The sequence below is a fragment of the Candoia aspera genome, chromosome 8 (assembly GCF_035149785.1).
Source record: "Candoia aspera isolate rCanAsp1 chromosome 8, rCanAsp1.hap2, whole genome shotgun sequence".
NCBI lineage: Eukaryota > Metazoa > Chordata > Lepidosauria > Squamata > Boidae > Candoia > Candoia aspera.
The window spans coordinates 35,724,120-35,868,298 of record NC_086160.1 but is presented as its reverse complement, the minus strand read 5'-3'; the positions used below and the strand labels follow the sequence as shown (position 1 = coordinate 35,868,298).

General features: G+C 37.6%; 1 protein-coding gene across 1 annotated transcript; it reads right to left on the bottom strand.

Moving 5' to 3' along the window:
- Window positions 1–42,027: 42,027 nt before the first annotated feature.
- On the bottom strand, window positions 42,028–132,678 carry DCHS2 (dachsous cadherin-related 2). The gene is made up of 20 exons (XM_063310521.1): window positions 130,795–132,678; window positions 94,030–94,221; window positions 88,882–89,113; window positions 85,873–86,109; window positions 84,074–85,093; window positions 82,402–82,577; window positions 81,319–81,418; window positions 77,094–77,251; window positions 74,211–75,051; window positions 72,436–72,675; window positions 65,140–65,274; window positions 64,667–64,876; window positions 63,254–64,111; window positions 56,081–56,191; window positions 52,003–52,214; window positions 51,212–51,363; window positions 47,245–47,375; window positions 45,757–46,043; window positions 45,526–45,664; window positions 42,028–44,856 (listed from the first exon to the last, which is right to left on the bottom strand). Exons 1-20 carry the CDS (start codon window positions 132,676–132,678, stop codon window positions 42,218–42,220), a joined length of 9,954 nt encoding a protein of 3,317 aa, XP_063166591.1. The 3' UTR covers window positions 42,028–42,217.
- Window positions 132,679–144,179: the final 11,501 nt, after the last annotated feature.

The following is a 144,179-nucleotide window of genomic DNA, read 5'->3' as shown; positions in this document are numbered from 1 at the left end:
TGCATCCTCACATGAGTTTTATGTTTTACATCTGTGGTGAATTGAAAACCAGCCAACCTTTTGTTCTTCTAAAACCACTACAATATGTCTTTCAACAATGCTTGAAACATGCCAGCTTTGAGATCTGGTGTATCTCAAAGGGCAGGTCATACTGCTAGGCAGGAGCCACTACAGAGAGGGCTGTTGCTGTAGGGGCCAAGTAGCAATTTTCTAAGCCACAGCATAGGAAACAGGACATGCACCGGAGACATTCCTAAAGGCAGTCTGGCTCTAAATTATTTCAGGCTTTATATATTAGCACCAGCACCTCAGCCTGACTCAGTAGCAGATTGGCAGCTAGAACAAATCTTGTAAAAAACTGTCCTGGAAGCTTGCTAAAGGGTGATTATGTGCATCTTTTAAATAAAATCAATAAATAATATCAGATGTAGCTTGGATACACTTAAAACAAAGAAAAAAAAAAGAAATCCAGTTTTCATTTGTTACTTGAAAACTTCAAACCGTTATAAAATCATACGCTCTTGATCTAAAAGCTTTTCTTTGGACTATGGGTATCATCACAACACACCTTTTGTCCACTGCTGACACACCACATTACGACAGTCATGGAAGCAGCTATTTAAATCCTAGTTGTCTTGAATATGAAAAAGGTTAATCTTGAAAAAGAAAATTGTTCTTTCATTTCAAGATGGTGATATTGATTGGAAATCTGCACATCTACTTTTATGTAAATAACTACAATGCCTGATTTATGCAACATATTTTTTTAAAACTAATCTTTATCTGGATTTTTTTTTAAGCAAGAACAGCTGGTTTCACTTTTTGTTATTGTGTAACAGCTAGGACAAATATATACAAGTGCCATGGCTGCAATAAATTTATTGCCTATAGTGGTGTTACATAGTGTGACTTTTTTTCTTCAGTCACCCTTTCTGTCAGATTTATACCTTGCTTTATGCCAGTTGCAAAAACTCACATTTTCAAAACAATCCCATTGGAATAAAACACTGGTTCTGCAATATTGACCATAGTTAGGTCTGTAGCGATTCCCTGACTTCAAGTAGACATTGGACTGTGTGCTGGAAATGGGAGGTTGAGAAATTAGAGAAGTAAGAACAGAAAAACATCTTTCATTAAATACAAAAGGGAGAACAGCTACTTTCTAGGACTGTCTCCTCGACAAACAAGAAGCAAGTTAGAGAAGTTATAAACTAGCACATTTTAGAAAGAAGGTAACAAAACTCCTTGGAATGATATAAATGATTGTCTGCAGTAGACAATTTCCAAAACTGTAGCTGTATTAATTTCCTACCACATAAACACCAGTGTCCTAAGAAAAAGTTGGGCAGTTTGGCTTCTGAAGTAATACTCCATTTTATATTTTCATTCTATTTCGGAAGCCTCTTAAATTTAAATGTAATTGAATCCTATGTCAGAATAAAGAAAGAGTTTAAATATACTAAATAAACTTCCATAAACAACTCATATCTTCTGAGCTGAGTGTCTACACATTGAACTGAGAACCTGCACTAAGAATTATCTAGAGTGGCTTCTCCTTCAGAAAGGACAGAATATCAGATGCTGGGGACTTTTGAGTACCTCTCAATCTCAGTGATGTAGAAATATGCTACATTTGTGCTTGCAGCCTATTTCCCCTTGGTCATTATATACATGCTGAGTCTTTATCTAAATAACTAGCTATGTAATATGCATCCAACAATCTAATGTTGTTGCAACTGAAAATAGACATACTTTTCCACATTCACTCTTCCAAAGAAGTATTTGAAAATGTAAAAAAAAAAAAAGTTCTGGGCAACTGTTGATTGTTCATGCTCATTAGTGCAAAGCTTAGCAAAATGGATAATTGATCATTGGCATGGTGGTCCCTGATGTTCAATCCATTTTCCAGAATTGATTGATACTGAAAAGTTGGATCTCTAGGTTAAACACTTTTTTAAAGAAAATCTGTGGCAGATTCTTGCTGCAGTGCTTCATTATACTGTTATACTTCAAGAATATGCAATACATCTTATAAGCCCAAATTTATCCATTTATAATATTCATGATAAACAGAAAAGGTCATTTTTTGAGCACAAAATGAAGGAAGCAGCAGGGCTTAACTTTGCAGTTTACACTGCATACATGATCTATTACCTTCTAACATAGAACACTTTCTCTAGTAGTGTTTAAAGGATGGGTATATAATATAAAAAGGTGTCTCACTTTATCAGACCTGGGGTTCTCAATATTGTGGCCATGATCTTTTTTTGGCACTGGCCAACTCACTGCTCCATTTGACTGTAAATTTTTCTTCTTATTATATTTCATTATTGATGAGAAATGGTCACATTAACCTTAACTTCATCATTATTTCCAAACATGCACATAGCAATATCAGAAGCTTCAGTTGGTGCAAATTGCAGTTGTGTGGGCAGTTATGGGTGCCTGTCATTCGGCACATGTAACACCTCTGCTCTGCAAGCTGCATTGGTTGCCAGTATATTTCTAGGTTCAATTCAAGGTGCTGGTGGTTACCTTTAAAGCCCTTTATAGTCTGGGGCTAGGTTACTTATGAGGCTGTCTCTCCCCGGTTGTACCTACCCATCCTGTTCGATCTGGCAGGAGAGATATGCTCCAGGGATCGTCTGTTAGGGAGTGGGGGGATCCAGAATGAGCGCCTTCTCTGTCATGACATCTGCTGTCTGGAATGTCATTGTCCCAAAGATCAGGGTCACTGTGAGTCTGCTGGCTCAAGTCCATAAGGACTTGAAGACCTGGTTTTGTCATTGAGCCTGGAGCCCTGGAGGTGTGGGTAAGTCTGTTTCATGGTTACATTAATTGTTGCTATTAATTACTTAATTGTTGTTGGTTGTTTTTTCCTGACCCCAGTTTATGTTATTTATAATTTTGTTATGTTATTTTTATTCTGTTTTTAAGTATTATTAGCCACCCAGTATCATGTAATTGAAATGGGCAGCCATATACTGTACATTCAACAAACAAACAAATTGCCCTACAATGATAACCTTGTAAGATAGGCTGGGCTGAGAGTGTGTGACTGACCCAAGGTTATCCAGTGACTGGTTGCAGCCCAATTTTCTGTTTCAAAGTGTAACCTGTAAGAAGAGGTAAGTTAAGAAGTCTTGGTGGGATACAAGGGGTGGGTGGATTAGCATCTTCATTAGTTTATCTTCTGGTAAATTAGTGCTTGTAGGGCTACCATATCTGCACTACAATCACTAGATGCCATAGCACATAAACCAACTAAAACTCTTCAAAACATATTAAGTAACCCAAAAGACCCAATAGCCCAAGAAGAAAAAACAGGAGTTATTTACAACATACAGTGCAAAGACTGTAACAGCCACTATGTAGGACAGACAGGCAAAAAACTAGCAGAGCGCATCCACGAACACCAACTAGCAGTCAGAAGACACGATGAGAACTCCTTTATCTCACAAAGCTTGGACAGATTTAACCATACTTTCAACTGGGAAACTGTGAGTATCCTAAACCAAGCCAAATCCAAAAATGCCAGAGAATTCCTGGAACAATTTGTCTGGCACTCAGACAAAGCAGCCATCAACAGGCACATAGAGGTAAACAACATTTACATACCACTCAAAAGAGACAATAGAAAAGCCAAAAGACCAGTACACTCCTTGCCAGCAATCACCCAGGTATACAAAAATCAACACTAGGATTAACATCAGATGAACAATCAAACAGAACAATACACCTTAAACAAGGAACTATTAATTCAGTCAATCAACCAAGCAGCAAACAACAGCCCAATCAAAGAACTCCCAAGGAGAAAACAACACCCCCAACCAACACAAGCAGTGCAAGCCACAGTATATAAACTGAGAGCAAGGCCCACTCTTTCTTTGCACTGAAGATGTTGCCTAGTCTGGCAATGAAATGTCTGCAAGAAAACAACAAGGCTCAGAGAGTACCAAGGACTCTACAGTTCAACCCTGAGCTACAAATATTCGCTTCGATTGGAATATATCTTTCCCTGGGCATTTGTGTCAAGAGGTTAGATGAGTTCTGCTTAGTTGATATTGTAGTTGTAGTTTTTTTTCCTTCTGTGAATAGAGTTATTGTTTATCTTTGGGCAATGGGAATTATATATCATGGATTTTTGTGTTTTTAAACCTTGTACACCACCCAGAGTCACTTGTGTGAGATGGGCAGCTGTATAAATCTTTAAATCATATTTAAATATAAATAATATAAAATATAATGCAGACACTGTTTTTATGTAGTCTCCAATGGGAACTGGGGGGTTGGTTTACATGGAGAAAAGAAACAAATTTAAAAAGCAAATTCTAAGATTTAAGTATATTATATTTCTAAAGGATGCGAGGCACAAATGCCTTGTCCTCTTGAAATAAAATTTGGCACAAACAGCAAAACATTTATTTTAGTAAAAACATTTTAAGTTACTTATTGCTTTTAAGCAATTTTCATTTAATGACCTTTTTACTGTTTAAAAGAAAAGGAACTGCAGTGAATGTTTATACATTAGTTGGTCCTGCATTAGTTTATTACATATATTCTCCTCACTTTTACTGAATAAACATATATTGTTTTCAAGCATGACTTTGAGAAATGCTGTTCCTAAATACTCACTTATTTTGCTCCCTTTGTTGCAAATACTATGCAGCTTGAGGATCATCACATGTTTTCAGATTCTCCCAGTTTATAAAATATATAGGAACAGGACTGAGAATTTGGATTTTTTTAAAAAAATACTTATGGGGATATTTGCAGCATGTCAGCCTTGTGAGGTTGTCCAAAAAAGAAGCACACCCAGGAGTACTAGCTCTATCTCATTGTAAGTGTACATTAGCAGAATCTTCCAAGTCTGAAGGTACCCCTCCCGTCTCTCACTTTTACTCTCCTGCAAACTAGGGAAGGGAGTACTTTCTGAGAAGCTTTATCCACTGCTTTGGACTCAAATTTTGTTTATTAGGCCATTGTCTAGGCTGTGGCTCTTCCTCCTGTCTTCCAAGGTCATTCCCACACACCATTACACAGGGGGAGCAGGGTGTCAAAGAAGTCAAAATGATAACGATGACTATGCAGTTGAAGCCCCATTGCAAGTGCAGCACACCTTAAAAAGTGGCCAGGCCTCAATTGTGCAGTCATGACTACCTCTTGATCTTTTTGGCCCTCCCCCCAATGCCTCTGGAAGCATTTTCACTTTTTTGACAACATCTCCCTCCATGGATGCTTTTTTGAAAGAAGGAAAGATGCCTACTACCTTAAAAGAGATGGTTAGCTTCCCCTAATAACATCAAACTTAGATGATAGAATCTAGGATAATTACTGCCCTATATTTAATCATCTACTCTTGAATAAAGTTCTGGAGCCAGTGTGTCTTCCTAAATCCTGGTAGTCTTGTGGTACACTGACTATTTTGGATAAAAGCCAAACCTAAGCTGTTTTGGGATGAGATTTGGGTACTCTAATGTAGCTTTACAGAATGACCTAGGGAATGAAACAGTGAGTAAGAAAATGGTATAGTGAATTCAGTCAAATTTATTTTCTTTCAAAGAAGAAAGAAGATATATTTTTACTTCAAGATGAAATATTACAGGCCCAAGACTTAACTACCCCTATTCAATTTTGCAAGTTTAATTGAAAAATTTGGGTGAAACTTTAAGATGATGCCCAATTGTTCTCCACATTGGCCTTTTCATCTCTTGCCATAACAACAGAGGATGTGAAATGCCATCATATTTCATTGTAAATGTTTATGTGAAACTGAATCAGGCAAAAAGAAACTATAACTGATGGAAGAATATTAACCCTGCCTAGACACAATAGAAGTTGCATTATATAATAGTATACATTTAGTGACAGGTGAAACAATATATGTACAGACTATCTGGCCAATGTCTTGGATACCTCTGTAACAGAGCTTTGTGATCTGATTTACAGCTCATGTAAACAAGACAAGTTCCTTTATGTTTTTCTGGCACATTGGAAAATAGAAACAAGATGAGCTTTTTTAGCTTGCTAACAATCCTGACTAATTCTTTGTCATTAATGAGTGGGCTAAGAAACTTTACCTTTGTGCTTGTTAACTTTATATTCAGCCACTGCAAGAATTGAATGGATGGAGAGAGTTCCTTGGCCAAAGGTTTGGTTTAAGAAATAATAAAAACAAGGGATAGCATGACATGATTGGGACATAAAGCAGTGGAACAAGGATACCTAGGCTAATTGTATTTTATGATTTTTTTTTAGCAGGGCCATAAGCATTTTGGGATGGGAAGGGAATATAAGTTCCAAGGTTAATTTCTAAAAAGGAAAAGGGAAGATCTAAGAAGACTATCATGCTTTGAACAGGAAGCCTCATTTTAATCCCAGATGATCTGAAGACAGGAGGAATTCAGTGTCAAGGAAACCTGAAGCCTTTTTTTTTGTTGTTGTTGTTGTTAGCTTATGTTTCCAAAATTGTCCTGGAATCAAAGCAAAACAAAACTTAAGAGAAATGAAAAAGGACCTCCAACCTTGGATCTAGTCTAACTAAATAACAGAGAGCCAGTACATATCATAGTTTATGTGTTGGATTCTCACTGGGGGACTCAGTTCAAGTCCACCCTCAGCCAAGGAAGTCATTCTTTCTCAGCACAATCTACATCACAGGATAGTGTATTAAAAATGGGAGGAGGAACTACTTATGTATATCGCTTGAGCTGATGAATGAAATGTGGAGTATCCATCTAACAAATAATGCTAAGCTAGTATTTTCCCTGTTTTAGCTATTTTATGCTGATGAAGTTTGTCTTATATTCAAATGGATCATACTCAAAGATTAAGAATAGTTGCAAACCAAAGTGGACTGAAGTGACTGATAAACAGCAATCCTTAAATGTATCGGCCACTACACTGTACATCAGTAACAGTGTTGTATAAATCACAAGCCAGTGTTTTCTAAAAGATGAGCAGAGCAATCTGACTATACAGTATAACTCTGAGCTTCTGAGGTATCTGTCAGCCAATGGCAGAAAGCCATATATTTCATCATGCAGCCCTAGTAAATTATCTTGCTGTGTTTAGATTGTGTCTCAGAGCTGTAAGGATATTAGATCCAGTGTATCTATGAACTTTGATTTGTCCCTCTTTTAATATCAAAGCTCTAACATTAGAGCAAAACAGCTTCAGAAGTTTAGGGGTCAGGAGGAGAATTTTGATATATTTAAGGCTGGAGTTCTCTCTCCAGTTTCAGAGGGTGAATTCTCTCTCCAGTTTTAGAGATATAGAACTGCAGTCTAAATGTCTTACTTGTCAAGTTTAAAATGCCATTGTATATTAAATACTGAAATTAAATATAATCAGATGTCAAATACAGATGGTCAATATTTGTTGAATATTTGGTGGCTATCTGGTGAACATTAAATACTGTATCTACTTTCAAGAAGGAGAATTTTGAATGGAACTTTAGGGAATAAATTTGTTTCAATGCTAATGTAAACAATATTATCCACCTTTCTGTACTAGGTAACTTTTTCCAAGAATGTGACTGAATATTTTTTAAAAGATATTCTTTGAGCATGTTAAAATGTTTATGTCCATTGAAGCAGTTTAAAAACACCCTTAAGTCTCCTGAAATGTAGTGATGCTGATGTTGTTAAAGTTTGTGTGAGTGTGTGTGTGTGTTGATATGATAGATAAGGTCCAAGGAGACCTTGAAGGAAAAAATAATGAAAGACAGATTGGGGGACCAAGAAAAACAATCTTTTCTGGCAGTCAAATCTCTGCCCTATATAACTGAAGTTCACTTATTTTCTGCCTTTAAAGTTTTAAAAATAAAATTGTTCACAAATGTAGTGAATACCAGCAACAATTTTTCAACTGTTTTGTAGGTGGTAATTTAATACAAGTTATTTAATTTTGTTTTTGTTTTGATACTTTTATTTTATATATGGTACATTAAACAGTACAGATGGCTCAGAAAAGAGAAGTGTTTTGTTTGTTTGTTTGAAGATAACCTAGTATAAACTCAGTTTATAAAGTAGGAATAATGCTATTATTTCCATCGGCTTAAACAACCTGAACTAGTTTTATGAATGTGCACAGAACTGTTTGCTTGGGTCAGTGCTGAGCTTTCAACAGAGTGCACATCTGCTAGATGTGGATGGAGGGTTGAATCGGTAGTTACTCAAATGTGAGGCTAAGAAAGAATATGCATTGAGGGGCAATACAAAACAAAATTAGGCAGTTTAAGGTCACAATCAATAGGACAGATGCCCAGGACAAAGCCAATTTAAGCTAAATTATCCAGAAACAAACCAGCAAGCAACCACATTAAGGAAAGTATGGGAAAAGAACCAGGCAGTCCAAGATTAAGACTGACCAGGGTAAAGGTGGACTAGAAAGAACAAGGTAATAAAAATTTATCAAAGCCATTGTCCCAACAAGGATTCAGAGCAGACTAAGGGCTGAACTGTACTACCAGGGTCCCCATCACAAATATGGGCCACCAATCATTTCTGGGGGACAGTGATGAACAACATCCTCCTCTCCTTGATTCAGCCCCTTATGTACACGACCTTTGCCTGTCTTTTTCTGCTCTGTAACAAAAGTGGGCTTTTCCAGAAAAGCTGACCTTTTTGATCAGGGATAAAACAATAAATACTTTTATAAAAGACTAGAAACCTTTTATGGACTTTTTGCTGAAAATGGAAAAAAATGAAATGGTGATTTCTGGTTTTGAGATTGAAAAAGGATTGAAAAAAGAGCTGTTTTTTTGTAAGAGCTGGGTTATTGTAATGTTAAGGAGGGAGGAGGGATAATGGGCTTGTTTGTAACTGCTGCACAGAAGGGCAGAGGTTGCTTCTTTAATTATCTTTTTCTTTCTTTAACTGCATTGTTTTCTGCACTTTTTATTTTCTTTTTCTTTTTTCTTTATATATTTCTGCATTTGCCTTTTATTTAAGTAAATACTCCTCATATAAATTATATATATAAAAAGTGGGCTTTTCCAGTTTGTGCCAGTTCAAAGCTGCCCAATTTGCCTGTTGAGCTTTCCTTCTGTCCAGGTAACCTCTGTGGGCAGTGTCAGAAATTCACTGTTACCTGGAGCAACAGTCATGAACCTGCAGGGCCATTTTGGACCTGTAAATCTTACAGTTTACTCTTTTTTCACCAGAGAAAGACTTTCCTTTTTGCCCTGTTTTACTGACTACATTTTAAGACTGAAAGGACTGATTGCTCTCCTTGTATTTCTCTTTTAACATCCTGAAAGGTTAAAAGCAAAAGCAAAAGGAAAGAGATGGAAGGAGGGAGGGAATCAAAGAGCATGTGTTCTGGATCATACTCTCTGCTGTATTTTGCACCCTGGAAACCACTGTTAAATGGAGGTTCTTGACTATTAGATGGAAGAAAAGGAAGAGAAGGGGAAAGGGAAAAGGAAGATGAACAAGCAAGCAAGCAAAGACAAATCTGAATGAATGGTGAATTATTTATTTTTGGAAATGCTGACTACATGTTTTGTAGAAATAGCCCTGTTGGCTCACAGAGGTGCAGAAGGGAAAGAAGTGAGTTACATTTTACAAGCAAATTTGCTTCTGCTCCAGAGATTCTGCTTTTCACCCAGTCCCTAAAGTTCATCCCAGATACTGCTTCAAAGAAGAAGAGATAAATGTAAAGAAAGGAAAAAGAAAGGAAAGGAAAAAGGCTCTGTCTGGCAGACATAGCCAAGAGCACCCCTTGTATGTTTGACTACAGGCAGGGCAATAAGGTTTTGCTCTAGGAATAGGAAAGTACAGCACATAGGAATTGTCCAATGGACAGCTGTAGCAGCCTACAGCCTGGGCTGAATACTTAGCCAGCTACTGCTAAAGTGTCCAAATCTGGAGAGAATGTTCTTAAATTGGCTTAGAGTACAGCTGCCATCAGCATGGGACAAGAGCACCTCAAGGTTGCAGTGAGGAATTGCTCGAAACATTTTATCATTCTGATTCTAAGCCAAGCAACTTCAGCAGTTTCTAGCAGTGGTAATATTATTTTTTGTGGGAAGTGTAAATTCAGTGGTACTGATTTTTATGTCCTAAGGGGCAGTAGGGTGTAGACAGAGAGTTAAGGATTGATTTTGTGTCCTCTCTTGGTCTGTCACTCTGCCTGCTCTTTGTCTAAGGCATTGTTAATTTCAGTTCACTACCTTCTACCTTCATTTCCAGACACACACACACACAAGGAAGACATGCTCTCTGACTCTCCTAGTAAGATGTGGTTAGCTAAGTGCTAATTTTTCCCTATGTTTATAATGTATATTCTTAAATAAATCTTTTTTCTGTTATAGTTATAAAACCTGTTTTACTAATCATTGCTTATGTCAGATTTCCACTGTCCAAAATACTTATATATAGACAGGCCATTTCTGCATCCAATAGGATTATCGCTCCAGTGACTGAAGTGAATGTGCAAAGAGGTCCCTAAAGGTAAAAGAAAGGGTGAGTCTCTTGAGCCAATAAATGAAAGCAGACAACTTTCAGAAGTGGAGCCAGGAAAGTTTCAGCTCAGGACCCAAATTTTCCCTATACTCATTCAAGATAATAATACTCCAGAAGTCTCAAGGAATTGCTTTTTGCTAGACAAAGAAAGGCCCACAAAAGAGGCAGTATAAAAGAGCTGGCGGTGCTGCAAATGACAGAGCAGCTGAGATGGCTTGCTTGGTGGTGAGACAGTGATTCAATTCTTGTGCAGTAATGTATTTATATCAAGCCAAAGGCATTTGGAAAACCTTCTCAGACTTCTATGAAAAAATATCCAGAGACTCCAAGCTCCTATTTTCAAAAAGCAATGCAATAAGCATCTGGGGTAGCAGGAATTTAAGTCTGCACATAAATCAAATAAGAGAAATTATAAGTCAACTTGACAGGCAAAACATGACTATAAGCAAGAAATGCTGATTGCCTTCCTTTTAAATTCATTGCCTAGAAGTTACCAAGCTATGATACAATGCAACAGAAATGAAGGAAGAAGCAAATATACATTTTGTAATAAATTATTTGTAAGATTCTGATCTGGGTAATTCTGAAAGGAAAGATGCTTTTAAGGCCAGGAGAAAAGACAAGAAATGCAACTATTTTCAATGATGTATTTGCAACTCAGTTGGCCTATCTTGGGAAATCTGTTAGATCTCATTCTGAAGATAATGATTCACCTCAGGCCAATATATATATAAAAAAAACATGCAGAAGGTAAAGCAGTGAGTGTAAGAGCTCGTGGTCTTTGTTTTGATTCTGCAGCTGCCTCTAAGGAGTTCTCGGGATCCAGGCAGACAAACTCTAGCATGTGAAAATTTTCTTATGAACTATTTTTTTTTCTTTGCTTGTAAGTCCACTCCAGACAATAATACTGTGCATGGCTTTTCCTCATCCCAGCCTGGATAGGCAGTAATCCCTCATCCCAGGCGATGAGCAACCTTCCCATGGGGAAGTCAGGGAGACCTTTGACTTGTTTCCCATTCCTTTAACCTTTTAACTATTTGTAAACTTTGACACTGTCTGCCTAGAGGTTTTAAGGTGTGTCTAAAAACCCTGGAGACTTCTTAGTGAAGTACTGGCCCTCCTCTATCCTAAACCCTGGTCCTGGACTAACTTAAGAGCAGAAAGCAGACTGGTATTGCCCAGATGAATTCATACATTCAGCCTTTTGCTACCTGCTGGGCATGCATGTCTAATCAATCTCACTGGCTATCCAAGCTTCCTGGTCTTTGTCCAACAAGGACTCACAGGAGCCTAGGGGCATCTTAGACTTGAGGTAGTGTTAAGACCATTGGCTATGGCTCAGGCTAGGCTATTGATATTCCATGCGTTGCATGTGGCCAGTCCAGTAACTCCTATGAGAAAGATTGCAAGAGAGACATATTCGGTCTTGCTCAGGAGGGGCGTCTCGGAATCACAATCAGATTTTAAGCTCTGAATACTCCTCGCCTCCCTACTGTGTCCCTCTGGTGCGGGTGGTAAGACTACTGTTGTTCTTCCTAGTGAACAAGGCCCCCCCTTGGAGTTGGCTGGGATGTATGATGAAATGTGTTTCCCGCAAAGAAGGAACTATCCTAAGGGTAACCTGATGTGTGAGACTGTGAAGGTCATACTTATTGATCTGTACCATCATGAAGGATACCTGTCTTGAGGAGGATGTTCTTCCATGTGGTTACCCTGTGGATGGGGGTTAGTTAGGTTCAGGCAGTGGGGAACATTAAACTTAGGTTGGGTACAGTTGGTCATTACCATGCATCTTTCTGCAGTGGTTACCATTGCTACATTTAAGGTGAACGTGGTTATTTCTAGGCTTTTTGTGGCTGGTCCCCAGTTAAACATGTTGCCATAGGCCATGGCTATACCAAAATCTTTAAACATTGTGTAGTCCCACAATATGTTAGGTGGTGTACCTACTCCCATTAGGGAAGAAGTTAGTACATCCTTTACTTATTCCCCCTGCCCCCAAGCAGAAATCCATGGTGTTTAGGACTTCTCTGGCTAGGTATTCCCAAACATTGTCTTTATCTGAATAAAATCCCATTCTTACTAAGCTGTTGATTTCCAGGACTAGTGAGGTGAGCAAATAACAGGCAGCAAAGGAGAGCATCTTCCTTGGGGAAGTGTCAATTAGTCCTTTAGAGTCTGAGGCAGCTCTTCAAGCCCCACTGGTCCATCTCTGGATCCTTTACAAGCTTGATTGGGGGTAGCTGGGGTGGAGCACTGGTCTTGATGCTGTGGTCTACAACTGCAGGTTTCATGTGAGACCAGTGGATCCAAGTGTCCCATTCTGCTATCTTTACTGCTGTCTGGGTTGTTAGTAGTACCTGGTATGGTCCTTTACACCTTGGTGGTAGGGGAAAATTGTGAAGAAGTGGACCCTCACCCAATCTCCAGCCTCAAAAGGTTGAGAGCTTCTTCCAGTGGCAAGGTCTGGGTCAAAGCGCTCTGTTTCCACAGTTGGAGGTACCTGTGCAGGGAAGATATATAGGAATGGCGGTTTGGTAGAGAAAGTGTGGGGCTTGCCTCGAACCCTTCCAACAATATGATCCCTCAATATCTAGTCATCCTCTCTCTTTGGTAATCTCTTTACCCAAGAACTCTTTGGTAGATTTTGGGGTACCTTGGAACTTGCAGATCTTCAGCAGCTGAACTGCCTAATTCCAACTTAGTTTACTGCCATGATCTTTTCCTCAATTGCAAACTCCAGTTTCCTTTCTGATACCTCATCACCCCATTTCCACTTTCTCTCCCAGCTGTTACACCATGGGTGTTCTGTGCATGTGAAAAATCTGTTCCAGTTTAATTATTTTCCCAGACACTTTTCTTACCATCTTTCAAGGACAACTTGTGTGTATAGGATGAGAATGGGAAAAGGTTAATACTCTTAAAATGAATTAATTTCTTAGAATAGTCTACATTTTGCAAAGAATTCTTAGATGAATGTGAAAAATATTTTTCAAAGGTTTCATGTAATGTTTCATAAATTTCTGTGGGGATCTTCAACCCCAAAGATATATTTTAAAAGATGCAGCTGTTAAATTTGATTTTCCAAATTTTGAACTATATCATTTTGTGCCAATTTTGGATGACTCATCTTAATGGAAATTTTCCTTCTTGGGCTACTCTAGAATATTCATATATTATACCTTTAATTAATTAGCCTGACTTGTGATAAAAATATAATAGTTTTCAAATAGTTCCTATTAATATTATATCAACTTGTAGATTATGGTACATTATTTATAGGAAATTGAATATTGATCCCCTTTCTCATGCTAAAATTGATGCTATAGAATAATTGAGATCTCAGGTTTAATTAAAAACTTATTACATAAAAATTTTGGATTGAAGCCAGGATTTCAGATCAATTAGGAGGTGAAGTTTCTTTTTACATTTCTTAAGATATTTTTTTAAAATCATAGATACTCATTTGTTAATGTACAAAGAATAACTTTAAGGATCAAGTCATATTCAATGCAGAGTGAGTTCAATATTGCATTAGTATCTTTTGATACTTAAATTAATAATGTGATGTATTTTTTAAAATCATATTCTTAATAGATGCAAGTTCCATATGCCTTGCAATTACTATCTATATTATTATTCTTTTTAGAATTATTTTAAAAAGGAACTTATTGTGCCAAATACAGTTGCCAACTTTTCTGTCATTCTAATGTGAAGAACTAAATTATTCCTTGCTCAACACTGCTGAAATGCCTTTTTAAAAATCATAGCAGTTTATACTATAATACAAACTTGATCCTCAATATAGTTAGTAACACTGCTGAGGCTTCACATCCAGATACTAAAAAGACTGGAAGCAAATCTATGACTGGGTAATGTATTGGTTCTAAGGATTCTGTTCCAGAAATTCCTACATAAACTCAAGTTTTGTGCAGGTTGAACTGTATGCCAGACACCTATATAAATGTATTGGCTGCCATTTTGTATGCAGTGATGTTTACATGTCTGTAAAATAGCTACTGCCATTTCTGTGCCCCTTTCTACAAAGCTGAATGTATGTAAGTCAGACTTATTTAACTTAGGGACTGCTTGTATTGAAATCTTCATTGCATTACTTTAGAATACATCAGGATTGTGGTTAGACTCATGCATTGGTTTTGGCTTAGCACACTGAGATAAATCATTGTGGTTTGTAAACCATGACTTAGTTCCATACAGGTACACTCACAATGATAGCTTATTCAACAAACCATATTTTAAAAAGTGACGGCTAATATAGTGTGTCAACATTTCTTTTTACTACCAAGCAATGTGAAGGAATTATCAGTAAATAGTGTTTTTATCGATAAAAAAGCCTTAGGCTTTACTCAATTTGTGTAATGTATTAAGTGCTATCTTCAGCAAAGGATCGTTACCTTGTCTTGGTGCTGGAGCTTGAGCACCTCAATGATACCATGAGCTAAACCGTGAAGGGCCACCCAAGACGGGAAGGTCATGACAGAGAGGTCAGACTAAATGCGATCCCTGGGGAAGGTAATGGCAACCCACCCCAGTATTCTTGCCATGAAAACTAAATGGATCAGTACAACCAGAGATATGTCGGTATACCATTGGAAGATGAGACCCCCAGGTCGGAAGATGGTCAAAATGCTACTGGGGAGGAACAGAGGATGAGTTCAACTAGCCCCAGACGTGATGATGCAGCTAGCTCAAAGCCGAAAGGACGGCTAGCAGCCGACGGTGCTGGTGGTGAACGGCGAATCCGATGTTCTAAGGATCAACACACCATTGGAACCTGGAATGTAAGATCTATGAGCCAGGGCAAATTGGATGTGGTTATTGGTGAGATGTCAAGATTAAAGATAGACATTTTGGGCGTCAGTGAACTGAAATGGACTGGAATGGGCCACTTCACATCAAATGACCACCAGATCTACTACTGTGGACAAGAGGACCACAGAAGAAATGGAGTAGCCTTCATAATTAATAGTAAAGTGGCTAAAGCAGTGCTTGGATACAATCGAAAAAACGATAGAATGATCTCAATTCGAATTCAGGGCAAGCCATCTAACATCACAGTGATCCAAATATACGCCCCAACCACAGATGCTGAAGAAGCTGAAGTAGAGCAGTTCTATGAGGATCTGCAGCACCTACTGGACAACACGCCTAAAATAGATGTTATTTTCATCACAGGAGACTGGAATGCTAAGGTGGGCAGTCAAATGACACCTGGAATTACAGGTAAGCATGGCCTGGGAGAACAAAACGAAGCAGGACATAGGCTGATAGAATTTTGCCAAGACAACTCACTCTGCTTAACAAACACTCCCTACCAAGAACCTAAGAGACGGCTTTATACATGGACTTCCCCAGATGGACAACACCGAAATCAGATTGACTACATCCTTTGCAGCCAAAGGTGGCGGACATCTATACAGTCGGTAAAAACAAGACCTGGAGCTGACTGTAGTTCAGATCACGAACTTCTTATTGCACAATTTAGGATCAGATGAAAGAGATTAGGGAAGACCCATAGATCAGCTAGATATGAGCTCACTAATATTCCTAAGGAATATGCAGTGGAGGTGAAGAATCGATTTAAGGGACTGGACTTAGTAGATAGGGTCCCGGAAGAACTATGGACAGAAGTTCGCAACATTGTTCAGGAGGCGGTAACAAAATACATCCCAAAGAAAGAGAAAACCAAGAAGGCAAAATGGCTGTCTGCTGACACACTAGAAGTAGCCCAAGAAAGAAAGAAAGCAAAAAGCAACAGTGATAGGGGGAGATGTGCCCAATTAAATGCAAAATTCCAGAGGTTAGCCAGAAGAGATAAGGAATTATTTTTAAACAAGCAATGCGTGGAAGTGGAAGAAGACAATAGAATAGGAAGGACAAGAGACCTCTTCCAGAAAATTAGAAACATCGGAGGTAAATTCCAGGCAAAAATGGGTATGATCAAAAACAAAGATGGCAAGGACCTAACAGAAGAAGAAGAGATCAAGAAAAGGTGGCAAGAATATACGGAAGACCTGTATAGGAAGGATAACAATATCAGGGATAGCTTTGACGGTGTGGTCAGTGAGCTAGAGCCAGACATCCTGAAGAGTGAGGTTGAATGGGCCTTAAGAAGCATTGCTAATAACAAGGCAGCAGGAGATGACGGCATCCCAACTGAACTGTTCCAAATCTTGCAAGATGATGCTGTCAAGGTAATGCATGCTATATGCCAGCAAATTTGGAAAACACAAGAATGGCCATCAGACTGGAAAAAATCAACTTATATCCCCATACCAAAAAAGGGGAACACTAAAGAATGCTCAAACTATTGAACAGTGGCACTCATTTCACATGCCAGTAAAGTAATGCTCAAGATCCTGAAAGGTAGACTTCAGCAATTCATGGAGCGAGAATTGCCAGATGTACAAGCTGGGTTTAGAAAAGAGAGAGGAACTAGGGACCAAATTGCCAATATCCGATGGATAATGGAAAAAGCCAGGGAGTTTCAGTAAAACATCTCTTTCTGTTTTAATGACTATTCTAAAGCCTTTGACTGTGTGGACCATAACAAATTGTGGCAAGTTCTTAGTGGTATGGAGATTCCAAGTCATCTTGTATGCCTCCTGAAGAATCTGTATAACTACCAAGTAGCAACAGTAAGAACAGACCATGGAACAACGGACTGGTTTAAGATTAGGAAAGGAGTACGGCAGGGCTGTATACTCTCACCCTACCTATTCAACTTGTATGCAGAACACATCATGCGACATGCTGGGCTTGAGGAATCCAAGGCTGGGGTTAAAATTGCTGGAAGAAACATTAACAATCTCAGATATGCAGATGATACCACTTTGATGGCTGAAAGCGAAGAGGAACTGAGGAGCCTTATGATGAAGGTGAAAGAAGAAAGTGCAAAAGCTGGCTTGCAGCTAAACCTCAAAAAAACCAAGATTATGGCAACCAGCTTGATTGATAACTGGCAAATAGAGGGAGAAAATGTAGAAGCAGTGAAAGACTTTGTATTTCTAGGTGCGAAGATTACTGCAGATGCTGACTGCAGTCAGGAAGACGCTTAATCCTTGGGAGAAGAGCAATGACAAATCTTGATAAAATACTTAAGAGCAGAGACATCACACTGACAACAAAGGTCCGCATAGTTAAAGCAATAGTAACATATGGCTGCGAGAGCTGGACCATAAGGAAGGCTGAGCGAAGGAAGATCGATGCTTTTGAACTGTGGTGTTGGAGGAAAATTCTGAGAGTGCCTTGGACTGCAAGAAGATCAAACCAGTCCATCCTCCAAGAAATAAAGCCAGACTGCTCACTGGAGGGAATGATATTAAAGGCGAAACTGAAATACTTTGGCCACATAATGAGAAGACAGGACACCCTGGAGAAGGTGCTGATGCTAGGGAGAGTGGAGGGCAAAAGGAAGAGGGGCCAGCCAAGGGCAAGGTGGATGGATGATATTCTAGAGGTGATGGACTCGTCCCTGGGGGAGCTGGGGGTGTTGACGACCGACAGGAAGCTCTGGCGTGGGCTGGTCCATGAAGTCACGAAGAGTCGGAAGCAACTAAACGAATAAACGACAACAATTAAGTGCTATGGAGGGAGCAGGGAAAGGTATCCAGGCATTAGTATCTACCACATGTGACTTTCTATGTTTCTTATTGCTCTTCTGCTTTTTTCCCATTTTGCCATTAAAAAAATCACTAATGTTCTTTTACATAGACCATAAATATTTTAAAATAACAACAGCAGCAGCTCTTATTACAAAGTATAGTCACACACCAAAATTTAAGTATAGATCCATGTCAATAGTAATGGTAGTAAAAAGGAACAATGAGATAGAAAAAACAAACAAACTAATGGAATAGCTATATAACTTTTTAAAACTGAAATATGCTTGCTCCTACTTTGCTCACACAGTAGTCATGCTTTACAATTAATCCATCAAAATATTAGACATGATTTATTTGTACTTTCCAAAATAAATAACTGGATTATAAAAACCTTATCTACTCTTTAGTAAGTCTATAAAACCTTTGTTTCATCTGCATCAGTAGGCTAAACTGATTTGATCCCTTTAAAACCAGTTATCAGATTATTTGCAGATGGCTGGAGGTAGATGAAAGACTCTATCAAGGTGTGTCTTATTCTGTTTTTTAGACCCCAGACTATTGGGCTGCGTGCTGACACTTGGATGCTACAATATCATTTGACATGTGGGATTTGTGTGTCAAAATTTCACTTAAAGCCAAGAAAATGTCAGCTAGTAAATAATACTGCAAAACAGTAAAAAGGCTATCTATGTTGTTAAAGGGTTTTTTTTTTTTTGGAGAAAGAAATTGGGTCAGTGCCAAGTCTACTTAACCCAATATTAAACGCACAAATTTGACTTGACTGCCAGCAGATTCAGATTCCTTTGGGGTGCTCTGTTGAGATTCCATTACTGTCTTTATCATAAAGAAAAATATTATAACAAAAATGCTACCTTTCCTCTGAATCTATTAATGAGATAAACTTGTTGGTCAAGCTCCAAAACCACTGGAGCCACCCTTAATTTGCTGCTTTTTGTGGTTTAAAAATTGGAATGCAGGGATGTTCAGTAATACAATGAGATTTGTAGCAGTATATTTGAATAAGAAGACTTTGGATCCTATCCTAGAATCCTTGTACTGTATGGGCCATTGTTTGCATATATTCACAGTGAAATCCTACTGAATTAATTCTGTTGTAGACACATAACAACATACAACACTCTCAGACAGAAGCTGTGGAAAGTAAAGCCTACCTATCTTTCAGCTGTTTTTCTATAAGATGGATTCTTGGTATTTACAAGCTCAGTCAACCTCTTCTCCTACTAATACTGGTGTTTCTCTTTAAATCTGTCCAGCCCCTAAAGGCAGCTCACAATCAAGAAAGCTAGATTCACCTACAGTCTCATTAGTCACATTTATCGCAAAGAAAAAGATGTTAGGTGTGGGAAGAAATTAAGATCTCTCACTCCTCTGCCATATTGTCTTCCCCAAACACTGTTTTCCCCAATATTGCCTTCCCCTCCTTGAGCAAGGTAAAAGGTTAATGATTACAAAATAGAATAGGTTCATACAAAGAGGATGCAAGAGATTAAAAAATGTGACAGGAAATCCCAGCTGTTTAGACAAAAGATTCCCTTCAAATCAGAGACCTTATAAGACAAAAGGTCGGTCCTTCACAACTTAGCCAGCCCATTCAGGTAGACCTTCTTCCCCAGCCAAACAGATCTCCATAAACAAGTAACAAAAGATTCCTTCCTAGGTGAACGTTCCAGGTGGGTAGACAAAGACAAAGCCACAGCCCAGGAGGGAACCTGGACTATCAGAACAGGAAACACAAACAGCAGGGAGCCTGACCACAGAGCATTTCCTCCCTGAACTCCAGTAAACTGCACTTTCCTAGAATTCCTAGGGAGTGTCCCCTGCCAAGAAACCAGCTAAGTGCACCTCCTCAAAAGTTCCTAGATGGGGGGAACACTTTGCATAATGATAGCCAAGCTCTTCTATATAAAGAGCTTGTGGGGAGAATACTAATGCGTCCACCTCCAACCAGCAGACTCAATACCAAATTAAACAGAAATTCTCAAGATATTTTCATGCATGTAATATGTTCTTATTTTTATCTCAGACTTGTGTTTCCAAACCAAGTTTGTAGAACACAGACTTTTTGAAACATACCTAAAGCTCATCTAGGAAGAATCAAATTTCAAGTTATGGCTTCAATAATTTTGGGGCATTTGTTAAATCTTGTATTTTGTTATAAAATGCAATTCTAGTCTAGCTTAATTTACTATTTCCTATTCATTTAGGATCTTCCTTAAATAAGGGCAGATTCTTTTCTGAAACAACTGCCAGCAGTAGGCTAAGGTCATTGTAGCTGCTACAGCTCTGGACATTCCACCTGCAGAATCTGGAACCAAGGTGGTCACTAATGTGTTGCCTACAGGTAGCAATGTACCTGCAGGTGACAATGTAACTACATATTTCTCTTGGCATCAGATTTCTTACCTTTAAAAAAATCATTAAAAAATCAATAAATTAAAAATGGTGAAAAACAGGACACCAGCTACCAACATTACCTTTAATTCCAAAAATACTTCTGGAATACAAATGTACCTTTTGTAAAGCCAATCTGCCTTCAGCATGTGCCAGAATGTCAGATTCATGCCTGGCAAGCTGCAAACATTTTGAATCCATATTTACTAATCTGGGTTTAGATTCACATCAGTCAGAGGGGCAGATGCATGTCCTGGTTAAGGTGTGTGGATAGATTACTGCTGCTAGAAACAAAAAGTCCCTTTTCTTTTGAAACTACAGAAGTTAGGAACTAGGGAGAGCAGCCTCAGGAATTATTGACTGGAATCTCAGGGATTATCTGCAGGTCGGATACAGGAACAATTGAGACAGAGAAAATCTGTTTCAAGCAGCTATTACCTTAGGAAGGATAAGCAAAACATTTTATTAGTTATAATCTGTAATATTAATTTTCAAATATGTGGCACTAAGATATTTATTGTATCTAATTTTTATTGTAGCAAGGTAAGTTCAGATATAGTGCATTTGATGCCTACTGAGATTTCTGAGCAACAAATCTATCATACTGTGTGGTCTGTCCAAAGCTCACATTCCCCTTTATGACCGTGTATTAAAAATTCTGTTAAGGTGTGGTTTTGATTTTAGTGTCACTATATTTTTATTTTTGTTCACTAACTGTTTTTACATGTGGCAAACTAAGGTTAAAAAAGAATTTTACATTCCTGTCACTACCTTTAGCTACAGAGATATGGAGATATAAATACACACATACATACATACACAGACGTACCCATATATGAGGGAGGGCTGATCCTCCTAGTCACATACCTATACAGACCTAGGAGATGGAGCTATAGAATTTATTTCATTTTTATCATCTTTTCCTTTCATACTTAGCAATAAGGCCATAGACTGTGAGAGTTTCATCTCTCTCACATGCCAGAATTAGGAAGGAAAGTACCAGAGAAAGGAATTCTCCTGGAAGATGGGTTGTAGCAGCTGAATCTACAAAGGAGCCATCAGGAAGGTAGGGCAAGGGTGTGTAAAACACAGGAAACATGAGGAGTAAGGGGTTGAGATTCCCCATCTTTTATCCAGAGCTCAATTTTGCTACTATGACACCCCATGAGCTCTTTCAGAAAATTGAAAAAATGATGGCTCCAGCCTAGCCATTGATTTGTGCCCTCCTGATCAGAAAAAGCACAAAGGGAAGCAAGTCTAGAAGGCATCCTGCAGGAACAATAATCAAGAGGGCAAATAATAGTCATAAATCAGTTAATTTTAACTGGTTATACCTATAAAGACAACTATTTTACAAGAGTGCCCACAACTATTTTCAAAATTCCAAATGTGCCCACCATACTAAAAAGGTGGGTACTGCTCTGTTTGGCAGTGGTAGATAAGTAAATGATTAGTACCTATCTGACCTTTCCAATGTCTATTGCCTTCTGTCACAGGATCCGATAGTGTGTTCTCATGTTTTGTGCCCAAGAAATATTGTGGGCATTGTGTGAGAGAACATAATAGTTCAAGGGATCACCATTAGAAGATTCAAACCATAGCATGGACTTCAAGATTGTTGATTGCACCAACAGACCCCAGCTCTGTTTTCAAAACCATTATTTTTATTTGATCAAAGGTATTTAAATCCACCAGGTTGTATCCAGAGGCCCTTTCTTATTGTCTGCTTCATCATCTTGCCCACTGTGGCTTTCAGGCACTTTCCATACGTTAAATCTGGCTCTTAGTCACCATAATGTTGCATATGCTGCTCTAGCTGATAGCTACAGTATGTATTTCAGTGATGTGTAGTTTGGCTTTTAATTGTTATGTCTATATAGAGCTTTCATGGGAAATGGACAATAAACCTTTCCTTTAAAACCTCACTTTTGTGCTTCTTGAAAGCATATTTCTTTGGGAAGTAAGATTCTGGACTAGACAGTTTTGGATCTGATGTGATCCAGGGCAGTTCAAGTATAATATGATAATTTTAAAAGGATTATTTAAACATTGAAGCTCCTTTCAGGCATTCTGAACATACTGAAGAGTAAAGCATGTAGACGATGGATATACAGACTATAATTATGTTCTGTATTTCAGGTGTGCACAACTTTCTTCCATGCAGGAGCTATATATTTTTTTAAAGAATTAGTTGGCCTCCAAAGACCAAAAGTACAAAGTTATCAGTGTAGGCAGACCCAACATTAGGGGTTTTTTTGGGGGGGGGGAGGGGGGCAGGAGGATTCAGTGATACAGGTGCCCTAAGATTTACAAAATTAAATAGTTTTTGGAGGGTTTCTAGGTTTAACTTACTTCAATTTTTGGAGGGTTTCTGGATTTGTAATGGGTAAATATTGCCTTAAATATTGCCCTAACCATTCCGATATAAAAAAGAGATGAACTGAAGGGATGAGAGTGAGTTGGCCCTGGAACTGCAAAAGGGATGGTGGAGGCTGAACACTAGGACAGAGCCGCCCAATCACCTTTCTCCTCCCTGAGCCCATCGTCCTTGACCTCTACGATGAGGTTCAAAGAACAGCTATAATAGTGTTTGTTTGAACCCATTCTTCATATGAACTTGGAGCCTGCTTTTTCAAGTGAATTAATTCAAGGAAATGTGTTCAAGTATATACATTCGGGTGTCCAGCTGCATGCAAGGAGTGCAAGGGGGTAGAGAGCAAGAATATGGGATATGGGATAAGTGTGCCTGGCTTTATTCTTCTCACATAGCTCTTGATTATGTCTGAAGAGATCTTGAGCAAATCAAGAAATGTATATAAATGATTTAAAATGCTATCCCCAGTATGACCTAACTAGCATCTACTTCATTACATTTTCAGTGCTAGGTAAATAGGTTTTTATTCTACCAGGCCTTTTACTATATTAATAGTAATATATTTACTTGTATGTTGCAATGGAGATTTTTGGATGGTCATTTGTTGCCATTCTGCTCAACTTTTAGTTGAAGGGTAGCAACTTTTAATTTGAAGGGTTGCGTAGAAAAAAATTAAATACATTTAAAAAGTCCACAATAATATTACTTAATAGCCTTGTTCTTCCCACAAACTTTGCTAGGTCAGTGTAGGGGTAGGTTTAGTCTGTGGTATATTTCTTTGTGTGGTTGGGTGGATATAGAAAAGTATCACTTTTGTGAGGACTTTCTAGGACTTTGTCTTGATCACAGTGGTCAAGAGAGATTTTCAGGTCAACAGTCTACAGGATATGGAGAATGTACCTGATTTGGCCTCAAACAAACTTGGAACACTTTGGGTCTACAACAAATTTTTGGGTGTTAATTTGTTGGGATACTTTAGTTTTGGAGTTTGTACAAGATGGTTAATGTTGCTCTCATGATTTGGTTAAGCAAGGCCACAAAATATCCAAGTCATGTATTAAGAAGAATGGGCAACTTTCTTGCTCTCAGGGCTGTAGTTCTTCCTTCTTCTTCTGGCCTCCAAAAATCACAGGGGAATAATGATATCATGGAAGAGAGTGAGGGCAAAATACTTGAACTTTTGCAGGTATATGAGTGTGAAGATTTAAGAGACAAAATGGGTTCTTTAAGCCTTGTAGAAGGTTAAATAGTAATTTGGCTACTGAAGAGGTGAAATGAATGACTAAAGCCTTATTCCATGCCCCCCCACTCCCAAATAAAAATTCAGAACTAAAATATTAGCCTGCCCAGATCAGAAATGTTCTAGAGACTGACGGATTCAAAACAACTGCATAAGGTGCATGTCCTATTGGTTGCTCCCATCTGTGCTAAAGGACCACAAAATAATGTTTACAAGTCACTGAAGCCTGTGTAAAAATGGAACAAGAAAATGAGACAGCTCTCCTTACATTACATTAACATAACTGTATTTACACAGCATGCTTAATTAGGCATAGTTTGTTGATGATTGTGTTGTGGGAACACAACACAGGACATTGTTTAAACAAGCTTTAACTCATATTAAGCTTTGAATCATATGAAACCATTATCTGATTTATTTCTTTCAACATAACACGCTGCAGTATATGAACAAAGGAACTGTGCCTTATTAGTTGGGGTTTAGCAAATTGCATGAACCAAGCCATAAAGAGAAAATAAGTTCTTTTCTGTTCTGGCAACATATTCTGACATAACCAGAAAAACAAAACAAAACAAAAAAAAATGGACACAAATGCCAATAATCACCCCCATTCTAACAGGAAATTTGTGGTAATACCTTTGTTCTTGTTGCTTAATTTTCATTTTTGTTACATCTGCCCAGTTTATTTTAGCAGGGAAAATAGCAGAGACCATGATATCATCTCCCTCTTCCAAATGGAAAAACTGATGTATGTGCACACATCCTTCACCAAATCTCTGCAGACTTCTCTAAAGCTGTTGCTTTATGCTGACCTTAGTGCTCAAGCATAAAGGTATTTATTGGACCTGTGGTTATAAGGAACCAAGGTGTACAACAGATGTTGGACAGGAAAAAAAGTCCACTGAGAAGAAACTTAGAACTGGTTGCCAAGATAAAGGATTAGAAAATGAAAAGAAGAGATACACATCCTTGAAATTAGTTTTAGAAAACTGACATTTCTCAGTTTATATAATTAAGTTTCTCTTTGGACTGAAAGATGCTTCATCATAATACACAGACTTCTACTGACATCAATTATAGATGCAACCCTGTGAACACAAAGGATCTAATCTTCTCTATAGTTAGAACAATCCTCTAGTTGCCTGTAGATCATAGCACTTGATCTCATCCATTATACTGTATGTTAATCTGAGCTGCTATCACTAAAGGCATACATCTGTATCTTTCCCACCAGATATGATGAATTATGGGAATTTATAGATATAGAAGACCAAGAGAGCCATAGCTCAGAAGTAGAATGAATGCTTTGCATACTGAAAGTCCCATGTTCAAACTCCAGCAAGGTTTGGAAAGCTCTGGTATGAAACTCTGAAAAATACTGTAAGTCAGCATGAATAATAATGGGCTCAAATGATCAATGGTTTGACTCTGTGCCATCAAGGTTACTGAAAAACAGAAAGAGAAGCTTGGTTCCTCTCTCAGGCATCCACATCATATGCTCCCATAAGTTATTCTGTCCCTTCCTTTCACTTTGCCTCTCCTTCCTCTTGTCGCCCAACATCAAAACATTTTTCCTCCCTTCTTTTCTTGCTGACAGGTTAATTCATTCTCACCTATCATATTGCTTGAATATCTTATGTTTGCTCAGGGTTTTTTCAATTACATTATAATTAATTCAGCCTTCAAAATTGATTTGATTACCTGTCCATACCAGCCCTCAAAATGAGAATTACCGAAGTTCTAATTACCATCATAATAGCTATAACTATTATAATCAGGATGTACCAGTGCATTTTTAAAAAGCTGTATTATTTCAACGAAGAAAAAAAACAGATTCACAACACCACCAATAAGGCAGTGGTTCTTAATGTTACAGTGCTATGATCTGCTAACAGTTCAAATGGGATTGACCTTTTTGATCACCTTAGTATCACAAATACAGCAATCTGCTCTAGATAATACCATTTCACCCAGGGCTGCAACTAGGGGGGGGGCAAGCGGGGCATGTGCCCTGGGCGCCACGCTGGGGGGGGGGCGCCAAAATTAGTGTGGGGGGCACCAAAATGGGCATGGAATCCATGTTTGCCCCGGGTGAACCCTAGTTGCAGCCCTGATTTCACCTAAAGCTAAATTTAAACTCTTGAAAAATGCAGTGGTTTTAGAATAAAAGACTGACAGAAAAAGATACTCCAGAAAGAATATCCTTTGAACTGGATAACACTTTTTGCTAATAAAAGGTTGCAAAATTTGGTCAAGGACACTTTATTCAGAGACCTGAAGGCATATGGAGAAATAACTTCAGCTCTTATTGCTTTTAAAACATTACAAAGGATTGCTGAAACTTCCTTCTCTTTTGGGATATGATCAACCACACATAGAATAATTAAACTTCATTTAAAAAAAAAGAATATAGAAATTCTGTTGGAACTTCAGGAGTCATGGGAGAAACATTCAGAGGTAAAGGCATAGAATTATAGAGTGCCATAAAATGTTTCCAACAAATCTTCTCACAAGGGAAAAAATAATAGATATAGGAGAATATTCTGGGCAAAACGTGAGATGGCATTTATTTTATTATTGGGGAAACTTCTGTTGTCCAGAGAATCCAAGTGATATAAGGTCACCCAACACTGAGGGGGTAAAAAACCCACCTGCATGGGTAAAAAAGAAACCAGAGCACAGAATAGCAGTCAGTAAAGTAGACTTAAGCACACACAGTCAGATTAAAGCATAAAATCTTAACTCACATTTTTTGCTAAAAACATTTACCTATTTCTTAGTGACAAACAGATTTCTTAAAGCAAAGAATCCATTTTTTTTCAGCCAGGATCCCCGTTCCTTGTAGGCTTTCAACATTTTTTTTCAGAAGCTGCTTTTTCTTGATTCAGTCCCCAGTTGGTTGGAATTCGGATTTAAAACAAGTTTTCCTCTCTATAAAAGGAGGGTTGAGAAGTATAAACTCTTCTGCTACTTCCATGTCTAGGAAGTACCTGTCAGGTTTGGGACTGCCAGTTGGCAATCACAACAAAGGGTTCGAGCTATTTTGTCCAGCAAACAATAGAAGGCTAGGATTCCTGACTGATTACCTCTCCTCCTCAATATATTTACCAAGCATTTAATTGCAAAAACATGGCCCCAGGCTCCAATTATTTTCCCCCTACAGTAATATACATTGGAATTTCAGGTAACGGGAATTCTTAATTCTTTATGAAATGAATAACAGTGTTGATACAGATACACAAGAATACTTTGAAAGAAACTAGCTTTCTGTTTCATCTGTAATTAATTCCTTATGTACATGCTTCATCTGCCACATACAACGTTTGCTTAAATAATGAATTGCATCTCAATGTCTTTCTGTAAAACAAGAAATCCTTGGCATGTCTGATATGTAGTAGGGTACCAAGGTGTGATTAGCACTTCTGTGTTCCATACCTCCTTTTTGGACTGGCAACCAGAAGCTCAAAATGCCAGTGAACTGAAGCTGTTTTTTTTTCTTATCAGCAGCATCATTTAGGTTTTGGGGAGATGGAGGATGACCACCTCATGGATGTCCTGAAGCAACTTCTCATTCTATTATGTGCCTAGGTTGTTTATACGTTACATGAGAAACTACCATAGGGAATTCCATAATTAACTGTTACTTCTGCATGGTTGCATTTTTTTCTGAGTAAAGGCCAGAGAAAATGACTAAAAGCTAAAGAAAGCTGTGATGTAGATTTGCCAGAGAGGTCTTTAAAAAGCTAGTGGTTTAAGCTCCAGCTCTAGGCTCTAATAAAAATTCTGAATAAAAACTAACTGGCCTCTTGATGTCTACAAGTCATTCAAAGACTTTCACACCTTGCTAAAGCCTATTAAACTAGCCTGTTAGGTGGGTAAGCCTAAGTAAAAACACTACCTTAGGGCTTAATGCAGTATGTGATGCCCACTCTAGCCTCTAACATAAAGCTTGCTAGAACTGAAGGAAAAACTGTTGTTTCCATCCATAATCACATGAGGGATAGCTGTGGATATGATAGGTTCTAATGTTTTGATTTCAAAAAGTGTTCAAAATGTTCCCACTCAATATATTCCTCATCTCATTTCTCTTCTATTGGATATTCCTCATCCTCAATTCCCTAATCAGGCAGGATTTCATTTCCTTAAAATATCATTGTCTGAAATCTACATGAAAGAGCTATGCATTATTAGAGATGTGAGGGAGCTCATTTTGCATATTTCAAATGAAATCCTAATGCATACCTATTCAAAGAAACACCCGTTATTTAATTGGCCTTACTTTCAATAGTCCAATCCATTTGAATGACATTAGATTGGGATGGCTGAGCTACACAATAATACATGGAAAAATCACCTAATTTGGAAATCTTGTTACTCAACTAAAGCCTGTCCATAAAATTTATTTATGAAAGCACACTTTCCACATACTAATTGCTCAGATAAGATCCCTCTATCGTTGGACTCACGCACAAAAAAGCACAGCACATCAGTTGCAATAAGCTCCAGCAAAGCCACCACTTCAATTATAGCAAATTGGATTACTTCCAGATTGTTTACCAGTTATTAAAAATCAGTTAATTTAGTGTTCATTGTTTTTTAAATTAAGATATCTGCTTTATCTTAAATAAACAAATACATTCAGTGTTTGAATAACACTGAGATATCCCCCATCACTTTTCATTCCAAAATATTATATTATTTTAAAAGCTCAGTTTTAAGTTTTTTTTCCAGCTTTCTTGATATGTAACATTAATGTTTTTGCCTCTGGATATCTGCCTTATATTTAAAATATTCAGCAATAGTTGTTCCTGCTCCCCACCCCCAGCAATTAGTTAGATTCAGTTATTTATATTACTATTCATTCTACAGTTTTAACTGTAGGCAGCAATAATAAATACGTGGTTATGTTTTTGATATTTAGAGATCTTTATCCTTAATATTCATTTATTTGCTTTTTGTATAATCAAAATACCAGCTTTTGAATGAATACAAAATTCACATATTTAAGCGAACTATGTAAAATGGAGTGTGCTGTACATATGAAGGTTCTTCCACTGATTGGGAAGAATGTGAAGAATTTCAAATTATATGAAGAGCTTACACCAAACTTCCCCAACTTGATGTCCTCCAGATGTGCTGGGAATGCAATACCCAGAATTTCCTGCCAGCATGGCCAACACATCTGGAAGAAACCAAGTTGGCTAAAGTTAGTCTTCATTAATACAGCAAGCTTCCATAACAGGTGCTCTTCTTAACAATCAATGATGGGGGGAATACAAGAAGCCATCAAATCTTATGAAACTTGTCAGCAGAAACACATTGTCCCATAAATTGTGATATAATAAAAGATCCTTCCTTAGGGGCCTTGCACTGCTCTAGAGTCTGTTTATGTTCTATTTAGCAAGTACTATTTTTTTTTAAAGATAAAATGCACACTGCCTATTCCACTTTAAAATGCAGCCAGCATTATTTGGGTTGTTCTGACTTTTGCAGACCCTTGTAAATGTTCCTGCCCACTCCCAAGCAAAGAGAACCAAGGTAAAATTGGCAAAATTGGCTTATCTCCCACCCAACCCCTTTTTTTCTAGCGGACAAGATGGTTTGACCAGGCTGCTGCTTGGTATGTTGTTTTTTCAGCAACTGCCCCAGGGATAAATGGAACAGAGAAATGGTGGCTTTACAGCCTTACAGATAATTCTAACAACTTTTCAATTTTTATTGCAAATGACCAGATACATACACAATGTATGAGTGTATGTAAATGTAATTGGCAAGGCTAGCATTTTTATTTTAAAAATTTCATTTTATATGGAATGGGACATTTTTCTTGTTCCCTGACCTGTAGTACTGTGGGGTAGTGAAACGATGGGAAGTGAATGAGGACCAAAATGCAAAACATATTTTAAGGAAGATTAAATGGAGTCAAGAAGGGGAAGACAGAAAATTGTGGTTGGATGAAGTTGATGAGATTTTCAAAATGAGACTTGAGAAGTTTAAAGGATAAAAGAAAATATTTGAATGTAATGAAAAAAGTTTGTAAGAACAGAAAGATATGGGGTGTAGTGAATGGTGCTGGTGTAAACCACTTGGCTCTATTTTCCTTCATCTTGAGATGGGCGTGTATCCTATTGATCAGTTGGAAGGGAGCACTGATTGGGTCATGGTATTCCTTGCTTGTCTCTGTGTTCTGAGCCAGTGAAGAAGATTGTACAGCAGAAGAGGTTGGAGGGCCTGGGGAGTAGAAATGGCATATAAAGAAGGGGACAGAGATTCATATAGAGAAGAATTATTCATCACCACCTCTGTACCATAATTTAATTCACTGGTCACATTACATGTTTTATTAGATTTTCTTCTGCCAACTCCTTGGCTGCATATTTGAGAGGCTGGACACTAACAATTCAGTCATAGATCACTGTTGCCACACTCTTACTGGCAATGAAAGTATTCAGGATCTGTATTTTATTTATTTGGATTTATGTAGAAGCTATCTACTGTCTGTATGGTCAGGTCCTGAAAGCAGTGGAAGGAAATCACAAGAAAGAACAGCCTTTTTTTGCAGTTAAGTAACTACCTACAAATTTAACCAAGGCACTTCCATATGGGGCTTGTCACCACTCCTGCAGCAGCACTGGGCCCCTGAATTTCTGATTTGAGGCCAACTGCATTTTTTTCTGGCTTAGATACCCCAAACTCAGCACTCATTGAGCTGTTTGACCTTCATGGGGTTGGGAAGTGGGCCACTTCTTCCTCATTGCCAGGCCCTTCCACTCATTCCTGCATCCAGACTCTGCCTCTATATGCTTCCTTGAATGTGAAGGAAACATAACACTGCACTATGGCACTTTCCTTGGACAGAGTCACTTTTTTCCCCTTGCCAGAAGCAAACACAGTAATGACTCATTTAGGTCAATTGCAGGCCGTTGTAGAAATGGCTTTGAAGGTTTGAGCAAGGAAGTGTTTTTGGGGGGTGACAACCCTGTACCCTGTTGTCTGAATCAGTGAGACTTATGTTGATGGTTGTTACAGTCAGATTTATGAAACTTGAAATCAATTCTTTAATATATGGGTATCAATATGAATTATTAGAATATATGGTTGGGTTATTTTTTAGTATGAATGAGCTAATAATACAAGGAGAACAAAAGGCTAAATATTTTCTCTGACTAGAGCTTTAAGATAGACGGATACATACGTAACTCTGATGCTAACATGATAGAAATCTTGGAGCTTCCATGTCCATGTTCGCTACAAACAAGAAACTTTGCCAGAAATGAATATTTGACTGTGTGCTTCTTGACAAAGATTCAATAGCCTGCTAAATGTGAAGTCATATAAACAATGAGAGCAAATAATCTGCCATTGATGCCGACTATTTTGTAATGGGGACAATGAGCATGAAAATCAAGATAATACAGTGCATTGGTTTCACGGACAATACAGATTAGAACCAGACAACTAACATAGTGTTTCAATTTGATGGGTAAAATGTTTTGCAAAAACTTCATTTTTTTCAGTAACGCTCAGGAACCATTTTTCTTGTATTAAGATAAACAAGGCAAAGTAGCAGAAAACTGTGTGACTAAGTGGGATCCCTATGGTAAATGAAGCAATTTTCCTAATATTAGGGATGGTTACTTCAGATATGCAAGCAGTTTTCTCCACCAAGATCAAATCCACATTTTTGTATCAATTGCTTGCCTCTGGCAATTAGTCTTAGGAAGGCACTGATGAAAGAAAAACTGGATATACAATCTCCTTTTTACATATTTGCGTCTCTGTTCTATTAGCCAATAATTACTGCAAGCAGCCAATTGGCATAACTTGACCAAAAACCTATACACAGGCACAGACTTAATTTTTGAAAGGAGCTGAATTAAACTGAAATCAGTTTGAAACATCAAAAAATTACGTATTGTTCATAATTTTCTTCCTTGGAAATATTTTAACCATATTTAGAAGCAATAAAAAAAACCATGAAATGTCTTAGGGCATTATTGAAGAAAAAATATATGGAATGGGGCTTGTAGATAGATATTTATTTTCCCTCAGTACTTAGGCTTGTATTATGGACTTACTTATCTAGCGCTAAAACCATAATACAGGCCTCAGATGCCAGGTTTTGGTTGTAGTCTACTTAACAGGTCTTCTACATGCATTAAGAATGCAGAAAAACATGCATTTTTGATGAATTCTTACTGGAAGATGTGTGTGCACATACATGAAAGAAAAACTTTTCTGTGGATGCATAGCCTTCTATAGCAAGGTCTGACATTCCTTTAAAGCATTTTTTACCCTATTTTTCAGCTGGAAAGGCTTCCAAGTCAATAAAACAGTACAGTCTCTGCCCTTAGACATACATTAAAAAGATACATCAGAAAGAAGAATAATGTATACTGAAGGATGAAGACAACAAGAAAATCCAGGCACTAGTTCTTAGAAAAGATCCAAGTACCATTTCTTTTCTGCCTGTATTCTTCCATAGTCACATATAATGATCACAAACCAGTAAAACAATGTTTGTTTTTTATGGGGAATGAACAGATCCTCAAACCTAAGATCTCTATGAGACATAACATTCTATCTACTGTATGCCAAACATTTCACACTTGGCAGGGCAGGTGAACATATTTTCCAAACCTTCAGCTCTTGCCATCAAAAGTTTTAGACTGTGCATTGCATGACCCATGCAACTTAAAGGCTTTTATTATCTGGGTTTTGTATGAACCATTTAGAAAAATACCAGATTAGAAAAAGCAGAATAAAGTCAAAGCCAGACAATCACATTGCCCAGTTACCAATTCTACATACCAATTCACTTGAAAGCACCATATCAGAAACTTTGGAATATTTAGAAGTTTATTGAAATGCCATTTAGCCACCTGTAACTTGAAGATTAGTTCCATAATAGTGGCACTTGATTGGATCAATTGTTAACTGAGACATTCTGCCAGGCATGGGGATCAGGCGGTCAAACAAGCTTGTGAGATACGAACTGTTGTTGATGGTTATCCTTGGTCACCACTTTTTTTCATTTTATTCTTGTTGGATATTCTTTTTATTTTAATTTTGTATTATTATGTTGATGTTTTTAACTGTGTTTGCCAGCCAGAATCACTTATGTGAGGTAGGCAGCCATTTAAATTGAATGAAATAATGAAATTTCTCTGAAATGTTACAATAGTGGTGCAAATAGATTGAGAACAATCAAGTGCAACTGAAAAATAAGCAGTTACTTTTGTGTTCATCGGGGCTGGTGGGAAGCTAATGGTAAGCAAATTCAAGTGGCCAGAATAGGGAAAGGCAACTAGATCTCCCTATATTCCTTATTTCAGCAGAAGTAAGCAAACTGAGGGCCCCCAGATGTTCTGGACTACAATTTGCATAATCCCATCTCACCAGCTGTCTGTGGTTGCTCAGAATTATTTCAAAAGATCTGTAGGATACCAGATTACCTCCTCTTGCTAATTCCAGTTAAACAAAATGTATTACAATGACATAGCATTAACTAAATTGAGGAATTATTTATGCCACTATTATCCCAAATGTTGGATGTTGTCCTAACTGGTTCTAAACTGGGAAAAGAGATATGCAGTTTCCAATGCCTCTTACTATCAGCTAGCATATTTCTTATTGAACTATGATCTGGATCCCAGATCTTTCACGACAACAGTTATTGAACTTTGAAACAAAGGTTCTCAAACAAATAAAATAACCTGCCTCATTTTCATGTCTTTCAGGCCTCAGGCCTTATTACTGATTTCTAGGCTGCTTTGGAGGAGGTTTTGGCTAAATTTTCAAGAAAATACCAAAAGCAAACAGATAGAATGTAGGCTTGGAAAGAAGAGCATGTCACAAACAACCACGATAGTGATCAATTTCATAAAAAAGCCTAACTGCCAATTAAAACAATCATTGCACTCACATTTTTCTGGTCTAGCACCGGAATATACACTGAAGCAAGCTTCTTGAAACTTATGAGTGAAAAAAATATGCGAGGGGCAGGAAATTGACACATAAGCAGCAACCCTTTCTTCCCATTCCAACAATATAATTCTCAAATGCAAGAAGTGTAAACAGAGGAAAACAATTTAGGAACCTGAAAACAGTGTGGTAGACACACAGAATACACAATACTTTGTTGCCACAAACACAGCAAAATATAGCTGGAGAAAATTAATTTGCAGATACATAGTCATTTTGTTCTTTCTACACCGCAGAGTCTTAGAAGAAAGCTGTGAGATTCCCAAGGTTGGGAAGGAACCTAGGAAAACTAATTCCATTATTCACCTGCACTGTTATACTGCTTAATAAGCAAAGAAGCATGTTAAATGATGTTATGTTCTCCTGAGCAACTCAAGGAAGTGAGAATAATGCTGTTTAGAGACTTTTCTTCTGTTGAAGAACATAAAGTTGGTAATTCTGAACATTCATGTCCCATGTTTGTTATGACAATTGTAAGAGAATTTGTAAAGACCAAAAGATAACCTTTTCCATTTGCACAAAGTGTTATACATCTTTACAATGTCTTAAGATGCATAGTAGTAGAAAGCTTTGCTCAATTTCCTGCACCATGTATTACACAATATCCTGTGCTAGCTGCTGCACACAATTCCTGGAATATATCTCCACTAGTACATCACTGGATCTAAACCAGCAGCAGTTTGGATGTGGTTAAATGAAACTGCAGATATAATTGTCAAGATTGAAGAACTGGGAGATAAAACAGCTGAATCACGAGCAGCTTTTTACTTCCAGTGCTCCAGATTAAATTTAATAATGCTTCTTCATCACTTTCACAGCCTTAAAAGGCTCCAGAAGGAATAAACAGATAAATCAAGTCAACTTAATATCATACTTGGTTGTAAGGCCATAAATTAGTCTTCAGGGTTTCATTAGAATAAACAGACCACTCAGTAGCATTGTTCAGATCAGGCAATTGTCAACATTCCAACAAGCAATCCACACCCAACATTAATGTTCAAGGGACAGGGATCAGTGAATTTACATACATACACAAAATACATACAGTAGCTTCTAGAAGTTGTTCCAGTCAAGAATCCACCTTTTGAAGCAGCCTTAAATTCTTTAATTTCCACACTCTCCAGCCAGGTGCAGTTAAGAAGTCTGAAGTTGCTAGGATCCATTCCTGCAAAGCTTCAACTCTCAACAGGAGCCTTCCCTTGCTGCCAACTAGACCTTTACCTAGCTAATAGACTAATTAAATTTCATTTCATAAACTAATTAGCATTATTATACCTGGGTTCCAAGAGGGAAGATTTTAAAACAAGGAATGTGGCAGCAGAAGCCAATGTATTTAGAACTTAGAAAGTTCCAGGAAAGTTGTTCTATATGTGCGTGAGGCAACAGTAGCTAAAATACCTTTTTCCACTTATTATTTATTTAATGTATATCCCATCTTTTGTTTACAAGCTCAAGGAGGCCCAAATAGTCCTCTCTCCTATTTTTCCCACAACAATCCCTGAGGTTAGCTGGTTGGGAGAGAATGAGGAATCAGTGTCACCTAGTGAGCTCCCGTGGCTCTGGGTTAGCTAGAAAATGGGTCTGCACACTCTGTCCAACAACTTACCACTATCCTAACACTTAAGGTGATGCCCCAGTTGTCATTGCCTGGGTTGATTAATCATTTTTTAATTACAGATTATACCTCAGCTGGACTACTCTACTGTGCTATACATGGGATAACTCTGAAAATATATCTCAAGTTTAAACTAAAACAAAATTTGGCTCCCCAAAGGCTCATATCACCCTAATAATATCATCAATTGTACTAGTTGTTCATTCAAAAAAGTAGTTTTAACATTTAACATGAATAAATTAATAAATTGATACATTATTTGCACTCATACAAATGTGCCTTTTGCTTAAGATTGGATCAGTGGTGTCAACTGTAGCTGCTAAAACCAATCAGGTTGGCAAGAACATGGGAAAAGGTCTTTTCAGTTGCATCACATTTCGGTGGAATTCCTTGCCTGTTGGATTTTAAATAGATCCTGAAAACCTTTTTTAGTCTGCCTTTATTCTTTCTGCTGCTAAATTTTTATGCAGCTTGTGTTTCAACTGAATACAAAACAATGTTCTGGTCATTCTAGAATCCCACAAATGCTTTAATCTATATTATTCCAACCTATCTAGGAATAGTTAAACATTTTTCCCAGAAACAAATTTTCCAAAACAAAAAGTGGTTTATGGCATTACAGAACCTGGCAAATACTGTGAGTCAGGAAAAAAAAGCATGTTTCAGGCAAAATCAGAACTTTTTGTGAATGGAACACAGTATTGCACATTCCTGCAGTGACTTGTTCAGGCTGGTATTTATGTTTTTGCTTTTTTTTTTGCATTGACCTGTTCTACTTATTTGAACTTTTGGATTTCTAATGTTGCTCTAATGTAGCGCTTCATAGTATATATTGTCTTTTATGGTTTATACAATGCTTTGGGAAAACAGTTAGTTTGAAAGCAATTAAATCCAGAACAAAAGGAAGGAAGGAAGGAAGGAAGGAAGGAAGGAAGGGAGGAAGGAAGGGAGGAAGGGAGGGAGGGAGGAGGGAGGGAGGGAGGGAGGGAGGGAGGGGAAGCAAGGAAGGAAGGAAAGAATCAATCCAGAAAGAACGAAAGAAATATTCATGAATAATTTTAAATACAAGTCCTAACATTTTGTAGATTTTCATACCAAGCAATATGACTTTAAAGAGTAGTGAAGTAGACAGTTACTGTATATGCTCACACTTCTGTCTAAAGTATGTTATTTCCACATGTTCCTATACTTTAGTAATCAATTATTACACAGCCTAAAAGATCTTGAAGAATGGAATTTAAGCAAGAAATACATATATATTATTCAGAATACATATATATTATCCAGAAAAGAATTAGTTTTGCTCTGAGTACATGGGACTCATTTAAAGACTGTAATAAGAGGAAAATTACTTCTGTGGCATCAGCTAAAAGGACAACTGAATGATAGATTAAAAGAGACAGAAAAGGGAATAGAGGAGTTGGAAGCAAAACAAACGAAGTCTGACATCTAAAAAGGCAAGGATCAAATTATTGGAAGTAAGAAAAGAATGCAATTTCCCAATTACGTATGAAGAAAGACTTTTCTGCATAGTCATACTGGATAACATATCTGCAAAGTAAGGCCTGCTTAAAGTTGACTAAGCATGAAGATGTCTATATAGCAGTTACTTGCACTTGTACACAAGAATAGAGACCATCTTTCCAAACTTCATTCACAGGCCAAGAAATCAATGGTGTTTCTGTCAGCCTAGTTTTCATTCATTCTCTCAGTCATTGTGAATATTCGCTTTTAATATTCTCATCATTATATTCACATTTTGGGGCCAGATGGCATAAGGAAAGTACATATAACTATCACATGTATTTATACTGTTTTTTTTAAAAAAATATTATTTATTTTACTCCCACAAAATGTTGTTGTTTTGAGAAGATCTGATTCTAAATTGACTACAGTCTTCCATATCCTGCAACAAATAAAAATTAATTATGCCACTTTGGTACATTTGTAATCTGCAGTGCAAAGCCTTTGTGCAGAACACAATGCCATTTTTATGAGTGGAAGGGACTTCCACTGATAACCCTTCCCTGCCATAGACCCTCCTCATACCCTTACAATCTGCTCTGAAAATCCCCTACCCTCTATATATTGAGGACATCTGGTGAAATGATGAAAGGAGTAAGAGAAAATCTTCTGTGCTCAAATAAAATTGGATTCCACCCCTTACTTCTCCTCACATGATCCTTGATAACTTCCCAAAGAAAAAACAAAAGCAAAACTGTTCTGCAACCTAAAATGCAACTTGATTCTCTGGGCTCACATATTAGGTAAGAGAATCCCTTCCTCTGCAGGCATATTACTGCATGTGTTAGATTCCAGGGTCTTGGAATCTTTCCTTGTGCAACATATTCCCTGCTGTTTCATATTCAGTGCATTGCAGGGAATCAATTTAGTTTTTCCAATTATATTAACTGATATTTTGATTCTTTCAGGTGCAGTATATGGGTTTAACCCAACTGCTGTTACAATAAACTGCTGTTTATTCTGGCAGAGGTGGTTTAAGCCACAGGAATATTTCATCTTCTCATTTAAATTCTTGAGTTTCTTTGGGAAAAGGTTCTAGCCAAATATGAGTATTTAAAAGAATCTTCTGTTTTATGAAAGATCTTATCACTACAGATGTGTGTCAGTATAAAAAGTTCTTTATTTGAACTGGATATTTTGATTACAAGAGATCTTTCCTGGTTATCTGATGGGTAACTGCTTTATACATTGCATTTGTCTTTATTAATTTGGCCCTGAATTACCTAACTTCATGCTGTAAGTAGTGTATACTATTCACAGGTCAATTCAAATTCCAGGAGAGTAAAACTCCCTTATTTTATACTTTTTTAAGACAAAAATTCCAGTTTTACTTTCCTAGAATTTGAATTGACATGGGGCTTAATCTGTTTTTCCATACACAAGTTTTATTCTTCTAACATTAGTACACACTGATCTCTTTCTTTCTCTACTGATATAATAGAGAATAGAGTACATGAAGCAAGTGAAAACTAAATTTACAATAAAATAAATGAATTGTTTACGCAACAAATAAAAAAAACCCCGAAGTGAAAAGTGCTGGCATATGATTTATAGCAGAATCTTGCTATATACAGTATATTCGCTTTTTTTAGTTCAGCCACACATGAGACAGAACTACATCTGCTTCATGTACTTCACAGTTTTGGACAGAGGATTAGTAAATATATATATTAAAAAGAAAAATGTAACAAAAATGTTTAATTGAACAACATTTCTTAAGCCTGATTATCCCATGCAGAGTGTGGCATAAATATATCTGCAAAAAGGAATCATCTTACAGCTATTGGCAGCCAGATCCAAAGCCAGGAGGTTTACTGGTAACAGTAAAGGTAACCATTTTGGTATGTTAGTAGAAAGTTAAATAAAGGGTTTTTTTTCCTAATGCCACCTGCTCACACCAGTCTGGAGGTACTTAGGCAAATGTAGTCCAAATATTTTTCAGTGTTGTATGAAAGGGAAAGCAAAACTGATGCTGAATTTTTAACTCAGCTGTGTCAGGTTGTACCACATTTCCTAAAGTTGGGATAGGCAACCTGTTGCCCTCAATATATTTTGGATTACAGTATGACATTGGCCTTGCATGCTGAGGCTAATGGGGACTTGTGTAAGACATCTGGAAGGCACCAGGTTGTCAATTGTAGCTCTAAAGAGCTTTGCATGTTTCCATGTACTGCTATCTACAGCAATAAAGAGTCAGCAGAAATGCACAGCTCCTTGAGAACTAGGGACAATGTACATTTCCTGTTACAACACCATGCTACAAACAGAGAGGGAACTGTAACAACAGCACAAGCTAGTTTGGCTCCTTCTTAGCCATCTTGTAGACTGTTATTGCAGTAGAGAGATTCTAAATATGCTATTCTCTACCTTAGTATTCTCTACCTTAGTAGTTGTTAATGCTACTGTTGCTTAACATCTTGGATAATAGCAACAAAACAGTTTGATAATAATATAGTAATCATGAGAAACAAAGAGACCATGAGATAAATCAAGTAATCAAAGTAATCATGAGAAACAAAGAGACCATGAGATAAATCAAGTAATCATATTTGAAATCCTTTCAAATATGACTTAATGTATTCACTTAGAGTCTTCGTGGTAAGATTCTCAAATGTATATGTTGGTATGTGTAAGAATTAATAGAGAACCTTGAGCATGAGACTGTGATAGTATTATTCATTTACATGTATTTGGACATTTAACTTTCCCAATATAGCATAGTGAAAATATATATGATAAAAATATAGATCTGGAGTTAGGATTATCTGAAGTGCAGAAATAAGAGGAACAAGAAGTAAAATTGGAACAGCATAATGCAGTGAAAAAAAAAAGAAGAGAGGCAAAAATAGAGTGTTCAAATAAGATTTATTAATAAATCAAAACAAAGTAATAATACCTGATACTTTCTAACAATTGTCACCAATGACTGTTTTAGGATGAATTATAGAACACTAGGATATTACTTGTTCTAAAAAAGCATTGGTGGTAAACATATGTAAGGCATCTAAACAAATATTTTATACAAATCAATACAATCTCAGATATTTAGGGTTCATATTTTTCTTTCCTGGATATATTTAGACTGTATCTCTAAATATTAGTCGCCAAACTTCTGTCTCAAATCTGGAGTGAAATCTGGAGTTAACTTAAATAATTATTTAAGTTTCTTCTAATATTATAACCTGTCAGTCATTTATTATTGAGAGCTGCTGTCAAAAATCTTGATGTCATTGTTCTATCTATCTATCTATCTATCTATCTATCTATCTATCTATATCTATCTATCTATCTATCTATCTATCTATCTATCTATAATTTTATCTATAAGAAACTGAAAATTGTGCTTATGGCAAGTAACCCACACCAAAAGCAGGCCTCTAGAGCAGAATTTGATAGCCTCCACTTGGTTTATGGATTGCTTAATTTGGCAGAATTGGACTGCCATACTGCTAAATACTTCCTCTCAAAGCATTGAAAGAATCTAATTTTTTTTTTAAAAAAGAATCTAAATGTAACTACAGCTTAAAAGTAGAAAAAAATTAAAATTATATTTAAAATAATGTTACATGATTTAGTTATATAAATATTGTTGTGACCTTACCTTTTTGGTTGTTTTGTTTTGTTTTGTATGTATGTATGTGTATGTATTGGAGATCTGCACACAGACATTTTGCAAATAGAGATGTAATGCAATTAATGCAACTAACTTATTTCAGTTTTTTAAAAAAATATCATTAAAAAGTTATGTAAAAAACAGTTTTTTATAAGCTTTATCATCTCTCACACTTCTTATCACAAGCCGAAATTTGAAGAAAATGCCCCAAAACCACCTGTGCAGAGGGATCCCACTGGGGCTCCAGAAAGCCAAGAACCATGAACATGAGTCCATTCTGTAAGCAAGCATTGGAAAGTCCTGGCTGTACTCAAATGCCTCTGCAGATTCCTTTAGACTCTTCTCAAATAACAATTGCATGGGGCACCTGAATGAGCCCAAATGCCTCATAGATGATTTCAGAAGAAACTGAAGGGGAGACTCCCCTCAAAGCAAGGCAAAATAACTTAATTTTCTAGACCATGCTCTTATTTCAATGTCCTACATTAACAAGGATACTCTAATTTCCCATTCTGAATATTTCCTGCAAATCATAGTTATATTTTTATCCCTCTTACCTTTGCAGGAGCCATTCTTTCACAGGATCAAGATATTTTGTGTCTTGAATAGTTCAGAATAATCAAGCATTCAATGTGAGTCCACAAAATCAGTGATTATATCTTGCACCACTGTTATTCTAGATACGCACTGAGGATAATAAACATTTCAAGGGCCATTTTTGTTCATGAAATACCAATTCAAACTTATCATAATTTCACAAACTGTGATTATGATGGAGGTGCAAAGACAATTTCTCATTAAAACAGAAGGGAAAAAAACCCCTATAACTCTACTGGCAAAAACAATGTTTTTTTCTCTATAAATGTACCAGCTCCTAACAAGGGAATGTACAAGTATGTGTCTACATGCATTGAATATTATATTGCACCATCTCTCCCCTAAACTGAAATGAGTTTGACTCACACTAGTTTGGTTATGGCATAAAAATTAGTATCATCTGTATTCAGCTGGCAGCACCAGAATATCTGATAGATCAGCTGACTCCAGTGCACCATGACTCCACTGAATCAACACGTAAACATGTAAAAGTCCTATTACACTGTATTTCCCCTAGACAGAAATCTCAATTAAACAGAGGCAGTAGAAAACAGAGTTATAGACTATTCCAGGTGGTATCTGACAAGTTAATAGTATATTTTGTGGAGAATTATTTATGGAAATAAAAAGTTTGACTAAGTATTTTTTAGCTTACGAAAATAAAATATTTACAGGTATATGATATAGCATGCTGTGTTTTTATGGAGTATGACCAGAATTCTAGCCAAATGTCTGTTTTGTATTTGAAGCCAATGATAAATAATCTACACAGGTTCTTGAACTTCTTCCTCTGTGGAAAGTTCACATGCTGACCAACTGGAGCACATCCCCTTCAGGTTAAGATATGAGGCAACTGGGGATGCTGTAGGTGTTTGCATTGTCAGCAAAGATAAGGAAGGTGAAAAACTGGGGGTCATAAGTGCTGGAGGATATTTCAAGGGATGGATAACAGGTGAATGGGGATATTTTTTAAATCCTTTATCTGGCAATGAAGTTGGCATTTGTGGGAGAATTGACTTTAAATCAAGCTGAGCACTAGAAGTGAGCAAAGGAGGAGGAAAAATGAAAGATTTCTCCTTCTTAGGAAAATTATGCACTTTAATGCTTTCATCCTCCAGTTCTGCAATGTCACTGAACACAGAAGCAAGAGGCTTAAAGCTGGGTTCCCAGTTCAGCAAATAATCCCAGTTATAGTTCTCTCCAAGATCCTCATCAGAGTCTACTAGGGTAGCAAGAGATCCATAATAGGAGTTTTTATTATCAGGTATTATGATATATTCCATTGTGAGATCTGTCATTATCTCAATCTCCTTTACTGTCAGTTTTGCAAGTGTATGGGCCATTTTGTCATAGAGCATTTCACTGCAATCTTTCCTCTGTTCTCCACTTCCATCTTTGAAGTAATGGATAGCCTCTGTGCTTTGAGAAGCAGCCAACACCTCATTTTCTCCAGACTGACATGAAAGTTGATCAGAATCCCTGGGAATTCCTGAATCTGGTATACATGAGCCTTTGTCATTTAAAGCAGATCTAGTACCCTTCCTACAAGGATGTTCGTTGATCTTCTTTATTTCCTCATCTTCTCCAGTTTCTCCTTCTCTTGATCCATGGCTATGTGGATTGGAATGGATATAAACATTATCAATATCTCTCCTATCCCTGATGCCAATAAAACTTAGCCAATCAGCTATGTTCCCTACAGGGAGAATAGTGGTTCCATGGATTTGGGATTTCTGGGAATGTTTAGGTGTGTTATTTTCTCCATGCATGTTCAGATCAGTAACTGAGGAATATGGCATCGCTTTCTCCATGCTGGACCTGCAGATATCTTTTAGTGTATATTTACCAATAAGCACAGCAAGGCAGATGACTAGAAACAAAAATGCTATGGTAGAGGTGGCGATGCTAACAGACAGGTCATATGCTGGCAGTGTGGAATAGCTTTCAGGACTATTGGAAATGTTTACAAGAACTGTGCATGTGCTGGACTTTGAGCCCTGCTTTGGACTATGAGCTTTTATTAGAAGTTCAAGAGTGTGATCCTTCTTCTTCATATTGCTTCTTTTCCTGTGAAAAGATCTAGTCAAATAAACAGCTCCACTGCTGTAATTCACAGAAAAGAAGGAAGACTGTTTTAACAAAGCATAGTAAATGACACCATCCAATCCGCCATCACAGTCTGATGCTGTTACATTACCAATCAACTGCCCTGCTTCGTTCTTGTCAGGAAAATAAAACAAATATTCATCTTGGTTGAATACAGGGTGAAATTCATCTAACCCCTCAACATTGATTTGAACAGTAACAGTAGCTGTGGAATTGCTTTTATCTTTTGCCTGTGCTATGAAACAGTATTTACTCTGATGCTCAAAGTCAAGCACCTGCTTGGTGCGGATATCTCCAGACAAAGGATCTATTATAAACGGGTTATGATCTCCAAGAATTCCATGACCAGATAAGCAAGATGACTGGATAGAATAGGAAAGATAGCCACAAGGGCCAGTATCAAAATCTAGTGCAGAAATTGTGCAGACAGAGGAAAAAGCAGGCATATTTTCATGTATACCACAAGTGAGGCTTGGAAAAACAAATATGGGGACATAATCATTAACATCAAGGACGCTGATAAAAACAACAGCAAAAGCCACATGTTTTAGAACAATTCCTCCATCAGAAGCTTGAACAGTCAAGTTGAATTCCACCTCGTCCTCGTAATCTAGAGCTCTGATCAGGTGAATGGAGCCAGTTTTGCCTTCTAGTTGGAAGTGTTCTTTATCATTTCCTGAGGCAATACTGTAAGTGATATCTGCATTAGTTTCAGCGTCATAATCATATGCTGACACTGAAGTAATGCAATTACCAACTGGAAAATCTTCTCTGACATGAACATGATATTCCAAACTTGTAAATACAGGTGGATTGTCATTAACATCTAAAATGGTAATTGACACTGTAGCAGTGGACTTTAAAGGAGAAGCTCTATGATCAGATGCAAGAATTAACAACTGATAAGATGAACATCTCTCTCGATCGAGGGTGCTTCTCAAAACAAGTTTTCCAATCATTTGATCTGGATATTCTGGCCCAAGGACATGCATTTCCACATAGAATTTATTATCATCATTGCCACCAATAATAGAATACACAACGTGGGTGTTTTGATTATTTCTGTCTTGGTCAATAACTGAGAATGTGAACAATCTCTCTCCAACTGAAGCATTTTCACTTACAGTAAGATTATAGGTTTCCACTGTAAACTGAGGAATATTCATAGCCTGTATCTGCACTGCCACAGAAGTAACAGCAGTCAAAGGAGGATTTCCATTGTCACTGGCTTCTACAAGGAGACGAATCTCTGGGTTCCTGTTCTGATAGGTCAATGGATTAACAAGGAATAGTGAACCTAAAATAAAATAAAACATACATTATTTTGTGCAAAAAGTTTTAGTACTGACACTATAGCTTCCCCTTTCTGTACTGCAAAAAGATGAGAAACTGATCATTTGAAAAGCCTTTAAGAGCTATAAAAAAGAGAGCTATTTACTATATAAAAAGATAATTCCAGACAGCCAAAAACTGTATGTACTAATTGGAACTCATGTAAATTCAAGGATATGAAAATCAGGTGAAGTCATTGTACAAAATATGTATTTATTTATTATTCAAATTTCTATTACAATTTCTAATTAACATGTTATAATTTCTAATTAAAGCATGTTAATTAGTTCTTATACCTTATACAGTATTTATGGAAATTCTGGTATTCTTAAAAAATATTAAGTTAGCGAGATTTTCTGAGTCACGGAAAAATAGTAAGATTTGAATTAGATTACTAGAATGGCCAAAGGATAGATACTTAAACAGAACGCAAAATACATACTGTATGCAGTTAATCAACCCCTTGAACCCTTTCCTCTAGTACCTCCCAATCTACTTAGTGTTACAGTAATGAATGATATATTTAGCTACACTTAGAGTATGCATGAGAAGAGCCCATACTGAGCATTCTCAGAAAACAGAATCTTGAAAAGAATTTTCTACCAGTTCATGTTGTTCATTTATGCAGACTCACCATTTTCTGGATCAATAAAAAATGTGTCAGAGGCAGAAATGATTCTGTAGAATATCTTTCCATTGTGCTCTGAATCTTTGTCTATGGCATATACAGTCAAGACACAGTCATCTATAGACCTAAGTTCAGGTATAATCACCTGAAGGAAAGGGAAATAAAATAGCATTTCAAATATAGACCATTAATTGTTTAAAAAGGTAGGTTACTGATCCTAATATTTCTTTTTCTTACCTGATAGGCATCCTGAGTAAATACTGGAGGATTATCATTGACATCAGATATAAGAATTTGAAGTTGTTCTATGGTTTGATGCACAGAATCAGAAATGTTGATCAAAAGTTCTAGCTGAGGATTTATTTCAAAATCTAATGTCTTCACTAGTGTAATTGTTCCCTTCCATTGGTCTATTGCAAATTTATTTCCATGATTATAATCCTCAGCAAAACTGTAGTGAAGAGGTGGTCCCAAGTCTGCATCATCTGCCACTACTTGTATCACTAGGAATCCAACTGGTGTATCTACAACAATCATGCTTAAAAATGAGACTTTATCATAGAGGTTCTTGCATGGTTTGAATAATGTAAGCCATCTATTCTATTATTTTTAGTAACAAACTAAAGTTTAATATCACAAACCAACATACAGTAGTTACACATATCAATTATCTGGGCATGGGGGTAGAAATATAACATACAATACTACCTGTATACTACCTATACTTCTAGATACTTCATAGCCATGGCAATATAATTTTCATGACATCTTTGCCTTTTTCTGGGATGTTTTCTCGCTGATGGTCTTCCAGCTACTACTAACCAGATCTTACTCTACTTAGCTGCTAGAGATCACCAAGATCAATATGTGCCACAGCCTGCTGCAGGAACCTTGTTTTACATATGGACAATTATTTCAAGATAGGAATCTTAACTTTTACCATTGTTAAAGCTTTGCTGTACTGATCACAGAATATTAGACTTAGTTATATAATAATAAAAGGAACATTAAGAACAACTCCCCTGGAATCTTACCATAGGCTTATCTAATTCAGTATTCTGTATCACACTAAAGCTACCTGGATGCATCTGGGAAGTCACAGAACTGGAGTAGAGAGCAAAAATCCCCTTCCACTGTTGATTTCCAACAATCAGTACAGAAGGCACACCACCCATGATTCAAAAGTAGTAAAGAACCATTTATTTTAGTAGTCATTGATAGCCTGTTCCTCCCTTTCCCTATCTAGTCCCCTTTTAAAATCACCAAACTAGCTACCATTATTACTATTTATTTGTTTGTTTGTTTGTTTGAGTTAGATTTTGCCTTTCTTCCAGGAGCTCAAGACAGCTTACTTTGCTACTTCTGTCAACATTAAGACCACTATAAAATTCTAAGTTGGTAGTCTTGGCTTAACGTTAGGTTTCTTTTTCCAAAAGGGAAACAAAAATTAGAACTAAATGTTAGGAATTCAATACCTGTTTTCCAGATTAGTGTCTTTTAAGCCAAAATGTCCTTTGAGGCTTTAAAGGAATAGACTGCATTATTATTTGTGTTTATTTTAAATTGTTCAAAAATAGAATGCTAATAGGTATTAGAAATATCCCACAGAATATTTGCTGAAATGGTAGTTGCTATTTGAGCAAAAATGTAAATAGATTTAAAAACCCACAAAACTATTCCCATTTTTAAAGTTTAATCCAAGCATGAAATGAGAACCACCCTTACTTTCAGAGAGCTTGATAACACCTAACGGCTGCAGAGTTGGGGCATTGTCATTGATATCCACAACTTCTATCTCTACCGTACATGTAGCAAATAGCCTGGGAATTCCTCTGTCAGCAGCTTGTATAATCAACCTGTTAAGGAATGAGTAAAATGGGGATTATTGGCAGCTAGAAGTATTATACAGCTTAATTAATATCCCAATTATTACAAACTGTCTTGAAAGTTGTCCCATGTTTTTCAGTGAAAATGTTAATATAATAAAATCATTTGTGAAAGGCAAACCTGTATTTGTCTACCAGTTTTTTTTTAAAAAAGGAATACAAGCAACTGAATGGATTTTCTTAATTTATAAAGTGTCATACTATGTTAACAGTAGATTGACTGATGTAAGAACAGCAGAATTAATAATTGCTTTCTTATATAAAACCTCAATCCATAGGAATATATAGAAAAAAGTTACAAAACTAGAAACATACATGATATTCTTATTCATTTATTAGATTTGTATCCTGCCTTTTTGTACAGAAACATAGTGCTCTGTCCTGCCACTTTTCCTGCAATACTAACCTAATATGGCCATGTATGCCCCATAGGCCAAGGGGAACGTTAGACGCAACAATCAGAGAAAAGATTTACCTCTATTAGTATACATTGCATTGAGAAATCCCACTGGTTTGAGTGGGAGTTCATTCCAGATATGTACATATCAGACTGTAGCCTCAGCCTGAAATGTTACACAAATTCACCTGAGATAAAGTCCCATTGGACTCAGTAGGCTCTTGCTCAATAAACAACATCTATTGAGTTCAATGGGACTTCAAGTGCATAGTAATCCTCTTAAAGATTAAATATGCAAACATTGAAATGGATCAAGTCCAAATTCATTCCCACTGAAATCAATGGGATTTTAATGAAATCACAATTTAATTGTCCCATTGAATTCTATGGTACTAAAATAGTCAATTTAGTTTTGATTCACCTCATTTATTTCCTAACCAATAAAACATTAACACAAAAGTGATAAAACTCACTCAACCTTGTGTGAAAGGTGAAAGGTCCCCTGTGCAAGCACTGAGTCATGTCTGACCCTTTTGGGGAGACGCTGCTTTCGTGACGTTTTCTTGGCAAACTATAGCGGGGTGGTTTGCCATTGCCTTCTACTACTTCACATTAATTACTTCTAAATTAATCCAAAATATTCCTCAAAAGACCAAAAGACTAATTTTAATTGGTAACATTTGCACAGCACTTTTTATTTTGTTGCATAAAGAATCAAAGAGCTAAAAAAAAAATAGAACCAAAGAGCAGGACTAAGCATAGACACAAAGACTTCATGGAGATAATATACTTTAAACAGCCTTACATTGATTCACAGCAATTTTTCTCCCTTCAGATGTATTAATGTATTGTAAATGTTTGGAGTATAGCAGAGTAAACATTGTCAAATAAATATGGAGAATTTATCTTTCCTTTCATCTCTGATACAATAACTTCCTTTCAAAAGTGACAAACATTTGTTTTCCTTTATTCATATGTCAGGGATGAACATAATGCATTACAATTTAATCTCAGGAGCCTATTGCCATTCATTACCACATTGGTTCTACTCTATGAGTTTTTTTGGTTTAAAAATGGTCAGAATAAGTTTCAGACTTGTATTCAAGTTTCTAAACAGCCATAGTTTCATATTATGCCTAGAATATATATCAGTAAGCTACATATGGAAATATTTACTAAAGTAATCAGTTTCTTAAATGTCTGTATTAAAAAAAACTCTGATAAAATATATAACCAAGGCATTTAGATAAAACCTCTGTCAGCAGTTCCCTCTGGAATTCTTATTTTAAAAACTTTTAACATTTCCACCCAGATTTAGCTACAACAGCAGATCACTGCAGTTTCAGAAAAATAAGGCTATGATTTGTGTTTAGAAAAAATATTTCAAGTTTGTTTTAAGGTTGGCTATAGTCTGTAGATAAGGGAAAAGCATTTTAAAAGCAACAATTTATTTTAGAGCACATGAAACCATTTCTAATTGTGCATTCAGTAGTATTTTTAAAAAAGAATTCTGGGAAATTATTCTCAGTCATACTGAATTAGATACATCAGAAATATCATGCTGCATAAACAAGTTTTAGACCAGGGCTAGGCAACCAGAAACCAACAGCCTCCCTCAACCACATTTGTACCCCAGGATCTTGAGCCTGTCCCACCCAAATTCGCTGGTAAAATGACTGAATTTCACCTGGTGCAACTTTTGTGCTTTATTTTGTTTGGGGGGAAAAAAATAAAGGTGGGAATGGGAGTTTGAGGCCTCTGAGAGGCAAACTGCTTTCATTTTAAACCCTCCAACTCCTTGAAAACAGCCCCAAAGTGTCCTCCAAAATGTGAGTTGGAGTTGCTGACCCTGGGCTTTTTTTGTTTTGAGGGAGTTTAAGGATGTATTGGAGCAGTTTGTCTCTCACATGCCTCGGGTTTCCACTCTCCTCATTCAGCACACACACACCCTCCCAAAGTTCACCCTCACCTCTTTCTGTGAGGTCACTATATCATGACGTGGCCTACTGTGTCTCTTCAGAAGGTCAGGAAGCTGAACTGCACCCACATCCCTCAAATGCTGCCCACCTATTTTAGATGAACCCTCAAGAGTGCTGATGAAAAGAGACAGAAAAAATGCATAATTTTCTGCAGATAAAAACATTGGTGAAGTCCCATACATGGAGAATCTTCCCCAGTGCCTTTGGAAGTGGCAAGTGCCACACATAGAAGTTTATAGTTGTTAAAGTACAATTCCCAAAGAGTTATTTCAGTATTTTGGGTTACCTCTCACACTAGAGCCTTTGATTTCAATGGACAAAATACAATGGAGGAAAAGACTTACATTGATAAAGGATGCACTGAAACATGGCAGGGTTAAATAAACATTTTGTCTTAGCTCTCAGAATCTTAAAAACTGGGCTATACAAAACATTTTATTTCAAGTTATTTGTTAGGTACGGAGACAGAATGAAACATCCAAAAACATTTCTGGAGACATGTTTTACAAATATCTACTTTAAAAGGCCCTGCTCTTCACTTTATTTTACCTAGAACAAACTACTGAAGAAATACTTTAACCATCACTGGAAATTTTTTAAAAAGGCTTCAGTATGAGCATTTTGTGTGATCCTACTATAGTTGCAGTCTGAATTCATCAATTTCACTTAATTATGTCAACCCTCTTTTTTAGTACATTAAATCTATAGCTCCAGGAAAGAAATAGGCAGTTTCAAGAGCAGTTGTGTAGTATAAAAGTCTGATAATACAAAAGTTGTATTATCTTAGCTGATGAGAAAAATGGCTGATCAAAAATGGGAAAGCAATTTGAGCTTCAGACTGTGACCAAGTATATCTATTTCTCAATATTCTCTCTGCAAAAGACATTCTTCATAGATTGTACTACTATTCCATATACAATGCTCAGAAATATTTCCAGAAAAGAGGGTGAATCCTATCATTTGCATGCACAGTCAATGTTGAGAAAGGTTCCTGTATGAAATTATGGAGAGCACTGCCAGTGTGTTTTCAATAGTAAGCTATAGTAGGTGACCACCATTTGACTCAATAAAAAACAACTTCCCATGATCCTGTGTCAGAAAATGGGATTCAGAAATAATAAGGCGTGCTGCCAGAAATACCTAATAAAGTTTTAAGACTGGCATACTGCATTTCTGCCATAGAATATGACAATAAACAATGAAATACACAGGTAACAAACAGATTTGTTGCAATAGCATTCAGCATGCACACAACTTACAATCGCATTCAACGCATTTGATATACTATGGTCCACTCATCCAGAAAAAAATCATGTGGATAATCCACATACATGACTGTGGATTGCATTTGCTTATAACATCAGTATCATATTATCAAAGATGATGCCAAACATGATATGCTATAGATTTATATTCATTTTTTTACAAACCTATATAATGAAATGTCTTCACGATCCAGGATCCTATTTGTTGATATAATTCCTTGTGCTGAATCAATGAGAAATACTTCATTTATATTGCCAAATAAAATAGAATATTCTATTTCTCCATTTTGTCCACTGTCAGAGTCTGTTGCATAGATCTGTATGGGAACAAAATCCATGCTAATCTTGAGGTAGTAAAACCAACAGAAAAGGGCCTATGACACAAGTAAGTGATGTTAGCCTTATGTTTTTGTGTTTCAAAATATGTTTTTTTGGTATATTTTGGTCACATGTGATAATATGTGCATATATAATTCAAAAGCAGCATTTCATTACTGCTTATGAAATTCATCTCATTCAGCAAAAGAGAAGTTATAGCCAACTTTTTACCAGGCTTGAAACTGCGGCAATAGCATGTGTAGTAATGGTGTGCATGGAACCCCTTGGCTTGCTTCTAAACTCTGGTTCTACTTTTCCATTCAAACTGGAATCACATTTCTCTTAAACATTTAGCAGCTTTCTTTCTTGATTTTGCACGAGTGTTATTTCTTATGATCTGCTGTCCACCTCTCCGGTCATTGCTCAGTACTGCCTTCAGATGCGGTAAGCTTCTGTACCCCTTGCTTGGCAGCTTAAAAGGAGGGTGTTAACACTTCCTGTCTGCCTCTGAAGGCCATCTGCTGGAAAACTAGTGGGCTTCCTTGAGCAGTTGGTTGGCCACTGTGGAAACACATTGTGTGACAAGATAGGCCAGGGGTCTGTCCAGCAGGGCACTGCTAATATTCTTATGTTCTTACCTGTGTGATGTATGAATCATAGACTTGACCTTCCCAAACTGATACTCTGATGTAGCTTTGTTCAAATTGAGGTGTGTTATCATTAATGTCCTGTAAGAATACTGTCACACTGCACACTGCTGAAGCCAAGCCATTTTCAGCTAAGACTGCAAAATGCACTTCCTTTCTAATTTCATAGTCAAGAAATTCAGTTTGTTTTACTGTAACTTCACCTAAAGAGAAAAGAACAGCTATCTATATAAGACTGTTACATGTGCAATGAAAATAATTCTCTCACTACAATTTCTAAATTAGGATGTAAAAAGAAAAATTATTTTGGCAATTTCAAAAAGTTAGCTTTTAGAAATCTTATTGAAAGGAATCGTACAAAAATTAATTGCATTATCTGTTCTTACTTAAGCTAAAAAGCACAGCAATCAAAGAAATGTAGAACCATTTTTGTTCTCTCTTTTTTTTTTTATTTAGTACAAAAGTTTGGTCCTTCTCCTGCAGTCTGAAAAGCTATTAAAACAGACCAAAGTTTACAATTTAGAAAACCAGAGTCTTAATAGCAAAATTCAAATGCATATTATGGATTCTATATAAACAGAAATTTGCACATCCTTGTGATTAAAGCATGTATTTTAAAATACTCCTACACCACATATAATTGAAATAAATGTCTACTTTCAATTGCAGAGGAGCAGAAAGGCGCACAGCTTAGAATGGGTGAATCAGTTTTCTCCCATTTTTCTAGGACACTAAGGTTATCTTTGAAAGGGTTGGACTTTATGTTCCCCATGCACTGGGATGCAAACTTGGTAGCATAATATGGATATTATTGAAATATCTGAAAATGCTGGGTTATAAGAAACAGTGCCAGAAAAGGGGACCTCTTTGTGTGGATCATAGAAAAGGTGGAAATAAGGTATACAAAAAAGAATAGCTGTCCCCATAACGTAGGACATAGAGAAGACTAGCCAATACATTTTGAGGAAATAGATGTAGAAACCAGTAAGCTTCAAAGTCAGATTAAACATTAGGCTTGAAACTTGACAGAAACTTCATCATGAGCTGACTACCCAAAGCCAAAAACAGAAGAAATTAAGTTCCTTGGACAAAAAAGAATTTTGGAGACCATGGCCATGTGTCCCTGTCTTCACATTTGTCATTTGTCAGTTATGCCTATAAATTAGTGCTTTAGAGTGGGCACCTGCATCTTTCTTATACACATTGCAAGATAACCTTTGTAAAATCAAAAGTGAACATGAGGAAAAAAAATGAGGCAAGTAATTTGATTCTATACTACAAGGAAAATCTTCCCTAGAGGCCATTTGATTTAAACTGAAAAAAGCAGAACTACAGAGTGTTTATTGCCTTTTGAGAGCACCAATGGCTTATACAAGCTAGTTTAGCCAGCTGCAATTTAAAGAAAATGCATGTGTTCACTGACAGTTACTTAGGATGCGCTTAAGGCCTCTGCAGTTGTCTTCCCTGCTTCCCCTCAGAATGCCCTTACATGGTGGCATTTCTTCAGGACAGGCTAGATGCTGCAACAGCAATATCAGCATGCCTGTTTCCTAATCAGCCCATATGCTAGTCAACAATTACTCAGTTACATTCCTATTGGGCACATGACAGTGTCCTAGTATCATGTCCTATTTGAAGCTTTTTTGCACAGCATGATGATGTATACAAATAAATTATGCCTCCAAATAATTTAAGCAAATCATCCCCATGGAAATGAATCTTTGGGTAGATATGAAAGACACCCTGATTATTCTGCCAACAAAAAGTCAGGCAGTGTATATGTGTATTGTATTGTATTGTATGGTATGGTATTTTTACTCTATTCTATTAGCAGTGAAGTTGCTGAAAACATCTTTTATAAATGTTCCCAAACGTGAACTTGATTAAATAAGACAGTCATGTTAATAAAATAATTGATTATTAAAAACATACTTGAGTTTAACTAAGCAGTAGATCTCTTTTTCCACAGCCAGGAGGAAGTTACGTTTTCAGCAGTCAGCTGGTATTCATTTAGTATATAGCAACTTTTCTCATAAAATATAGTCTGTAGATGTTTCATGTGAAAATCTTTAAAACATAGTTTTATGTTTCGGGTCATTTTGTTTTTGATTTCAGCATTTGGGAAAATTTAAAATACGAAATATACTTTTAATACAATTCAATTCTCACAAATATAGAAAAACATTTATATTCCTTTTTCTCATCAACCTGTGTAAGATTGGATGTTAAATAATAAATGTAATGGGAAAATCCACCTTTACTTTCTGTTCAATTTGATAAATAAAATTGGTGTGAAGTTCACAATCATTGTGCCCATATCAGAACAAATGAAGTCTTAGATTTTCTTTCTGAACATACTATTGGAAAGAAAAACACTTCTCATCAGTAGAATGAATAGGCTTATTGGAGAATAAACAAAGAAAACTAATTGAGCTTTGAAGGAAGAAGTGACATAGATACTCTGCACTGCTCAATTTATACAGTATAAAGCTATAGATAGGTAGGCCTTCCATGGAGATTCCACAACACCACCTGCCTGTGAATCTTATCCACAAATTTGGAACTAACTTCCCTTTGAATTCCAAAAACACTCAAGGCTAAAACCCATTTATACATCAGAGAATAAAGTGTATTTGTAGAATGAAGTGATATAATGATGCTGAAGGGAACTTGAACTGTATCAATTCAATCTGCAGGTGGCAGTCTGTGTTTCTGAATATTCATTTTATAGGGGCTTACACGAACACTCCAAAACTGTATATGTAATAGAAGTTAAAAAAAAAATTAATATGGGATAGAAGAGGATTTTATTACACAAAACATAGATAGCCCTCACCAAGTCTTATTATCTGCTGTTTTGCATATTCATTAATAACTAGAGATCAGACATAAAGATTTTTGTCCACCTGCTTTTTAAAACTTGGTGGGGTTTTTTGCACCTTTTACATATGCAAAATGATGGATGCATACACAAAATACATGTTTTAAGTTTTTGGCTAGGTTGACTAATACAAATACTTGTATTTGTTCTTCCTTTTCCTTTCACAGTCAAGACAAATCTTGCTGGACTGATCCAGTTGCAAGGGTCCATGTGGCAACTAACTCCACTGTTCATTCCACATTGACCATACTGGCTTCTCTGCTGCATGTGGCCCTTTCACTATCTTTATGGACCAGTCTCTCAAGTGTGCTGTTGGAGTAAGTATGTGGGCAGTACTAGCTCCCGGTAGCACAGCTGAGATGCTCCTTCATTGAGATTATAAGAGAGCTGAAAAATCACTGTGAACCTAATAGTGTGAGCACAGGTCTTGCTCCAACTCCAGCTGGGTCAGTTGTTCATTTCAAAAAAAGGCCAGCTTTCAGAAAAAGCAACATGGAGCCTTATGACTGGGGTGAACCACCAAAAACTGTTGCGACCGAATGAGAAGGAGCAACAAACACAGATACATTGCCTAGTCGACCACCATGTAAAGAAGGAAGTCCTTGTGGGAGGATGACTCATAGGTTTCCAGATCTAACCCAATACTCATAGACTCAAGGTCTCATTATTTTTAGTTACCTGTGGTTATATGTTGGCATGAAAACACCATGAATAATGATGGCCATCTTATAGGCTTTTTTAGAGACCCTGGATTTTTATTTTATTTTATTTTTGCCTTAAGAATAGTACCAATGACATTGAAAAATCATTTGGTAACTTGAATCTTACTAGTGCAGCAAGACAGAAATTGGTTAGGGAATTTTGAATGAAAATATATTTAGATCTTTTATGCATCTAGGATGAGAAAACTATATTGCTGATCTTTGCTACGGACATCACCATAGAAGGATACATCACAGTCTCAATTCAGATGAATTTTAAGGGAAAAAATCTATGAACATTTTATTTTAACCACACATCTTTATTAAGTTTAAAGAATCAAACCCAACTTCTACTGGAACTTAAATAAGTCAACACTAACCACTTGAATAATGTTGATACAAATGCAATCACAACTCTAGTGTGGAAAATATTTTATTAAAGCCTCAAATGATTTTAGAACAAATGAAGATAAATAGGCTAATTTACCCATGATGGGATGAATGTAGAAAATATCCTCATGTTCACTGATGATTGTATACTTTACATTGTTTCCCACCAAACTTCGGTCATGAGTGACTACAGTAAAAACAGAAGTACCTATGAAAACAAGTGTTAAATTTATTCTAAAAAATGTTAAACTATGAAACAAGTTAAACTGATAACTGGTAAAATTTGTACACTATTTATACAAGTATATACGTTTTTATTATCTTTTATTGTAAACTGCAGAGAGATGGGGCAGATGGGCGGTGATATAAATTAAATAAATAAATATAATACAAAAAGCTATTATTTTATCATATTAATCAACCAGATACATTTAGCAAATTAATTCCTGAACATCAGTGATGCACTTTAGCCCACTATGATGGTAGCAGAAGACAGAGAAGAATGAAGATGATAAAGTATTTTGGAAGTTATTTATTTCAAGAACTGTTGAACTTACATAGGCACACAATGCCAGCAACTTTTGGTTAGCTACACAGTAAGAGTTATTGGACACCCAAGTTCTGTTTCTAAACTCTTTGGTTAGGTCACGTCAATCAGCACTCGCTTTTTTTCTTTCAATTTTACTTACTTATAAAATTTCAAACCATTTCAGTCTTAAAAGAATCTATACGGTGCACGAAGAGCAACAGCAGGAAGCCAGTGCAATAATAAAAATGCAGCAATGAAGTAAAAACATTTTATTTTATTTATTTATTAAACACATATAAACACATATAGCACATTCTAATCAGGACCCAAAGGCCTTCTGGAACAGCCCTGTTTGTATTACTCAAAGGCCATAAGATTGGGATCTATCTTCATCTCAGGGAGGCCAGGCAAGCTACTTCATATGAGAGGAGTTCCCACACAGAACGCCCACTTTCAACCCCCTGTTGCTATACTTATCAGTAGTTCTGGGGACCTTGAGCAGGTCCTTTCATTTTCTTAGACTGTATGGGCAGAATCTGTATGGAACAGATGGTATCATAGATACCCAGTTCCTGACTCATATCGAGCTTTATAGGTAAAAGCCAATATCATAAACTGTTGTTGTTGTTGTTTATTCGTTTAGTCGCTTCCGACTCTTCGTGACTTCATGGACCAGCCCACGCCAGAGCTTCCTGTCGGTCGTCAACATCCCCAGCTCCCCCAGGGATGAGTCCGTCACCTCTAGAATATCATCCATCCATCTTGCCCTTGGTCAGCCCCTCTTCCTTTTGCCTTCCACTCTCCCTAGCATCAGCATCTTCTCCAGGGTGTCCTGTCTTCTCATTATGTGGCCAAAGTATTTCAGTTTTGCCTTTAATATCATTCCCTCAAGTGAGCAGTCTGGCTTTATTTCCTGGAGGATGGACTGGTTTGATCTTCTTGCAGTCCAAGGCACTCTCAGAATTTTCCTCCAACACCACAGTTCAAAAGCATCGATCTTCCTTCGCTCAGCCTTCCTTATGGTCCAGCTCTCGCAGCCATATGTTACTACAGGGAACACCATTGCTTTAACTATGCGGGCCTTTGTTGTCAGTGTGATGTCTCTGCTCTTAACTATTTTATCGAGATTTGTCATTGCTCTTCTCCCAAGGATTAAGCGTCTTCTGATTTCCTGACTGCAGTCAGCATCTGCAGTAATCTTTGCACCTAGGAATACAAAGTCTTTCACTGCTTCTACATTTTCTCCCTCTATTTGCCAGTTATCCATCAAGCTGGTTGCCATAATCTTGGTTTTTTTGAGGTTTAGCTGCAAGCCAGCTTTTGCACTTTCTTCTTTCACCTTCATCATAAGGCTCCTCAGTTCCTCTTCACTTTCAGCCATCAAAGTGGTATCATCTGCATATCTGAGATTGTTAATGTTTCTTCCAGAGATTTTAACTCCAGCCTTGGATTCCTCAAGACCAGCTTGTCGCATGATGTGTTCTGCATACAAGTTGAATAGGTAGGGTGAGAGTATACAGCCCTGCCGTACTCCTTTCCCAATCTTAAACCAGTCCGTTGTTCCGTGGTCTGTTCTTACTGTTGCTACTTGGTCGTTATACAGATTCTTCAGGAGGCATACAAGATGACTTGGTGTCCCCATACCACTAAGAACTTGCCACAATTTGTTATGGTCCACACAGTCAAAGGCTTTAGAATAGTCAATAAAACAGAAATAGATGTTTTTCTGAAACTCCCTGGCTTTTTCCATTATCCAGCGGATATTGGCAATTTGGTCTCTAGTTCCTCTGCCTTTTCTAAACCCAGCCTGTACATCTGGCAATTCTCGCTCCATGAACTGCTGAAGTCTACCTTGCAGGATCTTGAGCATTACCTTACTGGCATGTGAAATGAGTGCCACTGTTCGATAGTTTGAACATTCTTTAGTGTTTCCCTTTTTTGGTATGGGGATATAAGTTGATTTTTTCCAATCTGATGGCCATTCTTGTGTTTTCCAAATTTGCTGGCATATAGCATGCATTACCTTGACAGCATCATCTTGCAAGATTTTGAACAGTTCAGCTGGGATGCCGTCTTCTCCTGCTGCCTTGTTATTAGCAATGCTTCTTAAGGCCCACTCAACCTCACTCTTCAGGATGTCTGGCTCTAGCTCACTGACCACACCGTCAAAGCTATCCCCGATATTGTTATCCTTCCTATACAGGTCTTCTGTATATTCTTGCCACCTTTTCTTGATCTCTTCTTTTTCTGTTTGGTCCTTGCCATCTTTGTTTTTGATCATACCCATTTTTGCCTGGAATTTACCTCCAATGTTTCTAATTTTCTGGAAGAGGTCTCTTGTCCTTCCTATTCTATTGTCTTCTTCCACTTCCGCGCATTGCTTGTTTAAAAATAATTCCTTATCTCTTCTGGCTAACCTCTGGAATTTTGCATTTAATTGGGCATATCTCCCCCTATCGCTGTTGCCTTTTGCTTTCCTTCTTTCTTGGGCTACTTCTAGTGTCTCAGCAGACAGCCATTTTGCCTTCTTGGTTTTCTCTTTCTTTGGGAATCATAAACTGTACTCAGAAACAAACCAGCAGCCAGTGCAGCTTCCACAGCAAAGATGTTATATGACAGTAATGAGACTTTCCCATAAGCATATGAACTGCTATGTTTTGTATCAGTTGAATTTCCTGCTGAGCTTTAAGGGCAATCCCAGATAAAGTCAGTTACAATAATCCATAAGGGAGATGCTAACAGTGTGACTGAACATTTTCAGTGCTTCCTGTTCTAGGTACAACTGCTATTGGCTCAAGCTGAATAAATAGCTTTCTGACTTTTCCAGCAGGAGCTGTGAATCCTGGATGACTCCCAAATTGCAAACCTGCTCTCCAGGGGTGTACAATCTCATTGAGAGCCAAAGATGATATAGTTCAAGAATCAGAAGCCTCTGAACGAATAGCCATTCCATGTTGCTTGGGATGAGTCTGAGCTGGTTTCTTCCCATCCAGACACTGGGTCATGGCTTCTATCATATGAGTCATTTGGCCTGGTATGTAGATATCCAAATGACTATCATCCAGGTAGTAGTGACACATCATCTTGAACCAGTAGATTACTTCTCCAGTGACCTCATATAGATATTAAACAGGATAGGGAGATGATGAAGCCATGGGGCATATCATCATGGAGCACCTATGGGCCAGATCTCTTCTCCCCTCTACAACCACTGACTGAATCTGCCCACTCAGGAAGGAGAAGAACCATCAAAGAATGGTGTCTCCAACTTATTGTAGACTGGCCAGAAGGATATTGTGGTTGACAGGTCAAAGCCTGCCAAGAGATCCAGGAGGATGAGGATGGTCTTGCTTCCTCCATTTGGGTTCCACCTTGAGTCATCCATGAGGGCAACCAATATACAGTAGTTTCAGTCCCATACCCAGGCCTGAATCTCGAACTGCCAAAGGAGCAATTCTGCTTCTTCCACGGTTCTCTGTAATTGCCACTCAACCACTTTATCCACACTCTCTCATACAAAGCAGAGACTGTACATAGGTTAGTAGTTGTCAGTAATAGTGGGTCCAGGACAGGCTCTTAAGGAGAGAGCAGAACAGCACCTCTTTCAAGGCTGCTAGCATTTTCTTTCCTGAAAAGAAGTGTTGACTGTAGCCTTAATACATCTACCTGTTTAACACAGAAAGATTTAACTTTGGAAAGTTCTAAAATTAATTCTGAAAGAGGCATGGACATAATTTTGTTGCAGCTTATATGTCTTTCTCTTTGTTCTACTCTCTTTTGCCTATATTTTCTCAAACAGTACAAGCAATAATGGATAAAAGCAGCTGCCTTTTAGAACATCATACCCCTGGAGATTAGATTAGCCCTGACCCTGCTGGCTTTTCACAAGGCCTCAAAGACAAAAAGATGGTTTTGTCACGGCTTGGGGAAGTGGATGTGTGGTTGAGCCCATGCGGTGGCTGCATTAATTGTTGTTGTTGGTTTTCGTACCTCAGCTGCTGATGTACTTGTATGGGTTTTATATTGTTTATTGTTTTTAATTGCTATTAGCCACCCAGAGTCATGACTTTGAGATGGGTAGACATATAAATTGAATGAATGAATGAATAGCAGCATGTTGAAGCAAATGATCTAATTGGCACATAAAGATTTCTGCTTTTCAGTATGTTTTATCTAAGTTGCATTATCTATAAGGCAAGGAAGGAAAGAGGTGAGTAGGAAAAAATTGGTAGCTAACTGAGAAGTGGTCTTTTTAAAATCTAGAAATCAAAATCAAAGAATGGCATACTTTCTAAGCTACTGATGCCAATTTAAGCACAAAAGTATGAGATACTGTCTCCAAAAAGCTAGAAAAGAAATTGGGACAGATTTTCTTAAACATTCCTATTACAATGATGCCATAAAATGGAAGAAAACATCTTTAAATAACATTACTGAAGGAAGAAAAGCAATAAAAATTCTAGTTTCTTAAAAAAACCCGTTAGAATTATATTAATTTTTTAAAAATGAGAATTAGATTAATGGTCTCAAACAACAGAGCCCTTGTGGCAAACGTCTTTTAAATTTGAGATATTTAAAAGTCAGCTTCTGAGATGGCATTTGAGTTCAAAGTGGCATTCACTCTGTTCATAGAAAAAAAGTTTTAAAAAATCTGCTGGGTTGCACTTTACCTAATGGTGAGAATTAGCATCGAGGTTTTCACAAAGATATGCAGTTCATATTACCATCAGAGGATATATATACCATTCCCTCTTCCTAATCTGGAAGAGAACTGGTATAAAAAATGCATGAAACAAACAAGCATTCTGTTATAAAGAAATGCTTGAGATAAAGAAAACATGAGATATCATCCTAACCAAATACACCATACTTAGCTGTAACTAAACTTTAGAAACTTTTACCACAATAGGCATTTGTTAACATTTTATCACAATAAAAGACTGGAGAATTTTACTCAATTATGATACCAAATTTGCAATCTGGCAATTGAATTTAATCAATTGTGATATATTCAGGTTACTGTACACTACCTTTTCCAAATGAGGCTTTGTTATATTTCAAGAAACATTCTCTAAATACAAACAGGCTTACCCACTGGGAGCTGGAGCAGACTGTCTTTGTACTTTTGCCTGCAGTTGTATTAACTGCCTTGATAGATGCTATTGCTAACATGGCTTAGAAAAAAAACTATTAGAAACTGCACTTTACACTGCTCCAAAGGCTTTGAGGGTTATGGGAACTTACAAACAAAATATGAATTCATTTGAACTGGTAAAAAAGTAAAAAGGTTGAAACAGCAAAGGTGTATCAGAGAAACTGAACATGGACCCTGAGGGTCTGATACCAAGCTTTCTATATATGGCATGTTGAAGCAGCAGATTAGCGTGACTTTAGCTGGCATGAATGGAAATATGCCTGAAGTTTAGTCTCTAAGGAAAGGACATTTCCACTCCCTTATTGTATTAATAACAATTCCATATTAAAGTCAAAAAACAAAAATGAAACTGAGAAGAACCTATAGATCAGACTTTGCCAGACTGGTTCTTCTTACCCGCTGCCTGCTAGGGATAATGGGACTTATAATTCACAACACCTGGTGGGCCCAGACAGGGACATTTACAGAGTCTACCATGTGAACAGTTGCTCCCCAACAGTCTCTTCCTAGGTCAAAATAGTGAGGTCCCCCATATTTCCTCTGTGGTTTTACTCTGAAGATTCCCTAAGCTTGCTTTAATCAAAACTATCCAAATGTATTCTTATTTACTTTTATTACTATTTAGCAGCATACTGTTTTTATTCTCTTACCACATTCCCTTAGGGAATTTCCATAAAATACACCCCTCACAAGGCCTTATTTGTAACAGACCGTTTCAATATCAGATTAACTCACTGAATTCTAATAATTGTATACATATCTACTAAAAATTCTTTTACTAAAAAAAAGAAAGAAAAAAACACCTTCCATGTGAAAATGTTGCTAATATTAAGCCTGGGAAAGCAGTCTATAGCTTTACTCATATAGGTAGTCCTGGTTTAGCAACTGCCTCATATAGCAACTATTCTCAGTGATGACGGTGATGAAAAATAACTTTGTGATCAATCCTCGCATTTACAACTTTGCAGGTCTGTAAAGCAAAGGAAAGCTGAAGTTCATAAGCATAACAGTGGTTTCACTTAGCAATTGCTTTGCTTAACGACCAATTGTCAGTCCCAATTGTGGTTGCAAAATGAGGACTACAGACCCAAGTTAAACAGCCACAAACTCCTTTGACTCCTGCATTAAAATGTCTACTGAGCCATGTCTCCAAATGAAGAAACAACGAATTGCTAGTTCATGCAAAGAAGTGAATATTATGCAGCTGAAATTTTATACAGCTGCTATTAAAACATACACAAACCAAACAACAGCCTTTAAACAGCAGGTAAAAAGGCCTCAGACTGTTTACAGCTTAGAGCTGGTTGTGAATGCTCCTGAACAATGCATATTAGAGACACAAAATCATGATAATCTAATAGAGAAAAAGAGATTTTGAGAATGAAAAAATAAGGTACTCTCACATAGTCTTCTTCCAAAATCACAGTCAGTAGGTAGAGAACATCTGCTTTAATTTGGGTTCAAATCTCAAACTGTAGCTTATTTCTAATTTTTCTGTAAGCTTTTTTTGTCCTATGATGCCCATTAACAGCCCCCACCCCCGGATGATAATATTACAGAAGCATGCATTGTGACTAGGTACTCACCTGTTTCACTGTTTTCAGGAACCTTCGTTTCATACTGAGTATGACTGAAAGAAATTTTCTCCGTGTGTGCTTTAGAACAGATGGTCACAACAGCTGTAGCGGTTCTAGCTGGGATCCCTTGATCATAGGCTACTATCAGGAGATGGGTGATTAAGCCATCATAAGATACAGGTTCCTGAAGAAATATTTCACCTGTATTTGGATCTATCTCAAACACTGTTGTTGGTGTCACAAACCTAAAATTCACAGTTCCATTTGGACCTAAATCTAAGTCACTGGACTGCATGGTAGCTATTGTCTGATTTATATTTGTTTGAGGGGATATTTGAACTTCAAGAGGATTCTCTAAGAAAAAAGGATTATTGTCATTTACATCTTCAATGTGTATTATTATAGTAACACTGGTACTTCTTGGTTGTAGGACATCAGAATCTGTTGCTAGAGCTTTAAATATATATCGAGATTGTTTCTCTCGGTCCATTGGTTTATTAGTGATGACAACACCAGTATTTCTGTTAATAGTAAATAGTCCAAGTGTTTCACCCATTAGACTGTACACAACCTTTCCATTTGGACCTTCATCTGCATCTACAGCAAACAGTTCAAGAATTGCTGACTTTTCTTTAATATCTTCACTTATAATTGCTTGATAATGATTCCTTGTAAATAAAGGGCTGTTGTCATTTTCATCCAGGACTGTGATCCGTAATTCCATAACAGAACTTCTTGGGGGGTTGCCTAGATCAAGACACTCAATGACCAAGGTGAAGTTATTGACTATTTCTCTATCCAAACTGTGAGTAGTGAAAAGGTCTCCTGAGATTTTGTGCAATGCAAAGTATCCTCTGATATTTCCACCTTTAAATGAAACAAAATGAGCAAAATGAGCATGCCAAAAAAAACAAAAACAAAAAAACTTCTCTATACCCTCTTACATATTTACACACAAATACTATGTAAGAGCTTGGTAGTGACAGAAGTCCCAAATGTCAGAAACTATTTTACCCAGAATTTTAGAGATTAACTATTAATTCAGAATTCAACAACAACCTTTATTTGCAGTCATTAACGAACACAAATTCAGTATTCAGAGACAGGGCCTAAATTTGCATTGTGAATTTAAGAATGAATATTATTTTCTAAAGAAAAAAAATACAGTTTTAGTGGGACACTAGACTTGTTAGAATTTTTCAAAGGACTCATATATTTCCTGTACTGTAGGATTTAAAGAGTCTTTTATATAAATAATAATATTATATTGAAAGAAATAAATCATAGTAACACAAATTAAATGTGCAAAAGATACAAATATTACAACAATGAACACGTTTTAAGAGTAGTTAAATAACATCAGTAAACGTTAAATTTCAGAACTTGGGTTTTTTAAAATAATGTACATAATAAATACCTTACCAATGATTTGATATCGCACAATTCCATTATTAGCTGTATCATCATCCACAGCCAAGAGAGTTGTTATTGTTGAAGGCACTTGGTTCTCCATAATCTGGATATCAGAAACTGGAAAGATGATCTTGGGAGTATGATCATTTTCATCTAGTACTCTAAAGACAATTGATGCTGTACTGGATAAAGTGGGAGTCCCACCATCTTGAACAAGTACTGTATAGGGAGACACATTTGAAAGCTAATTTCTAGTAACATTGACAGGATCATATTGGCAAACCATTCTCCCTAAAAGAACAATGCAACACTGTTTTATTTCATTCAAATATGTTCACATGTATAGGACACAAATGATTCAAATCAAAGATAATTCCTTTCTTGCAAATTTCAGAGAAATTAAATTTTAAAGGAAATAGTTAAAAACTATGTGTAATCCCTGTGGCATACTAGGTGTTTGGATAGTATCTCAAACGTCTTACCTTTAATATGGAGAACTTCTTGAATTTCCCTGTCAAGCGAGATGGTTGTTCTAATTTCTCCAATATATGGGTTTATTTGAAAATTCTCATATCCAGGTCCTGGCAAAATGTCATATTTAAGGAGGGAATTGATTCCTTAAAATACACACAGAAAAAAAATTAGTAGATTTTACATGTTTCCATTATAATATCAATAATAATAGCTTTCAAGCAGTTTCCTGGCACATTTATTTATTACAGAGGTGATACAGATTTAAGTTATTGTTTTTTATAAATAATTTCTTCTACATTATTTTATTTAAAAATAAATTGTATGTAAAGATGTTTAAGGATAAACATATAATCAATGTGAAAAATTAGAGAGTTCTTTTATATCTTCTAAGGGTCTATAAGAATGCAGCATGACTTTTTAATTTGAACATTATGTGGCATTTTCCAAGTATTAAAGTTGTTTGTCATGTGGTTTACTAGGCTATTATTGAAGTAAAAAAAAAACAAAACTGACTGGTCATATAGTTAACCCTCTAGTTCAGTGAGACAGAACCACCCAAAATTAAGTGTGAGACAAGATCAACAAGAAATGGGTTTTGGTAATAGGATTTTTAGTGACATTTTGGTAATCAGTAAAGTCAAAGATTTTATCCTGATACTGAGAATTATTATGAACTTAATTTATCACATGGCCAAACTGACTTGTTTGAATGGCCAGATTGACTTGTTTGATCAGAAAAAAGACAATATCCATGTTTATTCCTGATTGGAAACCCTTTAGGGACATTTTGCATAACACAGAAAAAAATGAACATATGATTTATGGTTCTGATGATTAGATAGGATAGACTATAGAAAAAAGAGAGTCACGATGTAATCTTAGAGAAAGATGTAAATTTATAATTGTACTAATAACTGCTGTAAAGGAGGTTGCAAGTCACTTTGTATTTTTTTCTTTCTTTTCTATTTTTTTCTTTTTTTCTTTTTTGCACTTTTAGCTGTCTTTGATTTCTTTCTTTTTCTTTTTTCTTCCTTACTCTATATTAGTTTGTATTAGTTTTTACCTTTGTTTAAAAAACTTTTAATAAAATTATATATATATATACTGTATGTAAAGAACTTCATTTATCAGATATTGGATGGTGACTTTACTTCTCTGGAAGAGCATGTGGTTTGCAATGTAGACTGTCTGAGGCTAGGTTTCCAGCACCTAGTTTTTTAAAAAATCAGAAGGTGATATGAATGACCTCTGCTTAAACATCTATGTAGCTGCTATCACTCAGAGCAGATATTACTAGCTAGATGGACTAATACTCCCATTTGTATAAACTAACTTCCCTGGTAACTGGGAACATAATGCACAATCATCTATTTTGCATTGCCCATATGAAGAATAGCAATAACCATTTAAATATTTATTTATTATTTATTTAGTTATCAAATTTGTCACCACCCATCTCCTCCAACCGGAGGAACTCTGGGTAGTTTACAATATAAAACAATAAATATATAATAAAATTCCAATATAAAATACACTATAAAATATATTAACATTATACCATGGTTAGATAGATGAATAAATTATTTATAATCACACTATGAAGTAAAAGTTTAATCATCCTGTGATGACTTGGAAATCGATTCTGAAATATATTCTGATAATCCTAAAAATTTTGTATGGTGAAACTTATTTGTATTTTCTTATAATGCAGTTGCGGGTGTAATCTTCAGTCAATCTAAGTACATCATATTTCTCTACAATCAAGAATGATATGATCCATCATCCATCAATTGTGGGTGGATGTGCTCTATTCTTTTATACTATATTCCTGATTTTTATGCATGCCCCTTGAAAATGGAGCTGTGATATTGGACATACAACATTCCTTTTTACTCAGATGTCATGATAGAACTCTACCATACCTGAGTGTTACAAAATAAAATGTTACTCATGAAATTTAACAGCTGTTTATTCTTTTTAAACAGCTGTACACCTTCTGTATATAATGGGGAACTTATTTCCCATTCTTGCCTTTTGTAGTTTTATATGAAATTGTTCCCATATTTCTTGTGGTCTCAATGCTCTCCTGAGGAAAGCATAGCATCTTTTTCAAAATGTTATGCACCAAAATAATGCTATAATAGTAACTATAATAGATTTAGTCCTTTATTATAGACAAGTATACATGTCAGGTTATTATAGATTATTTTACTTGCAACTATTCAACATTTCAATTCAGTTGATCTCCTGCCTTGAAAAAACATTAAAATAAAACAGCTAACCAGAGTACTCTATTCTGATGTCAGTACAAAATATTGCTTCCTTTTAAAGGTTTCTGACTTGCATTCTTGTTTTCACAGCCTTATAACTGGGACACAAGGTGTTCTTAGGCATTTTCTATTGCTTCTGTATCTGAACTGGAGAATCCAGTCCAGTTCACTGGGGAACTGTCAGACCAATAAGGATAAATATTTCTTTATTATCCAAAGAAATAAGGCAAAATCAAGATACAGTATATACAGGCTACATAGAAAGGACTCAGCCTCAAGTTAGTATCCATCCTAACTAGTATCTCCTACTGGCTGAAACATACATTTTCCCATGTCTTTCTTCTCTGTTTTCTAGAATAACTAGTACATTTTTTGACAACACAATGGCAATTTTTTCTGTTACTCATCTCTAAATATCAGACTAAATCTCGACTTTGCTCTAGGTTAAGGGGTTAAGTACCTGAAAACCTATAATTTACTGCTATATACTGGTATGTAGCTGACATCTACCATCCTTTAGACAATTTACTGAGCACAAATTCTTGGTGACTGAATAAAAGGGAAAGGTTTTAAGCAGGTATTGCTCTAACTTATCTTTGGTAAGAATGATGAGGTTCAGCCAACAACCAAGGGAAAAAGCTGGAATTTGCTGATACCTTCATGAGTACTGATGGTGACAGGTGGGGGCCCCTATCCAGGGGGGAAAACGCATGCGTAGTACTGAGGAGTTAAGCAGCCATTCAAAGAGACACAGATCAGACCCGCCTTGACTTTGGAGTTTATCTGTCTGGGTTTTTCCCATGCTTCTTCAGTTGTTAGGATTTTCTGTCTAATGTAGCAGTAATAAAACACTAGAGACCAATTCCGTGTCTCAGTGTGGTTCCTGACTGTTAGGACATACCTTATTATAAAGACTAACAAAGCAAGAAGCCACTAGAGTTCAGGTTTATGTCAATGCACTATATGTTTTCATGGAAATTTAACACATCTGTTTGTGAGCTGCACTGGTTACCAGTTTGCTTCCGGGTGTGATTCAAGGTGCTGGTCATTACCTATAAATCCCTGCATGGCATAAGACCTGGTTACTTGAGGGACTGTAATGGTATGTGGGAATGACCTTGGGAGGGAGGGCAACAAGGTGCAGTCCAGGGAACGAGCAGATAAAAGGCAGATTAGCCCACAGCAGAAGAGATCCTCCCTAGTTTCTTGGGCTGTAAAGGGAACACGGGGAGAGAAGTACTTTCAGACTTGCAAGATTTTGTTAATGTAACCTTACAATAAGGTAGAATTAGCTAATATGATTGTGTTTCCTGTCTGGTCTACCTAGTAAGGCTGACAGAAACCATCTGTCTCCCATGGTATCTGCCTGGCCAATTCAAGCTTGCAGTGTTGGCGTTCTCCAGGTTACTTCAATTAAACAATATCATCTATTGGGACCCCAGAAGTGCGCCTTCTCTGTAGCAGTACCTGCACTCTGAAAATGAGGTTTCCCCTGAGATCCAGATGGCTCCCACTTTACTGTTGTTTAGAAGAGCCATGAAGACCTTCGAGGGAGAGTGAGACCTTTTGCTTCATTCCGTCTGGTCTGTTGTGCTTGCCATCTTTCATCTTTTTTTATTGCACTATTTTTGTTTGATTGTTATGAGAAATCTGACTCATACAAGTTTTAACAGCAGCAGCAGCAGCAGCAGCAGCAGCAGCAGCAGCAGCAGCAGCAGCAGCTGTGTTTTCATTGTCAAAACAGCTATGGACCAGAGCTAAGTCAGATTAGTACCTGGAATAAATCTGATGAGAGGCAGACATTTTCTTCTGAACAAACTCCAGAATGTTCTGCAAGTGACAATCAAAATGTCCATGGAAAATAAATTAATTCTATTGCCACTGGAGGCAAAGAAGATGTAACCATGGCCAAAAGAGAAATTCTTTCTGTGGCTGAACACTTCTCATGTTAAGAGGTTCACACAACTACACCCCTGCTCTGGGACAACATTCTTGTCCACCAGGCCAAACTAAAGTCCCAGTTAGGGTGTTTCAGTGTTTTGCCAGATTGGTGGCTGGCTCATAAGAATCTACAATCAAAAAAATTCAGCAGCATGCTCATACCTCTATTGTTACTCACAATAAAGACATGGAGCTAGTTTATGTGGTTACTGAAAGTATGTCTGAATATATAGATTGTATTCAAGAAGAGACAGAAATGTACAGTGCTTGCACACTGAAATCTATATTGAACTCAGGAAAGAAAAATGGAAAAAAAAATTCCATTATAATAATACAATTTTAATCCTTGAGAAAGGAAAGTTGGGGTCTGCCTGGTTTACTTCTAATCCAGTGCTTCCTCTGAGTTATGCCAAGGAGGCTCTTTCTCCATCTGTGGTTGCAGACCTGCTGGTGGGGGGGGGGGAGAGATTTCATGAAGCGTCTTGTTTGTTGCCCCACAGTGTTTCCTGGCACCTTGAAGCATCCGTTGGCACAAGGAGCAAGAAGTGATCCACATAGTGGTCAACCAGTTTCTCTTTTTAATCTACATCTCTGCAGAATACATGTGTGGACAATGATTTATAGTGGAAATCCTATTCCTTTTTACAAAAGGGATGTTAAAACGGGCAAGGACAGGATAGTCTTTGTGAAGCTTGGAACAAAGAAGGGACTGAGATAGCAATCAAGGGGAGACGAGCTATGTTCCCTTGAACAAAGGTTGTTGACTTGGAAACTGAACTCAAGTAGATGCCTTTTCGATACTTTTGATACGAAAGACTGTCCTGTGAACAGAGTCATTTATTACGCTGTACTAAACAAATCCTTTCAAAAGTTAAATAAACCAATGGCTTTTATTTATACATGGTTCAGGCCCCCTTTACACTTTCTCATGCTTCAAACACAGACCATTTTCTGATAACGACATACAGTAGCTTCTCTGTTTTGGGTACAACTTGCTGGGTACAGAGAGGATGATTATTAAAAAAGAGACAGTGAAATCTCATTTCTTGAATAATGCATCCTTTTTTAAAAAATTAAGATCTATAGGTTTTATGTCATTTTGCCTCTGCCACAACATTCTGCATTATTCTTATGTTGTTACCAGCTACCATTGTGTTCTGCTAATGGGGAAAATGCAGGTAAATACCATATTCCAATGTACTGCTTTTCTTACAATCTGGGAATTAGAGAGGTTAGGGATTTCCTCAGATGAGAGGCAAGAAATAAGGATATTTCTCTCATCACTGTGTTGGTCATTTTCTCATACTGGCACTTTCTGTTCAATTAAGTAAATGTAATTTCTACAAAAATGAATTAGCAAATGTAACATATACTATAGAGGATTATAGAGGATTATACTATAGCTAACTACATACACTATAGTTAGAGAAGCATAAATGTAAATTTGATTCACTAATTTTCCTAATTCTTAAGTCAGGGAACTGCACACATTTCATGTACTAGTCTGTGTACTCTATCTATCTATCTATCTATCTATCTATCTATCTATCTATCTATCTATCTATCTATCCTCTCCCTCTCTCTCTCCTCTATCATGTGGTTTAGAAACCACATCACAAAATTCGGGGAATTTGGAATGCAAATCATTTGGGTGCATATGTAAGTTCAGGACCTGTGACTTGAATAAGCTTGCATAAAAAGTGACCAAATACATTGCTCCTACAGCTATAGTCCAGAATTATTTTGTTTATTAAAAAGTGGCATTGATATCCTTTTCCTTTTGCATTTATTCAGCATTTTAGGAAAAAACTTAAAATACAAAAGAAGCTTTATAACTATTTCAATTGAAATTACCCATAATTTCCTTTCTTCTTTAATAAAAACAGTAATTAAATTTAACCACTGTTAAATTAAACAATGGTATTATAGTGCCCCATTCTGGCCAGATGGTATGAATGCATCTCTATAATAATTATTAAAATATATTTATTAACTTACAACTTTTGAAAGAGCATAGATAACAGTCCAGTATAGTAATTCTCAAATGTGGGAAACCTACCATAAATCAGTATCATTTAATAAAAATCCACAGCAGAGGTCTTTCAAACTTGGCGGCTGGGGAGGAATGGCATAAACTGCCTTAAGACATGATTGCTCCATGATGTCTCATGCCCCCTCTCCAAAGGCCTCCTCAACAGGTTTTTGCCCCATATTTTGAGAAGAAATGTCTTAGTAGGGGACACTTGGTATAGCATGTACTTCCAATGCAGAACATCCCAAGTTCAACGCCTAGCAACTCCAAACAGACAATTTTGACCCTGCAAATTTTTTGGATTTAAAAAGCATTTTCAGACAAATAGTAAGGTAATGCAGAAGTCTCAAGCATCTGAAGGCCACCAGGCGACCTGTCCCTGACTTAAATGGTAGGACATAATGAGACCTGGAAGGACTTTGCTAGTCCAGGTGAACAGTAGTAGGCAAATATATTTACTTGGCCTAAGGTAGTATCCTGTATTCTTAGGAATATAATGTATAATGGAATACAAAGGGAATTTTTCTCATCTTAATATATAACGTGGTGATAGATTTAATTGGATTGTAATTACAATTTCTCAATGATGATAACATCACTTAACGACGGAAGTTCCAGGCCCAATTGCTGTCGTAACCCGAGGACTACCTGTACTGTCACTGTCATGGAACACCACTACTATGTTACCTACAGTGTTGTCAGTGTTTCTGAGGCAATTCAAGGTGCTGGCTGTTACCTATTAAGCCCTATGCAGCTCAGTGCCGGGAAGTAAGGATTTGAGACTAAGAAAGAACTAGTCATTTTTATGCGTCTTCAAGTTCCTCTTAAAAGAAATATATTTATATATATTTACATATTTCTGAATGAACAAAGGATAGTATCAATGAAGGAAAACACTTGCTTTTCCATATATAAATCTGGATCCTATATTGAAAATGAAATTTATTCCTCCTCTTGCATACATATGAATGGAAAAAATAAAAATGAAAAGACCATTTGTTGTTGACCATTTTTTAAAACTTGAAGATGACATTTTGTAGTTGTTTTTAAAAGAAAATTACCTGAATCTTTATCTATGGCTTCAACTTTAATGCCAACCACTCCTGGAGCTCTATTTTCCCAGATTGAAGCTTCATATATAGCTTTTGTAAATACCGGTGCTTCATCATTTACATCAAGAACAATTATTGTCAAGTTCTGAGCTGCAGATAGGGCTGGACTGCCATTATCAAGAGCAACAACTGTCAAGTTATAATATTCTTGGTGTTCACGGTCCAAAGCAAAGGCTGTTGTTAACACTCCTAAAATAAGAAAAGAAAGAGTATTAATTCTATCTCATTCAATTGCTGTCCTCATAAGGCATTACTATGAGGATGCAAAGCATGGCAGTGCACATACCATGCCAATCTATGGTTTGTTCTGAGCAATGTTTACAAGCCTAGCTTTTGTTTGGGATGCAAAGTGCTAGAAAATCATTGTGCATCTTGTCATGCTAACAAAGGCTATGAGTACTAGAACCTCAAGGAAAAGGAATGATTAGGAGCACACATATATGCAGAATAGTACCCTCCTTCCCCAAAACATGGATTCACCCATGTTTGGAACCACCCATGTTTGGAACCTTTACCATTTTGCTTATGAATGTTTAAGTCTTGTGCTAATGGTGATAAACACTTCTTAGAGGATTATGAACCAATGCTACTATAGTAAACAATGGTGTGGCCTCTTGTAAAGTCATGTAGGGACCCCTCTGATAGAAATAATTATCCCTAATGTGAAATATTCCTTTTAAAGGAAAATATTTTAGTATGTGGCATACTCTGGCACAACTCCAGAAATGTTGATCTTGATATAAATCTTACACAGTTTGGGATCTGCATACCTTAAGGACAATCTTCTGTATGATTCTCCCTGCAAGATACAATCAATACCTGAAGTCCTTTTCTAGACTCCTTTGCTTATGATTGCAAGGTGAGTGGTTAATAGGAGCAAAGCTTTTCCAGACCGAGATTCATCATCAACTTCACCATGTTTTCTTTCAGATGCTTGACTATAGCAAGGCTGCTCAAAAAAAGGCTTCAGCTGAATGTTTTTGGTCTAATATGTATTTAATGTTGTTCTATTACACAGTTCTCTTATAATACCTATTTTTATGTTTATTTTATATGTTATTTTAACACTTGCATAAAAAGGTACTAGTTTTAAAAGTTTTTCAGTTTTTTTATGACTCAGCAAAAACAGCATAATATAAGCTTCTTAGATAAAATAATCTGTGACCACTGTGGAGTCTCTCAATTAGATTTCTGAAAGCTGTCCACAAATTGCTCTGCCCTTCTCAGCTTTCATAATGACTTTGCTCTTCAGAGACTCTCAGTGTATCGCTGTGAGAAATAAAAACATTGGAAATAGATAAATACAAATGCCACTCCCTGTTTGTGCAAACCTGCCATATCTCTCCTGGTGTTCTTTTTCATAACTATTTGTTTATTTGTACAAAGGTCATTAATCAGTGTGATTTTAAAATGTGCTTCGAGCTATTATTTCTGATTCTGGTGCAGTGACTAATCAAATAAATGATTTGCCTGTTTGCTTCTTACAGTATTTTCCTTAACACTGTTTCACTGGAATTGAGACATGCCTTAAGAAATCAGTTAAAACACAATTTAGACTATTCGTCTTTTCATATTCTGCATTGTATCTGTGAGATATTTTCCCATAGCACTCAGACTCTATAATAAATTAAATAGTTCTGTTTCTAGGAAATCAACCAAAGGATGAATTTATCATCATCTCCAGTGTAACATCAATGGAAATAACATAGTCCTTTTTATCTTACCAGTAGCTTTGTCTATCAAAAAGGCACGGTCTTCATTGCTTGAGAGAAGAAGGTATGTGATTTGTCCATTCCTTCCTTGGTCTGGATCCTGTGCTATTATGTGATGTGCTATTGAGCCTACCTCTGCATCCTCTCTAATGTAGGAAAGAGGAGATGAAACAAAGCTAGGGCTGTTATCATTGACATCTAAAATGACAATTTTTGCTGTCAGTGAACATTGGTTACGTTCAGTCAGGTTTACAGCCTGATCTGAAGCCAAAACTGTCAGGACAAAAAACTGACTTCTCTCTCGATCAAGGGATACTGCTGTAATTAAGGTACCATAAGTTGGGTGGATGAAAAATGGATTTTCAGTGAAGTCATTTCTATGTATAGAATACTGAAGGTTTCTGTTTAAAAAACTACCATCTCCATCTCTTGCACTAAATGTATACACCAAAGTACCAATGGGCACATTTTCCTCTATCCCAATTACAATGAAGTCATTCTGGAAAGAAGGTGAGTGATCATTTTGATCTTCAACATCAATACTGAGGAAAACAGTCTCATTCTGTGGAGGACTGTTCAGATAGTCATTTACAAGAACTCGGAAGAAGTAGTGAGATATTGCTTCAAAGTCAAGTTCTTTAGAAAGAAAGAGATCCCCTGTAGCATTATCAATTTCAAATGGAATATCAGAATCTTCTTCAGGGATAATAAAATGCTGTTTTCTGTTGGAATATGAATGCTGACCAGGGAGTTTTAAAGAGCCTATGATCTGAGCAGGTCTAAAATTTTCTGGTATGACAAAGTGTCTGATATATTGGGAAGGAAAAGATCTTCCTTTGGGAAGAGGGATTACCTGGAAAAAAAAGAATATCATACATGTATTTATTTTTTTAAAAAAACTCATTTATTATTGGCATTTTTTTTTGTAATGTATTCTACTTTTTCTAGATGGGGATGATTAATCATTCACTAACTGAAAACATACATTTCAGTTAAGGCCAATATGTCTTGAAAATGTGAAGAACATCAGTTTGAACTTTATTCTTTTCATAAGAACCCTTTTGTTGAATTAGACCTAGACGAAGACTGCACAGTTGAAAAGATTCCCCTCAGAAACTCACAAGCAGAACGTTAGAAACATTACACCCTTCAGTTCATTATTCCCAGCAAACAATATTCTGATATAGGAGATAATATATAATATCATCATAGTTAGCATAGCCTTCTCATTTTCTAGTATTTTCAAGCACTTCTGTGCTTGTTAGTGTAGAGTCCATGATGTATAATCAATGGTGCATCTATTGACTAATTCTGCAAATGATCCTTTACATTGTGGCAGAAGTTACTCTGCTACAAATCATTATAATAAATCAGAAATAATTCCAGAAATCATTTTCTACCAACTGCAGAATCAAGCGAAAACCAGGTGTTTCCTTAAAGCTAAATGAAACAACCTTCTTGGCCTGGATATCATGAAATTTTTCAGGATAACAGAATTTTAAGATCAGTTCTAGAGAACTAACTGTACTTCTTCAAGAACAAATAAAAAGTGTCAATCTCCTTCATCCTATGCAATGCTCAGCATGACTTCATCTGTTGTGTTCAAGTCACAAAGTTTATTTTATTAGGTGATACAACATAATATTTTTGTTATCAAGCCACAAATAAATATTACCGCAATTAGATTACTCATACTAAAAATGCAGTCTTTTTTGCTGCCTAAGAGAGAACAATACTCTTTATTTTTAGCAACAGAAAGTGCCAAATTTCATCCCATTAAGAAATAATGGGATGAACTGTAAACCACCCAGAGTCGCTTGCAAGATGAGCGGTGTAGAACTGTGATACTATACCAATATGACTCACCACAAAGATGTGATATTACTTAATGTATGCAGTGTAATAGATGATGTGACCTGATGCATTTTAAGCCACCAATTATACATACATACATACATACATACATACATACATACATACATACATAAATTATTGGTGGCTTAAAATGCATCAGGTCACATCATCTATTACACTGCATACATTAAGTAATATCACATCTTTGTGGTGAGTCATATTGGTATAGTTTCATTTGGTTGATTATAAGAAAACCCACTGTAAGGGAGAACAAAAATTCAAATGAAGTAGTCAGTTATTTAAAACTATATGAACACACCCAAAAGGTAATTAAAGGATCAACCGAAGAAAGATATAGGGATATTTATATTTCGACTAAGCCACAATTAACTTTTCACATTGAGTTCAAAAGGATCTAAATGCAAATAATCTAGTAGAAACCATTCTGTATACTGGAAATACAGTATACCATCCAAGGCTTTAAAACATTGTTCACCTCTTTCAAGTCTTAGGTAAAACCTCCAGAATCTTTTCAAATTGGCCAAAGGATTATAACTAAATGTGACAGAAGAAGAAAAATGGTTATAGAAGATAAGGAGATAGTAATCATATCAACTGAATGTATTTACTTTGATCTTAAATTAAATTTCAATTAAAAAAGATCTAATGTTTGTCCAGGCCCAGCATTCCTTTGCTCAAAACGGATGAACCTTTTCGAGTGTGGCCCCCAGCATACCGGTAAAAGGTACAGTGCCTAAAATAAAGGTGTGAATCATTATCTTTTCTGCTGTTTTGGTTATATTTTTTGGTACTTCTTAATTTTCTCAGATGTATAATTTTATTACTTGACTATTACTTTATAACTTTCCCTTAATGAAGCAAATATTCAAGCCAAATTCTGCAGCGCCTATATTTTAAAATAATAAAACACTACAAATGAACCAGTTAAAAGAGAGAGAGAATGGTGCTCTGGATATGTGAGTACTATCTCTTATTCAAAAATACTACTTCTCAAAAAATACTGTGTGCTTAAGCCGATACCTCAATACCGATGACTGTTTCCCCTTGAAGAGGGGGGTCTCCCTTGTCAGATGCTGTGATTATCATCCGGTAGTTTGAATGCCAATTGTATAAAAGAGCTTCAGTGGTTCTTAACTCTCCGCTACTGCTGTCAATTTGAAAGTGACCTAAACTTCCTTCTGAAAGAGATACATGAGCATTAATTGCATGTTAGAAAGATCGTATTTAGAATAACCTTACCTAAGTACTACATGGATGGCTGAGAATCCAACTCCTGTTCCTACGGCCTGCTCCTTTCGATGTGATGCAGAACTCTCTCAACTCACGGCAACCAGAATGTAACCTTGTTTCCCTAAATGTGTGTGTTTTTCTCTCTGTCTCATAGTCTTAAACAGCTCCACTTAAATAAGAATCCATTTTCAATTCAAGGAAGAACAATTTAAACTAATGTCTTTTATAAAGTTATAGAAGTCTCTAGCAATTTTAAAGTAGCTATCTGATTTCTGAGGGTACTGTTTTAACCCCACATACCTCCATGTTGATATCCAATCAATATGCAGTGAAGGTGACTTACACTAATGGTGAGCAATTCAGAGATATGATCCACAACTGAATTCTCCAAATTCTCCAAGACTGCACGGCTGCAAATCAGTGAGACCTTTTGCCTCCACCTTACAGTGCAGCTTTCTGTGCTTCAAATATGATTCCTGAGGGTAAGGACGTTTTCTGGTAACATCTCCATACAGTATGGCAAGTTGTTCTGAGGGGGGAATATCCTCTAAATCTGGATATAAACTGAACCCTGTTACTTCAATCTATCAGCACCACATTTAGTCAATCTTCCACCTTTAGGTCCTGCTCCATACTCCAGGCCCTTCTTAATGGTCTCCTCACTGTCAGGAAAAGCTTGGTAAGGAACAAAGATGAGAAGAAGGGGAAGAAAATCTAGTTTTAGGAATGGACTTCTTGTCATTGAAATACTTCTACCTATAGCAGTCCTCTTCAGCAAAGGATCGTTACCTTGTCGTGGTGCTGGAGCTTGAGCACCTCAATGATGCCATGAGCTAAACCGTGAAGGGCCACCCAAGACGGGAAGGTCATGACAGAGAGGTCAGACTAAATGCGATCCCTGGGGAAGGTAATGGCAACCCACCCCAGTATTCTTGCCGTGAAAACTAAATGGATCAGTACAACCAGAGATATGTCGGTATACCATCGGAAGATGAGACCCCCAGGTCGGAAGATGGTCAAAATGCTACTGGGGAGGAACAGAGGATGAGCTCAACTAGCCCCAGACGTGATGACGCAGCTAGCTCAAAGCCGAAAGGACGGCTAGCGGCCGACGGTGCTGGTGGTGAACGGCGAATCCGATGTTCTAAGGATCAACACACCATCGGAACCTGGAATGTAAGATCTATGAGCCAGGGCAAATTGGATGTGCTTATTGGTGAGATGTCAAGATTAAAGATAGACATTCTGGGCGTCAGTGAACTGAAATGGACTGGAATGGGCCACTTCACATCAAATGACCACCAGATCTACTACTGCGGACAAGAGGACCACAGAAGAAATGGAGTAGCCTTCATAATTAATAGTAAAGTGGCTAAAGCAGTGCTTGGATACAACCCAAAAAATGATAGAATGATCTCAATTCGAATTCAGGGCAAGCCATCTAACATCACAGTGATCCAAATATACGCCCCAACCACAAATGCTGAAGAAGCTGAAGTAGAGCAGTTCTATGAGGATCTGCAGCACCTACTGGACAACACGCCTAAAAGAGATGTTATTTTCATCACAGGAGACTGGAATGCTAAGGTGGGCAGTCAAATGACACCTCGAATTACAGGTAAGTATGGCCTGGGAGAACAAAACGAAGCAGGACATAGGCTGATAGAATTTTGCCAAGACAACTCACTCTGCATAACAAACACTCTCTTCCAACAACCTAAGAGACGGCTTTATACATGGACTTCCCCAGATGGACAACACCGAAATCAGATTGACTACATCCTTTGCAGCCAGAGGTGGCGGACATCTATACAGTCAGTAAAAACAAGACCTGGAGCTGACTCTAGTTCAGATCACAAACTTCTTCTTGCACAATTTAGGATCAGACTAAAGAGATTAGGGAAGACCCACAGATCAGCTAGATATGAGCTCACTAATATTCTTAAGGAATATGCAGTGGAGGTGAAGAATTGATTTAAGGGACTGGACTTAGTAGATAGGGTCCCAGAAGAACTATGGATAGAAGTTCGCAACATTGTTCAGGAGGCGGCAACAAAATACATCCCAAAGAAAGAGAAAACCAAGAAGGCAAAATGGCTGTCTGCTGAGACACTAGAAGTAGCCCAAGAAAGAAGGAAAGCAAAAGACAACAGTGATAGGGGGAGATATGCCCAATTAAATGCAAAATTCCAGAGGTTAGCCAGAAGAGATAAGGAATTGTTTTTAAACAAGCAATGCGCGGAAGTGGAGGAAGACAATAGAATAGGAAGGACAAGAGACCTCTTCCAGAAAATTAGAAACATTGGAGGTAAATTCCAGAAAAAAATGGGCATGATCAAAAACAAGATGGCAAGGACCTCACAGAAGAAGAAGAGATCAAGAAAAGGTGGCAAGAATATACAGAAGACCTGTGTAGGAAGGATAACAATATCGGGGATAGCTTTGATGGTGTGGTCAGTGAGCTAGAGCCAGGCATCCTGCAGAGTGAGGTTGAATGAGCCTTAAGAAGCATTGCTAATAACAAGGCAGCAGGAGATGGTGGCATCCCAGCTGAACTGTTCCAAATCTTGCAAGATGATGCTGTCAAGGTAATGCATGCTATATGCCAGCAAATTTGGAAAACACAAGAATGGCCATCAGACTGGAAAAAATCAACTTATATCCCCATACCAAAAAAGGGAAACACTAAAGAATGTTCAAACTATCGAACAGTGGCACTCATTTCACATTCCAGTAAGGTAATGCTCAAGATCCTGCAAGGTAGACTTCAGCAATTCATGGGGCGAGAATTGCCAGATGCACACGCTGGGTTTAGAAAAGGCAGAGGAACTAGGGAACAAATTGCCAATATCCTCTGGATAATGGAAAAAGCCAGGGAGTTTCAGAAAAACATCTATTTCTGTTTTATTGACTATTCTAAAGCCTTTGACTGTGTGGACCATAACAAATTGTGGCAAGTTCTTAGTGGTATGGGAATACCAAGTCATCTTGTCTGCATCCTGAAGAATCTGTATAACAACCAAATAGCAACAGTAAGAACAGACCATGGAACAACGGACTGGTTTAAGATTAGGAAAGGAGTACGGCAGGGCTGTATCCTCTCACCCTACCTATTCAACTTGTATGCAGAACACATCATGCGACATGCTGGGCTTGAGGAATCCAAGGCTGGAGTTAGAATCGCTGAAAGAAACATTAACAATATCAGATATGCAGATGATACCACTTTGATGGCTGAAAGTGAAGAGGAACTGAGGAGCCTTATGATGAAGGTGAAAGAAGAAAGCGCAAAAGCTGGCTTGCAGCTAAACCTCAAAAAAACCAAGATTATGGCAACCAGCTTGATTGATAACTGGCAAATAGAGGGAGAAAATGTAGAAGCAGTGAAAGACTTTGTATTTCTAGGTGTGAAGATTACTGCAGATGCTGACTGCAGTCAGGAAATCAGAAGACGCTTAATCCTTGGGAGAAGAGCAATGACCAATCTCGATAAAATAGTTAAGAGCAGAGACATCACACTGACAACAAAGGTCCGCATAGTTAAAGCAATGGTGTTCCCTGTAGTAACATATGGCTGTGAGAGCTGGACCATTAGGAAGGCTGAGAGAAGGAAGATCGATGCTTTTGAACTGTGGTGTTGGAGGAAAATTCTGAGAGTGCCTTGGACTGCAAGAAGATCAAACCAGTCCATCCTCCAGGAAATAAAGCCAGACTGCTCACTTGAGGGAATGATATTAAAGGCGAAACTGAAATACTTTGGCCACATGATGAGAAGACAGGACACCCTGGAGAAGATGCTGGTGCTAGGGAGAGTGGAGGGCAAAAGGAAGAGGGGCTGACCAAGGGCAAGGTGGATGGATGATATTTTAGAGGTGACAGACTCGTCCCTTGGGGAGTTGGGGGTGTTGACGACCAACTGGAAGCTCTGGTGTGGGCTGGTCCATGAAGTCACGAAGAGTCGGAAGCGACTAAACAAATAAACAACAATTTTTACCTCATAAGTAATAATTCATACCTGAGGATATTGAATACAGCACTAATCCATTGTTTCCAGAATCAAGATCTTTGGCAAATATATTTGTAACCAGTGTCCCTGCTGGCTGCCTTTCTAAAATCTAAAAGCAAGCAATTAGGTTAAAACTAAATGTCCAAATGGCAAGGAATCCAGATAATTTAAGTTATTAAGTTAAGTTTAATTTAATTTAATTTATTGTCCCAACCACCAATATCATGACTTACTGGTTTGGTAATAGCCCAATTTTCATAAATACACTCACTAATGGGTGAGTTCATGCCACAGACTCAGTGGCAAACATGTTCTGATATCTACTTGCTCCTTTTCTGAGTGGCTGAATCAACATGATTTTCATCCTACCTATCACTGGATTACTAATAGTCAAATATATTGGCTGATTGCAGGATGCATATTTCTAGCTCTGGCCAATCAGAGTGTGGAGTCATAATTTGTGTAAAGTTTGGTTGGGACTATGTTTTCCAACCACAGGTTAACTAAACTGATGTATTAGTTTTTAAACAGGCTTCATCTCCCTGGCTAGCTGATCACACATGTATAACTACGTATTTATACTTTTAGAAGACATGCCATAGCATTGTCATAGCATCTCCTTTATTGATTTTTCTCTAATACTCTGTTGTAAAAATATGTGCCACAGTAAGTAGTAGTATTTGGTCAATCATGGCTGATTCCAAAAAGCTAAGCTGAATCATTATTGATACTTGAAATCTGAATCATTATCTGACAGAGGTAATGACAAACCAGTTCCATACTGTTGCTACGAGTAGTTCATGTAAGTCATTGGAACCTCAGTTCAAATCCTTTCATATTTTCCAACAGGATGTCCAAATTCTAATTCAAACATTTGACCACAAGATGGTGACCAAAACCAATTTTTTCTTTATACATTAAGTTTTCATTTTATTTGCCTGTAATGCAAATGTAACATACACTGGGTAGAACTACATTCAAATTAAAAATCAATATCCTCCACATTCTACCCACTGTAATAAAATGAATGGAGTCCCCAAAGTCCTTCCTCAAACCTGTACAGAAACAATAGATGTGGAATATTTTGCAAACCTTGAAGTGTGGCAGATGCTGGGAGAAGCATGGCTGGTTGTCATTGAGGTCAGTAACTGAGATATAGACAGATATTGTAGTATTACGTTGAGGGACTCCATGGTCTATTACCAGAGCAACCAAATGGTGGTGAGCCTGCTGCTCGTGGTCTAATGCCACCCAGTTTATAATTTCCCCTAATGAAAAAGAACAGTGAAAAGAAATAGTATTGTGGGATATATTTTGAAAGTCTTAATAAGTAGTACAAAGCTCCATTATCTGCTTTTGATACACTTGTTACACTATACAGAGGCTAGCAAAAACTGCAATTCAACATTACTTGTCTACCTACTGTCATTATACTATAAGTGACTTGACTTCACACAAAAAGCTACTGTTAAAGCCAGATGCTACTCTAAAGCAAACAGATAATATTTTGATTTCCATACCAGCAAAACAAAAGTGAGAAAGTTATTTCAGTTGTTAAATAAGGTAGCTTAGGATCTTCTTATACTGGGGATTCTCAGTACAGACGCTTTTAAGAGACTAATAAGCATTTCTTCAGTTTGGCCAGAGCTGCAAATCTATTAAAATCTATTCCAAAGCCTTGCAACAACTTAATACGAGCATCCAGGAACTTTTAAAAATGAATTGCATCATAATATAATGATGCAATTATATTAAGCCAGCCATGTTGCTTTATTCTTTTTTTCAGTTGGTAAAAGCACAGGTTTTGTGCAATGTTAATACATGTAGGTGAATCTTAGAAAAGAACTGTTTTGCCAACTAAGGTGGTAAGTTATGTATAATTTCCATTCCATATTCCTTCCTGATAAAATTTGTTTATCATCATGCCTTCTCTTTAATTTTATTCTATACCAGCTCTCCCTCTCAGTCTCTCTCTCAAAAAAATCATACATTATATTTACATCTGTGACTTGACATTATTAAACATTTCATACCAATATCTCTAAATCATATGTAAAACCATAGCCATAGTGAATTCCCTATCAGAAGGGATAAGCATTAGCTATGAAAAGTTTGAATTAACGTAGATTCTTCAAATGGAAGAGAAAGTTTGCTGTCAGCCCAAAACTGATAGCCAACAGATTTATCAGAGTAAGGAAAGGAGATGTGAGGCAGAGGGAAACAGGCAACTACGTATTTTCAAAGAGACTAGCAGTAGACAACCCTGGGAAGACGGAGCAGGCAGAATGCAAAGAAAACTCATTGCACAGATTAAGGGAAGGGTTTGTAAATAATAGTATCAATTGATGATGCACACTGAGAGAATCTGACTGCCTTTCATCCTAGAATTTCATTTCTTAAACCAGTAGTAAATATGTAATAAGCACAGACTACCCATCATTTAGGTTGGAATGGTGCTGAAGTTTTAGATTCTTTAACTTTATTTGCTAGCTATTTTCAGCTGCATGAGTTGTGATTCTGTATCAATACTATGATACCTGGGAATATCATAAATCATCACTTGTGTTGCTGTATGTTTGTAAATAAAGAAGACTGTATCTCATTCAATGATTCTTTTTTTCTTTGCATCTATAATAGCCAATTTCACTGAATGTTGAGGTGCAGTTTGCTAACTGACCAAATAATTAATAAATACAATGAATTCATACTACTGGAAAACTAACACATTCCACAGGAATATAGGGAAGATTGTAAAATATATTACCTGTATTGGAATTGATTTTGAAATAATTTTCATTTGATAAGATGAAATAGGAAAGATGCCCGTTTCTTCCTGAGTCCTTGTCAATTGCTTTAATTGTGCCAACCAGACCTTGGGGTGATTCTTTCTCTTCTACTTCAATAAAATAGGTGCCGTGAACAAACACAGGAGAGTTATCATTTTCATCAATGACATTAACTATTATTAATGTGCTTGCATTTTGCACTGACTTATCCACTGAGCTGGTAACAAAAGCTCTAAAACTATGAGTTTGCAAATGTTCATAGTCTAAAGAATTTTGTAAGTAAACCACACCTGTTTCTGGATCAATTTTAAATGAAACAGAATCTATGTTATGTTCCAAGGAGTATATAAGATTAGCAGAAGTATGTTGAGGATTCAGCTTCCAGGCCTGTATTTGCAGAATTCTGGTACCTAGACAAGATTCCTCACTGACTTCCACTTGATATAACAACTTTTCAAAAGTCAACACAGGGCTTCCCTTTTGCTTGTCAATTAGCACTCCCAAAATCAACACAGAACTTAGGGGAGGAATTCCATGATCTTCTGCTCTGATGTGTACCACTACATGCTCATGCTGCTTCTGACCACTCAGATCTCTAGCAAGGTAAAGAATCCCAAGAGCTGGATCAATAGTAAAAACACTTGACTGACTGCTTACAATGGCATAATGGATGGCCCCATTGAGTCCACTGTCTTTATCTTCTGCATGAGCAATATAAAGAGCTGTTCCAGGTACTGTGCTTTGGGATATATATATGTGATCAGATTCCTTCATAAATACTGGACGGTTATCATTGATATCAATCACAGTTATGTTGACCTGGGCACTACTGAAGACAGAAGAGCTTCCCAATTGTGACTGCACTGTAAGAACTATATGATCATGTGTTTCATGGTCGAGCTGTTTTTTGGTGCGGATGATTCCATAGTGAGAATCAATAGTAAAAATTCCATAGGAATTACCAGAGGAAATTCTATAAGAAATTGTTTCCAGGAAATCTGTAAAAAGGAATCAAACAGAGACTATGTTAAAGAATAGAGATTTAATAGTGGAGAGGTTTCATTTAATGGAAATGCATTCCAGTTTATTTGAAAAAATCCATGCTACAGCACTCAATTTAATATCTGATGGTTGCTTTTAGATATTTCCTTCCTAATATTTCTGCCTTCATGAATCTAAAGCATGCAGAAAAATAGAAAGAAAACAAGATTCTATGGAATATTTAAAAGAACTATATTTCTATCCCTTAATATGATAAAACTGTATGAAGAAATATACATATTTTTGTCATACAGGTAGTTCTTGGGTTACGATGGCAATTGGGACTGGAATTGCCATCGCTAAGCAATATGGTCATAAAGTGTGATGTCACATGATGTCAAAGTCTAAGAACTGTTTTAAAAATTAACATTTGTTAATATGATTTATAATGTTACATCCCAAGGAAACACTCCACAAAAACACATTTTCAGAACATTCACTAATATCATTCTATTATTAACATTGGTTTGGTTTGGTTTGGTTTGGTTTGGTTTGGTTTGGTGTGGTGTGGTGTGGTGTGGTGTGGTGTGGTGTGGTGTGGTGTGGTGTGGTCTGAATGGCCGCCCATCTCAGCAAGTGATGGTATCAATTCCAAGCTTAGCATTAATTTTTGTATTCCTGCATAACTACAGTACTAAAAGGATAGAATAAAACAATATTGGCTGCTTTCATTTATAGCCTGTAAGCAATCAACAGAGTTTTGGAACCTGTTGGAATACATCTCAAGGACACTTACTTAAAGGCTCTTTTGCTTTCACTGTTCCAACAGAACTTCCTTCAGGGGCATCTTCAGGGATGGAAAAGCTGTAATATGAGTGCTCAAAAACAGCAGGAGCCACAGCAGTTTGAAGAATTCTCACAGTTACAACTGCATTGACAACAGACCAAAGGCCACCACCATCCTGAGCTGAAACAGTCAACAGCACACTGGAACAGTCTGCATTACTCAGTGATGATATCAAATAAACAATTCCTGAAAAAAACAAATAAAGATAAAACAATGCTGAACTAATATATTTCTCTTGGAATGTTTAAATGCAAAAATTCTGCTAAAGCTAAAGCTTAAAGTTTTGAATCTATTATATATTACCTACTAGTGAATTGGATATTGCAATTTAGTATTTTAATTATATGGCATTTATGTAGTACAAATCTGTATAAATGTCTTATGAAATTAACTACACTTGCGAAGCAACTTGATTAAGCACTCCTGAGCTATACTTAGTGGCAGATAGTATGCTCTTCCATGTGACAGGGACTGTGTCAAATAGGGCCTAGGAATTATTCCCAGTTGTCTTCATGCTTGGAAGTTTTACTCAATTTTACTTAGGTTAAATGTGGTGGTTTTAAAGAAAGGAATGCATCCCTTAGTGGCTGGGCTCAAACTACCATTGGGATTTTTTGTACTGACTGTGCAACTAGTTCTTAAAAACACCAAGCCAAGCATAGGAACCTACACCCACCTACTTTCAATGGCCCCAATATGCTGTCAATTACTTATGCAAATTGGACAAAAAAAAAAGAGTAACTAAATATTTTTCTTAAAAAGGGATGTGGTTTCAGAATGTTCCAAGATAAATTATTCCAATCTTACAATATGTCTTTACTCATGTTGATTCTTTCATGTGTGCATCAATTTTATTGCACATATGAAAAAGCAACGTACAGTTTAAATGCTGATTTTTTTTCTTGTAGTAAAATATACACTGAAACAATTAAAACTGCAATCCTCTATTTATTGATCTGAAAGTTAACCACACAGAACTCAATTGAAGTTACTTCTGAGTAAACAGCAGGATGTTGCTATTAGTGGTAGGTTATTTTACTGCTGCTGCTTGTCAAAACTTGTGCTATAACAAAGTTTCTACATTTAATGTTTAGTTTTGCTAAATATTTTTGCTAAATACCAGCTACTGTGATTAAAACTTCAAGGGAAAACTGTGTTAAACAAACAAACAAACAAACAAAAAAACCTTTTTATCCAGAATGTTTTAAGCTCAGAAGTAACCTAGCTCAAAGAAACCTTAATAAAATGATATGAGAAGTCCAAAATTAAATGTGACCCCTCTGCTATGATACTAATATCTACCTTCAGTAATTTATGATCCAAATTTAGGCATTTCAGACATCACTGTTTTATTTTAGTCATAATAATACTGTATCTGTTCTTTTTGTATTCTTTGTGTGCTTTTACGAGTTTTTACGATACAATTTTAGACACCTGTCTCTTCGCAAAAGTTAACAGCCAGGCTAAATCCATTTATATGTTTCACAAAAAGATAAGCAGATGCAGAAACTGTTTTTTTTTCCAATCAAGAACATAACTTTGTTCAACAGTTTGTATGTTTTCTATCGACAATTTCAAGGAATAAACTTAGATAGTTGGGTCTTTTCTAGTTTGTTTTTGCAAATTATTTTGTACTACATAATCCTATGGACACTCAGTGGGAATACACCTCACTGAACATAGCAGAATTTCTGATATACCATGTTTTAGATTGCACTGTAACAGATACAATATATATATATAAGCTTTTAAGAATAAGTTTACTTCATTGGATACATGGATTCATTCATTCAGAATAAAAAAAATATTGGCTATGGGCTGGATCCAGACTCAATCAAATATAAAGCAGACCCAGCGAAAAGTTAGTTCTGACTAAATTTAAATTGTACTAGTTTCAGTGACTACTCTGATTATATCTGAACCCAAATTATCATCTTCTGTGTTAAGTGAATGGATAGCATTAATAATGTGTTACCCCAATGTGTTATTAATAAATACAAAATTGTTTTTTGTGTACATTTACGGAGTATGTTTGCCAAAGAAAAAAAAACTTGCCACAACATTTTAAAATATCACTAAATAATGTGTCTTTTTCAAATAAGATTTTCTCAAGGAGTTGGAATTTATTTATTTATTTATTGATTGATTGGATATATATTACCGCCCCTCTCCCCCAAAGGGGAACTCTGGGCAGAATGCTATAAAAGAGAACTTTCACTTTAATCCATACCAGCCATCTATTATAGTACTATAGATCCTTCTTCTACCCTGCTAGTTATATAACATGAATTCTGACCTATAAATAAATATATCATCTATATTTTCTTTTTGAAAAGTGGAATAAGCAATACTGTTACTTTATTTTCAAATTTTGGGCAAAGTAGAGATTTTCATAAAAATAGTAAATGAAGTTACAGGTAGATCTCGTTTAGCAACCGTCCAGTTACGTCAGCGATGAAAAAATAACTTTGCAACCAATCCTTGCATTTACGACCTTTGCAGGTCTGTAAAACAAAGGAAAGCTGAAATAAATCTTTTCCTAAAAAACATATTCTAAATGTCTGAATTTGCCTTGATGTGTAATTTTTTGTATATAAGGGAGCCATTCCTGCTTGAATTTAGTCAGACTTCTATTATGAATATATACCATCAGTTTTGCCACTGCTATATATTTTTCAGTTTTGGTCTCCTAATGTTGTATTATCAGCAAAGTTTCAGTTTTCCAACGTTGTGCCAAATTTGTTTTTGCTGAGGTCAACGTGGCTTGCTACAAATGGTAATCATCTTCTTAAAGGATACCCAAGAATTCTGTTGGAAGACAGAAGTCAGAACTTCAGATCTTGGTAGTAGCTACTTCTATGAACTTAAAATCAACTGGCTTACCCAGGGAATCTTCTTATGCCCTTTAGACTGCATGTGATTAAAATGATATTGCATTGCATGTGTTTTGTATCATACCTGTAGATGGATCCACTTTGAAAAGGGAAGAGAGGTGTCCTGGTATCAGTTCATATGTCACAGCTCCATATATCCCAGAATCTTTATCTGTAGCATGAAGGTTAGTTATTTCTGTTCCTGGCTGTGTATGACTGCTGATGCTTATCACATAAGTTGCAGGGTTGAAGACAGGACGATTGTCATTGATATCTTCAATTTCTATGTGAACAAAAGCTTGGGCACTTAGTCCACCCTGTTGAATCCAAATCAAAACAAATTGTAAGCCAGGTATCAGATATAACAAAGGATCAAATACCTTTCACATTGCTAGACATCAGTTAATCTGAGATATTTTAAAGGACTTCTGGATAGCAGTGTAAGCCAACTGAGCTATGTGAAAACAATATGCTCACTTACCTTAAGATGATTTAAAATAAATCGAGCCTCGCCGTGCCTCTCTCACGCAGCCTTGCACACCCTCCCTGAGACTCACTGCACCTTCTTCACACCCTCATACCCCCCTTCACACCCTCCCCAAGCCTTGCTGTGCCTCCCTCACACCCTTGTACCCTCCCCCACCTGGAAGAAGCCACTTACTTGCCTGCTGGCCTGCTTGCAAGCCACCTGGGACTTGTAACTTCCTGCCAGCTTTCCCACTGTTGCCTCACCTAACAACCATGGGATTTGGTTAACGACAGCAACTGGGACTCCAGGGATTTCCATCACTAAACGATGTGGTTGTGCTTTACCACATCGCTTAGCGACAGAAATTCCAGCCCCAATTGCTGTCATAAGTCGAGGACTATACCTGTATCTGTCTCTCATCTGGAATATTTTCTTATGAATTTTTCTTTCTTAACTAATTTGCAAGCTGCTGTGCTACTGTAATATGGGCAGCTCTATCATGTTCAGTTCTTCCACACTGAATATCTACATGTTAATATTTAAAGTTAAAAGGAGGGCATTATAGTTAATATTTTTTAAATAAAGTTTTATTTTATTCATCTTCTGAGACTCATTTTTTTCCCAAGGAATAAGAGGAAGAAAGGACTATATCCTTTACTCACCATGCTTCTGTTCTATGCAGGAAGAAAATGGCACCACAGAAATTATTTGAACTTTTGCATTTTAATCACCAGAAAAGCCATACAGGTGAGAGCCCTCTCTCTCTCTCACCACACTGGACTTAGAGAATAGATGCCCAATGAGGGACCACCAAGCTGTCACCCCAAAGCAAGAGATAGAACTACAGTGTGAAGATTCAGAAGGCTTCTGGGGGCAGAGGTTTGTACTTCCAGCCTTCCACCCCATGAGCCTCAGCACTGCTACAATCTTGGAAGCCTTTATGGTACTGGTTCTCAGTCTCTCTGCTATCACTTGCTCTAGGTAGAATCTGCTGCCCCAATGCATTCAGTCCAGGGGTTGAATCTGTGGATTCCTCCCCCCACCACTCCGCCCCGATGTTAAAGAGGCAGGAGGCTGGAAACAAGTTTTCTCAGTTGTATTTCTTCATTCTGGAACAGATCACTCCTCCTTACTATAGTTTTCAAAACTGGTATAAAAGTTATTTTTCAAGATAGCCTTCAAAGAATAGGACTAGTAATTAGTGAATCAGTGAGCTGAATTATCAATGCCGCTATTGTGATGGATTTATGTTTTCAGTTTTACTTCATGCATTAATTTTGGTGCAAGCTGACTATAGGGGTTTAATGAGACAAGCAAACATAATAAATAAATAAATTTTAACCAATTACCAAAGGAAAATGTTTCATACAAAATCTGCTCTACAAAATAATATTGTCCAGAAAATTATCTGGAGTTTCTGTTCATCATTTTCACATTCTGAGTGAGGAAAGCATTGAAATGATTTCAGTATGTATTACTGAAAAGGCAGAATCTAATCTGAGCAAGGATTGTAATTAACTGAAAGGTTTATTTACAAGATATACATGACCTTACATACTTTCCTAGGGAGGAAAGGTAGGAAGAAAGAGCATTTGAGGTCAATGAACTCATAAATAACAGGAAGAACACAAGAGAACACAGAGGGAATCCCTTTTTCTCCATCTATGGCCCCCTGGTCCTTACGTTCAGTAGGTTGTGAGATGCTGAATGTCAGTGTATCTGAAGTACATATTCAATAGATATCTGGGAAGTTTAAGCAGCCATCAGCATTATCCTTCAATGAGCCTTTCAACTTTTTTATCCCTTCATTGGTTCCTATGACTGCATCCTCTATTTAGCATGGCACTGAAATTGCCATTCTGTAGCTGCAAGGAAGCATCATTAAATACCTGGATAAAATAAAGTGAATTAATGTATAGAGAACACAGCTTGAGTCCATGCATGCTATAAATTTTGTTTGAAAATGAATTCCCTCAAATTTCTTTATAGTAATCTTAAAGGATGCATGAGATAGTCACAGGTTTGTTTCAGAGAACTGACACCTATTTTAGAGCCTCCAAGATTTGTTGAAAAGGTAAAGAGAGTATGTTAATCCTTTGAATAGTTTTAGTCTGTCTAAAAAAAATTGTTTTAAGAAGTGTGTTTTCTGGTTGTGAAAAGATTGTTTGACTGATATACTGTCAAAGTGCCCTGAGTCTTTGAATAATGCCCCAGTAGCAACATCTGTCTTTGGGCTAACTGCAGATTAGTGCAGTAGTTCTTTCTCCTTGTCCTGTGACAAAAGCCTCCCACTCATCTCTAGAACTGTAAAAGAACTTCTAAGGCTATTGTGGGAGTCTAGGAAGAATATTTCTCATATTTTGAGAAATGCAAAGTTCACACAGCCCTAATTTAATATAGTCTTACAAAAATGATAATGCAAAGGGGAAAGGGGAAGAAAAGAGACAAAGAGAGAATGAGAGTGAATACTATACAGTCCTTCATTACCATAAACTGTACCCATTTTGTTTTTTGATCCATCAACCATCAGCATCATAGCCCTCTTTGATCTTAATTATAGATTAATAGCTCTTCATAAGAAATTGTTCCCTCCCTTATTTGATAAGAAGAAATTATACATGATTACTAATACAGCCAGTGGAAAACATTTGGTAATTGTGACTTGATTCATTCATTATGTTGAGCAATGAATTACTTACCTGTGGTTTGTTAAATAAACTACATGGCTAGATTTATACAACACCAAACCACAGGGTGTACTGTATATTTACAATCCATAAAAGCTGGTTTCCCAAAACATGATAAGTGAAACAAAAGAAAAGAAAACAATTTACATTGTAGAACAGCATGCCGTGTGACCTTTTATGAAAGAAGCTGAGATGTCTATCCTGCTATATTTCAGAAAATGCAGAAGAAGTACAGTAGGAGCTGTTTCTGCCAGCTCCAAAGATTAGCATGCTGCAAGATATCTGTCATGAGTAAGGATGGGAGCCCCCTGCTCGCCATCCTTACTCATGACAATATCTCTCTCCTTCGTCCTGACAAAAACTGGAAAAGGGAATCGTTTTTCTCTTGTTACACTGTGCAAACCCACGCGCCCCCGGCCCCAGTTTGAGAGGTAATAAGGGGACTCATTCATAATGAAGAGATTTGGGGAACCCAGTCTTCTTTAAAGGTTTATTGAAACTATTACTAAAATGATACACCGGAAACAGGTCTCATTACTCTAAAGCACTGAATATGCATTAATAATAAGTACAACAAATCTACAGATGTTAAAACAAAAGTAAATGATGTAGCTAACATATTAGCTTTTATTTTCCATACAACAATGCTGGTACAAAATTAACTTTGCAAAGTTCATTTTTAAGGTTTTTAGTTTCAGGAAACAGCTGCATTTTATAAGACCTTAATTATGACACTGGAAGAAATAGATTTTCCAGAACATTAAGGTAAACCTAGGCATTCTATAGTCCCAGCTTCTGCCAACCTAGCAGTTCGAAAACATGCAAATGTGAGTAGATTAATAGGTACCGCTTCGGCGGGCAGGTAACGGCGTTCTGTGTAGTCATGCCGGCCACATGACCACGGAAGTGTCTACAGACAAACGCTGGTTCTTCGGCTTTGAAACGGAGATGAGCACCGCCCCCTAGACTTGGACACGACTGGACTTAATGTCAAGGGAAACCTTTACCTTTACTAGGCATTCTATTACTTGAAGACACTGTAGTTGTCACATGACATACCTAAGCTTCAACTGAATATCTTGCCTTTTTACTCTAGGATCATAACTTTAGTCTTTGCATGTCTAAAGCCCAAATAACTTTTGAACAATCATTTTAATATCTGATAGAAAGCTACCATAAAATAGCTTAAAAGCAGAATGAGGGAGAAAGAACCATGGTTTACTATAGTTCACTTCATCCATATGCATTTTTAGTGTACAGTATAAACTGCATGCACACTTATTTGAACAAAGTAAAATGATACGCATGACTGCCCTGCACATGTAGTTTGGCCTTCTTATAGGCTGGAGGTAGACAAAAACAAGTTAACTACATTGTGCATTACTGAGTCTTAATACTCATTTACCCACAAACCTTGTCATCAGAAACAAAGGGGTTTTTTTATCTCAAGAATAGCATTCTTTAGAGCATGACATGTCTGGAATGGAACTTATTAATGTAATGGGCAGAGTGAAAAAATAGTACATTGCTCTCTCTAAACATGTTACTATTACAGATTATGAGCTCCACTATCTAAAAGAGCCCCCTGACTTTCCAATTATAGCCTGCCTATCTATTAAAATGTACAAGAGATGGCTTGTTGAAAATTCTAGAGTTGTTAGAGTCTTAACAATCGCGGAGTCCCTGGCATGTGGGAGATGGTTTTCCTGTGTCATGCTCAGACTATACAAACCATTCCTTAAGTGACAGATTTGGCTCTTAGTCTACATTTTAGAAAAGAAATAAATATGCATCTTTCAGAAGATTTTAATTAACTAATTTTAATTCAAATTTAATTTTTTAGCATGTATTCTGTATTTTAATTATTGACACTGGACTTGGTTATTCATTTGACAGAAAGGTGGAAATAAATCAAATTAATTAATAAAGAAATAATACGGAGCTACAACAATGACTTCTACTTCAGATGCTGCTGAGGTGAAGTAAAGCTGAGAGAGACTTCACAAAGGCTGCATTCGTATCTGAAAAATATTTCCTCAAAGGTAAAAGGATAACATTACTGAAGAATAAAGCTTACCCCATCTATGGCTTTTACTAAGAAGTCATATGTAGATGGATCTTCTTCCCTGTCGACATCCTGAGACAAATATATGCAGCCACTGTTTATGTCAATCTGAAATGCTTCCGATTTTTCATTGTTATGGAATCCATTATAAAGAAAATATTCAATATGTCCAAAATGGCCTGAATCTTGGTCTGTTGCTTTGACCTGCAATGGCATAAAGAAGAAAATCTAATTAATTCTTACATAAATATTAACACATCCAAAATGTATTGTTTATTATAATTCAAGCAGGTGATGTCTGTGGTGCTCCAAGATTAGTTCATACCTCTCTGATCCCATTTTATCTTCTTTCTTTGGCTATGGAGCCTTTATTTCCTGCTCAACTCCAGTGATGTAATTACTCTGAAGCTGGATTTCAGCTGGAAACACTAGGAAGCTGCATATCTTAAATTAGGACAGTTTACCCACTGCAAGGAACACTTAATTAATCCCTCCCCTTAGTAACTGAGGTTTAGTCCCCTAGCAGATCTTTTAAGAACGCTGGCTGGACAGCTTCACATCTCTACTTCAGTAGACCAGGCAAAGGATACTAGTGAGTAGTGCTAAACTCATAACAAATGAAGATGAGAACCCCTCCATTTCAGAAAGAAAATGTGAAAACATGAAGGAAACCATCTCAGGATGCAACTTATTAGCGACCTCTTTCAGTAGAGATAAAAGAACTTCAGGAAATGGAGTACCTGCATTTTCTCGTTCCAGCACGACCTGCATCTTAGATGAGATAACCCCCACTTAATATAGCAATCTGAGGGCCACAGTGGTTTCTCTTCCCCAATAGAATGTGCACTTTGGGAACAGATTGTTCCACAACACTGAATCATTTTCTTATGGGGATGAAGAGGAGGGACCCCATCGTCCCCACAAAGCCCACCGAATTGAGGAACACATATTGCCTTTAATCCTATGCTAAAACATCACTTTTGCAACTGATTACAGGATACGTATTCACATGCGATATGTCCACATACAGTAATACATTAAACTTAGTCTCCTCTTACTCCAGGGTAACTTAACTGGCTGCAGCCAACAAAAGAATGCAGGGTTGTCCCAGCTAAATAGAGCTGTTATTTGGACTGGTTTCCATCTACCTTTCCAACTGAGAACTCCTAGGTTTAGTAGGCTTTTTAAAACTAAAAATAAAGAAAAATTAGAGATGGCTATCCGTTGTTGATAGATGGAAAGGCTTAGGCAGCCCCACTCCTTTCCGCTTCCATTTTTACCCTACTTGTGAAGTATAAAAACTAGAGAATGAATGAATGAATGAATGAATGAATGAATGAATGAAGCAAATAATTAAATAATGGCATGCCCGGAGCCCTGATTTTACAGGGCTGCTCTAGATCCTGAAGCCAGAAGGAAGAATTAACCATTCTCCTGGATTTTGACAACAAAGCTGAAAAAGTAACTTACAACCACCCCAGCCTACTTTGGGATTCTCAGAAAATTAATCCTCAAAAGGCTGGGTTTCTGGGTTCACATCTTTTTAAAAATCCTATTAAGTGCTTTGTGCAGGTGGGCACATAGTGAATAGTCTCCACCTCCTTTTAATTCTCCTAAACTCTTCCGACCCTTTATCTTTTTATCATTGGCTATGTTTGCACAACACTCTTATTCATGTTTCACTGAACCATGTCTTGTGGACTTAACCAATTAAATTATTGAGTTCACACTGAACTATAGGTTGAATTTGCAAAACACACTCAGCCGCAAATGACCCAGACCCATTTTAGCTTATTTTACAAGAACCCAGACTACCATGGCCTTCAACCTGATTCGGAAGAACAGGTAGCTTTAAGGCAGTATGTTGAATACTAAAAGGCAATTAAAAACTGCTAAGGGGGAAAGTTATTTCATGTTAAATTATAAAGAATAATACTCAAATAATGAACTATTCTATAGTGGTGAATGCAGGAGAAAATGAGGATGTCAGACTTACACTTCTATGGTTAACAGAGCAGAAATATCAACAGCTCTCTGAGATGTGGGAGGCATTCTCATCTTATGCATATATAAACATTTTGGGTGATGATAGGAAGCTGTGTGAAAATAAAATAAAACTAAAGGCTGCTCTTTCATCTGGATATTGGGTTTAAACAGAGGGAGAATAGAATGAGGCTGAAATATAAACAAGCACTCATATTACATTAGTAAATTAAGTTTGCCATAAAAGTGCCACTTCTAGTTCATCCCTTTTAATAATGGAACCTGTCACGAGCACTGATGGTGAGCGGGAGGGGGCCCCTATCCAGGGGGGAAAACGCATGAGTAGTAGAGAGAATTTGAGCTGTCATTCAAAGAGACACAGAACAGACCCGCCTTGACCTTTGGAGTTTATCTGTCTGGGTTTTCTCATGCTCCTTCAGTTTGTTAGGATTTTCTATCTAATGTAGCAGTAATAAAACACTAGAGACTTACTCCTCGTCTCAGCATGGTTTCTGCCTGTTAGGACATCAATCCTAACAAACTCCTACTCCCATTGAAAGAGGGAGGAACTCTAGAGAGGAGGGGGCTGAAATGGAATGTAAATCTGGAGGGGAGGGTGATGTCATGAGCACTGATGGTGAGCAGGAGGGGGCCCCTATCCAGGGGGGAAAATGCATGCATAGTTGAGAGAGTTTGAGCTGTCATTCAAAGAGAACCAGAACAGACCCGCCTTGACTTTTGGGGTTTATCTGTCTGGGTTTTTCCCACGCTTCTTCAATTTGGTAGGATTTTCTGTCTACTGTAGCAGTAATGAAACACTAGAGTCTTATTCCTTGTCTCAGCGTGGTTCCTGCTTGTCAGAACAGAACCAGAATGTAGCTGCTTGAGAAATGTTATAGTTCTGAAGAATTGTTTAAAATAAAATTAAAATTGTTTATCTCTTATTCTGCTTAAAATATTTGGATATGCAAAATCTAGGAATAGAATATATTCATAATATAAAAAGATTTTAGAAAACAGAGTCTCAGTTATATTTGCGGTAACATGGCTTTGAAAACGTGTATAATTTTTCAATGAAGTAATTTTGCTAATAAACTACATTTATGTTAGAGCGGATAGAAGGTAAAGATTCTTTATAAATTATACTGATCTTTAATGGCTTCTCAATTGTATATTTTCAGCCAGCCTTTGAAATATCAACATTATTTTAAACTGTAGCTGTCCAGTTCAAAGATATATGTAAAGAAACATTTAAATTCTTTATCATTAAAAAAAAACTTAATAAATGAAATGCCTCAAGCAATTTAGGATTCTTCATGAATGAAACTTTAAAGGTTTAGAGATACATTTTAATGGCCAAACAATAATAATGTTTTCAAAATTGCAAATAATATTTTATTTTATAAATCTAGTCCCTGACTCTATTAATTTTAATAATAACATTAACATAAATAAGAAAACAGTACTTACAAATGTGTAATAAAAACAGATGAATTGAAAAAATGCATAGTCTGTATATCATAATGATAATTACCTTAAGAAATCAAGAGTGTCATAAAGTACAGGCTGTTTCACTTGATTTTTTTTTAGAGTATATGGAAAATTTAACACAAAGCCAACTTTACAGCTTGTCTCATTTATGTAAGTTAAAAAAGAAAAAGAAACCCTCTTTTTTTCCCAACATAAATAATGCAGTTTGCAAAGGATAGTATTTCTTCCAAGACATGCTGTAACCATACAGATTCATTTTCCTTTCTTCTTTTCCTTTTTTTCTTTTCCTTTTTCATTTCACCTTTCTTCATGACAAACTTTACCTAGATTTGACCTGAAAAGCATCACACACTTTCTATCATGTATGTAAGAGATAATAACTTCATTTTCAGATATGGCTAGTCTTCTTAACCAAAGCAAAAGAGCAAAACTAGATTCTCATACTTGTACTAAAGCAAATATTTGTGCAGCATGGTTTCAGTTAAATTAAAAACTATGGCATTTCTTTAGCAGAACTTACAAACTGTTTACTCAAGGCAATTTATATTAATTGGAATTGAATGTGCCTTACTGACTTAAGCTGTTAGAATTCCTCTTACTGGTTAAGGCACCGGGCTAGAAATCAGGAGACTGAGAGTTCTACTCCCGCCTTAGGCATGAAAGCCGGCTGGGTGACCTTGGGCCAGTCACTCTCTCTCAGCCCAACCCACCACACAGGGTTGTTGTTGTGGGGAAAACAGGAGGAGGAAGGAATATTAGGTATGTTCACAGCCTTGAATTATTTATAAAAAAAATAATAATAAAGGTGGGATAAAAAAAATAGAAACAAACAAACAAACAAACAAATAAATAAATAAATAAATAAATGAGAAAACACATAATTACAAAATTCACAAGAAAATATCAGTGGCAAAAGACTTTTAAAAGTGCCTTTTAATGTACAGTATTTCTTTTACTGACAACTAGCAGTGTCCACAGGGTGGGATGGGGGTCAAAAAGGCAATGTGATGATTGCAGCATGGCAAACCAAACCAAACTGAGCCCCAACCATTTTGCACATGCATCAACATCACACACATGTACAAAGAGGCAGTGTTTCAATTATGATGCTACAATCATGCAATCTTGCCACCCCTCCATCCCCAATGCAGTTACTTACAATCTAGAAATATGATCTCTACAGTAAATAGCCTTGAAGCTATAGCCATTAGAAAGGCTGGGAACACTTCAACACTGGAGGAAATGCTTCAGATGTTGCATGATATTCACTAAAGCACACAATTTTTTCAGTTTTCTGCCTGAAAGATGCTATTGCTTTAAGAGATGTTCCTAATATAATAATGTTTGCTTGTTTTCATATGCTACATATAAGAGTCAGAATGCAAAGCTGATTAAGTTGTACTAGAGACAACCAATCGAGGACCCTACTGGGTGATTTTTGGGCAGAACAGTGGATCTTAATCTGGTTTGAAGTTAAAATTATGTAGGAAGATCAGAGGAATCAGAGGAAATGTGGCATACAAAAATCATGGATAGCTTTAATAAATACAAAGTTGAAAAGTTCGTAACAGTAAGAGCAGTTTGACAGTTGAGTAGAGAAGTAGCAGGATCCTCTTTCCTGAATGTGTTCAAGAGTGAGCTAGACAGGCATCACTGTAGAATGCTTTAATTCGGATTCCTTCACTGAGCAGGGACTTGGCCTAAAGAAGCTAAATGGTTTACGTCTATGGTTCTTTGACTTAATAGTAGGAATATACTGTACATCTGTTAGCACAAGAGACATTCTGTAAAAAAAATCAGATTAGCCATCAAATTTTGGCAGCTGCTCAAATAAATAGGATTGCCAATGTCAAAGGGCCATTGCCAGAAACTAGATTGCAGTAATTATATATTCTTGCTGCTGGTCATCCACTTTATTTCCTTCCTTCCACCTTCCCAGAATTACTGAACCCTCAAGAGATTTAGGTCTTTGTATAATAAGCCTCCAGAGACAGAAAGCCGGCTGGTGACTTTGGGCCAGTTAATCTCTCTCAGCCCAACTCACCTCACAGGGTTGTTGTTGTGGGGAAAATAGGAGGAGGAAGGAGTATTAGGTATGTTCCATGCCTTGAGTTATTTGTAAAATTAATAAAGGCAGGATAAAAAATAAAAAAAAATACCTACCTCATATGGCTTCGGGTGTGGATATCTTCAGGACTGGATGCTCCCAATGGTATGAGAGAACTCTCTTCAGTCTCTATTCTAAATTACTCTCACCAACCTCAAAAGCAGGCCCTCTCTGTTGCTGTCTTCCTCTGTCACCTTACCAGGTAGTCAGGACAGGAAATATGACCAGATCTGTTGATTCTACTTTATTGTAAGGTTACATTAACAGAATCTTGCAAATCTGAAAGTACAATTCTCCTGTACCCCTGACAAATTGCAGGGGGTTTCTTCTGAGCCTCTTGCACTGCCCACTATCTAGCTGCAGACTATGCTGTCTCTTATCTGACCATTCCCTTGGCAACATCTCTTCACCCAGTTTTCCAAGGTCATTCCCACATACCATTACATCCTCTGAGTATCACCACTTTTCCCAAGATTAGAGCAGGTCAAACCCTCTCAGAATCTAGGAAGACTGGATCTTCCAGTGAGGACATGGCAAACTGAAGACGTCCCTGAAAAAACAGGGATGACATTACAGTTGAAATCTACAGCCAGATGCAGGATCTGGACTGGTGAAATCTCTCTGGAGAAAGGAGAGATCGTGAGATAGCCCAAATGTACTCTGGACAGCAGTCCCTCATGAATAAACTGCAGGAACAAAGTTGGCTCAAGCAGCTGGGAGTCGAGGGATTACATTTAAACTCATAGTCGTAATGTAGCCTTTAAGGGCTCTGATCCTAGACTCTGATCCTAGGCTGATCCTCATTTCTTAATCACTTTGGAATTAACTTTTTATTGCTTTTTAATATTGAGAACATCCAGAATGGCAGGTTTTTATGGACTTTACTGGGTGAGTTTCCTTCAATCCACTATGAAAGAAATTTTAAATACGTGTTTAAGGATTTATACAAAAAAAATTTTTAATTAACAGCAAAAGGATGATTACAGTATTGATTTTAGAAAGTTATAAATAGACTAAGGGTCCAAATGGATTTAATAAAATTTGGAAATTGATTATAAGAATCCTTCCCAAGGGAAGCTATTCATGTGTTTGTATGTGGAGGAAAAACAACATAAGTTGGGACTTCGAAGATTGGACACTAGATGGGGCCAAAAAGAAATAAAACAATGAATGAAAGAGATATTTGTGAACAATGGACTTAAAAATTGGTTTTAAAGATATCTGCCATTATTGAGAGACTAGATCATGCTATGGAAGGGGAACAAGTTTTACTGGACAAGACTTAAATTGATTTAAATGTAGACTTAAAAATGACAAGTTACAAGAAGAGTATGGAAAAAGATGAAATATTGAATATACAAATGAAACTGACTGATGTTCTAATAACAAAAAAGGACGTACAAATAATAGACTAGAAGAACGATAACCTTTTTATATTGGATTTACAAAAGGGATTCATTAAGGCTCTCAGTGATTTTGTGAGAAGAGACAAAAACAAAATGAAAAGAAAGCAAATGTTTGGGCATCATTTGAAGGGACTAAAGATTGAGATTGTTAGGAGCAAGGGGAAGGAATATAAAGTTGGTTTATTTGGCCAAGGTTAAAATAGATAGGTTGTTATTTCTGGAAACTTTTTATGGATTTTCTTTGACCAGGGCTGGATGACAACGTTTTAAGGTTTTGTTTATAGATAAGAGCTTTACAGGAAAGAGTTCATTTGCTGTATTTTAAATTTATCTGATTATGGTTAAAATAATTATGTTCTTATCTCTGGTAACTTTTATTAGATTTTTACTGACTAGATTTGAATGATGAGGTTTGAGGGATTTGTTTAATGATAGAAAATGAGATATAAATGTAAACGGAAGGAATTAAAGTAAGTTTATTAGATCAAGTTTATAATAGATAGGTTATTTCTGGTATGGACTTCTGCTGATTAGGATGAATTAGGAGGTTTTAAAGATTTGTTTATAGAGAATGAGGTGAGATATGGGATGAAGAGATTGTTTGTTGTACTTTAAGAGATGGTGATAAGTTGTTAAAGTTGTTTATACTTGTGGGACAAAGGGGGAAGTTACTTTTTTCTTTCTCTCTTTTTATTTTTTTTTCCTCTGCACCTTTCCTTTCTCTTCCAGCCTCCTATTTATCATCTATTACAATTCTGAAATTTCATAAGGCATTCACTTTAACCAGGCTGAATGCTTTGCCCTTAGCAGTACTTCTGGACGTTTTAAGGGTACTCCTGTGCACCTTTGGTTATGTCCATGTGGTGATGGCTCAATAGAAACTCTAAGCCACATGCTACTATCTGCTCCCTATATAAGGACTCTAGACAGACCTTTATATATCCAATCTTGAAGAAATTTCCAGGTAGGGAGTGTGATTTCTATTTAATGTTACTTCTTTCAGACAAAGACTTGAAAATATCCTCCCAAGTTGCCCAGGTCTGTGCTACTGTCTGTACAATACGCTACACTATTACTTAAGTTTGGAATTTCTTATAATAGTATTTTATTTTGATTTATTTTAGTATCTTTGTTCTTAATTATTTTTAAATCTATTATATTTATTGGTTTTCTGAGATGATAGATAGATAGATAGATAGATGGATGGATGGATGGATGGATGGATGGATGGATGGATGATGTAATACTGCTATTATTAGATAGTTTAGTTGAAATTGAATTTTTTTTCTTTTTACCTTTTTTTTTATAGTTTGTATTGGCTTTATCTGTACATGTAACCTTCAATAGAAAAAATTAAAAAAAGATCTAGGAAGGCTGGTAAAACCTTTCAGGTTTCAGGAAGCATTTGGGAACTGAAATGGTTATATCTCCTCTGCAGTTTATGATTGTTTATATGGAGACAGTGTTTCCTTGGCACAGTAAGATTAATGGTTAGAGTCCCCCCTTTGGGGGAGATGGCGGTGATAGAAATTGAAATATACATAAATAAATATTAACGGGTTGTTATGCATTGTTTTAACCCTTGTTACAGATATGGAGTATAAACCATTTACAGTTGGTTGCAACTGGCTAAAAACAAAGTTCATGCATTGAAATGGCTTATAAGCCTGAGAAGTACATAAATAGCTGGATGGTTGCTGTACCTGTTACCATTAGTTTGGTCTTCTTTATATTTAATCTTAGTCTGTGTTCCTTGATTTTTATTACTAGAGCTTGCAGATCATTTGCATTTTCTCCTGTCAGCAGAATGTCATTTGCATATGCAGGTTACTGATGTTTCTTCATCCAATTTAAAAACCATCTTCATCTTCTAACAATCCAGCTTCCCTCAATATTCATATATTCGGCATATAGGCTGAATAAATAAAATAAGGGGAGAGAATACAGCCTATTGTCACTCTTTTTATAACCTGCAGCCAGTTTGTTTTGCCATGTTCCTGACCTGTGTCTGGTTTCACCTGAGGACAATGAGACTTCGGGGATTCCCATTTTCCTAAGCACATCTCACAGCTTGACATGTTGACACAATCAAAGGCCATTCCATGGAGCACATTTTGATTTCTTTTTGGTATTCTTTTGCTTCTCCATTATCCAGCATGCATCAGCAATAATGTCTTTTGTTCCTCAGCCAAAGGCCAGCTTCAGCATCTCACATCTCATTTTCAATGTAGGTTCCAATCTGCATTGACGATCACATGCTAGCAAAATAATGCTTAGGATCATCCAACATGAGGCAAGATAATGAACCATAATGTTAAAACTTCTAAGATGAAATGTTATGAATCCAATCCTCAGATTTGCAAAATGTAACTGCATTAGTAAATGTATTATATATTATTTACTGTACATATAAGGAACTCGAAGTATACCTGGAAGCTTCAACTGATCCAAATACAGTGGTTCATGTAGTGACAGAAACTTCTGAGTTTTCACATGTAATATATCTACTGCAAGAGCTGTACTGGTTATCAGTTTTCTTCCAGGTCCCATTCAAGGTGCCAGTTGTTATCATCAAAGTCCTACAAGGCTTAGAATCTGGATATCAATGAAACCACTCTCTCCCAGTAACTTCTGCCTACCTAATAAGATAAAGGAACATGGATCTTTTGGACTCTCTTAAAGAATATCATCTTCAGGGGCCACAAGGAAAAATATTTTCAATAGCTGCCCTGCTTCTTTGGAACAGCATTCCTTCCAAGATTGGATTGGCTCCCATACTATTGGGTTTTCAGAAGGCCATTAAACCTTCACATGTAGATTAGTGATGTAGGGAACCTCCTACTATGGCTTTAAATGTTGTGGCTGTTTCTCAGCACACTGTTGTTTTGTCTTAGTTATGATTTATGATAGTTTTTATTTTAATGTTGCATATTTTTTCTTTGTATGCAATTTTGTACCTTCTTGAATTCAGCAAAATATAAACTATAGTAAATAAACAAATATATTTTCTTATACTGACTACAAAATAGCTCTTATTAGCAAAGTAGATAAAATTTTGATCTCTGTCTTTGATTACTTCTAAGCACCTGACATCTTAAATTGACAAGTTATGTCATCATTTTTTTATTGTGTCAAATCATGATGAGTAAAATTTAAGATCTAGTAAAATATCTCAGCCACAAAGAGATTTGGTGAATGTTCAAAGTATGAATATATTAGGTAGATTTAATTAAAAGTGTCAATGGCAGGATTCCTCTGTTTAACTATAGTTTATTGACTAAGCCGCAACGGCTGAGTTTACATATACAGTAAGCAGAATTGAACAAATGAACATTTATTACAGTCCAAGACCAGATAATAAAAGTTTAAACAACCAAATACAATTTAAAAAATACAATAAAATTTCATTTAGTAGGGAGGTTTTCTTCAGCAAAGGATCGTTACCTTGTCGTGGTGCTGGAGCTTGAGCACCTCAATGATGCCATGAGCTAAACCCTGAAGGGCCACCCAAGACGGGAAGGTCATGACAGAGAGGTCAGACTAAATGCGATCCCTGGGGAAGGTAATGGCAACCCACTCCAGTAGTCTTGCTGTGAAAACTAAATGGATCAGTACAACCAGAGATATGTCGGTATACCATCGGAAGATGAGACCCCCAGGTCGGAAGATGGTCAAAATGCTACTGGGGAGGAACAGAGGATGAGTTCAACTAGCCCCAGACGTGATGATGCAGCTAGCTCAAACCCGAAAGGACGGCTAGCGGCCGACGGTGCTGGTGGTGAACGGCAAATCCGATGTTCTAAGGATCAACACACCATTGGAACCTGGAATGTAAGATCTATGAGCCAGGGCAAATTGGATGTGGTTATTGGTGAGATGTCAAGATTAAAGATAGACATTCTGGGTGTCAGTGAACTGAAATGGACTGGAATGGGCCACTTCACATCAAATGACCACCAGATCTACTACTGTGGACAAGAGGACCACAGAAGAAATGGAGTAGCCTTCATAATTAATAGTAAAGTGGCTAAAGCAGTGCTTGGATACAATCCAAAAAACGACAGAATGATCTCAATTCGAATTCAGGGCAAGCCATCTAACATCACAGTGATCCAAATATACGTCCCAACCACAGATGCTGAAGAAGCTGAAGTAGAGCAGTTCTATGAGGATCTGCAGCACCTACTGGACAACACGCCTAAAAGAGATGTTATTTTCATCACGGGAGACTGGAATGCTAAGGTGGGCAGTCAGTTGACACCTGGAATTACAGGTAAGCGTGGCCTGGGTGAACAAAACGAAGCAGGACATAGGCTGATAGAATTTTGCCAAGACAACTCACTCTGCATAACAAACACTCTCTTCCAGCAACCTAAGAGATGGCTTTATACATGGACTTCCCCAGATGGACAACACCGAAACCAGATTGACTACATCCTTTGCAGCCAAAGGTGGCGGACATCTATACAGTCGGTAAAAACAAGACCTGGAGCTGACTGTAGTTCAGATCACAAACTTCTTCTTGCACAATTTAGGATCAGACTAAAGAGATTAGGGAAGACCCACAGATCAGCTAGATATGAGCTCACTAATATTCCTAAGGAATATGCAGTGGAGGTGAAGAATAGATTTAAAGGACTGGACTTAGTAGATAGGGTCCCAGAAGAACTATGGACAGAAGTTCGCAACATTGTTCAGGAGGCGGCAACAAAATACATCCCAAAGAAAGAGAAAACCAAGAAGGCAAAATGGCTGTCTGCTGACACACTAGAAGTAGCCCAAGAAAGAAGGAAAGCAAAAGGCAACAGTGATAGGGGGAGATATGCTCAATTAAATGCAAAATTCCAGAGGTTAGCCAGAAGAGATAAGGAATTATTTTTAAACAAGCAATGCACGGAAGTGGAAGAAGACAATAGAATAGAAAGGACAAGAGACCTCTTCCAGAAAATTAGAAACATTGGAGGTAAATTCCAGGCAAAAATGGGTATGATCAAAAACAAAGATGGCAAGGACCAAACAGAAGAAGAAGAGATCAAGAAAAGGTGGCAAGAATATATGGAAGACCTGTATAGGAAGGATAACAATATCGGGGATAGCTTTGACGGTGTGGTCAGTGAGCTAGAGCCAGACATCCTGAAGAGTGAGGTTGAGTTAAGAAGCATTGCTAATAACAAGGCAGCAGGAGACGACGGCATCCCAGCTGAACTGTTCAAAATCTTGCAAGATGATGCTGTCAAGGTAATGCATGCTATGTTGTTGTTTATTCGTTTAGTCGCTTCCGACTCTTCGTGACTTCATGGACCAGCCCACGCCAGAGCTTCCTGTCGGTCGTCAACACCCCCAGCTCCCCCAGGGATGAGTCCAATGCATGCTATATGCCAGCAAATTTGGAAAACACAAGTATGGCCATCAGATTGGAAAAAATCAACTTATATCCCCATACCAAAAAAGGGAAACACTAAAGAATGTTCAAACTATCGAACACTGGCACTCATTTCACATGCCAGTAAGGTAATGCTCAAGATCCTGCAAGGTAGACTTCAGCAATTCATGGAGCGAGAATTGCCAGATGTACAAGCTGGGTTTAGAAAAGGCAGAGGAACTAGGGACCAAATTGCCAATATCCGCTGGATAATGGAAAAAGCCAGGGAGTTTCAGAAAAACATCTATTTCTGTTTTATTGACTATTCTAAAGCCTTTGACTGTGTGGACCATAACAAATTGTGGCAAGTTCTTAGCGGTATGGGGATACCAAGTCATCTTGTATGCCTCTGAAGAATCTGCATAACGACCAAGTAGCAACAGTAAGAACAGACCACGGAACAACGGACTGGTTTAAGATTGGGAAGGGTGTATGGCAGGGTTGTATACTCTCACTCTACCTATTCAACTTGTATGCAGAAGACATCATGCGACATGCTGGGCTTGAGGAATCCAAGGCTGGAGTTAAAATCGCTGAAAGAAACATTAACAATCTCAGATATGCAGATGATACCACTTTGATGGCTGAAAGCGAAGAGGAACTGAGGAGCCTTATGATGAAGGTGAAAGAAGAAAGTACAAGAGCTGGCTTGCAGCTAAACCTCAAAAAAACCAGGATTATGGCAACCAGCTTGATTGATAACTGGCAAATAGAGGGAGAAAATGTAGAAGCAGTGAAAGACTTTGTATTCCTAGGTGCAAAGATTACTGCAGATGCTGACTGCAGTCAGGAAATCAGAAGACGCTTAATCCTTGGGAGAAGAGCAATGACAAATCTCGATAAAATAGTTAAGAGCAGAGACATCACACTGACAACAAAGGTCCGCATCGTTAAAGCAATGGTGTTCCCCGTAGTAACATATGGCTGCGAAAGCTGGACCATTAGGAAGGCTGAGAGAAGGAAGATCGATGCCTTGGAACTGTGGTGTTGGAGGAAAATTCTGAGAGTGCCTTTGACTGCAAGAAGATCAAACCAGTCCATCCTCCAGGAAATAAAGCCAGACTGCTCACTTGAGGGAATGATATTAAAGGCAAAACTGAAATACTTTGGCCACATAATGAGAAGACAGGACACTCTGGAGAAGATGCTGATGCTAGGGAGAGTGGAGGGCAAAAGGAAGAGGGGCCAGCCAAGGGCAAGGTGGATGGATGATATTCTAGAGGTGATGGACTCGTCCCTGGGGAAGCTGGGGGTGTTGACGACCGACAGGCAGCTCTGGCGTGGGCTGGTCCATGAGGTCACGAAGAGTCGGAAGCGACTAAACGAATAAACAACAACAAGGGAAGTTTTATGACTTGAGCACAGAATTTAGCTGTTGTATTTTACACTGCTTATCTTTTAGGAAAAAAATTAAATAAAATTAGTCTGAATAGCCAGGCAGTCTGTGTATTAACCATTTAATTAATTGGGAGCACAATTCCTTGTAAAATCTTGTATCTCAAAAAAAACATATTCTATTGTTTCAATTTCATCAGAGACACAGAGGCATCTTCTGTGTGAAAAGGGTATCTGATTATTTTTACCATCCATGATTGCAAAGGGAAGGGCATTTAAGTGTGCTGTAGAGACGGCCCAGCAATATTTGGAATAAGATAACTCACATAAGCATTGTGTGGTTTGCAATTTTCTTGTTTCATTATAGAGTTGTATAGCCTTGGGGCAGTTGCAAGGTTATTCTAGAGTTCCATATCTTCTAGTATTTGTTTAATAGCCTCCTTTGCTTTATCCAATCTCATGGTTAAAAGGAAATCATGAGACATACCCAAATGGAGCAGCTTTCTAGTTACAGTTCAGCACCATTTGGGTTGGAAGATGTCCCATGCTAAAAAGGGCAGAGCCATATAGGACATAGATGGATTTTGAGACAGTAAGATGTATTTAATTGCCAAGCTGTACTTTCTATGCTTTGTAGCTTGGTCTCCAGTTTAAGTAAAGCATTAGGGCTACTATCTCAAACACAGGCAACAACATTGAAAAGTTTTGTGCCCCCCAAAAAGAATGCATACAGAATCTTCTTATTAAGATAATGGTGTGTTGCCCAATATCAGCACAATCAATACCTCAGAATGTATCCAATGTACAATGTACATGTATCCAATGTACATAAAGTAAATTTATGAATTTAAAAATTTGTTCACATTTGCTTGTAGGCACAAAGATAATATTGCTTATGAAAACAACGCTTATTGTTCTAAATTCTCTACAATATGGAGTAGCTGGTAGCCTTAGGAAGAAGAATGATATAAAATATATTTTCTCTTATAATCTAGTATGGTCATATATATATTTATAATATAACCACACAAACCCACTGGACACAAGTCCTTGGTGGCCTGAGGAATTTCTTAACACTGCAAAAGCAGCTGTTATTTTCTCAAGATCACTCAGGCTCCTATTTCACAGGAAGGTTATCCTGTTCTACCATGAAAGTGGGTATGCAGTTTCTTCTTTCACTAAATAACCCAAATTGTTTGTTTTGTAATCTCTAAGATGAAAGCCATTAGACATGCTGCAGCTGCAGGACTCTGGAAGATGGTGAATATATGCCATAATAAAATATTGCCTTTGGTTATTTCAACAAAATGATGTGACTGAACTGCAACTTTATTTAGGGTAATTATTTCTTCATGCTACTCAACAAGTATGCACACTTTGGCCAAATAGTGGAACAGAGTGCTGGGTAGAGTTGAGTGATTATTTCTGTAGCTCACAATGCTTCAGTATCAATATTTATATACACAACACAGCACAGCTTTATATCTCAGCTTTTTTTCTGCTATTATTAAGATTTGATATAGCAAAAGAAAAACATTTAAGATTTGTAGGAAGAGAACCGTGTTAGTCTATGGTGGCAAAAAAACCCCAGGAGTTTGGTAGCACCTTTTCTGACCAGTTCCACATACAACATTCCTAATATAACTGGAAAAAAAGTAATTCAAATTGGTAGGTTTATTTGAGAAATATAGCTATAATTAAAAAGCCAAGTGAAAGAAAGCCCAGAATAAAATTTATTTTGAAGTAACAAACAAGCATTTAAAATTGTAGCAAATTAACATTTTAAGCTTTTAGTAAAACAAAGTATAGATCATTTAGATTGACTCTGAATAATTCTGTTTATGTTTTTATTAGGGCTTGACTATGCTTCATATTCAACGGCAAAGCAGTTCTAAAGTGTGCAGGAATATACACTTACTATCTATCTGCAACTCGTGAAACCACATCTTTTCTTGGGATTTCATGGCAGCTGTGGTGGCAGCAATATAATTCTTGGAAAAAGACACAGCTGTTTTAAGTTGTTGCAAACAGATAATATGTGCCAATTCAACAATATTTCATGAGGCACATGAGAAGTAAGTCCAGACTCAGATTGTCTATCACATGATGGATTGCTTTAATACTACCAGTTCTGCTCACCATATTCCATAAAATCAAGTTAGACTGGATACTGGATACTGCCAATATGCAGAGTGCTGCATATGAATCAAGGCCATCGTCATATATTCAAACCTGCCATTTTAGACATTTAGACATTTGCTATCCCTGGGCTTGCACTGGCTGGGCTCTGTTTATATGCATCACCCTAACAACAACAACAACAACACTTCAAAATGAATTATTGATGAAATTGACAGATGAAGATTCTGGAAACATTAATCACATGGACATCCACCGAGAAAGGGGGCAAGTGACAAAACATGCATTGTGAAGCAAATACAGCAATTTACATATTTACATTGGGACACAAATATGTAATGGTGGGATTTGCATCAGGACATCACCACATGCTTGTTGTCATTTTGTGTTAATTTTGTATTAATGCTTTCATTTTTTTTCTTCCACTGTAAAATAGAGATTGTTTGCAACACCAGATTAATGACATGCAGATTTAGAGTACAGATTTAATTTGGGAAATGTATGTTGTTCTCTCATTTTTGACTTTTTAAATGAAAACAGAATGCTTCAGCAGTCTAGTAGCAGCATAAAGCCATTATGAAGCTGTAATGACGCAAAAACTACTCAAAAGACTGGAACTTCAAAGGTATACTTACAAAGAAAACAAATGAAAATGTTACCCCAGATCTATGAATCTTAACTCAAAAATCATCAAATGAAACAATAAAAAATACTGACCAAACATATACTGTTTTGCATAAACATTTTTTGGGGTTTTGAACCGTTGCAAAAAAAAAAAAAAAATCCTCAAACAAAGCTTTGAAAAGAAATTACTTGTGTAAAATCAAACAAAAAGAATAAAGAATTCATTATTTAATGGAGTTTTTAGTGGTATAATTTTAACCACCCTCATTTCTTTTTTCCATGTGTACATCTTATAGAATTTTTCCCTCTACTTTTCTCTGTTACTTGCTCCCATACTATTACAAATGCAGTACATTCTACTTAGACTATCAACTGACATATTTACATTGGACTGGTTTATACTTATGGTCAATTAGTACTTATTTCTAAGATAGCGATTATTGAAATTGCCATTCTTTTTTAATCCATTCAATTGTGTCTGATTCTTGGAGACTGTCTCATCCTGTCTCTGCAGTTTTCTTGGCAGGTTCTTCGAAGTGGTTTGCCATTGCCTTCTTCCTAGAGCTGTGAGCAAGTGACTGGCCCTAAGTCACCCAGCTGCCTTTGTGCCTCGGGCAGGAGTAAAACTCTCAGTCTTCTGGTTTCTAGCCCGGTGCCTTAACCACTACACCAAACTGGCTGTTTGACAAACATTAGTGCTCACCAATGTGCTCAGGGTCAATGAAGCAACACAACATGTCTGATATTATTCCAGTCCAAAAATAGATTTACTCCCCTCATGCTTTATAGCTTACCTACTAGTTACTGCACTGAGAATTACTTGTCTTGTTCTGTTGGAAGCTAAAGCTGACAGAAGAGCCACTACCTATATCCCCTTCCTTAACTATCCTGTATACCACGGTTCCTCAACCTTGGCAACTCTAAGCTGTGTGGACTTCAACTCTGCTGGCTGGGGAATTCTGGGAGTTGAAATCCGCACAGCTTAGAGTTGCCAAGGTTGAGGAACCCTGCTGTATACACTTGGTCCCTAGCATTTAAGAGCAATACCTAACAATAGGCTACGCACAAATTCATACTGATTACAGCATTTCTGCAAAGAGCAAAAGGCACAAAGGGTTGTTGCTAGGCAACAGTCCCAGATATTTATAATTCCTCCTAAACCTTCCAATTGTTGGAGGAAAATTCTGAGAGTGCCTTGGACTGCCAGAAGATCCAACCAGTCCATCCTCCAGGAAATAAAGCCAGACTGCTCACTTGAGGGAATGATATTAAAGGCAAAACTGAAATACTTTGGCCACATAATGAGAAGACAGGACACCCTGGAGAAGATGCTGATGCTAGGGAGAGTGGAGGGCAAAAGGAAGAGGGGCTGACCAAGGGCAAGGTGGATGGATGATATTCTAGAGGTGATGGATTTGTCCCTGGGGGAGCTGGGGGTGTTGACGACCGACAGGAAGCTCTGGTGTGGGCTGGTTCATGAAGTCACGAAGAGTCGGAAGTGACTAAACAAATAAACAACAACAAACCTTCCAATACAAAAAGGGAGCGGCCCTTAGATTTAAACTATATACTGACACACATTTAGGTTTTTCAGCATTCATCTATGTTTTTACTATGAAAACCTCTACAATTCTTGACTCAGATTTCCATAGAACCATAGTGAATGCTTTGAACAAAGCTATTTAGAATCATTTGCCAGATGATACAAAATGCTACTTCTGCACTTTTAAAGCAACAGAAACGTGCAATGTAGAGTAAAAACAATTCAATTTTCTCTGTGTGGAAATGTACATCCAGTACTTTGAAAATTACATTAAACCATATGCATTACAGGGGTGGGAGTTGTAAGAACAATAAAACATACGTAAGTAGTTTGTCTCAAGCATGTCTAGGAGGTTGACTGCCCTTCTCTTCACCTTTTTCCGAGCACCAGATGTAGTGCCATGAGTGAAAATGGAACAGACTTAAGCATAACAGTCCAATTCTCTGCATAAAAGGGAAAAAAACCATTGCCTAAGAGTCTCCCATGCAGGAGACAAAGGCAGCTATCAGGACTGAAAATTCACACATTTTCTTATTCTGTTAATAAAACACAGCTAAAGTACTATTAACGGCTTCCTGCTTACAATAATACAGGCTTCAAAGAGACAATTCTAAGTATATGGACCTTTATGTAAAGTGTCTGGATTACAGAAAACAGAACTTAAGTATTAGAAAAGTATGGTTTACTTTAAAAAAATGCTTTGTTTGGCCAAAAAGGAGGAAATAGCAGAGACAGCAGTACCAAAGCAGAACAGACCCGCAGCCATTTTTAAAAGAAGAAAATCTGATAAGAAAGCAATCTTCTAAACCGGTGGTTCTCAAGCATGTTGGTTTCAGGACCCATTTACATTCTTAAAAATGATTGAGAACCCCAAAGAGCTTGGGGTTTAGGTGCATTGCATTATCAATATTTGCTGTATTAGAAATCAAAACTGATTTAAATTTTAAATTTAAATTTTAAAATATTTGACTTTGCAGACTCCCTGAAAGGGTCTTCAGGAACCCCAGGGGACTCCAGACCACACTTTGGGAACCACTATTCTAAACACATTTCTTAACGGGAAGTAGTTTTAAAAACGTGTACTTCAAATTTAGTCGCACTGGAGGCTGCCATAATTAGGGAGAAAACAAAGGGTTTCAAAATCCACAGTGTTTACCTGTCAAAGTCCATAAAGTAAGAAACACTACATGGATTTTGATATATGTGGAAAAAAAGATAATATAACATCATAAGCCCAGTTTAAGGTCAGAAGATAATATGACATTAGAAACTACAAAATAGCAATGTTTAAATGCCCATAGAACTTACATAGAGCAACAGCGTAACGTACTTGAATTATTACTATCTATCATTTAAATCTAATATATTCCATAATAGTGGCATGCCAATGATAGCAGCTGTAAGCCTAAAACAAAAATGTTTCTTTTGATTTTCTTTATCAGATGAAACAAAAATGAGTCAATTCTCTAACCCCAACAGTAAAGACTGCATTACCTCCTCATTTTCAACCATACAGAATGTTTACAGTATACAGTAAGTATAGCACTATTTTTTCAACACATTGCAGCTTCCAAGCAAGGAAAAAAACCCATCCAATTTTTACATAACCAGTAAAAATGTAAAGATACCCCTGAGTTGAGTGTGCGTCCAGTTAACTACATGGTTATATCTGTGCAATTTTCTTAGCAAAAATATGGAAGAGGTTTGCCATTGTCGTCTTCTGGATTAGTTTTTTTTTTTCTTTCACAGTCTAGCCTGATGGCCTGGGAATTTCCTGTTGTTCTCCTATCCATTTATTCCCCAAATGAATTTATTCATTCATTCATTTGCAACCTGCATTCATCTTCAAAGGCCCTATTCAGGTAGTGTGGAGCAGAGAGAAATAGAGTAGAAGGAACAGAAGCAGATACATTAAGTAAGTTAGGTCCCGCCTGATAATAATGATTCCAAGTTATACTTCTGTTTCTACCAGACTAATCTAGAGAAACAAATTAAATAATCATAAGATTTAACTCTATTTCTGTTGAATGTTAGGTCAAACTTTAATAAAAGAGACAACATTCACGATCATGTAAGGATCAAGAGGCTGAAATGGCAGGATATGGTGGGAGCCCGGATACGGTCAGTCCATTGTTCCATACAGAGATTCTGCAGACCTGTTGGTCACAGAGGTCCATAAGTATGCCAACCCTATTTCTAGCCCTCCATCACAGACTATACCAATTTTGAAAGTATTTCCTCATTCTAAAGAGACAGGTGGAAACAGGAGTTCTGTTGATATAATAGCCACCTGACAGTTTATTAAAATTCCCAACTGAGATGACATGGATAATCTCAGAAATGATGTTGGAGAACCTAAGAGTTTTGTTCTTGGGACACTCTGATATTCTTAGCGAGTCTATATTGACCGGTGAGAATATGCTGTGTTAATTTATTGCTGTGTTGATTTATTACTCCGTATTGCCTAATCCAGATTGCAGAAAAATCTTCTCTAAATAGAAAAACTGGACCTTGGATAATGGACATCTGTGTAAGGGGCAAACGTGTGCCAGAGGCAAACATTTCCTCTCTTATAGCTATACCGCGACACTGTATGCAGGTACATAAGATGCAGCGCTGGCATTGTGATGACACAGCGCATGTTCAATATTTTGACAAAATCTAGAGTTGCTGAGGATATCCCCGTCACTGATTCTCGTCCTTCTGCTTTGCCTCAGTTTCTTTTTTCTTTTGCTTCCTATGTTTGGAGCAGCCTCATTTGTATTTACAGCCACTGTGAGTGAGAGGGATGAAACCTTCTGTCTGGCTTGTTCCACTGAGATTAACATCACTTGTAATATGGCTCTTCGGCCCTCTCCTCGCTCACTATCCACAACAAGGAATTCTGAAACTTGTGGATAATACTAGAATTATCCACATAGGCAAATTCTGTTTAAAGCAAGTCAAGGGCAAGTGACTGATGACTCACAATGTTGCTTCTGTTTCTCCAGAGACTCCTCTAGATAGAACATTGATTTCCATATATATCTTCAAGCATAGCTTACAACTTAGTTTAAGTTATTCTTTTCTTCTGAAAACAGGGTTGCCACCTAAGGCTGGCTCTCTGGGCCTTGGTAAAGTGACCCACTTAGCACCTTATGCTTTGGCCCTTTATTACAGTAAATCTGCTATAACTTTCCCCATCTTGGCTTATACTGCTTTACAGTGACTTTGATCTAACAATTATCACTCATTAACACTTCCCTTTTGTCCTTCCCTTTAAGGGAAGCAGTTGTGATGCCCCTGGACCCATCTGAATTTTGATAACTGTAATAAACAATTCATTATTTCATGCTAGGCCGAGATCGTAGACGAGATGGCACTCCAGAAGCTGTTAGATGAAACAGAATAACTTGTGAATTTCTAGTCTAGGTTTAGATTTGGATCTGGCAAAGAAAGGTTTAGATTTGGATCTGGTTGGTCTTTTAGATTATCTGTACTTAAAAAGAAGTGGGGAATGAGATCTTGTGTTACTCTTTGACTTTTGATATTACTGACTCTAGTATAATGTTAAAGCACTTGAGGGAACTCTGTGAGATAGTTCTGCTCCTATTCCTTTGAGTAATATTAAGGCTGTGGGTGGCATATAATTTTTCAAAATAACAGCAACAATTTAGGCGTATATGCTTCTTCAGTTATATGCAACCCTGAGTAGCTTACACTCTCAATAACACTAACAAAATTAAAACATATGTTAAAACAAATATATCAAATTTCAAATATTTTTAACTTGTGTGATCAAAGATCAGACCAAAACAATAAAACAGGAAAACAAGGTAAATGTGTCCCAATCCACCCGGGTAACTGCACAATAATAAAAGATAAATTGGTTATGTACCATCAAGTCATTGTCGACTCTTACAACCACATTTTCTCCATGATGATCTGTTCCTAATCTAGTTCTTCATCTCTTCCAATGGTGCACTTAGCGTTACTGTGACTGAGTCTATCCACCTTGTTGCTGATTGTCCTCTTCTCTTTCCTTCCACTTTTCCCAGCATTAGAGCCTTCTCCAGGGAACTAAGTCTTTGCATAATGTGTCCTAAGTAGGATAATTTGAGCCTTGTCCTTTGTGCCTCAAGTCAGAACTCTGGATTGATTTGTTTGATGATCCATCAGCTTTTCTTAGCTCTCCATGGTATTGCCAGGAGTCTTCTCCAACACCAAAGGGCTAAGAAGGGATAATACTATTCTTATCTAAACCAACAATACTATTCTTATCCTGCTTCTTCAATGTCCAATTTTCACTTCTATAGGGTGTCACAGGGAATATCATGGCTTGCACAGTTCTGATCTTTGTAGGTCTAGCTATCCACCACTTTGATATCTTCATTGCCAATTCTAAGATTGGTTGTTCTACCTGTTGTCGTTAGTTTGGTCTTTATATTTAATTTTAGTCCCCTTTTTTGAACTGTGCTCCTTGACTTTTATTACTAGGATTTGCAGGTCCTTTGCATTTTCAGCTATCAGGGTAGTGTCATCAGCACAGTGCGGGTTATATTATTCCTTCAACTTTAAAACCACACTCATCTTCTTCCAATCCAACTTCCCTTAATACATATTCAGCATATACAGTAAGATAAATAAATAAGGAGAGAGTATACAGCCTTGTCTCACTCCTTTGCCAACCCAGAGCCAGTCTGTTTCACCATGTTCTGTCTGTACTGTGGCTTCCTGACCTGCATGTAAGTTTCTCATGAGGACAATGGGATGTTCTGGGATTCCCATTTTTCTGAGCACTTTTCACAGCTTGATGTGATCGATACAATTGAAGGCCTTTCAATAATCAATGAAGCATATACTGACTTTGGGGGGGAGTTTTTTGGCTTTCTCAATTATTCAGCATGCATGAGCAATAATATCTCATGTTCCCTGGCCTTTTCAAAAGCCAGCTTGAACATCTGGCATCTCTTTTTCCACATAAGTTCTAATCTGCACTGGCTGATCCTAAGCATTATTTTGCTAGCATGTGAAATTAAGGATAACGTATGATAGTCTGTTAAGTCTCCTTTTTTTGGTATTGGAATGTAAATTGACCTTTTCCAATCTGTTGGCCATTGTGTCATTCTCCAAATTTGCTGGCACAGCTTGATTAGAACCTTTACTGAATCTTCTTCTGTTGCAGCTTCATATCAAATTAGGTCAATCAGTGCCAATCTTTATTTGTCCATGCCAAACTGTATAAACAAAATAAATAAACCACCTGCAAGAGATTTTTGGAGTTTTCCATCTACCATGCACTGGCCTTTGGCCATGCTTGCTAAGAATTCTAGAATTTGCAATCCCAATGCATTTATAGAGCATCAGACTGGGAAGGACGCCATACACTTTTCAGCTGCAGCTGGCTTCTATTCAGATTACATCAAACATTCTAGGAAACCAAGGACTCAGTTTACAGTTAAATATTTGCTTAAGTGTCATGCTCTGGTTTTCAATAATGAGTTTTTAAGATAAAGGGAACTTCTTAGCCCTTATGACTTGCTTGCGATTTTGAAGTTCAGCTGTTTTTATCAGTAACTTTAATAAAGTTGTATTTGTTATATATATACATGGCACTGACAGTTCAAGCAACTATGAATTTCTGTTTATTATTTAGTGCCATGGCTGTTTCACAATTCTACTTTTTACTGCAATTTTTTTACTTCTAAAAAGCTGGGCTTAATTTGTTCTCAGCTCCTTTCCTCAGGCTTACTGTACTGTCAGCTGCTTTAACTTAACAATAGTTTGTTTCAGCATGGAAAGCAAGAAATGAAATGCTTCTCATACATAAACACACTTGCTGAGGTTGTGAAGACACATATTCAAATAAAATGCCTGAATGAAAAAGTTCCCTTTATGCCAAATAAATTATCTGGACCTTTGGGATTGTGTAAGGAAATCAAGGTTACGTTTTGTTAAATAAAAGATGTGGTAAATCAGAATTGTCCAGTAGATCTCTGAATTAAGACTGCAATATTTTTTTTAAAAAAAATCCTATTTATACCTCTTTTCTCTCCCCAAGTTGCAATATGGAAAGGCAAGTGCAGAAGCTGACATGGATTGAGGTACAAAGTCAGCCTTTGAGGAAGACATGAAGCTGTGAGTCTGTGAGTTCCCCAATCCAAACAGCAAGATTAGAAATAAGGAAGACTGATTATTTTAAGAGGAGGCGAAATATGGATCAAGCCTAATAGCAAATCATGCAAGCCAGGCTAGTTCTGTTGTACCAGAGAGATGCTTCTGCGTGTAGTATGCTAAAATGTACTCACTGGAAGAAACCTAGTGTGATCGACCTGTGTAGGACAGAAGAGTAGTTTTATAAGTTACTAGAGGATTCCCAATAGATGAAAAAATGAAAGACTATAGCAGAAAAAACAAAGATCTACCATATTGTGAGAATTTTTTATCTCTAGTGCCTCAGACACAGGCTAATATAGGTATATGCTAATTTTACTACAAGATAGCTCATAGGATGTAAGAAACAATAGAGACGTTCTGTATTTTGTATCTGTTTCCCAGACCTCATTGGCCCATAAACCATAAATCAGTAGCATGACATAATATCCCAACATCACACAACCATTCAGGTAAGGTTAGCATCAGCACCTAAGAACTCTGAGCTAGCAGGGATAGTGCATTAATGCACGGAATCCCAGGACTGGTGCATACCCTGAATTCCATTTATATATTAAGTTAACCCAACAGTTCATTACTGTTTTTTCCTTTGCCAACATGTACAAACTATCCCGATACACCAAAACAGAAGCACTCCAGTCAAACAGGCTGCAAGGCCCCAAATTGCTCTGTAAAGTAAAATTGTTGAATAGATAAAAGCAGCGGAAAGCGGAAATGTGTTTGGTTAGGGCTTAAATGATATTAAGAAGGTGCCAAGTGATCTAAGGACATATTAAAGGTGAACAGCCACACAGCAGACACGGGGCCAGAAAAAGCAGTTTTTGTCGTCTCCATGAATAGTTGGATTGGTGCAACAGGAGGTATTCCAACAAGAGGGCTAGCCAATCTAGTTCAGTACGGTTAGTGACAGTACAGTTCTGTAAAATATATAATTAGTTCAGCTAAATTAACTGTATTTCTTTAAATAAAATAGTATGCGTCTAAATGAATTGGTTTAGATCATGTTTTCTTCCAGTATGGCCACTAATGCCATAATAAGTGTAAGTGCCCCTATAACCAATAAAGCTGTTGAAAGGAACGGAAGGAAAAAAGTTAGTAAAAGACATATAAAAGCTCTGCTCAGGACTCAGTGCAATCATGGAAGAGTTATCGTAACATAAAAATGCTATAAGACCCGCTTGGCTGTATTTAATTTCACTTCAGCATCTGTGTTTATCAGGGCTGGGATAACAAGAAAATATTGGCTTTTAAGCAGAAAATAGAATAACCTTGTGAAGATGTAATATTTCAGCCAATTGACTGAAGTTTCATTCAAGTCACGGAGCGGGATATTCACTCAAAGGCAAATGAGACCGCCAAGTACAGAATGAGCAATCAACAGAATACTCTGCCCTACCACATGGTTCCTTTACTTTTGTAGGAAATAAGGTATTTCATAATGAGCCAGGTTAACTGTATTAAAGCAAACAGCAGTGGGCTGATTCAATGACTTACTGTGATGTCAGGGAAAAATTATATACCATTTACAATTTTTCTGTAATGAAAAAGAAAGCACAGAAATGATAAGCAAGCAACAGCCAAAAGAAGCACTTCAAGAGATGCGATAGAACTATTACCTCAGATCTGTATCCTGCACAAACAGGCTATACACACCCATCCACTTTCAGTCTGGAGATTGGGTTCAGACATCATACCAACATGCTTTTGTTTGGTGTTGGCTTAACATGCTGTGGTAATTTAGCCACTGAGGTTTAAAGCATGGTTTAGCAAAACAAAAGAGGGTTCAGTGTTTTGAAAGAATGCATTCAAAACGTTACAAACTTACAATGGAAATCAGCATTGCTTTTTAAGAAAAAAGGTATCATTTCAACTACCACTTGGGACCAAAGTGAAAAAAATGTTACTGAAATTGAAATTTCATGGGTGTTTCTGTTCAAAGGTACAGTCCAACCCTAGTATTATGTGTGTCTTTCATAAGCTCCTATTTCCTTATCTCATGTAAAGAGACATCTTTATGAGTGGGCTGCAAATATACCTCCTTTACCAGGAACAACAACAACAAAGTTATCCCTTATTACAATAATAGGGCTGAATGAATGAATGAATGAATGAATGACTTTATTGATTAGTCAACTGACCATATCAAATGGCTCTTATATGAAGTGATCCTTTGAGTGACTTTACTGAGGGGGGGGGGACCTTCATGTCTCCAAAGTCTCTTTTTGTTGATGATAGTATTTTTTGAGTGTATAAGGACTTTAGGGGGGATACTAGAGACCTATTTTTGGATGGTGTATTTGGGATCTGGATCGGGAGATTAAAAAAAACATTAGGTGAATCCCAGCAGCCCCTGGAAATTGTTATTTGCTGTTGATTTCAATGGTGCAGTTCTGGATGGCTCCAAGGGTCACAAAATTGGGTCAGAAAGGGTACATGATACCCAAATATTGTCAACCTTTGCTGTAGAAATTTCTAAGTATAAGTGAGTTACCTTTGCATTTTTGATAGGAGCATCTGAGCTGAGATTGTGTAACTATTATGTATAGCAGGACTCCAAGCTTTTCAGGGCCAAAAAGGCATTTGGCTGTTAATAGTGTGCCAGAAACAATATTTATTTATTTATTTACTATCCTGCCTTTATTATTATTTTTTTTATAAATAACTCAAGGCGGCAAACATACCAAGTACTCCTTCCTCCTCCTATTTTCCCCACAACAACAACTCTGTGAGGTGGGTTGGGCTGAAAGAGAGTGACTGGCCCAAGGTCACCCAGCCAGCTTCCATGCCTAAGGCGGGACTATAACTCTCATTCTCCTGGTTTCTAGCCCAGCACCTTAACCACTAGACCAAACTAATAAGATAGGCAAGGACTGAACAAAATTTAAGTTAAGGGGATAGGGCCAGGGCAGATACTTAAGTGTATTTATTTAAAATGTAAAAATGTAAAAGTAATTAAACTTAATTAAAGTTAATATGACTGTATACATACCAAATTCTCCTACACAGCAGTCCTCCTATGTGCTCAAGTACAACTCTCTTCATCCCTAATCAATGTGATCATTAACAAGTTTGTAACTTATTCAGAAGTCAGCAAGTTGGAAAGATTGATAGAGGCTATCAGAAGTAACAAAAACCCAACATACATTGCCACCCAAGCATGTAAAAAATGAGTGGAGCTTGACTGCACAGTTGCACCCAACATTTTGCCTTTGTTGACTCCCTTTCACACTGAGAATACTCCTTTCTAGAGATAGAAAGATTTGGTCTTTTAGAAACCAAATATAGAACCCAACTGAAGTCTATGGGAAGAGGTGGATACAAATAGGGTTTTCACCTTCTCAGCAGCTTTTGATGAGTGGCTGGAATCTCCCACAAAGCTGAAGAAGTCCAAGTCATTTGACGCAGAGGAACATTTGCGTCAGTTTCTCTAAAATCTGGTAAAATATATGAGGAGGAACTTGTGCTAGGTTTTTTAAATTTTTGTTTGGTGTGTTTGCCAAGTCTCATGTTGTTTATTTTTCTGTACTAGTTATGGAACTGGGTGTTTCAAGTCAGCCTTCAGTCAAATCTGAGACTATATTCATGATGGTGCAATTTTTCTGTAGAATCTGTGTTAATAAAATGAAACCTCTTCACTATTTTCTATGAGATTCTAACAGAGAGGCCATCACCTTGAGGTCTCCTCAGAACACTGTATTTTATTTTGTATGTTTCTTTTTTGATTGATTTCCCAGCTGTTGTATTATTTTGACTTGGGCACCTCTGCAATTTATCTTTTTGCACAATGAAGAATACATGCAATTTCATTTTAAAGTTAATATTTTACATTTTATATGTTCTTTAATGGTTATTTTTTTAAAAAAAATCCCATTAGATTGGTTTATTATGTAAAAGAATAAGGAAGAGCTCAATTCCCTAGTCAGTGCAACTCTTTGCTACATGGCTAGGAGGTAGCACTAGAGAAATTATTTCAACATTTGTATTTAGATCTTTCAATTACCAGAAAGGCAGCACAGTGAGGGCGCTTTCTCTGTTATCCACTGGGCGAGGGGGTGGATGCCAGGCGAGGCCCTTCCTGGAAAATAGCGGGTGACAGAAAGAACTACTAAACTGGTACCCCTAATCAGAAGATGGACAGTTAAAGTTGGAGTTCAAAGATGGAGCAAAAGCCTAACCCCATCCCAAGTCCTTTTTCCAACTTGAAGCAGTCACAGAACATGTATATAATTTGTCACAATAGTATCTACATCACACTGTTTACACAACTCTAACTCTGGCCAATTACCAGTTCCTTAGGGCTAGCAGATATGGGCTGCAAATGTCTGGGTAATCACTAGATGGAAGGAAAGAGGTACAGCTTATCCCAACCTCTTGCTGCTGCCACTAGTTATTAGGTGGGTTTCTGCAACCCAGGTCTGGTAATCCTACACACCATTGATTGTCTAGGACTGGATTGGAATGATTTTGTAGTTTCAAAGCACATTAGACCTATCTTGTTTTCCTTCTATAACCCAGCTAAGCTTCAGGTACACTCATGGGGGATTTCAGTGGTAACAAGTTGGAACATCTGCTTCTTTAAGCAATATGAACATAAATGTCTCCATGTTATTTAATCTACACTAATTTTCAGTATGAGCAGGATACAGCAATGTAACTGCTTTATTACTACCCCAACTGAAAAACTGTTGCCAGAAAACTGCAGATGTACGCTCTGTAATAAAATTAATATGGTGACTGCAGTATTATAAACAGAATTCTGAAGAACCACACTAGAAGAGATTACAGACATCATTAGAATAAAAGAAACAGGTGAGAAAAAGTGGCTAAATACTCATTTTAAGCTTGCTAAAGTGCTGCTTTTGGAAAAACTCATAAAATAGCATTTGGTGCTAAATAGTGCAATTCTGACATGAAACCACAAATATAGCATTCCCCACAGTTGTGCAGGAAATACTTGAAACTGGGAAGAGTAGACAAAATAATTCGTTCTAAAGTACTTTCCAACAGCAGATATCCTGAAGTAATTAGGAGAGAACCCAGAGAGCTTCTCTAAGAACAGAAGATACTCTTGTTGGCACAAAGCATCTACAGTTCCCATAATTTCCTTTCTACAGTACTTCTCTCTCATATGTTCCCCAAGGATGAATTTTCGGGGCATGCAAAAAGTCAGGAGAGTTAATCCCACTGAAAGTATAGGATGTGGCTTGCATTTCTTTCTTTTTTTAAAATAGTAATTTTATTAAAAATTACAATTGCAAAGATAAACATTCATTGTTGTTTATTCGTTTAGTCGCTTCCGACTCTTCGTGACCTCATGGACCAGCCCACGCCAGAGCTTCCTGTCGGTCGTCAACACCCCCAGCTCCCCCAGGGACGAGTCCGTCACCTCTAGAATATCATCCATCCACCTTGCCCTTGGCCGGCCCCTCTTCCTTTTGCCCTCCACTCTCCCTAGCATCAGCATCTTCTCCAGGGTGTCCTGTCTTCCCATTATGTGGCCAAAGTATTTCAGTTTTGCCTTTAATATCATTCCCTCAAGTGAGCAGTCTGGCTTTATTTCCTGGAGGATGGACTGGTTTGATCTTCTTGCAGTCCAAGGCACTCTCAGAATTTTCCTCCAACACCACAGTTCCAAAGCATTGATCTTCCTTCGCTCAGCCTTCCTTATGGTCCAGCTCTCACAGCCATATGTTACTACGGGGAACACCATTGCTTTAACTATGCGGACCTTTGTTGTCAGTGTGATGTCTCTGCTCTTAACTATTTTATCGAGATTGGTCATTGCTCTTCTTCCGAGGATTAAGCGTCTTCTGATTTCCTGACTGCAGTCAGCATCTGCAGTAATCTTTGCACCTAGAAATACAAAGCCTTTCACTGCTTCTACATTTTCTCCCTCTATTTGCCAGTTATCAATCAAGCTGGTTGCCATAATCTTGGTTTTTTTGAGGTTTAGCTGCAAGCCAGCTTTTGCACTTTCTTCTTTCACCTTCATCATAAGGCTCCTCAGTTCCTCTTCACTTTCAGCCATCAAAGTGGTATCATCTGCATATCTGAGATTGTTAATGTTTCTTCCAGAGATTTTAACCCCAGCCTTGGATTCCTCAAGGCCAGCATGTCGCATGATGTGTTCTGCATACAAGTTGAATAGGTAGGGTGAGAGTATACAGCCCTGCCGTACACCTTTCCCAATCTTAAACCAGTCCGTTGTTCCGTGGTCTGTTCTTACTGTTGCTACTTGGTCGTTATACAGATTCTTCAGGAGGCAAACAAGATGACTTGGTGTCCCCATACCACTAAGAACTTGCCACAATTTGTTATGGTCCACACAATCAAAGGCTTGAGAATAGTCAATAAAACAGAAATAGATGTTTTTCTGAAACTCCCTGGCTTTTTCCATTATCCATCGGATATTGGCAATTTGGTCTCTAGTTCCTCTGCCTTTTCTAAACCCAGCTTGTACATCTGGCAATTCTCGCTCCATGATCTGCTGAAGTCTGCCTTGCAGGATCTTGAGCATTACCTTACTGGCATGTGAAATGAGTGCCACTGTTCGATAGTTTGAACATTCTTTCATGTTTTCCTTTTTCGGTATGGGGATATAAGTTGATTTTTTCCAGTCTGATGGCCATTCTTGTGTTTTCCAAATTTTCTGGCATATAGCATGCATTACCTTGACAGCATCATCTCGCAAGATTTTCAACAGTTCAGCTGGGATGCCGTCGTCTCCTGCTGCCTTGTTATTAGCAATGCTTCTTAAGGCCCATTCAACCTCACTCTTCAGGATGTCTGGCTCTAGCTCACTGACCACACTGTCAAAGCTATCCCTGATATTGTTATCCTTCCTATACAGGTCTTCTGTATATTCTTGCCACCTTTTCTTGATCTCTTCTTCTTCTGTTAGGTCCTTGCCATCTTTGTTTTTGATCATACCCATTTTGGCCTGGAAAACATTCATACAAACTAAAAAAAGAAAATAAAAAATAGAAAGTGCAGAAAAGAAAAAATAGAAAAATAGAAAAGAAAAAAAAAGAATATAGTGAAAAAAAAAGAAGTATATAAAGAAATAACTTCCACCTTCATTGCAAGTATAAACAATTTTAGTAACTTATCGCCTTCTCTTAAAATACAACAGATAATCTCTTCTTCCCATACCCCATCTTTTATCTATAAAAAAAATCCTAAAACCTCATCATTTCAGTTCTGATCAGCAAAAGTCCATTAAGGGTTACCAGAAATAACAACATGTCTATTTTAACCTTGATCAGATAAACCACCTTTATATTCCTTCCTTTTACTTTTAACAATCTTGATCTATAGTGCCTTCAAATAATGTCCTAAAACTTGATTTCTTCTCATTTTTTCTTTGTCGCTTCACACAAAAATTTTCAAAGCTTTAACAAGCCTCTTTTGTAAATCCAACATAGGAAAATTGTCCAGGTCACTTTCTTGGTTTGTTATTTGAAATCCCTTTTAATTATTAAGTCAGCCTGTTTCTTTTGTACGTCCAGTGTAGCATCTTTTTCCTTGTCATTCTTGTAGTCTGTCATTTTTAAATCCACTTTCAGATCAGTCTCAATCTTGTCAAGTAAAACTTGCTCTTCTTCCATAACATCTTTTAAACATAGGCTATCTATAGAAGCAGACACTCTTAAAATTAACTTTGGGGTCCATTGTTCAAAAATATCCTTCAATATGTCCAATGTTAAAATATTTTGCTTCATTCTGTATTAGTAAGTCAAGTTTAAGTGTTCTTCTCCTTTAATTGTAATCTTTAATTCCTTCTGGTGTACAACTATCAAAGTCTCATCCTATCGTGTTTTTTTTAAAGAATTCAAAACAAAAGCATTTTCACACAGGAAGGATTCTTATAATTCCAAAATCTTATTTCAAATCCATCTGGACCCTTAGTCTGTTTGCAACTTTCCAAAATCAAAGTTCTAATCATCCTTTTCCTGTTTATTCCAAAAACATTAGCACCAACATCATCAGTGAAGCATGGTAGATTGTTCATTATGGTAAGAGTTGTGTCAGGAGAAAACAGATAACACTAACTGGAATAGCTAATGACAAATTTAAGCTGTCTCCACTGTGGGCTGGGCATGAGATGAAGGCAATATTGTGCATCTTTAAATATGTTTAGTGGGGCACCTTAGTGCTGTATTTAGTTGGACATGAGGATGAGACCTGAGTTTATTGGCTTTTACTCTCAAGAAAATATTTTTAGGACTTCTGGTCCAATCTAGTAATTGTGAAATCCAATAACATATTATTCCATGTTCAAGAAGTAAAATGAGAGCACGCTAGCACATTTGTATCATTACTTCTCTGGAGTGGAGGACAAATGTCTGCAAGGCAGGAGAGAAGGAACGACCTCATTATTCTGTTTTATCACTAATGAAGATTCTAGAAAAATGCATGGAGTCTAACCATAGAGGAGCTTCCATCTGTGAATATTGTGCATTTTGACAGACTTCTCATACTTAGTAAGGCAGAAGGAATAAATGGTTTCTTTCCTGTCCCTTCTTCCTGTCCTAGCCACTTTCTTATATTATTTGCAATTAGATGCCTCCTGGCCATCCTACCAACTTTGTTTGACAAAACTAAGATGATCCTTCCACTTTATAGGTAATTATGTATGGGAAGTACTGTAATTTTGGGCACCATGATAATATACATAGTGAAAAATGTAACAATCTTATTAATCAGTTTCAGATTTGGACCTGAAATTATTCAGCTTTATATCTTCTGCTGCTACTGCTCTGTTAATGATTGCTCACACAACACTCAGTTCTAATATACTGTATAATGTTTTCTTTTAGCATGTTGTATGAAATTGGACATTGTGATTGCAAACACCAAAATAGTTGTTTATTCAATAAACCAAGGTTCAACAACCAATGAATTATCATGATGAACGCATATGACACTGCGTACTCTACATGAGATATAGCTGAGTTCAAATAATAATCAGGACCTTTTTTCAGGTTTGGTGATGTTTGAGAAGATGTTTGTTCATTTGATTCCTCTGTGGTCTTGCTCTCAGTAAGAGTATATAAACCCTTTCCCAACACTTGGTCACCTCCAAGTATTATGGATGTTATTTCCATAATTCCCCAGTCACTGTATTATGACCAGGGTCAGAAAAATGCAAAGCGCACTGACTTCCGGGGAAGAAATGGTGAACTAATGACTGTGGCGGAATGAAGAGCCAGTGAGTAGATTGGCTCTTTGTAATTCCTCTCCAGAATTACACCCCTTGCCAGGATCTGCCAGCCTCTGTTGACAACTTTCAGCTGCTGCTGGCATATCACTTTCCTTCTTGTCACCAGAACACCAAGGCCTTTTTGTCTTCGTTGAATGAAGGTCTACTCACCTGGCTTTCGCAGAGGCATCTGTCAACAAAATGCTGGACTGATGCTTTAAGAAGCATTTCTTGGATCTTTAACAGGCTATCTATAAACACAGATTTGACAGAGTGCTAGTTCTTGAAAGTGTGTGTGTGTACATACGTGTATGCATGTGAGCGCTGTCAGTGCTGCAAACAGAAGCAGGTGGTGTTTTCTTTTCTGAACAATTTTACCATCCTACTGCCTTTTCCTCTTCCCGTCCTTCCATGGCACCCTTTCCCCTTTTTTCCACTCTGCATGTGTCAGTGTGTCAGAGAGAGAAAAGAGGACAGCTGAGCTTTCTGCAGCAACCAGCTGCATTGAGATGGAGAAGTACAGATATTGCTTGACAAACAATCACAACTGCAGAACTCAGGTAAAAAGGGAAACTACTGGGCAGAGGAAAAAGAGTAGTACTGCCTTTTTCTCTCTCTCTCTCTCACCTTCCTTCCATGGTTTGTCCTTCCTTTACTTCACTGTGCATGCAGCATGTGCATGTGTGTTAGAGAGAGTGAGCTGATTTTTTTTCCCACTTGGAAGATACCTTAGTTTATGTGGATAGGGAATGTGAGAAAGAGGAAAAGAAAAAAGTGCTAAAAAAATTTGGGAGGCTATTTTTAAACATGGGTTTAGCACTGTTCCAGAATAGCGCTAAACTCATGTCCAAAAGGTGACCAACTATCAACTGATATCAGCTGACAGTTGGGTTATTTTGAAGGCACTTGCACAAAACACTTTCACAGAACCAGGGCAGGTTTTGAAGACAGCTAAACTAACAAGTCTAGCCATCTGTCAGAATTTCCTTCCTCCCCAGCATCACTCCCATCCCATATTAAGGACAGTGACTGGTGGATATTTTCCCACCAGCTGGTTGATGTTTAGCAGAAAAGGAAAACAAAGCCAGAGAAACACATTCAACTATGTCCTTAAATTGTCCAGCATTAAAACTGTTAGGACAGTGCCAGCCATGTTACTGAGGCAGATTACAGCTCAGCCACGGGGCAGCACAAATTATGGTTGGCATACTTTTCTGTCAACTCATGGACTTGATGAATGCATATTAAATGGACCTGAAGAACAGCACTCAACCAAGTAATTATGCATAGGTTTGTGCTCTCTTTTCTTTCTTGCCCTATCCAGTTACCTTTTCTACTTGTCTAATTTCTGTCCCATTTCCCCTCACTTTTCAGTGATCCCTTCCCATCCCTTAATTCCCTCTCCATCCCTCTTCCTTTGATTCCAGCTGTGTGTATATGTGTAGGGTGTGTGTGTGTGAGAGAGAATGCTTTGTGTGTTTATGCATATTATCTTATTTTTACAGGCAGTTAATCTTAATCAGTTATTAATTCAACCCCCTTTTTTTAGTTCAGCCTCTTGCCAAAGTTACTATACAAATGTACAAATTTGAATACACTTATGTATTGGGGAGAAAAGTCTTCAGACTTAGTTTTAGCAACTGTAGCCTAACAAGGTAGGAAAACTGGACACCGCACACAATATTTATGTTCACTTTTTTTCTTTTCTTTTGCATCCCACCTTTCCACCAAAGGATATTCATAACATTGGATAAATTTGCAGGTGGGTTCCTTCCTTGAGATTATTATTCTCTGTAATAGCAGAGGAGTTTGTCACCTGGGAGAAGTGCACTGAACCATTCCACTTCTTTCAGCTTCTCCAAATTAAATAACTTGACCTTTAGAGAACAAACTTGTAGCAGACAAACCATCAAGACATGGCACAGAGCATATATCCACAAGTTCTGCCCAGAATGCAGATATATTCAATGCAATAAACTGGATATCCTCCACTATTGCTTATCTTCATGGCCAATTTTTGTTTATTAGGAGCTATTTGCATGGATGGAGTTTTTGGCAATGACCGGGCATTGTCTTGTATTACTGGGACTCCAAGGAACGAGACGGGGTGTTCTCTAGATTATCTTCTGCCACCTGCATGCTTGATCAATGCCCATCTCAGCTCCTGTGTGGGGCTGGGAGCAGTGTGACTCTCTGGGTCTGGAAGACTGTCAATGCCTTTTTATGGGAGGAGGTTTGAAAAAGGCTGTAGTATGACCCTTCCTGAAGAGATCTTCCCTGGATCCAACAGTGGCTGCTTATGTTATGGGGTTCCAGCCTTCTCTGCTATTTTTTAATACGTATATGAAGCTGTTGGGTGAGGTCATCTAACAGTTCACACTTCGGTATCATCTATATCAGTGTTTCTCAGCCTTGGCCGCTTGAAGATGTGTGGACTACAACACCCAGAATTCCCCAGCCAGCATTCAATTCTGGGAGTTGAAGTCCACACATTTTCAAGAGGCCAAGGTTGAGAAACACTGATCTATATTTACTAAAATGCACTACTTGCTCCACTAAACGTCCTTGCTCTGAATCAGATGGAAAGTGTTGCACCTGTAGAGATTTAGGATACCTCATGAGTAAATGCCCAAATCACTCTAAAGCCTGCATGTCCCAAATGTGTGGGAAACTGTGAAAGGACTAAATAAATATGGGAAAAGTACCTGCACTACACAAAAGTAAAATGACACAAACTCCATTCTAACTTAGAATACTAACAAATGTGATTTAACAAAGAGCAGAAACTTTTCTATCCCAACCAGTGCAGCCAGTCTATTTAAGGCAAGAGCTTAGCACCTGCGTGTCAATAAAGATCTTCTCTTCTTGAATGGTGATGGTGAGGGAAGTATTTTAAAAGATCAGCTTGCTTTATCAGGGCTTAGAAAACCTGCAGCTGGCAACATTCTCTGATTTCTCACAACCCAGTAAGCGCTAGATCAAGGTTTCTCAGCCAGGATTCTGCTAGAGGTCACAAGGGGTTCCCTGGGAGATCACAATTTATTTAAAAAATTATTTCAAATTTGGGCAACTTCACATTAAAGAGGTAAGTTTCGTTCTTTATTTTTAGTTTAAAAGCACTGTTAATGCATACCGTATATACAGGCCTACCCATGAAACGAATAGAATAATTTTGTAACTTCTGGCCTATACTTGAGCCTGACTGTGCAGGGGTTCCCCGAGGCCTGAAAAGTATTTCAAGGCCTCCTCTGGAGTCAAAAGGTTGAGAAAGGCTGCACTAGATCGTTTGGGGACTCTCCCTGTGCACTACATACAAAAGGTCGCTCCTCCTTTTTTCCTCACCCGGCGCTGCTTTCTTCCCCGGCCAGTTACCTGCAGTAGGCAGTCCCCGACCTCGGAGTGTTCGGCGCAGCTCACGTTGTAGACTTGGTGCTTGAAGACAGGTTCGTTGTCGTTGGCATCCTCTACGCTGATGCTCACCAGGCATGATGCTGAAAGGGGCGGCACACCCAAGTCTCGGGCCAGCGCCCACAGCTGCACCAGCGCTTCCCGCTCATGATCCAGCGCGGCTCGGATACTAAGGACGCCACTGAGCTGGTCGAGGAGGAAAAGCGCGCCGTGAGCCTGAGAGGGGGCCAAGGCGTAGCGCACCTGACTGTTGCGAGAGCCGGGCTCGTCGGCGTCGGAGGCGCTGAGGCGCAAGACGACGGTGCCAGGCGAGGCCGCTTCGGAGACAGTCGCTCGGTAGCTTGGCTGCGCGAAGGCGGGAGCCTGGTCGTTGAGGTCGGCCACGCGGAGAGCCAGCGTATGCTGCGAGAAGAGCGGCGGAACGCCAGCATCGACGGCCATCAGGCGGAGCTCGTAAACGTCGCAGGTCTCTCTGTCCAAGGGACCTTCCACGCATAGGAAATAGATGCCGCTGTCGCCGCCAGAGCGTCGCAGCGAAAAGGTGCCTTCGCCGCCTTCCAGGCTCAGCACCACGCCGCCTCCTGGCGTTCCCTCGCCATTCGCCTTTTCCTGCTGCTCGTCGCGGTCGGAGACGGACACGCGGGCTATGTAGTCCCCCGACCGCGCCCCTTCAGAGACTGTGGCGCCGGACTCGGTGAGATAGAGCAGATGGATGACCGGCGCGTTGTCGTTCACGTCAAGTACCTCCACCGCAATCCAGGCGGTCGCCACTTCGGGCTGGGCACCGCCGTCGCGAGCTTCCACAGCCAGGTGGTAGTTAGAGCGGACCTCGCGGTCCAGCGGCCGGCGCAAACGGAGCAACCCGGTGCGCTCGCCCACCTCGAAGTAGGTCCCCGCCGAAGAGTCGCCCTGGCGGCGGCTGAGAACGTAGCGCACGTCGCCATTACCACCCAGATCCGGATCGGTGGCGAAAACACGACACACCGAAGTACCTGCAGGCGCGTTCTCCCGTAGGCGGGCGCGATACTCGCTTTGCCCGAAAGTGGGAGCGTTGTCATTTTCATCCAGCACTTGGATCTCTACCCGGAGGCGTCCGCTCCGGCGAGGGCTGCCGCTGTCCCAAGCTTCAACCAGCAACCGATGGGTATCCGCCTGTTCCCGGTCTAGCCGTCTCAGCAACAGCAGATCCAGAGGCTCCGAGGAGGATGGGCCGTAGCGCAGCTGGAAAAACGGGCCTTCCTCTTCCTGATAGTCGTCCGCAGCCCCGTCCAGATCCCACGGCAGCAACGAGTAGCCCCAAATGCCAAAGCTTCCCTCGTCTGGATCCCGCGCAGCGGGCAAGCGGAAAGCGCTGCCGGGCGGACTGAGCTCGGAGATGTTGAGATACACCACCTCCCGAGGGAAGCGGGGAGCGTGGTCGTTCACGTCGCTGATCGTGATTTCCACCTGCACGATCTGGCCGCGCAGTGTGGCCGCCGCGAAGCTGTAGCGCGCCCTCCGCTCGCGGTCCAGCGGCCTTGCGGTGAGGATGATGCCCGTGTCAGTGTGCACGTGGAAATCCGCTAACAGGGCCGACTCCCCGCTGCCTTCCGATAAGAAGAAGCCACCAGGGTGCGCTTCCCCGTGGGGCAGCCCTGCGCTAATGTCCCCTACCAGAGTGTCAGCCGGCAGCTCTTCGTCCACTCCCAGGCTGAGGTTATACACCTGGGCTGAACACCTCCCCGCAATGCTCAGGCAGAGCCAGAGTGGGATCAGCCACCGCCCGGCGACCCAGGGCTTAAGCACCGGTCCTCCCCCTAGCTTCTGCCATCTCTTCCTCATCCTCAAGGCAAGTGGCCGGAGCGCCATGCCCGTCTCAGTCTCTCGGCCTCTCCCACGCACCGACGAAGCTTTCTCCTGGGCGCAGTGAGCCCTCTGCCCATAGGAGCGCCTGTGGCTCAGCCAAGGCACAATGACCAACGCCTCCCCTTAGCCTTTTCCTCTTCCCCATTCTCAGCCGTCCTTGTCGCCTGGACTGGGTGCATTCCTGGGGTCGGACAGTTCTCATCCACAAAGCTGAGGCTGAGAAAAACCAGTTGCAGGCGCCAGCGGAGAGGACAGCTCCCTGCCTTTCTCCTGAGGCGGATGCTTGCTTCTGATGCTGCGGCAGCAGCCTTACTCCGACGCCTCCGAGCTGCTAACACACCCCCTCCCCATGTGACAACAGCAAGGGCAAACTCCATTGCAGGGGCGGGGGGGGGGGAGACAAGAAGTGGGCAGCACGGGATTAGCCCCAATTAACCAGCTCGGGGCAGCTTTGCTGGGCACTGACTATCCAGCTAGCTAAATTTCAAATAAGGTTAAGGTTTTATTTTATTTCATTTTTAAATCCACTTGGGTCTCCCACCTTTCAAAATAATGGTATGGCATATTAACAAAACGAGTTAGATCCGTAGTCGCTAGCTAGCCTCTTAGGGATTAAACAGAGTATTTGAAAAATCATGAGATTTGAAGTTATATGGTACTGTCTGGTTAATTATTAGGTCTTGCAATTAAATATTGGAATATTATTGTTTAGGATTCTGACCTCTCATTTCATTTCTTCTCATCACATTAAACCATTTTAAGCTAACCTTCAGTAGTCCTTACTGAATGATTTTTGAGATGCTCTTCTCTTGTCTCAGTAGGTCTTTGCTTTTTTTTCAAATCTTTTTATTTTATTTTATCTTTGCAAAACTTGGAACTCTCCAAACTATGTTTTTGGGTAATGATATTTAGGCTAAATGAAGAGCCAGAACTTACAGTCTGAACATCAGAAATAGAAAGAACAACAAGAGGTAGATGTATGGTATATACGCTTTACAGAAAACTAGGATGACCTGTACATGTCTGAGTAATTAATTAATCTTGTCAACTAATTCCTTGATAGATAATTCGCAATGATAATACTTAACATTTCTGTAATGCTTTCAGGACTTTAACATGCTTTACTTGTGTTATCTGGCTGTGCTCTTATAACAACCATCCAAATAGGAATTATTATGCACTATACTCTAGACTGAAGTCTTACATAAGACCATTTCACAAAAGAAGAGTCAGCCTGCTGACTTCCAATATATAGCTCAGACTCTTAGTCCTATAATACTGTTATTACTTTGGTGCCTTCAAGCCAATTTTGACTCCTGATGACCATATGGACAAGTCCATGCAGTTTTCTTGGCAACATTTTTACCTGTTCTTATAAGAAAACCACCAAGATATAGGTTATACTGCTGATCCTAAACTCATGATAGATGCATTTAGTATTATTCATAATTCCAAAACTGCTTTTTGAAAGTAATCATCAGAGAAAGCTTCTTAATGCCAAAATCTCTGACTATCTTTGAAGTTTTTCTTAAAGAAAATACAGTTTCTCACTGTAATATAGTTGGTTTGTGATTTCTAATCCTCCAGACCTTGCATATGCATAACGATAAAAATCTTGCATTTTAATACAATCTCTCAGATGCATCCAAGTTGGAGCACTTTACAAATTTTTGTAATCATTGTAGAAAGCCATTAGCTGATTAAAAATTCAACTTGCTCCTTCAGTTAAGATCTCTTCTTCCCTCTTAAGTGATTAATGTGGTCCATATTATGAAAAACAAAGACAAAACACCCTTAAAAGAGAAATCCATGCTAAGCATTGAAAACTGAACACTGATGTAAATGTAATGTAACCGCATAGTTAGCCAAATAATAGTCTAAACCACATAAAGAAGATATATGTTTTCCAGCTGGGAAATTATATTTTAAAAGGAGATAAGAGTTTTAGAAGTTTAGGAGTTAGCTTGATTTTCCTCTTGGACAACGATACTGTTTTAAAGTTATGAATTCTTTGATAGTATTAGGCATCACTTAGCTTTCTTTAATAAGCCCTGTTATAGTTGTGTGACAAAATGCTTTACAATAATTGTATCATTCAGCTTTTTATAACTATGGTCCCATTTTAAAGACTTAAAAATGGAATGGAAGTTATCAGCACATGCAAAGTTTTACAGCTGGAGAAGATCTAGGAAAACATAAGTGAAATGATCAAGAGACTGAACCAGCTCTATTATGAGAAAAAGTTACAATGTGGGAGCTTTTTAGCTTAAACAAAAAATGTGTTGTGTGGAGAAACTGGAGCAACAACCTGAAATTGATAGATTTGAAAAGCTAAAAAGGTAAGCAGGGCCAGATTTTATAAGAACTTGGATAGGAGATCAAAAGGAAATACCAGGACTGTAAGCTTGTTGTTGTTTATTCATTTAGTTGCTTCCGACTCTTCGTGACTTCATGGACCAGCCCACGCCAGAGCTTCCTGTCAACACCCCCAGCTCCCCCAGGGATGAGTCTGTCAACTCTAGAATGTCATCCATCCATCTTGCCCTTGGTTGGCCCCTCTTCCTTTTGCTCTCCACTCTCCCTAGCATCAGCATCTTCTCCATGGTGTCCTGTCTTCCCATTATGTGGCCAAAGTATTTCAGTTTTGCCTTTAATATCATTCCCTCCAGTGAGCAGTCTGGCTTTATTTCCTGGAGGATGGACTGGTTTGATCTTCTTGCAGTCCAGGCACTCTCAGAATTTTCCTCCAACACCACAGTTCAAAAGCATCGATCTTCCTTCTCTCAGCCTTCCTTATGGTCCAGCTCTCGCAGCCATATGTTACTACGGGGAACACCATTGCTTTAACTGTGCGGACCTTTGTTGTCAGTGTGATGTCTCTGCTCTTAACTATTTTATCGAGATTTGTCATTATTTTATCGAGATTTGTCATTGCTCTTCTCCCAAGGATTAAACATCTTCTGATTTCCTGACTGCAGTCAGCAACTGCAGTAATCTTTGCACCTAGGAATACAAAGTCTTTCACTGCTTCTACATTTTCTCCCTCTATTTGCCAGTTATCAATCAAGCTGGTTGCCATAATCTTGGTTTTTTTGAGGTTTAGCTGCAAACCAGCTTTTGCACTTTCTTCTTTCACCTTCATCATAAGGCTCCTCAGTTCCTCTTCACTTTCAGCCATCAAAGTGGTATCATCTGCATATCTGAGACTGTTAATGTTTCTTTCAGCGATTTTAACTCCAGCCTTGGATTCCTCAAGCCCAGCTTGTCGCATGATGTGTTCTGCATACAAGTTGAATAGGTAGGGTGAGAGTATACAGCCCTGCCGTACTCCTTTCCCAATCTTAAACCAGTCCGTTGTTCCGTGGTCTGTTCTTACTGTTGCTACTTGGTCGTTATACAGATTCTTCAGGAGGCATACAAGATGACTTGGTATCCCCATACCACTAAGAACTTGCCACAATTTGTTATGGTCCACACAGTCAAAGGCTTTAGAATAGTCAATAAAACAGAAATAGATGTTTTTCTGAAACTCCCTGGCTTTTTCCATTATCCAGCAGATATTGGCAATTTGGTCTCTAGTTCCTCTGCCTTTTCTAAACCCAGCCTGTACATCTGGCAATTCTCGCTCCATGAACTGCTGAAGTCTACCTTGCAGGATCTTGAGCATTACCTTACTGGCATGTGAAATGAGTGCCACTGTTCGATAGTTTGAACATTCTTTAGTGTTTCCCTTTTTTGGTATGGGGATATAAGTTGATTTTTTCCAGTCTGATGGCCATTCTTGTGTTTTCCAAATTTGCTGGCATATAGCAAGCATTACCTTGACAGCATCATCTTGCAAGATTTTGAACAGTTCAGCTGGGATGCCGTCGTCTCCTGTTGCCTTGTTATTAGCAATGCTTCTTAAGGCCCATTCAACCTCACTCTTCAGGATGTCTGGCTCTAGCTCACTGACCACACCGTCAAAGCCATCCCCGATATTGTTATCCTTCCTATACCGTAAGCTAGCCTGGAAAATTAAGAAAAAATAATCCCTGAAGAAGGCAATGGCAAACCACTTCCATATCATTGCTAATATAAGGACATCGCCATGAAATCACCAGGAATACAATCCAAATTTGAAGGAAATGCTACCTTTTAAGAAGGTAACATGTTCTCCCTCTCTGTCTTGGAATCCAGAGTGGGAAATTCAAAATATTTTGCTAGTTGTGAGACCTATGCTGTATGTATCAGTGATGGGCAGTCTATTAGTCATTTTCTTTCTTTCTTGATTGTATAGTTTTAGTAAATAACATTATTACTTTACTATTGGTTATTTTTGATGTTATGTAAATATATTGAGAGCTCTTGCACCAAAGTCAAATTCCTTGTATGTCTAATCATACTTGGCCAATAAAGTATTCTATCTATCTATCTATCTATCTGTGCCCCGAGAGCCCCTATTTTTGTACTCCTAGGACCTTGTTCTTGTAACTGAAATTTGGTAACAAAATGCAGAAATGCCACTTTTAAGGGTCTGTGTGTGTAAAATAACCTGCTAAACTAACAGTGTCTGTTTTAAAAAAATCTCAAACTCCAAAAGATCTCTCTCCCAACCTGTGAGTGTGAGCATATGTACAAATCAATATTAGAATGATAAGATAGAACATGTTACCTAAATAAAAAATCCAAACAACAGAGCACAGAATCACAGAGCTGGAAGGGCACTTAGAGGTTTCTAGTCCAACCTAGGCTGGGATAAGAAGCTCAAATGACTGCTGTCCCATAGAGAAATCAATCCCCAGTAATTACGTAGATTTATTTCTAGAATAGGACAAGGGAAAAAAAATATGGTAGTTCTTATTTTCTGGGGATTGGGAGAACAGTTTTGGATTACTTAACAGGTGCAAATAAAAGTGAATATTGGGCAATGTTAACTAGTAGGGAGAACATACTTTCCCCTATAGACAAATTTCATCATTATGTGATTACCTTTCTCTCAACAGCTAAATTTACTATTCTGCTAAGCTTAGTGGATATAGTAGAGCGCTGTTTCTCAGCCTCAGCAACTTTAAGATGTGTGGACTTCAATCCCCAGAACTCCCCAGCCAGCATGGTCCACACCTTAAAGTTGCTGAGATTGAGAAACACTGTAGTACAGCATTGTGGGGAAGTCTTTACAGACAATAATAGTATGGTTTGTAAATCCCCTAGTTTTGTTTTGCCATGCTCTCTTGGAAAGCATATTTTTCAATGACCTGCATCTTAAGCATCCTTCCCCAACAATCAGGGATTGAAACTGGCAACGGATATGCCTCGGTCGTACTGAGCAAGGTTCCTCCCTAAGTTCACTCCGTATGATGAATGGTTTTCTTAAAAGCTCTGTTTTCCAAACCCTCCTCTTAGTTGAGGGTTTCAAGCAAGGCAGAAGGCAAAATTTATAGATATTGGTACATTCCAATCTCAGAACTAAAATCTTAAATCATATATAATGTTCAGTGCTTCAGTTTTGATTCCAGAAAGATCTTCAAAGCACTTGGGACTTGTCTGTGACACTTCAAATTAGCTGTGCCTTCTCCTTGGATCATATAAATAGGGAACGCAGCATGAATTCAGAACTGGGGGAGCGGGCTGACCCTTATTATATACATTATTTCCAATTTAATTTAAATTATGCTCCTAACAACTGTTAAGGAAAAAGAAACTGCACTGCAATAGAGTACCAACAAAGGGCAGGAGGATTTTTAAAGTTTTTTTTTTAATCTGTTCTTTAAAACAACCAAGTGAGGATGCTTGGGGAAGGATGAAAGGGAGGGATTTCAGAGATGAGATACTCTTAACAGAAAAGGCCCTGCTTCTCACTCACACGTGCGCACACACCACTTCTGAGGCTGGAGGAAGTCTATGGTTAGATTTAGGATTTTGCAGATCAGTTCTTTGAATCCAGCTCCGAAGCAAGTTGCAGTGTGAGTAGCAGTCCTGTAAATATATGGGAAAAATTGTACTCCAGTAGCAATTAGAGCTAGCTGGATCTTTTAGAGAAAATCAAATCCACATTAATCATACCATCATAATCCCATGAATATTATTTGGGGATGAGTCACTCTGGCCAGACCATGTTTCCTAAAAACAGCTGCAGATAATTAGTGCTCTAATCATAGAGTGAACAAAGCAAAGGATGTGACATTGTGCATCTGACTTGCAATATCTGACTTTAGATCAAGGGTGTACCGGTTTTTATTAAGTCTGAGAGTCACACTTGACTTTTGGGTAGTCTGCCAGGACTACAGTCCAAAAGAAAAAAAGAGAAGAAAAGGCAGGGCTAATTTTAAGATCTTTTGAAATGATATTATATGCAATAAATATTACTCCCATACATTTAACCATTTCTTCCAATGTCATATTCAAAATTAAAATTTGTTGGAGTGGCTTTGGCCTTTGGCCCCAAGCTGTGTACTTTGGTTTTAAATAATCATTTGTTATAAACAAGCAGAATTTTTGTGGTTATAGTTTATTTGTTATAAAGTTTTATTAAAAGCCCACAAACACTCATCTTTTATATTATAAACCCACCAGAGATAGCTCTCCCAGTTTCACCTGCCAGGATTCAGGATAGAATTTGTTTAAATGACCCTCCCAACCTGCTGTGATCACGGTGTAACTGCCCCAGTGCAACTGGACAGGGGCAACATAAATAGGGAATGCTGCATGGATTAAGGCTGGAGGGAAACTTTCATGATGTGCGTATCTCCCACTTTAAAGGATACTCATAACAGCTGTCTGGTAGGTAGGCAAAAATGCAGTATAAATGTGGTAGTGCACCAGGACCTCGCTCCTCATGCAACTTGTAGGTCAAAAGTAGCAACAGCAAGTTTGAGATGATGGTGATATGTACAGAAAATGGCTCTTTACTGTCACTCCAAGATAGTTATTGTTGTTGGAAGGTGCTATACAATGTCACTTAAATGATCACTTCTCCAGTTAATATCCTTGTCACAGATCAATCACAACTCTGCCACAATACAATAGTCCTCAGTGTACAGGTATGCTCAGTTTTAAAAAGGCATAACTGAGAACATGACTGTCAGTTATGTAGGAAGTTCAAAACAAGGTGTAACCCTACTTTGTTTTTTTGCCTTGCTGCAAGTCTTGGAAATAATTATACTGCCTCTGAAATACGGAGTTCTTTCAGAAATCTTATATTTCCTGTAGACCTTGATTGACTTTCCTTCCAAATAGATTTGTATGGGAGTGTGTTGTTAATTCCTGAAGTACTGATGGCCTGACCTCTTTGACAGTATCTCATCTGCTACTTTAGTGCATCAAACACTGGTGGTGGAGAGCATATTGTGAGATCTCAGGGGCCACATGCATCTGATGAAAACTTTGGCAGAGCCTCCTGATCAGAAGTTCTTACTGAACTATAATTTTTAATGTGGCAGAAATTATCACAACATTCTCATAATCTATTGATGAAGTTACCCAGTTAAAAAAATAAAAAAGATTGATCTGAGAAAACTTGTTATTTACAAAGTTATCCTGACTTCAAAGTTCACTGCCTTGTTTTCAAGATGTTCACAGATTAATTGCTTTATGATCTGTCCTGGAAACTTCCTAGGTATCAGTTTTATACTGATTGGCCTATAGCTCCAAAAAGACTTCTTCTTCCCATTTCTGAAGATAGGGGCAAGATTGGCTTCTTCCAGTCTTCTGGATATCTCCATTTCCAAGATATCTCAGATATAGTGGATACAAGTTCAGCCATATCAAGTTCCTTCAGTACCTTAGGATGACCCTGATATTTGAACTCATTCAAGTATAAGTTTTCCATGTCTTGAGTCAGATTCTTGATCCTTCAATCAAGTGTTCAAAATTGGCTGATGAAGTGTATTTCCCCTTTTCAGAGATTAGTAACCAAATATGATTTTAATAGTTCTGTCTTTTCTTTATTATCTATTATCCTTTTACTTTCTACACTGTGCAGATGATACACTATTTAATTTCTCTTCCTTTTATTTTGAATGTTTCAGAAAAAAAAGTCATTTTTTGTTCTTGACATTCTTTGTTAGCCTCAGTTCATTCTGAACTTTAGCCTTTTAACAGTTGCAGGGTATCCATACATATTTTTCTATGGTGACCTTCCACTTCCTATATGTATCTTATGTGATTGTCAGATCACAGAAATAAGCAGAAGAAAGATGGAAGGAAAGTTTGAACTTAAAACTACCTTTGTGATGGTGCTATCTCAACTGCCTGTTCTTGGATCACAAAAATCTCAGTTTTGACCAAAAAGTATGGAAGAATGAGTATATATCTACTGCCTTTGGAAAAGGCTGAAGAGCATAGGGATAGGCTGAAGAGATAATAGGGCATATGCTTTCTTTTAATTTTTTTAATATAAAAAGTGCCTGTAAATCTGTAGTTGATTAAAAATAAGATCTTTTATTTCCTCTTTCAAAGCTTACTTGCTTACATGGATTAAGAGAACACACACTCCATCACATTAACTTATTTTCAGGAAATTGGAACTATTACTTGCTTTTAAAATGGCTTTTTTGTTCATTCTGTAAGTCTTAAAATAATGCTGGATGTATTGCCAATTTAAGTAAAATTTCAGCTTCAATCTCCTTCATGGTTTAAATAGAAGCCAATTGTGATCTTGCCAAAGGTTTGCTTATTTAACTTTTTGATTTGTCACAACTAAGTGCTGGATCTAAAAGAAAAAGAAAGGTAAAAGCCCCATGATCATCATCCCACATTGGGTTAAATACCAGTAGATAACCAATTTAGCGTATCTCTTTCAAACATGCAAGTCAAATGAATATTTGCCATCAACATCTGCATTAAGATAGACCTTGAAGTTGATTGAGCTTGGATGACAGCAATTCCTTTCTAATTGCAGGTGTGTTCCTCAAGGCAGAGTCTTCATGTCTGAAGCCAGTGGAATTTGCTTTGAATGGAAATGCTGTGTAAATCATTCTTACTTGGAACTAGGTTCTGGCACATCTAATGGGATGAGCATCCAAATAAATGTGTTTAGGATCAAGCTGCTTATTTATTTTTCTAATACAAGGGAATTTCATGTACTTGCATGGGCCAGATGGCTGAGGGCCAAAATAATGCATTTAAAATAAAGATGTTGTTATATGCAAATGTGCTTGCATTTCATCATTATCTTTAAACTTGGAGGCAAAAATAATTCTTATTCCAGATATTCAAATACATTTTACATTTTCATCGGTGACCAAAGCAATTCTTCAGAATTACAAATGGGGCTTTCTTGAGCAGCCAGCTGGGTGACCTTGGGCCAGTCCCTCTCTCTCAGCGCAACTCACCTCACAGGGTTGCTGTTGTGGGGAAAAGAGGAAGAGGAAGGAATATTAGGTATGTTTGCTGCCTTGAGTTATTTATACAAATAATAAAGGCAGGATACATTTTTTAAAAATCTAAATCTAATCATTTACTTTTGAGCTTATACTTCTTTCTTTTTTCTATTTTTTGTGATACATAAAACTCCTCTGAAAGAGAGAGAGAGAATGAGAGAGAGATTATATTACTTGGAGCATGACAATCAGTCATGACTGCATTCCAGCAACCTCACCTTTGTAATACCACTGATGTAAAACAGGACTGAACATGGATTAAGAGAACAAATACTCCATTACATTAAGTTCTTTTCAGGAATTTGGAACTATTTCCTTTTTTTTTTTTACTGTTATCTCAGCCACCTAGACTTAGATTCCTTTACAAAATAATTCCTCCTTTTTCTTGGCATCCAATATTTCTGAACTCAGATAAATTTATCTACCTTCCCTTTTATAGTTAGAATATTTAGATTATATTTTATGTACTGTGCAGAATCATGGAAATGTGAAAGGAGAAGTGTTCAGTGGCAGGTCTGCCTGCTTTTGAGTTAATGGGCAGAATCCCAAGAGCCTTTTAAAAAGTCCACAATCATATGATATTGCATCACAGACATTGTACAGGACTACACAGTTCCATCTGTGATGCAAGATTATTCATATGTCTAAATGCACAAATCATTTTATCCATAACTGCAGAAGATAAGAATGTGACATATTCTTCAATATTATTTATTCTATTTTATCTCCCCATTCTTTTAAGTTGCCCAGACCAGTGTGCATTACCATCCCATCTGCACACCATCCTAGGGAGAATGGAAAAGAATGAATCTGGCCCCTGTCATCATTCAGATATCTTTCTGCATATGGGAGGCAACTGCATTGGCAAGATTCCCATATTCAGGGTGGCTGTTGCTACAATGTAGAATAATGATTTTCCAATGTTCTAAATAGTAGAATTTGTAGCAGGCAAAACATTAACTGGGTAGCATATGCAAACTCAAGATAAATTGGTCAGATTGATGAACTGGTCTAGCTTCACAGGCTTTATGGGGCCTGGAATATCCTCACCAATTTGTAGTCCACTGACATTTATCAGGAAGGAGCAATCTGATGCCGTCCTGATATTCTGGATTATATCTCCCATCCTTAATCAGTGGCTATAATAGCTGGGAATAACAAGAGCATTAGTCTGATAAAATATAAAGGCAACAGGCTGGAAAAGACTGATAAGGATATGGCCACTTTGAGTGTCCAAGGTCTCCACTGAGTGACCTAAAGATGTGAGGCAGAAAAACTCAGGAAAAAAAAAAAACTCTTCTGTCTTTTTTCAGTCTTCAAGTCTATTTTTAGAGGCTTTTTTCCGTTCTAATTTTTTTCCAATTTTTTATTCATCTCTGTTCCTTCAGAGATATCACAATGGCCCCAAGGGATAAGAAATAACTGCATGAATGTAATGGGGCGTTGGGCTTGTTTTTCCTTCAAAGCAACCTATATTTTGGAATTCAAGAAGTATCAGACTGAGAAAAAGTGGGTCAATTCAAGCCCCACCCCCACTTTTTTTTCTTTTTGGTAATCAATCAATCAATCAAAATTTTATTGGCAATATAAAAGTAATAAAATACAAAAGGCATTAATATATCATGAGAGTAACAAAGGAAGAGCCATACCCACTGAAAAAATTGATTACATTTCCTTTTAAGTACTTCCTCTAAGAATCTGGCAACAGTTTAGGTGGTTTCAGATACAGCATCACTCAGTAGATGTCAGCAAGATAATACAGCTTTTACAGCATTTAACAGGTATTTACCCTGTAAAGGTTTTGAGAGTAATTCAAGCCGAAGAGACAAAAATAAGTGGCAGTCAAAAATGATGTGATGAATCTGGACTGCCACAGAGATGGAGCCTCTCATGGTTGGGAATGCATTTGTACCTTCTGAAGAGTACCTTGGAAGGAAAAGCATTTACTGTGGCCAGGAAGAAGGCCCTGCATTGAGATGGCACCATGAGATCCTGCAAATAATGCTCCATCTTGCCCAGATGATTTTCTATACCAAGTGTAGCAGGTGAATAGACACGAGGTTGAGCTGGTCTGAATTTATGATATTCTAAGTCCAAAAATCTCTGTTTTTCTTTTTGGTAATCTACTAGGCTATTACAAAT

What these genes read in the sequence shown, in the direction of transcription:
- DCHS2 (XM_063310521.1), bottom strand. Translation starts at nt 132,678, where the DNA reads ATGGCGCTCCGGCCACTTGCCTTGAGGATGAGGAAGAGATGGCAGAAG. An exon ending in CAAAGTGGATCCATCTACAG is followed by an intron (nt 86,110 to 88,881) that starts GTATGATACAAA and finishes TGTTTTTTTCAG; the next exon opens with GAATTGTTTATTTGATATCA. An exon ending in TTACTCAGGATGCCTATCAG is followed by an intron (nt 45,665 to 45,756) that starts GTAAGAAAAAGA and finishes CCTTTCCTTCAG; the next exon opens with GTGATTATACCTGAACTTAG.